Source organism: Amblyraja radiata, chromosome 4 (genome assembly GCF_010909765.2).
Source record: "Amblyraja radiata isolate CabotCenter1 chromosome 4, sAmbRad1.1.pri, whole genome shotgun sequence".
NCBI lineage: Eukaryota > Metazoa > Chordata > Chondrichthyes > Rajiformes > Rajidae > Amblyraja > Amblyraja radiata.
Window position 1 is genome coordinate 117,598,184 of NC_045959.1, and position 116,347 is coordinate 117,714,530.

The window sequence follows — 116,347 nt, forward strand, 5'->3', positions numbered from 1 at the left end:
AAAGTCCCCTGCATGTACGTCTGGGTGGTGGAAAGTGGGTAGCATGGAGGCAGGAGGTTTATATACATTTGTGACAGTCCTCACAGCAGCAATTAAGTTGTCATTGGAGCAAGATTCCTCAAGAACACAGAAATCATGTAGGTCATAACTCAAGTAAGTAGCAATGCCGTATTTTTTGTTGCATACAGTAGCAAGAAGCTTGAAGCCACAGCCGGGCCGGCCTTAGGAGGTGCGGGGCCCAATTGGGAACAATTTTGGTGAACCCCAGGTTCCCAGCCAAGGTCTGTAGAATCATAGAAATACAAATAAAGTCTATTATAGATATTATATCTCTATGGGTAGAATGGAAAGCAATCAAAATCTGCGCTTAAAAAGTGCCTGCGAGTTAATGGACCAAACAGATCTAAGCTACATTTTAATATAAAATTGCATACATGTAAGCCTACAGGTAACAAACAAAATGTGTAGATCACCTCTGAAAAGTACGTTATCTAGCCATCTTGCATTCACATTTTCAAAGTAACTGAATATGATGGATTAACAAGTAACACTGAGGATTAACAAATTATTGAACTTGTTCAAAATTCTTTATTTGCACATTTCCGATACTTTCACTACTTTCAAAGTGTGTATTTAAACATAAGTACATACATTTTGACCAGTTATTTTTGAGAAAATGTTCTGAAAGGAATGCACCAGACATAAAAACTTGAAGGTACACAAAAAAGCTGGAGAAACTCAGCGGGTGCAGCAGCATCGATGGAGCGAAGGAAATAGGCGACGTTTCGGGCCCGAAACGTCGCCTATTTCCTTCGCTCCATCGATGCTGCTGCACCCGCTGAGTTTCTCCAGCTTTTTTGTGTACCTTCGATTTTCCAGCATCTCCAGTTCCTTCTTGAACATAAAAAACTTGGAGATTTTGCACATTCGAGGAGGTCCTTTTTACATGATTCCAGGATCCTTAAAACCTGAATGCTTGTCCAGTCGCACGCAAAGAAAGCAAGTTCAAATCCGAAGAATGTGTGCAAGGACGCAAATCAAACTTATGCCAAAGTACATGAATCCAATCAATTTTAAATAAAGATTTCAGAGACTTACATCCCATCACTGTTTGATTTACAATTGTTTTTCAATGAAGAAAATGGAATCAATGAACTGCTTTTAATGAACATTAATATATTTACATTGTAAAGGGGAAAGAGAAACATTGGCAAACGAGGAATTTCATTGCACGCTGGTGTACATGACAATCAACTAAATTGAATCCTAATATTTATCTAGAGTAATATCAGGAATATTATGGTAAATGGTATTTGATCTATATATATACAAGAATTTTTTTAAAAATTAAACGATCCATGTTAATATTGTGACAGATTGAATAATTAATGAAATAACATGGATATGACTAGACTAAATGTGCTGGATGATGGAACAGCTGATGCAGTGGTGGGTTTTAGCAGAGTGACAGTCAAAGTTATAGAGGATTAATTGATAAACAAAATTAAAGCCTATGGAATCAGTCTTGTAGAAACAGGCATACCATCATCACATTAACTGTTAAATACCTGTCTATACTAATCCTATTTACTGACAGTTCGCCCATAGTTCCGATACGTTGACAATTCAAGTGCTCATCTAGATAGATTACATGTTGTGAGGGTACCTGCCTCCACCACATCCTAAAGACCCTGTCCCACTGTACGAGGTAATTCACGAGTTCTCCCGAGTTTCCCCTGATTTGAACTCGGAGAATTACGGTAATAGCCGCTCGTAGGTACTCGGGGCTCTCGTGGACATTTTTCAACATGTTGAAAAATCTTCACGAGTTTACTGCGTTTCCCGAGTACCTGCCGTTAGCGTTACGAGCCGCTAAGAGACGTACCGAGCTCCGACGTACCCGCTACGTACATTCTACGTGCTTACCATGAGTTTGATTTCTTTTTTAAATTCGGGAGAGCTCTTGAATTAGCTCGTACAGTGGGACAGGCCCTTTAGGCATTGCATTCCTGAACCCCTCTAACCTTAAAGCCTTGTGGTTTTAGATACCCATGTTGCAGGGAAACTTTTGTATGTCTCTCTGAGGTCCCTTCTCAGTTTCCTCCTCTTAAGAAACATGCCTCATCTATTTTGTGTCTCCACATACCGAAACAAACCCTAGACAACATTGGTGATTCTCCTCTGCATCATCACCAATATCCTTGCTATCGGATGGTGACCAGAACTATACAGCTGTGGCCTGACCAATGTTTTGTAAAGTTGTACTATCACCTCCCTGTCTTTATATTCTATGCCCTGGCTAATAAAAACAAATATCCTGTATGGCTTTTTTTAACCATCTTGATGCCACCTTAAGAGATTCTTGGACTCGTAAACCAAGGTTCCTTAATATTCCACTGCACCCTGCGTTATTAGTCCTGCCAAGGTGCATCCTCTTCAATTTACCAGGACTAAATTCCATCCGTCATTACTCTGTACATTGACCAACTGATGAACACTGCCACCAATTTTCATATCTGTAATGTTAAAAATCATATATTCTATATTTATATGTAAAGTATTCATTTATATAACGGTGCCAGCACCACAGTCACATTTTCTAATCACAGAAATAACCCTCCACTATCATTTTTTACCATGTTAATTTTAAATGCAATTTTTCAATTTGCTTTGTGACCTGTCTTAGATTGATCAATATGAAACAATGAAGATGAATTAAGTAGCTTAGATCTTTGATCTGTCAAAACGGCGACTTCTCCCGCCCGAATTGCGGGGTTGAAAGTGACCTGGAGCGGGGCCTTACATCGCCCGGCGCGGCTTTAAATGGCCGCGGACTTGCTAGCGCCCGCAGGGGGCTCCAACATCAAGACCCGGAGCAGGGTCTTGCATCGCACGGCGCGACTTTAAATGCCCGCGGACTTGCTAGCGCCCGCAGGGGGCTTTGACTTTGACATCGGGAGAAGAATGGAGAGCAGGGGAGAGACAACACTTTGCCTTCCATCACAGTGAGGAGGAGATTCACTGTGATGGATGTTTGTGTAAATTGTGTTGGTGTGTGTCTTGGTTCTTTTCTTGTATGACTGCAGAAACCAAATTTCCTTTGAACCTCATGTGAGGTTCAAATGACAAATAAATGGTATTGTATTGTTGTATCCAAATATGGACTGATAGCAGTGCCCTTCAGGACACAACTTGTCATCGGTAATACTACTGTAATGATAAACATTGATGTTCTTGGTCCACAATGTATTCAATGCTCTTGTACCATTAATACCTCTTCCGTATTCAAAATTGCCAGTGGTTTTGAAAATATTATTGCCCCGATTGGCTTTAGATCAATGGACACACATGAAATATGTAGTCAAAGTTGAGAATCCCACTGCATCTCACTCCTTACTGCACCCCTTACTTCAGGTGCACCTGTATCAGTAAGATGGTAAGAAATGGGTCTTGGATCTCAGTTGGTTGATGTCAGTTAGTGGATGTGATTCTATAAGTATGAGTATTGCAGATTGCTGTTCAATTTGTCTGCATTCCTAACTTTGATAAAGGTTTCCAAATTGAATTGAATAGTTTATTGCCACATGCGACAAGTCACAGTGAAAGTCTTTGCTTGGGTATGCAATGGTCGCTACATAAAGGGCACTGACAACGTTAAAATGTATCCCGTGCCAGGCCAACCCTTGTTCCCCTCTGCCCCCCCCCCACACTCTCCTCCACCCCCCCCCTCCCATCCCCATTGGTGGTCCCCCAACACTGTGTCCAAGTGTTAGGGAGTAGGATTTTACAGGTGTCTTGTCTTCAATGGATCCTAAATGAATACCCAGGCAGCAGATAAGAGTCCATCTGGATATTCTTCTGTTAAACACAATTGAGAAGCTTGTTGAAGTACCAGAGGGCAGATTAAAGTGAACCTTATTGGCATGGAACTTGTGACATTGTTGTCACAGAGGAGTACCTTCCCCTTGAGTACATTAATTAACTAGTTATAGTTAGTTTTATATAAGATGATGGCTTCACGTGTTTTTGTTTTATATATTACACTTTTTAATCGCCAGATTATTTTTTAAATTAAAAATTAATGCAAATGTGTGAGAATGGAACAGGATCAGACCCAAACTTTGAACCTTTAGTTGAGGTTAAGGACATAATATGTACACTCAACTTTTAACATTGAGCTTTTCTTTTAAACGTATCATCATGATTACTGAATCTGCAGTTCGTTCTTAACCATGATTACTGAAATGATTTATCTTCCTTTTCTTTTAACTTCGGAACTAAAAACAGTTCAAAGGTTTTCTTGAAGCCGAAATATCAACTTGGTCCGAATGCTTTGCACTCAGGTGATCAAAAATGTCCAGATTTTCCCAAGTTTTTCTTTGGTTTACTCTTGGAAGAGTCAAGATGAAATGACACATCACAAACCTGTTTGAAAGAAAATAGTTACATTATTTGCAACATGTGATAATACGTTATAATACTTTCATTATATCTATAGAATCATCAAGTTATACAGCGTAGAAACAGGCCCTTTGGCCCAACTTGCCCATGCCGACCAAGCTCCCCCATCCACACGAGTCCCACCTGATCACGTTTCGCCCATTTCCCTTTAAACCTTTCCTATCCATGTACCTGTCCAAATGTATTTTAAATCAAGAGTAAAAAGTACAAAATCACACCATTTGATGTTTGAAATGTGTTCATGCCTGACTGAACTTAATTTAACCTTCATCCTCACCCACTTACCAAATAAATTGCAGCAGCAATCATTCTGAACAAAGGTGGTCCTGGCGTGGGATACTTTGTAACTTTCTCGTGCCCTTTATGTGGTGACTCTTTAAATACCCACAGTAGGCAAAACAAAGAATTTCACTGTAAAGGGCCCGTCGCACTTTCCCGAACTATTCACGAATTCTCCCGAGTTTTCCCTTGATTCAAACTATGTTCGTAGCGAGTCAGTAGGAGGCCGTAGGAGTCCGTAGATATATCGTAGCGGCTCGTTATGCCAGCCGTAGGTACTTGGGACATCAGGTAAGTCGGGACGTTTTTTCCAGCCTGATAAAAAATGTCCACGAGTAAAAAAAGTTGGGAGGAGAAAAATAGCAACTTACCTGATGCCCCGAGTACCTGGCATAACGAGCCGCTACGATATATCTACAGACCCGTTACGACAATTCTGCGAGTTTGAATCAGGGGGAAAACTCGGGAGAATTCGTGAATAACTCGGAAAATTTGTGAATAACTCGGGAAAGTGGGACAGGCCCTTAACTAGTCACATGTGACAATAAAGCATTCATTCAGATGTATACGGCAAGGTTTTTTTACACAGAGGGAGTTGGTGCTTAGAATGCGGTGTCAGAGGTGGTGGTGAGGCAGATACTATAGTGGCGTTTAAGTGGCATTTAGATAGGCATGTGGATATGCAGGGAATGGAATGGGTCATGTACAGGTAAATGAGATTAGTTTTGTTTGGCATCATGTTTGGCACAGAACTATGGGCCGAAGGGTCTGTATCTGTGTTGTACTTTTCTAAGTTTCTCCATCAATCTCAGCTCAGTCCTACCTGTTGTATGGCCAGCTGCATGTGGGGACATAACGATACCATGAGCAGTCTAGATGACTACATCTGCAGGAAATGCCATAGGCTTTACTTGCGTGAGCACTGAGTGCCAAGCAGAATCACTGCAGTACATCTGTGAGACCCAGCTAAGTGGACAGCATGCGTTTAATTGTGGTCAGCCTGCACCTTAAGGAAATGCAGCTAGAGCAAGAATGGGTGACCAGCAGGGAGAGAATAGGAAACAGGATCCTTATAATACACCACAACTGATTTTTTGCATTTGCACCAACTATTTCTCTGAAATACAATCAATCATTAGTGAAAACTTACTTCAGCCTTGGGTTGGTGTGATTTCCTTAAAAAGAAAGATGCACAGATTAAATCAAGTATAACATAAAACTACAATTACAAATAAATATGTACTTTATCATATTTACTTAAATCAACTGATATCTTTCCAAGTGTTTCCCAGATATGACCTCTCCCTCGTATCTCAAGGTATCTTGAAGTCTTATGGCCCTGTCCCACGGTACGAGTTCATTCCAAGAGCTCTCCCAAGTTTAAAAAAAATCAAACTTGTGGTAAGCACGGAGAATGAACGTAGCGGGTACGTCGGAGCTCGGGGACGTCTCTTAGTGCTAACGGCGGATACTCGGGAAGACTCGCTAACGGCAGGTAAGCACGGGAAGACTCGTGAAGATTTTTCAACATGATGAAAAATGTCTACGAGAGCCTTGAGTACCGACTAGTGGCCATTACCGTAAATCTCGAATACTTGAATCATCGTAAAGACGATGAGAGAGTATTGCTACTTCAGAACTGCGGTCTCATCAGCAAGAAATCAACTACCTCAGGAAATAGAGGAATAAGAAAGTGGAGGCAAACTAGGGGTCCTTGACAGCTATTTTTTATTCATTTCTGTAAGGTGTCGTCAAAGTGATCAGGAAAGGGAGTTCTGTACATTTCTAGCTCTCCTTCCCCCACCCTACCCTGTGCTAGCCATACTCAGGGATTTTGAAGCCAATTGATGGCCGGCCTTCGACCTTTAACTGGGATCTGGGACTTTGGCCCAAAGATGGAGACTCAGAGCAGGAGTCTAAACCATTAAGCAACCAAGCCAACATGACACTCTTGTTTATAACAAGAGGAGTTGAGTATAGGAGCAAAGAGTTCCTTCTGCAGGTACACAAAATTGCTGGAGGAACTCAGCGGGTGCAGCAGCATCTATGGAGCGAAGGAAATAGGCGACGTTTCGGGCCGAAACCCTTCTTCAGTTCCTTCTGCAGTTGTACATAACCCTAGTGAGACCACACCTGGAATATTGTGTGCAGTTTTGGTCCCCTAATTTGAGGAAGGACATTCTTGCTATTGAGGGAGTGCAGCGTAGGTTTACAAGGTTAATTCCCGGAATGGCGGGACTGTCATATACTGAGAGAATGGAGCGGCTGGGCTTGTCCACTCGGGATTTTAGAAGGATGAGAGGGGATCTCATTGAAACATATAAGATTGTTCAGGGTTTGAACAAGTTAGAGGCAGGAAACATGTTCCTGATGTTGGGGGAGTCCTGAATCAGGGGTCACAGTTTAAGAATAAGGGGTAAGCCATTTAGAACAGAGACGAGGAAACACTTTTTCCACACAGAGAGTTGTGAATCAGTGGAATTCTCTGCCTCAGAGGGCAGTGGAGGCCGGTTCTCTGGATACTTTCAAGAGAGAGCTAGATAGGGCTCTTAAAGATAGCGGAGTCAGGGGATATGGGGAGAAGGCAGGAAAGGGATACTGATTGGGGATGATCATATTGAATGGCGGTGCTGGCTTGAAGGGCTGAATGACCTATTGTCTATTGTCTATTGACTCCCCATGTAGTTTACTTGTTCTGACCAAATGGTCCAGGGGTCAAGGAAAGAGCATTCACGTCGGGGCCCTGTTTTCACCAATCTTTCCACCGCCACGCACAAGATGCGCAAGACAGACACCATATTATGCAGAGGCCGACAAGTGTGTTCAGAACTTCTAATCTTGCATGTGGACTCGATAAGAAGAAGGAGAAGACCAAATGGTCCAAAGGTTGAGCAGTTGCTATTGAGGGAGTAGGGGAGAATACGTGTTCGGCACGGACTAGAAGGGTCGAGATGGCCTGTTTCCGTGCTGTAATTGTTATATGGTTATATGGTTATAGTTGCAAAAAAAAATCAAAAAAATCAGGATCAAGCCGATGCGACATTGACAAAATGACTCTAGTGGAGACACATTATCGTGCCTGACCTTAATAGGAAACATTTATTTCACTTGCATTTCTTTGCCTTTCTCTGCTTTGACGCTGGCTGTCAAAGAGCACAGTTCCCACAGTGCCCATTCTTCCAGAGGAAGATCAAGAGGCATCGGGCTTCTGTGTCAATGAGAGACTTGATTGCTTGCCAGTCAAAGCCCAGGAAACAACAGCAGAGTGGGAACACATTGCAATTCTACCATTTCCATTTTAACTATTTGTTAAAACCAGAGCTTTTAAAATAACAAATATTAAAATGCAGACATTTACAAAAAGCACAACCTGCTCTTTCCTCCTGGTACTGCTGAAAGGTCTCAGCTTGAAATGTTATCCATTTCTCTCAGATGCTGCCCGATTTAACGAGTATTTTCAGCATTTTCTGTTTTATTTCATGCTTAGCAATACAAACTAATTGCTCTCATACATTGAGTCTGAGCGCTGGGTGCGGGTCAGTTCTGTGACTTGTCTGCCTCTCTGTACAAATAGGGACCATTATCAACAAGGCTCATGCTATATGGATGCTTATGTAATAAATATGAGTAAGACTAAACCATCAGCCACTTGAGCTGTTCTATACTTTAATTAAATCTTGGTCAGCATTTAATTTAATTCAATTTACCCATCTTGGATCAATAGCCCCACGTAATCCAGCCTTCAAATATTAAAGGTACACAAAAATGCTGGAGAAACTCAGCGGGTGCAGCAGCATCTATGGAGCGAAGGAGATAGGTAACGTTTCGGGCCGAAACCCTTCTTCAGACTGATAGGGAGTGGCGGGGAGAAGGAAGGAAAAAGGGAGGAGGAGGAGCCCGAGGACTGAGGGATGGGAGGAGACAGCTCGAGGGCTAAGGAAGGGGAGGAGACAGCAAGGGCTAACAAAATTGGGAGAATTCAATGTTCATGCCCTCCGGATGCAGACTCCCCAAGCGGAATATGAGGTGCTGTTCCTCCAATTTCCGGTGTTGCTCGCTGTGGCCATGGAGGAGACCCAGGACAGAGAGGTCGGAGAAGGAGTGGGAGGGGGAGTTGAAGTGCTGAGCCACCGGGAGGTCAGCTTGGTTATTGCGGACCGAGCGGAGGTGTTCGGCGAAACGATCGCCCAACCTCCGCTTAGTCTCACCGATGTAGATCAGCTGACATCTAGAGCAGCGGATGCAGTAGATGAGGTTGGAGGAGATACAGGTGAACCTCTGTTGCACTTGGAACGACTGCTTGGGTCCTTGAATGGAGTCGAGGGGGGAAGTAAAGGGACAGGTGTTGCGTTTCTTGCGGTTGCAACGGAAAGTGCCCGGGGAGGGGGTGGTACGGGAGGGAAGGGAAGAATTGACAAGGGAGTTGCGGAGGGAGTGGTCTTTGCGGAAGGCAGACATGGGGGGAGATGGGAAGATGTGGCAAGCGGTGGGGTCACGTTGGAGGTGCCGAAACTGACGGAGGACTATTTGTTGTATGTGACGGCTGGTGGGGTGAAAGGTGAGGACTAGGGGGACTCTGCCCTTGTTGCGAGTGTGGGGATGGGGAGAGAGAGCAGTGTTGCGGGGTATGGAAGAGACCCTGGTGCGAGCCTCATCTATGGTGGAGGAGGGGATCCCCCGTTCCCTGAATAATGAGGACATTTCAGATGTCCTGGTGTGGAACGCCTCATCCTGGGAGCAGATGCAGCATAGGCGGAGGAATTGGGAGAAAGGGATGGAGTCCTTACAGGAGGCAGGGTGGGAAGAAGTGTTGTCCAGATAGCCATGGGAGTCAGTGGGTTTGTAGTGGATGTCGGTCAGGAGTCTATCACCTGCGATAGAGATAGTGTTCAAATATTAAATTTTGTTTTAAAATATTGACCTTGATATTGGGGACATTATTTCATTTTCCTCTGTAGAAAAAAAACGTACTTCTCTCCAGAGAAGTAACTTCTCACAGATGGGAAAACAAGCTTCATTATCACCTCTACTATTTCATGTTTACATTTACTATCCACCCTTCAACACATTCCCAGACAAGGGGTAATACGTCTAATCTTACTTTGCTGATTCCCACAAACCTCTTCTTCACCTGGTCAAGCGAGAGCTGCCAGTTGTCACATCCAAGCACCCTTGCGTTACCTTATTCAATTCCAATTAAAGTTAAGTAAGGAAGGATATTAATGTTTCTTCCACACTAGAGATGCTGCCTGTCCCGCTGAGTTACTCCAGTATTTTGTGTCTACCTTTACTTTCAAAAGCCCAAGATGAAATAACATATTGTGACTTGTTCTGGCTCCTACCCTCCAGAAACATAACCACCTCAATGACAGTACCCATTGATCTATATTCAAGGGAATGCCAAGAAAGCATTTGCAAAATCTATGTATCATTTAACCTCAGCATCATTCTGAGGAAGCTGCATATTCTCCAAGGAAATTATATCCTATCTGCAATGGGATCCTGGAAATGAGCCTAATGTTCGAAATGGGAGAAAGTAGAATCGGAAAAGTAGGGCAGATGCAACAGCCACATGGTCAGGAAAACCTGTTTAGCCTAATCCCATTTCCCGGCACTGAGATTATAGAGATGTATTCAGATACTTAAAATGCTACATTGACCTTCGTGGCACAGAGTTCCAGACACTGACAATCTTGTGCAGGAAGGAACTGCAGATGCTGGTTTAAACCGAAGATAGACACAAAAAACTGGAGTAACTCAGCGGGACAGGCAGCATCTCTAGTGTGGAAGAAAAATTAATATCCTTCCTTACTTAATTTTGATTGGAATTGAATAAGGTAACGAAAGGGTGCGTGGATGTGACAATTAGCAGCTCTCGCTTGACCAGATGCAGAACAGGTTTGTGGGAATCGGCAAAGTAAGATTAGACGCATTACCACTTGTCTGGGAATGTGTTGAAGGGTGGATGGTAAATGTAAACATGAAATAGTAGAGGAGATAACAAAGCTTGTTTTCCCATCTGTGAGAAGTTACAGTAAATCACATGCGCCCCCTACCGCTTGTGGCATAGAAATATTACTGTAAATGTGGGGGGCTTATGATTGACTCGGAGAGGGGATGGTGGCGTGGGCCACATGAAAGGTGAGATAGAATAATGTCAAGATGCCCTTGTATTGTGTTTGACTTGTATTAACCATCTGTTGTTGAATCAGATTAATATAAGCAAAAAGTATGTCATGACTAATGAAATAATTAGTACCCATGTAGTTGATCGAATATTTTCGTAGAGTAGTATCTAACAAAAGTAGACATAAGTTGTTTACTGCACAGTATAACTGTTGGCTAATTCTACAGTGAAGTCAGAGAACTGGTGAGCAGTTTTACTGCAGCCATCTCTCCATGATATCGTGCAATAAAATCTCAAAGCAAATCTGCCAAGTCTCCGCATTCCATTTTCCATTAATTTCCCTCTAAATTAATTTATTCTACATCTAGAGAGAAGGAATGGATGACGTTTCGGGTCGAGACCCTTCTTCAGACTGGTTAGGGATAAGGGTAATGAGAGATATAGATGGTGATGTAGAGAGATAAAGAACAATGAATGAAAGATATGCAAAAAAGTAACGATGATAAAGAGAACAGGCCATTGTTAGCTGTTGGATGAAACCGAGAAGCTGGTGCAACTTGGATTTTTAGATTAGATTAGATTATTTAATGACCACACAGTCAAGCTGGTGGAATTCAGGTTCAGTACAGGATGTTACAAGGTAGGCTGATTCCCGTCAAACATAACATAAAACACAACATCATACAATATACAGTACATGCATGGGGAGGATATGTGCTGTTATCATAGTGTGTTCAGAATTCGGATTGCGTGTGGGTAAAAACTGTTTTTAAATCGAGATGTCTTGGCGAACAGTGAGCAGGTGGAAGATGTGGTGAGCTGGGTGGGAGGGATCAGAGATGATTTTCTTCACCCTTGACACAGACCGTTTGTGATGGAGTGATTCTATTGATGGAGGGGAGTGCTGATGATTTTGGATGCTTTGTTAACTATGCGCTGTAATTTATTACGGGAGTGAGTGTCTAAACTGCTGAACCAGACTGTAATTGATGAAGTGAGCATGCTTTGGATGATGGCTGTGTAGAATTTGATTAGGAGGTGTTTCCTTACTCTAAACTTCTTGAGCTGGCGGAGGAAGAAGAGTCGTTGGTTGGCTTTTTTGTAGATGTGATTTGAATTGATTTTCCATTTGAGGTTATTGCTTATGTGAGTGCCAAGAAATTTGAATGAGTCAGTGGTGGATATGGGTTCGCCTGAGATGAGTAGGGGGGTCTTGGGTTGTGCCTTACGTCTGAGATCAATGATGAGTTCGTGTGTTTTTGATGTGTTGAGTAAGAGGTTATTATCTGTGCACCAAGTGACTGCTTTGTGTGTTTGAGTGCGGTATTCTGTTTCATTATTGTTCGAGATGAGACCTATGATGGTTGTGTCATCTGCGTATTTATAAATTTTAACTGAACTATGCTGGGATGTGAATTGGTTTGTGTAGAGTGAGAATAACCAGGGAGACAAGACGCAGCCCTGAGGGGCTCCTGTGCTGAGGTGCAGGGGGTGAGATATTGTGTTATGTATCTTCACCCTCTGTTGTCTGTTCCAAAGGAAGCTGTAGATCCAGTGACAGATGCCGGGGCTATGTGAAGTTAGATTAATTAATATTCATACAACTGTACTGTAAGCTGCCCAAGCGAAATATGAGATGCTGTTCCTCCAATTTGCATTGGCAATCTTGGTTTGACTCATTTTCGCCACCTCTGATCTAATCCTTCTTGCATCCATTTACTGTCTCCTCTTGGCGAGAGAACTAGTCATAGTAACATTGAGCCGCACAGCATGAAAACATGCCCTTTGCCCATCTTATCCATGTAGACCAAGTTGGCGTGTTGGGCTAGTCCCATTTGCCTGCATTTAGCCCATAGTCCTCTGTCTTATAAAGTGCCTTTTACAAATTGTAGTTGTATCTACTTCTGTAGCTTCCTTTCACAGCGCAATAGCTTTATTTTTTTTATTTTTTCATTTTATAAACTAATACGCAAATCGGAAAAAAGAAAAAAGGAAAGAAGGGAAAGAAAGAAGAAAGGAAAAAGTAAAGAAAGAATTTTGAAAAAGATACGAAAAAGAAAAAAAGAAAAACCTCTGAACTAACGAAGAAGTGAAAAAAAAGCGGAGATATATCCCACTACCCTTCCCTACGCCCGCTCACCCGACCCTGGCGTCGGTTTTGAATTTGTGTTCAACCATTCTGTTGTTGAAGAAATTCAATGTGAGGAGACCATATTTTGGAAAATTGATCCGATTTGTCAGACAAAACAAGCCTTATTTTTCTAGATGTAGTGTAGTTTCAGTGATCCACATCTTCACTGTGGGAACTGATATATTTTTCCAGAATTTAAGTATAAGTTTTTTCGCAGTTATTAAACCGTAGTCAAGGAAGCGTCTTTGGAATATCGTTAATTTAGGGCAGCCCTCTGACATTCCTAATATTATTAATTTTGAATTTGACTCCAATTGAATTTTGAGTGTTTTAGAAATGATATTGAATATTCCCGTCCAGAAGTTTTGTATTTTTATGCAGGATACAAAAGAATGGGTTAGGGTAGCTTCTTGGAGGTGATATTTATCACAGAGAGGGGAAACAGTTGGGAAGATCTTGTTCAGTTTGGTCTTTGAGTAGTATAACCTATGCAATACTTTGAATTGTATCAGGCAATGCCTGGCATTTAAGGAACAGTAGTGTATGTATAGTAGGCTTTCCTCCCATATATCTTTTGAAATGGGTAAACCCAGCTCGTCCTCCCATGCTCGCCTATAAATCTCAGAAGGTGGGGTGTCAATATTTGGAAGAGTATTATAAATGTAAGATATCAACTTACTTGTATCGGCATGTCTATTCAAACAATCGTCTAATATATCTGGGCCCATAAAACACAGCACAATAGCTGCGCATTTGGAAAGCAGTGACGGGATCGGTCAAAGTCAGCATGGATTTATGAGGGGGAAATCATGCTTGACTATTCTGGAATTTGTTGGGGATGTAACAAGTTGAATGGATAAGGGAGAGCCAGTGGATATGGTGTATCTGGACTTTCAAAAATCCTTTGACAAGGTCCCACACAAGAGATCAGTGTGCAAAATGAGAGCACATGGTATTGGGGGTAGGGTATTGACATGGATAGGGAACTGGTTGGCAGACAAGGAAGCAAAGAGTCGGAATTAACGGGTCCTTTTCAGAATTGCAGGCAGTGACTAGTGGGGTGCCGCAAGGCTCAGTGCTGGGAACCCAGTTATTTACAATGTACATTAACAAATGGCCTACTCCTGCACCTAATTTCTAAGTTTCTATGTTTCCAGTTCCAGATAAGTGAAAAAGTTGTCCAAAGGTTCCTCTCCTCTGAAGCTTATGCCCTCTAGATTTTAGAATTCTTTCCCCTGGGAAAAAGACTGTGACCATTCACTTTATGACCCTCATGATCTTGTACACCTCAATAAGGTCATCCTCAGCCTCCTATGCTCCAAAGAGAAAAGTTCTTCCTGTTAACATTGTCTTCAACTCTCCTATTCCCAACCCCATCAGAAAAAGGCCACTATTCCAATAGGTATCATCATTATCTTTCGCACATACACTTTCTTTCCATGACTGGCGAAGAGTCCCGACCGCAGCGTAGCTTTACAAGTTTAATTCCCGGGATGGCGGGACTGTCATATGCTGAGAGAATTGAGCGGCTGGGCTTGTACACTCTGGAGTTTAGAAGGATGAGAGGGTATCTCATTGAAACATATAAGATATAAGATTGTTAAGGGCTTGGACACGCTAGAGGCAGGAAACAGGGGGAGCAGGGGGAGTCCAGAACCAGGGGCCACAGTTTAAGAATAAGGAGTAAGCCATTCAGAACGGAGACGAGGAAACATTTTGTCTCACAGAGAGTGTTGAGTCTGTGGAATTCTCTGCCTCAGAGGGCAGTGGAGGCAGGTTCTCTGGATGCTTTCAAGAGAGAGCTAGATAGGGGTCTTAAAAATAGCGGAGCCAGGGGATAAGGGGTGAAGGCGGGAACGGGGTACTGATTGGGGATGATCAGCCATGATCACATTGAATGGCGGTGCTGGCTCGAAGGGGTCAAATGGCCTGCTCCTGCACCTATTGTCTATTGTTGACACAAAACATCACCCAACACACGACCTTCGGAGATGCTGAGTTACTCTAGGACTTTGTGTTCTCCAGCATCTGTGCTTTCCTGTGTCTCCTTCTCTCAGTGATTTCTGTATTCAGACCCTCAAACATGCAATACGCCCTCAGGATACAAGCATTTAAGAGTGAAAAGTCAAAGAACTATAGACTGCTGTCCTACCTCAGTTTGTGTGAGATGCAAGACCTCTTGCGATTTGATAAAGCAGGGATATGCTGACTTTGCTGTCGCTGTTTGAAAAAAAATGTGATGCAGTTGAATTCAGCTTTAACGCAATATTGAAAAGTCATAAGGAAAAGGCAGACCAAGACTTGCTACATACTCAGCACAGCGGTGAACAGCAGCATGGTGATGATTAATGCAGCAATCACTCCTCCAAGAAAGCAACTATAAAACAAGCCTGTGAAGGTCAGCGTATAATTCACAACTACATTGAAAGTAATAATCAAGCATTCATCCAATCTCAAAATGACCAGACCTTGCAAATATGGCGATACTTATGGAGAGGGCCAGAATTATCAGATGGAAAAAGAAATTCTTGATAGTCATGTAATCTGAAAGAGAAAGGGGAAAAAACCCCATCAAATAATGGACAAAGCACAAAAATTAATTGACTAGAAATGCATGACGGTTAATATAGTGAGAGATTAAAAGAACATAAAATGTGATCATTAACTTGGCATCGTCTTTAGTCAGAGGGTGGTGAATCAGTGGAGTCCTTTGTCACAGAAGGCTGAGGCGGCTGACAATTGATATTTTTAAGGCATAGATAGGTAGATTCTTGATTAGTACGGGTGTCAGGGGGTTATGGGGAGAAGGCAGGAGAATGGGGTTAGGAGGGAGAGATAAATCAGCCATGATTGAATGGCGGAGTTAACTTGATGGGCCGAATGGCCTAATTTTGCTCCTATCACTTATGAACCGTGGCAAATTCATTGCAATGGAATCTTGAAGCACACATTTGCACACAAGCTCAGCACCAGAGACCCTGCTTCGATTCTGATCTTGGGTGCTGTCTTTGTGGGGTTTGCACGTTCGCCCTGTGACTCACAGTTTCCTCCAGGTGCTCCAGTTTCCTCTCACATCCCAAAGATGTATGGGTTTGTAAGTTAAACGGCCTCTAAAATTGTACCGAATGTGTAGAGAGTGGATGTGAAAGTAGGATAACACAGAACTGAGCATTCTATGGGAACATAGACAGTATGAACAGGTTGGCGTGGTCAGCTGGAACATAAACAGTTACAGCACAGAAACAGGCCCTCCGGCCCACAATATCTGTGCCGAACGTGGTGCCAATTAAACTAATATCCCTGTTTGAGTTTGAATTGAGTCTAATTGAGTCTGAAGAAGGGTTTCGGCCCGAAACGTTGCCTATTTCCTTCGCTCCATAGATGCTGCTGCACCCGCTGAGTTTCTCCAGCATTTTTGTCTACCTTCGATTTTCCAGCATCTGTAGTTCCTTCTTAAACTAATATCCCTCTGCCTGCACACGATCCATATCCTTCCATTCCCTGCATTTCAACATTGGGAAACCCAAGATGCTGCTCGACATCGTCAAGATCCTCCAGTAGATTGTTACTAACTACATCTACACGTGTAGTCATTAGAAGTGCCTGGGACCCTCTATAAGAATGTTGATTATTCCACAGGCCAAACCCAGCTGCAGCCATAATATGTAAAATTAACACCATAGTGGGGGCACGATGACACAACGAGAGAGTTGCTACCTTACATCGCTGGAGACCCGGGTTCGATCCTGACTATAGGTGCTAATCTGTACTGGGTATGTATGTTCTCCCGTGACCGCGTGGGTTTTCTCGGCGTGCTCTGGTTTCCTCCCACGCACCAAAGATGCACAGGTTTGTAGGTTAATTGGCTTTGGTAAAATAGTTAATTGTCCCTAGTGTGTAGGATAGTGCTAGTGTACAGGGATCGCTGGTTGGCTGGCCAATGAGTAGAGAAGTTGGGATGTAATGTTAAAATTGTACAAGGCATTGGTGAGGCCAAATCTGGAGTATGGTGTACAATTTTGGTCGCCCAATTATAGGAAGGATGTCAACAAAATAGAGAGAGTACAGAGGAGATTTACTAGAATGTTGCCTGGGTTTCAGCAACTAAGTTACAGAGAAAGGTTGAACAAGTTAGGTCTTTATTCTCTGGAGCGCAGAAGGTTAAGAGGGGACTTGATAGAGGTCTTTAAAATGATGAGAGGGATAGACAGAGTTGACGTGGATAAGCTTTTCCCATTGAGAGTAGGGAAGATTCAAACAAGGGGACATGACTTCAGAATTAAGGGACAGAAGTTTAGGGGTAACATGAGGGGGAACTTCTTTCCTCAGAGATTGGTAGCTTTGTGGAATGAGCTTCCAGTGGAGGTGGTGGAGGCAGGTTCGATTTTATCATTTAAAAATAAATTGGATAGTTATATGGACGGGAAAGGAATGGAGGGTTATGGTCTGAGTGCAGGTAGATGGGACTAGGGGAGAATAAGTGTTCGGCACGGACCTGTAGGGCCGAGATGGCCTGTTTCCGTGCTGTAATTGTTATATGGTTATAAAGGGCCTGTATTTCTAAACTAAACTAAAAATTAAATTTAATTTGTTATTTGAAACATAGTTTTGCCATTACATGTTTCATTCGTGTAAAGACCAGGCTCCGGAAGTCCCGCATGTCTGCCATATTCCTCAGTCTGAGGAAGGGTCACGACCTGAAAGGTCACCCATTCCTTCTCTCCAGAAATGCTGCCTGTCCCTGCTGAGTTACTCCTGCACGTTGGGTCTATCTTCAGCAGCATTAGGCCATTCGGCAAATCCCATCTGCTCCGCCATTCGATCATGGCTGATCTGCCTTTCCCTCTCAACCCCATTCTACTGCCTACTTCCAGTAACCTTTGAGTCCCTTACTAATCAAGAAGCTGTCAATAAATTCCACAGATTCACCACCCTCTCGCTAAAGAGATCTCCCCTCATCTCTATTCTAAAGGTATCTCCTTTTATTCTGAGGCTGTACCCTCTGGTCCTAGACTCTCCTACTACTGCAAACATCATATCCACATCCACATAGGTCTAGGGTCCACAGACTGTGGGAAATTAAACTAGGGCGCACATTGGTGCAGCTGGTAAAGCTACTGCCTCACAGCCCCAGTGACCCAGGTTTGATCCTGATCTCTGGGTGCTGTCTGGGTGGAGTTTGCACGTTCTCCCTGCGAGTATGCGGGTTTCCTCCACATGCTCCAGCGCTCATGATTTGGAACAGTCTAACTATTACTAATTCGGTACACTGCAAAAATAAAAGCTGAAGATTAAGGTTTTCTGTGTGGTTTTAATAAAGAAATGATAGATGCAACAAATTGATCTGAAAATTATTAAAACAAAATAGCTGAAGATGAAAAATCACTGGGTCTCAGTAATTCACATCCATGAATAATTCACATTTCTTGCGTCACTTACATCCGGAAGTATCTTGCCTTACCTGGGCTTTTGGGCGACTTGTTGAAGCAGTATTTTGCAGGATGTATCTGGGAATGTGAAGAAAGCTCCAAGATGCCTTCTGACCTGTCTCCCAGTCGATCTTCAGTGGAGTAACCCTCAGCATTAATTAGGGGTAGAGTGTCTTCTAACAACCAGGATTTATTGGTCGGTGACAAATCTGCACTGCCTTGTCCTAACAACAAAAAGTGAGTTGCATCATTTCAGTCACAGACGCATTTTCCTTTGTTAAACATTTGAACTGGGGCAGTACAGTCACACAGCTGGTAGTGCTGCAGCCTCAGCACCACAGACACAGATGTGATCCTGACCTTGGGTGCTGTCTGTGTGGAGTTTGCACGTTCCCCCTGTGACCGTGTGGGTTTCCACCGGGTGTTCATGTTCGTAAGTGATAGGAGAAGAAGTAGGCCATTCGGCCCATCAGGTCTACTCCGCCATTCAATCATGGCTGATCTATCTTTCCCTCTTAACCCCATTCTCCTGCCTTGTTCCTCCATAGGACATGGAAATATCCATATCCCACACCTGGATTATTTATTGGTGATTATATGGTGCAGCTTTATAGGACTTGGGTCTTGGCAGCATTCATGGCCTGTCCCACTTACGCGACTTTTATGGCGACTGCCGGCACCCGTCATAGGTCGTTGCAGGTCGCCGAAAATTTCCAACATGTTGAAAATCCAGCGGCGACCAGAAAGACGCTACGACTCTTTGGGCGACTGAAGAGACGACTCACGTCCATACAGGCGACATGTCGCGGGGTGAAGCCTGTATGGTCGTGAGTAGTCGCACAAAGAGTCGTACCTTGTTCTGGTCGCCGCTGGATTTTCAACACGTTGAACATTTTCGAGGGACCTGCAACGACCTATGACGGGTGCCGGCAGTCGCCGAAAAAGTCGCGTAAGTGGGACAGGCACATTAGAATATTGCACGCAGTTCAGGAAGAATGTGAAGGCTTTGGAAAGGATGCAGAGGAGGTTGACCAGAATGATCCTGTCAGAATGATCCTGTCCAGACTGTCATATGAGGAAAGATTGAAAAGACTAGGCTTGTATTCACTGGAGTTTAGAAGGATGAGGGGATATCTTATAGAAACATATAAAATTATAAAAGGACTGGACAAGCTAGATGCAGGAAAAATGTTCCCTATGTTGGGCGAATCCAGAACCAAGGGCCACACAGCCTTAGAATAAAGGGGAGGTCATTTAAGACTGAGGTGAGAATTTCTTTTTCACCCAGAGAGTTGTGAATTGATGGAATTCCCTGCCACAGAGGGCAGTGGAGGCCAAGTCACTGCATGGATTTAAGAGAGAGTTAGATAGAGCTCTAGGGGCTAGTGGAGTCAAGGGATATCGGGAGAAGGCAGGCACGGGTTATTGATATGGGACGATCAGCCATGATCACAATGAATGGCGGTGCTGGCTCGAAGGGCCGAATGGCCTCCTCCTGCACCTATTTTCTATGTTTCTATCTATGATCCCTGCAGTAGATTAGCGGGTATTAACGACAGGGAAAGTTTGGACGGACATGGATTGTTTTCGCTGGGACAACGGTGGCTGAGGGAAGATCTGATAAATGTTTATGAAATTATGAGAGGCATAGATAGGTTTTGACTGCCTACCCTCCCTCCCAGCATTGGAATATCAAATACTAGAGAGCAAAGCTTTAAGGCGAGGAGCAAAGTTTAAATAAGATGTGTGGCGCTTGCTTTCTTTTTACACACAGAGGGTGGTGAGTCGCTGGAATACCCTGCTGGGAGTGCTGGTGTATGTAGTTCAGTTTAGTTTATTGTCACGTGTACCGAGGTACAGCGAAAAGCGGTTGTTGCGTGTTATCCAGTCAGCGGAAAGACAATACACGATTGCAATTGGGCCATTTACAGTGTATAGATACATGACGAGGGAATAACGTTTAGACAATGGACAATAGATGCAGGAGTAGGCCATTCGGCCATATAACCATATAACAATTACAGCACGGAAACAGGCCATCTCGGCCCTACAAGTCCATGCCGCACACTTATTCTCCCCTAGTCCCATCTACCTGCACTCAGACCATAACCCTCCATTCCTTTCCCATCCATATACCTATCCAATTTATTTTTAAATGTTAAAATCGAATCTGCCTCCACCACCTCCACTGGAAGCTCATTCCACACAGCTACCACTCTCTGAGTAAAGAAGTTCCCCCTCATGTTACCCCTAAACTTCTGTCCCTTAATTCTGAAGTCATGTCCTCTTGTTTGAATCTTCCCAACTCTCAATGGGAAAAGCTTGTCCACGTCAACTCTGTCTATCCCTCTCATCATTTTAAAGACCTCTATCAAGTCCCCCCTTAACCTTCTGCGCTCCAGAGAATAAAGACCTAACTTATTCAACCTTTCTCTGTAACTTAGTTGCTGAAACCCAGGCAACATTCTAGTAAATCTCCTCTGTACTCTCTCTATTTTGTTGACATCCTTCGAGCCAGCACCGCCATTCAATGTGATCATGGCTGATCATCCCCAATCAGTACCCCGTTCCTGCCTTCTCCCCAAATCCCCTGACTCCGCTATCTTTAAGAGCCCTATCCAGCTCTCTCTTGAAAGTATCCAGAGAACCGGCCTCCACCGCCCTCTGAGGCAGAGAATTCCACAGACTCACAACTCTGTGTGAAAAAGTGTTTCCTCGACTCCGTTCTAAATGGCTTACCCCTTATTCTTAAACTGTGGCCCCTGGTTCTGGACTCCCCCAACATCGGGAACATGTTTCCTGCCTCTAGCTTGTCCAAACCCTTAATTATCTTATATGTTTCAATAAGATCCACTCTAATCCTCCAGAGTGTACAAGCCCAGCCGCTCCATACTCTCAGCATAGTGCAAGGCAAAGCCAGTAAAGTCCAAGCAAAGATAGTCCGAGGATCACCTATGAGGTAGATAGTAGTTCAGGACCGCTCTCTAGTTATGGTAGGATGGTTCAGTTGCCTGATAACAGCAGGGAAGAAACTGTCCCTGAATCTGGAGGTGTGCGTTTTCTCACTTCTATCCCTTTTGCCCGATGGGAGAGGGGAGAAGAGAGAGTGGCCAGTGTGCGACTTGTCCTTGATGATGCTGCTGGCCTTGCCGAGGCAGCGTGAGGTGTAGATGGAGTTAATGGAAGGGAGGAAGAAGGGTCTCGACCCGAAACGTCGCCTATTCCTTCGCTCCATAGATGCTGCCTCACCCGCTGAGTTTCTCCAGCACCTTCGATTTTTCCAGCATCTGCAGTTCTTTCTTAAACATAGATACAACAGTGGTGTTTTGGAGACTTTTGGGAAAGCACATGGACATGCAGGGAATGGAGGGATATAGATCATTTCCGAGATCATCATGGCATCATGATCGGCAGAGACAATGTGGGCCGAAGGGCCTGGTCCTGCGCTGTTCTATTCTGTGTTCGATTACTGTGAAAAATAATATTACTACAGCTTATTTTCTATTGATTTGCATCAACAATAACAACGTACCATGTATATTGGTGAAGTTGGTGTCAAAGTCACTTTCATCACCGATCCATGAAGATTCTGCAAGAGGACAGTCGGATCTGCTGAAAAGACTTCTGTTCAACCATGCACTGGAGGAATCGATGGAGAAGAGACTTGCAAAGGATCGGCGAGCCTTTCTCCTCCGTCGGAAAATTCTGCAGGGATGGATACCTGTGTTAGAAAAAAATCACCATCCATCTTACCATCCGCCTGTTCCTTTGGCGTGGATCATGACCATTGGATAATCCCAAAGCTTCACTCTGTAGACGTTAGAGAAACAGCGCGGAAACAGGTCCTTTGGCCCACAGAGTTTGTGCGGACCAGCGATCACCCTGTACATTAGCACGACCCTACACACAATCATACCAGCAACCAGAGAGCAATTCTGAGCTACTTTGAGTATTGAAGTTGGGATGTAATGTTAAAATTGTACAAGGCATTGATGAGGCCTATTCTGGAGTATGGTGCACAATTTTGGTCACCTAATTATAGGAAGGATGTCAACAAAATAGAGAGAGTACAGAGGCGATTTACTAGAATGTTGCCTGGGTTTCAGCAACTATGTTACAGAGAAAGGTTGAACAAGTTAGGTCTTTATTCTTTGGAGCGCAGAAGGTTAAGGGGGGACTTGATAGAGGTCTTTAAAATGATGAGAGGGATAGACAGAGTTGACATGGATAAGCTTTTCCCATTGAGAGTAGGGAAGATTCAAACAAGAGGACATGAGAATTAAAAGACAGAAGTTTAGGGGTAATACGAGGGGGAACTTCTTTACTCAGAGAGTGGTAGCTGTGTGGAATGAGCTTCCAGTGGAAGTGGTGGAGGCAGGTTCGACTTTATCATTTAAAAATAAATTGGATAGGTATATGGATGGGAAAGGAATGGAGGATTATGGTCTGAGTGCAGGTAGATGGGACTAGGGGAAAATAAGTGTTTGGCACGGACTTGAAGGGCCGAGATGGCCTGTTTCCGTGCTGTAATTGTTATATGGTTATACATGGTTATATGGTTATACTTTCTATGTCACTGCAGACCCACGACTGGGACATTATCTTGCACTAAATGTTATTCACATTATTCCATTTATCACAAGATCATAAGTGATAGGAGTAGAATTGGGCCATTCGGCCCATCACGTCTACGCCATTCAACTATGGCTGATCTGTCTTTCCCTCCTAACCCCATTCTCCTGCCTTCACCCCATAACCTCTGACACCCGTACTGATCAAGAATCCATTGTTGTACACTCTGGAGTATAGAAGGATGAGAGGTGATCTCATTGAAACATATAAGATTGTTAAGGGCTTGGACACGCTAGAGGCAGGAAACATGTTCCCAATGTCGGGGGAGTCCAGAACCAGGGGCCACAGTTTGAGAATAAGGAGTAAGCCATTTAGAACGGAGACGAGGAAACACTTTTTCTCACAGAGAGTGGTGAGTCTGTGGAACTCTCTGCCTCAGAGAGCGGTGGAGGCCGGTTCTCTGGATGCTTTCAAGAGAGAGCTAGATAGGGCTCTTAAAAATAGCGGAGTCAGGGGATATGGGGAGAAGGCAGGAACGGGGTACTGATTGGGGATGATCAGCCATGATCACATTTGAATGGAGGTGCTGGCTCGAAGGGCCGAATGGCCTACTCCTGCACCTATTGTCTATTGTCTATCTATCTCTGCCTTAAATATATCCACTGACTTGGCTTGCACAGCTTCCTGTGGCAAAGAATTCCACAGATTCACCACCCTCTGACTAATGAAGTTATGTATCTGTACACTGTGAATGGCTCAATTGTAATCATGTATTGTCATTCCACAGACACATTAGCACGCAACAAAAGCTTTTCACTGTACCTCAGTGCAAGTGACAATAAACTAAACTCAACTCAACACTAGGGACAATATACAATTTTACCGAAGCCAATTAACCTACAATTCTGTGCGTCTTGGGAGTGTGGGAGAAAACCCCACCCGGAGAACTTACAATCTCCATAAAGGCAGCACCCAAGGTCAGGATCGAACCTGGGTCTCTGACACAGCGAGGCAGCAACTCTACCGCTGCACCACCATGCACTCAATGTAAATCGCTCGATTGTAATCATGTATTTTATTATTATTATTAAAGCTTTATTTCAGACACAGGTCCATATAACACATCAAACAGTACAAAGAATTACAAAGATACATTAAAAAATTGCATATTAGCCTAAAATATATATAAGCTATTGCACCAATGCCGTCTTAGCCTAGAAGTGAATCTATAGCAGCTTTTCAGAGGGCTGACTAGGGCTTCAATTATGTGGTTCTCTGACTTGTCCAGGCGACACATAAAACTAAACATCAGCTGTCTTAAGAGTGCCTCACAGGTTGGCACTCTAGTGGACACAAACAATTGACTGGCACTATGCCACCTAGGGACACGAAGCAGCAACCTCATTGCATCATTGTATGCAACCTTAAGCCTCTGCATACTCTTTTTCTTATAATTAGACCACAATTGAGCAGTATATAATGGTGTGATGTAGGTTCTGAACAGGGAACACTTCACAGAATCAGAGCACATATAAAACTTCCTTATAAGCATGTTGGCTTGAAGATAAATTTTACAGCGCTGTCGGTAGAGGTCTTTGTCATCCTTCCAGTCATCAGATATGACATGACCTAAGTATTTAATTTCCTCACACACAGCAAGAGGACTGTCTGACAAATAAAAGGTCTTTCCGCTGACTGGTTAGCACGCAACAAAAGCTTTTCACAGTACCTCGGTACACGTGACAATGAACTAAACTGAACTGAACTAAACTGACTATCCATGATTACAATCGAGCCGAACACAGTGTACAGGTACAGGATATAGGGAATAAAGTTTAGCGTAAGATAATGTACAGTAAAGTCTGGTTACAGACAGTCCAACGGTCTCCAATGAGGTTGAAGGTGGGTCAGGAACGCGGTCTAGCTGGTGGTAGGACAGTTCAATTGCTTGATAACAGCTGGGAAGAAACTGTCGCTGAATCTGGAGGTGTGCGTTTTCACACTTCTGTACCTCTTGCCCGATGGGAGAGGGGAGAAGAGGGAGTGACCGGTGTGAGACAGGTCCTTGATTATGCTGCTGGCCTTGCCGAGGCAGCGTGAAGTCTAGTTGGAGTCAATGGGAGGGAGATAGACACAAAAAGCTGGAGGAACTCAGTGGGACAGGCAGCATCTCTGCAGGGAAGGAATGGGAGACGTTTCGGGTCAAGACCCTTCTTCAGACTCAGGGGTCAGGGGAAAAGGAAACGAGAGACATAGACGGAGATGTAGAGAGTTATAGAACAAATGAATACAAGATATGCAAAAAATATAGAAACATAGAAAATAGGTGCAGGAGGAGGCCATTTGGCCCTTTGAGCCAGCACCACCATTCATTGTGATCATGGCTGACCTTCCCCTATCAATCTGTGCCTGCCTTCTCCCCATATCCCTTGACTCCACTAGCCCCTAGAGCTCTATCTAACTCTCTCTTAAATCCATCCAGTGATTTGGCCTCCACTGCCCTCTGTGGCAGGGAATTCCATAAATTCACAACTCCCTGGGAGAAAAAGTTTTTTCTCACCTCAGTCTTAAATGACCTCCCCTTTATTCTAAGACTGTGGCCCCTGGTTCTGGACTCGCCCAACATTGGGAATTTTTTTCCTGCATCTAGCTTGCCCAGTCCATTTATAATTTTATATTATATGTTTCTATAAGATTCCCCCCATCCTTCTAAACTTCAGTGAATACAAGCCTAGTCTTTTCAATCTTTCCTCATATGACAGTCCCGCCATCCCAGGGATCAATCTCGTGAACCTACGCTGCACTGCCTCAATCACAAGAATGTCCTTCCTCAAATTAGGAGACCAAAACTGTACACAATACTCCAGATGTGGTCTCACCAGAGCCCTGTACAACTGCAGAAGAACCTCTTTACTCCTATACAGAAATCCTCTTGTTATGAAGGCCAACATTCCATTAGCTTTCTTCACTGCCTGCTGTACCTGCACGCCAACTTTCAGTGACCGGTGTACAAGGACACCCAGGTCTCGCTGTACCTCCCCCTTACCTAACCTAACCCCATTGAGATAATAATCTGCCCCCTTGTTTTTGCCACCAAAGTGGATAACTATATTATACTGCATCTGCCAGGCATCTGCCCACTTACTCAACCTGTCCAGGTCTCCCTGCAATCTCTTAACATCCTCTTCACAGTTCACACTACCACCCAGCTTTGTGTCATCCGCAAACTTGCTAGTGTTGCTCCTAATTTCCTCTTCCAAATAATTAATAGGAAAAGTAACAATTACAAAGGAAAGAGGCTATTGTTAGCTGTTTGCTAGGTGAGAACGAGAAGCTGGTGCGACTTGGGTGGGGGAGGAAAGGAGAGAGAGGGAATGCAGGGGTTACTTGAAGTTAGAGAAATCAATATGAATTCCACTGGGTTGTAAGCTGCCCAAGCAAAATATGAGATGCTGTTCCTCCAATTTGCATTTGGCCTCACTCTGACAATGGAGGCCTAGGATAGAAAGGTCCGTGTGGGAATGGGAAAGTGTTTGGCAACCAGGAGATCAGGTTGGTCCAGGCGGGCTGAGTGAAGGTGTTCAGCAAAATGATCGCCCAGACTACGTCTGGTCTCGCCGTTGTATAAGTCCACATCTTGAACAACAGATACAGTGGATGAGGTTGGAGGAGGTGCAAGTGAACCTCAGCCTAACCTGACAGGACTGTTGAGGTCCCTGGACAGAGTCGAGGGGGTGGTATAAGATGGAAAGATGATTAATGGTGGGATCCCGTTGGAGGTGTCGAAAATGTCGGTGGGTTATGTGTTGTATGTGATGGCTGATGAGGTGAAAGGTGAGGACTAGGGGATTCTGTCCCTGTTGCGACTAGGGGGAGGGGGAGCAAGAGCGGAGCTGCTGGGTACCGAGGAGACATGTGTGAGGGCCTCATCTACGATGGAAGAGGGGAACCCCCATTGCCTAAAGAATGAGGACATCTTGGATGTCCTGGTATGAATGGAAGGCAGGTTGGTTTTGCGTGATGGCCATTTACCACATTGATTATGAATATCGACACTTACCGCACAAGATTTTCTTTGTAACTGATATTGATTTTGGATGGAGTCAGGGTGAGATTCCCTTCTTGGTCCATGAAGCTCTCATCACTCATGTCATAGTAGCCGTTGGTCAAGAGCCGGGGACTCCGGCGGCACAGGCAGGGCGAGCCGGTCAGAGGGTTCAGACGGCAGGGGGAACAGGAACTCTCACCGGTCATCAGTGAAATGCTGCAAGCACAACATCCAAATCACATGCACTGGTGAGGAAAAATTATATAATAGAACCGCTCAGATAGTGAATATTATATAAGCTAGGTAATTTGCAAAAGAAAAGCTTAAGGTTTTCAGAAACACATGTATCCTAAAGAAATAAAGTACAAAGAAACACATACAGTGAACAGATGAATCTAAACATAGAAACGCTAATCTGAACCTACATAACTTAGTTTATTGCTTTGAAGCAATTATAATGCTGGAGGAAATTGTATTTGATATGATTTTGTGTTGAAGAATGGATTACTGAATAGGACCGCTTCTTAGGCCAGAGGTCATCTGCTCTTTCTCTATGGCACATTTTTCAGCTCTGATGTGACATAAAGATGAAGAGTTATGGCCGGTTATGCTGCGTTCGAGACAGAATTCAAGGCTGAGAGATAATAGACTCTGTTGTTAGCTTTGGCTATGTTAAATTATAATGAGGTTGAGATAAGGAATGGATGCTTGGAGAGGAAAAGAATCAGATTGATGGATTTGTGACCTTCCTTCTGTTTATAGAAAGTCGAAGAAGCAGATGTACTTCTGAAGTAATGGTCTGGTTGTGAATCTACCTTTGTTCCTGTAATATTTGTAAAAGGCCTGGCAGATGAGATTGAAAATCCAGCTCCCAGATAGCAGGAAAAGGGGCAGCAAATTAGAATGAAGCTGTATCCTGGCACAAAACACATATCATCAATTGTTGACAGATTTACGACCCATGTATACTTGGAGTTGGGAGGTGTGTGTGGGTTTGAATTTAACTTAGAAACTCGGTAATTCGGCGAACTCATATAATTAATATTTTAATACATAGGTAATAGTATTTTAAACTGTGTAAAATTGTACTGAAACCAATTTGCATAAGGGCAAATAGATCGACAGAGGATGCCATCTCTCTGGCCCTTCACACTGTCCTGACTCACCTGGACAGACAGGGCACGTATGTGAGGATGCTCTTCATTGACTATAGCTCTGCATTCAATACGGTCATACCCACCAAGCTCACCACCAAACTCCACCAGCTAGGCCTCAGCTCACCGATATGCGCTTGGATCCTGAACTTTCTCACGGAGCGACCGCAGGCAGTGAGACTGGGCCCGCACCTGTCCTCCACCATCACCCTGAGCACCGGCACACCACAGGGTTGTGTACTAAGCCCCATGCTCTACTCCCTCTTCACTCACGACTGTGTCCCTGCATTCGACACCAACACCATCGTGAAGTTTGCAGACGACACAACAGTGATTGGGCTGATCACCAACGGTGATGAAACAAAATACAGAGCGGAGGTGCAGAACCTGGCGGACTGGTGCGCCAATAACAACTTGGCACTAAACACCTCCAAGACCAAGGAGCTGATTATTGACTTCAGGAGGTCCCATTCTGGAGAATACGCCCCAATCTCCATTTATGGGGAAAGTGTGGAGAGAGTGTCCAGCTTTAAGTTTCTGGGCACTCACATTTCAGAAGACCTCACATGGTCCACAAACACCGCCGCTCTGGTCAAGAAGGCACAGCAACGACTGTTCTTCCTGAGGACATTAAAAAAGACTGGTCTGCCCCAACAGCTGCTGACAACGTTCTACCGCTGCACCACAGAGAGCATACTAACATATGGCATCTCTGTGTGGTATCTCAGCTGCACGGAGGCGGAGAGGAGAGCTCTTCAGCGCGTCGTCAACAGAGCGCAGAGGATCATCGGGACAGAGCTACCAGCCTTGGAGGGCATCTACCACACGCGGTGCCTCAGGAAGGCCCTCAGCATCCATAAGGACTCATCACACCCCTGCCACGGTGTGTTTCAACTACTTCCCTCCGGCAGACGTTACAAGGCCTTCTACGCCCGAACCTCCAGACTCAGGAACAGTTTCATCCCAAGAGCTATAGCGGCTCTGAACCGGCCCTAATGAGTGCCCCCCCCCCACCCACCCCCTTTGGACAGTCTCCCTCAGATGGTCACGTCAATCAATTCAGCTTGTTTATTTATGTATTGTATTTATTTACCTTTCTTGTACATCAGTGGAGCTGCACACTAAATCTTGTTGCACTGACGTGCAATGACAATAAAAGATATATTATTATATTATTATTATTATTATGAAATGTATTGTGTCTAAGTAGGGCTGTAAATATTAGACTTTGTTTAGATTTATAGAAATATCTTTCTTCTTGGTATGGAAAGTGTGTATGACTTGAGTGATAATTGTATTACATATGTATCTTATAGTTTGAGGAGTGGTCTTTGATAATTGAGCCTACTGGGGTTTTGCTGTGTTGAAATAAAATAATTCTAAACAAAGTTAAACCACAGGCAAACGAAGGTTGTAAAATGAGGCCAGTGAAGGGGGGGGGGGGGGGGTCATGTGACTGATGTTGTAAATCACCAGAAGGACTCAGATGATTGGTTACGAGTTTGTCATACCCTCTGTATCAGAAATGTCCAATAAATGCCATGAGTTTCTATCAAAGCTACTCCTCTCTGGACCCGCCCCAGAGCATCAGCTCTGTGTTGGAAGATTCAGAGACTCGTCTCAGCTGAATAAAGAATCGATTTCAACAGCAACAAGTGTTTGAGTCAAGTTGACTTTAGATTGACAAAATAACTCAGTTTAACACTGATACACATGTTGGTTCATTGAAACTAAATGCTGGAGTAACTCAGCAGGACAGTCAGCATCTCTGGACAGAAGGAATGGGTCACGTTTCAGATCGAGACCCTTCTTCAGACATTACTGTAAGGATACCAGTTAGTTGTTATGATCTCACAATGAGTTTACTTACCCACATTACATTATTTTATTTTTAACCACAGGCAGCCCAGACCTCAGTAAAGCTGGCAGCAGGATGTAGTTGAGAAGTGCGGAATCGTTTTACAGCAGGGTTTGGGTTTGTGTGGCAGAAGCAAAAGTGTTCTCTCCAGTTATCAGCTTCCCGTTAAAACCATGATCATCCTGACAGAGGAAAGATGATGCCAGTGCTTGCTGGCTCTGTGTGTGCTGTCCCCAAAAGAGGATCTACTATCATCTACTACAATAAGGTCATAGAGTCATACAGCAAGGAAACAGGCCCTTCGGCCCAACCTGTCCACACCGATCAACATGTCCCATCTACACTAGTCCCATATGGGTCAAATGCCCATATCACTCTAAACCCGTCCTATCCATGTACCTGTCTAAATGTTTCTTAAACGTTGCCATAGTATCTGCCTCAACAATCTCCTCCAGCAGTTCGTTCCATACACCCACCGCCCTATGTGTAAAAAGATTACCGCTTCGGTTCCTATTAAATCTTCTCCCCCCTCACCTTAAAGTCCATTCCATCACCATCATTTTATTAGACGCACCCTCATCAGAAACCTGGATGGATTTTCATTAAAGTGGTAGAACTGATTTGTGATGAGTTATTTTTATCTACCTCCTCCGGCAGCTCATTCCATCACCCACCACCCTTTGTGTAAAAATGTTACCCCTTAGGCTCCTGTCCACTCACCCACTCCTGAGCCACCGCTTGACTAGACAATGTGGCAGCTGTCGACTTTAACAGGAATAAGTTTCCTATTCTGCCTTTTCCCCATAACAAAGGAAACTTATTCCTGTAGACACCCTTTCTAATCAAGAATCTGTCATTCTCTGCCTTAAAAATATCCAATGACTTACCTCTACAGCCGTCTGTGGCAATGAATTCATAGAAACATAGAAACATAGAAAATAGGTGCAGGAGGAGGCCATTCGGCCCTTCGAGCCAGCACCGCCATTCATTGTGATCATGGCTGATCGTCCCCTATCAATAACCCGTGCCTGCCTTCTCCCCATATCCCTTGACTCCACTAGCCCCTAGAGCTCCAACTTTAAGAGTCCAACTCTTAAATCCATCCAGTGATGGCCTCCACTGCCCTCTGTGGCAGGGAATTCCATAAATTCACAACTCTTTGGGTGAAAAAGTTTTTTCTCACCTCAGTCTTAAATGACCTCCCCTTTATTCTAAGACTGTGGCCCCTGGTTCTGGACTCGCCCAACATTAGGAAAAAATTTCCTGCATCCAGCTTGTCCAGTCCTTTTATAATTTTATATGTTTCTATAGGAACACCCTTCATCCTTCTAAACTCCAGTGAATACAAGCCTAGTCTTTTCAATCTTTCCTAATATGACAGTCCCACCATCCCATGAATCAATCTCGTGAACCTACGCTGCACTGCCTCAATCACAAGGATGTCCTTCCTCAAATTAGGAGACCAAAACTGTACAGTACAAACTGTACAAAACTGTACACAATCAATTCCACAGATTCACCACCCTCTAACTAAAGAAATTCGTCCTCATCTCCTTTCTAAAGGTGCTTTCTTTTATTCTGAGGCTGTGGCCTCTGGTCCTAGACTCCCCCACTAGTGGTAACATCCTCTCTGCATCCACTCAATCCAGGTCTTTCACTATTCGGTAAGTTTCAATGAGGTCCCCCCTCATTCTTCTAAACTCCAGCATCCCAAGAGCAGGAGCAAAGCTGCCGGGTACCGAGGTGACACGTGTGAGGGCCTCATCTACGATGGAAGAGGGGAACCCCCATTGCCTAAAGAATGAGGACATCTCGGATGTCCTGGTATGAATGGAAGGCAGGTTGGTTCATTGAAACTAAATGCTGGAGTAACTCAGCAGGAGGTCCCATAATGGAGAATATACGCCCCAATCTCCATCTACGGGGACAGTGTGGAGAGAGTGTCCAGCTTTAAGTTTCTGGGCACTCACATTTCAGAGGACCTCACATGGTCCACCAACACCGCTGCGCTGGTCAAGAAGGCACAGCAACGACTGTTCTTCATGAGGACATTAAAAAAGACTGGTCTGCCCCAACAGCTGCTGACAACGTTCTACCGCTGCACCACAGAGAGCATATTAACGTATGGCATCTCTGTGTGGTATCTCAGCTGCACGGAGGCGGAGAGGAGAGCTCTTCAGCGCGTCGTCCACAGAGCGCAGAGGATTATTGGGACACAGCTACCAGCCTTGGAGGGCATCTACCACACACGGTGCCTCAGGAAGGCCGTCAGCATCCATAAAGACTCCTCACACCCTTGTAACGGACTGTTCGAACTACTTCCCTCCGACAGACGTTACAAGGCCTTCTACGCCCGAACCTCCAGACTCATTCCCAGAGCTATAGCGGCTCTGAACCGGCCCTGCTGAGTGCCCCCCATCCCACCTGGACTGTCTCCCTCAGATGGTCACGTCGCAGTTTATTTATTTTTTATTTTTCTGACATCGGTTGGAAACTGCATACCAAATCTCGTTGCACTGATGTGCAATGACAATAAAAGATATTATTATTATTATTATTATTATTATTTACCACATTGATTATGGATATCGACACTTACCGCACAAGATTTTCTTTGTAACTGATATTGATTTTGGATGGAGTCAGGGTGAGATTCCCTTCTTGGTCCATGAAGCTCTCATCACTCATGTCATAGTAGCCGTTGGTCAAGAGCCGGGGACTCCGGCGGCACAGGCAGGGCGAGCCGGTCAGAGGGTTCAGACGGCAGGGGGAACAGGAACTCTCACCAGTCATCAGTGAAATGCTGCAAGCAACAATATCCAAATCACAGTGCACTAATACACATGTTGGTTCAGTGAAACTAAATGCTGGAGTAACTCAGCAGGACAGGCAGCATCTCTGGACAGAAGGAATGGGTGATGTTTCCGATCGAGACCCTTCTTCAGAAGACCCTCCTTCATTCCTTCTCCCCAGAGATGCTGCCTGGCCCGCTGAGTTACTCCAGCACTTTGTGTTTATCTTTGGTGTAAACCAGCATCTGCAGTTCCTTCTTACGCATTGATTGATTGAACGATACAGCATGGAAACGGGCCATTTGGCCCATCGAGTTCACACTGACCATCGATCACCCGTTCACACTGGTTTAGATTTGGTTAAGTTAGTTAGTTGTTACATGTACCGAGGGACAGTGCAAAGCAATTTTTTTCGCGTGCTATCCAGTTAGCATAAATAATAATAAATTTTATTTATGGGCGCCTTTCAAGAGTCTCAAGGACACCTTACAAAAATTTAGCAAGTAGAGGAAAAACATGTAAGGGGAATGAAATAAATAGTAGAGACATGACTAGTACACAAAGTAAAGACAGAATTCAATACAAAACACAATATGAGGCAATTAATGCACAGATGAAAAGGGAGGGGGACGTGGGGCTAAGGATAGGCAGAGGTGAAGAGATGGGTCTTGAGGCGGGACTGGAAGATGGTGAGGGACACGGAATTGCGGATCAGTTGGGGGAGGGAGTTCCAGAGCCTGGGAGCTGCCCTGGAGAAGGCTCTGTCCCCAAAACTGCGGAGGTTGGACTTGTGGATGGAGAAGAGACCGGCTGATGTGGATCTGAGGGACCGTGAGGGTTGGTAGGGGGAGAGGAGGTCAGTGAGATATGGGGGGGGCCAGATGGTGGAGGGCTTTGTAGGTGAGGATCAGGATTTTGTAGTTGATCCGGTGGGAGATGGGAAGCCAGTGAAGTTGTTTGAGGACTGGAGTGATGTGATGCCAGGATTTGGTGTGGGTGATGAGTCGGGCGGCTGCGTTCTGGACCAGTTGGAGTCGGTTGATGTAGGTGGAGCTGATGCCAAGGAGAAGTGAGTTGCAATAGTCCAGTCGGGAGGAGATGAAGGCATGGATGAGTCTTTCAGCAGCGGGAGGTGTGAGAGAGGGTCTGAGTTTGGCGATGTTGCGGAGATGAAAGAAGGAGGTTTTAATGACATGGCGGATGTGAAGCTCAAGGGAGAGGGTGGAATCAAAGATCACGCCAAGGTTACGGGCCTGGGGAGATGGGGAGACAGTGGTGCCGTCGATGGTGAGAGTGGGGTTATTGATTTTGCTGGGTGTGGCTTTGGAGCCTATGAGGAGGAATTCTGTCTTATCGCTGTTGAGTTTGAGGAAATTATGTTGCATCCAGGTTTTTATAGCTGACAAACAGGAGTTGATATGGGAGAGGGGAGTGTTGTGGGGGGATTTGGTGCCGAGGTAGATCTGGGTGTCATCAGCGTAACAGTGGAAGTCCAGGTTGAAGTGGCGGAGTATCTGACCAAGGGGGAGGATGTAGATGATGAAGAGGAGGGGGCCGAGTACGGAGCCTTGGGGAACGCCTTGAGTGACTGTGGCTGTAGCAGAGGTGTGGTTGTGGATGGAGATGAAGTGGGATCTGTTGGAAAGGTAGGAACGGAGCCAGCTGAGTGCAGAGCCTTCAATGCCGAGGTCTTTGAGTCTGGTGAGCAGGATGTTATGGTTCACTGTATCGAAGGCTGCGCTCAGGTCGAGGAGGATGAGGATGTTGAGGGAACCAGTGTCAGCAGAGGTGAGGAGGTCGTTGAGGACTTTGAGGAGAGCAGTTTCTGTGCTATGGAGGGGGCGAAAGCCAGATTGGAGGGGTTCAAGTAGGTTATATGCAGGGAGGTGGGAATGAAGTTGCGACGCAACGATACGCTCCAGGGTTTTTGAAAGAAAGGGGAGGTTTGAGATTGGGCGGTAGTTAATGAGAGAGGAGGGATCAAGACCAGGTTTCTTTAAGATTGGTGTGACAGCAGCAGTTTTGAAAGCGGAGGGGACAATTCCTTGGGACAATGAGGAGTTGAAGAGATTAGTGAGGTAGGGGCAGAGAACGGGGAGGCAGGACTTCAGCAGGGGAGTGGGGAGAGGGTCGAGGGAGCAGGTAGTGGGTTTGGAAGAGCTGATGAGTTTGGAGATTTCAATAGGGGTGACCAGGTCAAACTGGAAGAGGAAGCAGTGTGGAGGAGGGGTAAGGAGGTCAGTGGAGATGTTGAAAGGAGGGGCCTTGGTAGGTGGTGGAGTAGATGCTGGGGAGTCGGGTACAGGGGATAAAGATTGATAGATGGTGCTGATTTTATCATATAAAGACTACAATCGATGTGTAGGAAGGAACTGCAGATGCTGGTTTAAACCGAAGATAGGCACAAAAAGCTGGAGTCTAAAGAAGGGTCTCGTCCCGGAACTTCACCAATTCCTTTTCTCCAGAGACCTGTCTGACCCGCTGAGTTACGACAGCTTTTCATGTCTATCTTGGGAAAACAACCAATCTTATTAAGACTCAAAACACCGTGGGCAACATGTACAGGGACACCATGGGTTAACATGGATATGTGTGCTAAGGCAGATCAGCCAAGGTGGAAGATGGTCTTCAACCCTGGGTGAGTAACCTCACTGAAACCTGCATTACAAAACACAAAGTACTGGAGTAACTCAGCGGCTCAGCCGGCATCTCAGGAGAAGCTTGGGCAGGTTACAACCCAGCAGTAGTAATATTGATTTCTCTAACTTCAATTAACCATTGCTTTCCCTCGCTCTCTCTGTCCCTTTCCCTTCCTAGTTCTCTATAAATAGTTTCACTGTCAATAGACAATAGACAATAGGTGCAGGAGTAGGCCATTCGGCCCTTCGAGCCAGCACCGCCATTCAATGTGATCATGGCTGATCATCCCCAATCAGTACCCCGTTTCTGCCTTCTCCCCATATCCCCTGACTCCACTATCTTTAAGGGCCCTATCGAGCTCTCTCTTGAAAGCATCCAGCGAACCCGCCTCCACCGCCCTCTGAGGCAGAGAATTCCACAGACTCACCACTCTCTGTGAGAAAAAGTGTTTCCTCATCTCCGTTCTAAATGGCTTACTCCTTATTCTGTGGCCCCTGCTTCTGGACTCCCCCAACATCGGGAACATGTTTCCTGCCTCTAGTGTGTCCAAATCCTTAATAATCTTATATGTTTCAATGCGATCCCCTCTCATCCTTCTAAACTCCAGAGTGCACAAGCCCAGCTTGTCCTCCTGATTAATTTACTGATTGTATGACTCCTTGTAACCTGTTTGTGGTTTCATAAATAATGTCATGTTATTTAGTTCCAAACCTAGTCTAATGACTATCAAGGATGGAACATTACAGGTAAAGCCGCAAACCCTGTTAACACTCCCACGCCCTGGGCAACCCCCGCATGTGCAGGCCAACTTCCTCCAGGTACGGCATCTGCAATAGCTCCACATAGATAGACTGTGGCTCAACAACACAGAGAGACTGATAGACTCAACAAGATAGACTGTGAACACAGTGACTGATCAACAGCACCTTCCCCTCAGCCAACAATGAATCATTCTACATTTCTTCATCATCGTCTGCTTTGAACTGTTGTTTTTACGCCTTATGCTTCCATATCTCTGGAGTTCCTCTGCCCTGACTCTCAGTCTGAAAAAGGGTCTCGACCCGAAACGTCACCCATTCCTTCTATGCAGAGATGCTGCCTGTCCCACTGATTTTCTGCAGTATTTTGTGTCTATCTCTGACCTGTGGAGAGGCCTGGTTGTTTAATGTTCTGGGCTGCATCCACAACTATCTGCAATATCTTGGGGCCTTGGGCAAAGCAATTGCCAAACCAAGGGTCTCGACCCGAAACATCACCGATTCCTTCTCTCCAGAGATGCTGCCTGTCCCGCTGAGCTACTCCGGCTTTTTGTGACTATCTCAAGCTGTGATGAACTCCACTGCTTTCTACGCTGCACCGATAGAAATTGCTAAGTCAATTAAGTCATGTCGAATATCCTTGGTCCTTGGAAATAGAAGCATTTCTCACTGCTTTCCAAAAAAACAAAACTCACTTGGGCATCTAGGAGGCTCCCAACCCGAAATGTGAGTCTGAAGATAGGTCCTAACCCGGATGGTCACTTAGTTATTTTCTTCAGTGATGCTGCCTGACCCACTGTTCCAGCATGTTGCGTCTATCTCTGGTATAAACCAGCATCTGCAGTTCCTTTTCCTTAAATTATATTTCACCTGGGCCTCTATTTGGCCAGGCAAGCCAACCCTAAAAATATCAGCCACAACTAACCGGCAAACTAAAAATGTTTTTCTTACGGGCCAGTCCCACTTGATGATTGTTTAGGCAACAGCCGGTGACTGTCATAGTCGGAGCAGGTCGTTGAAAAATCGGCGACTACCTACGTCATCCTGGCGACAACCTACGACAGCACCTATGTCAGGAGAAGTCAAGCTACACTCATTGGCGTCAAACCCACTGACGGCGAAAATTTTTCAACATGTTGGAAATTTAGCGGCGACCAGAAATACGCTACGATTGAGGAGACGACTCGCGGCGAACATGTGGTGACAAACTAATCGCCTGTAGTTGCCTAAAAAATCGCTTACGTGGGACAGGCCCATTAGGATAATTTTTACAGATGTCACATCATAGACAATGTTATAATGCAAGGGAACTGGAAAGAGCATCTGGCTACCTTTGTAGGATCCTTTCAGGAGATGCTTCTTTCTGAACCTTCTTCGGAAATACCTGTGCAGCTGCAATAAGGACTTTGTTAGTCATAAGAAATGGTCAGACAAACTGACTTAAACCAATACATCCAGCAATCCCAAGGAACATTGGCTATTTGCATCTATTGAAATTCTGAGCATCTACAGGAGAACAGACAAAAAGCTTAATAGAAACAAATGGTAAGGGAGGAGGGGAATAGACAAGGTGAATGCACAATCATTTACCCAGGGGAGGGCAATCAAGAACCAGAGGGCATAGGTGGTAGGTGAGAGTGCAAACATATAATAGGAATCAGTGGGCAAATGAAGTTTAATGTGGATAAATGTGAGGGTATCCACTTTGGTAGCAAAAACAGGAAGGCAGATTACTATCTAAGTGGTGTCAAGTTGGGAAAAGGGGAAGTACAATGGGATCTGGGGGTCCTTGTACATCAGTCTATGAAAGTAAGCATGCAGGTACAGCAGGCAGTGAAGAAAGCAAATGGCATGTTGGCCTTCATAACAAGAGAAATCGAATATAGGAGCAAAGAGGTCCTTCTGGAGTTGTACAGGGCCTAGTGAGACCACACCTGGAGTATTGTGTGCAGTTTTGGTCCCCTAATTTGAGGAAGGACATTCGTCCTATTGAGGGAATGTAGTGTAGGTTTACAAGGTTAATTCCCGGGATGGTGGGACTGTCATATGCTGGGAGAATGGAGCAGCTGGGCTTGTACACTCTGGAGTTTAGAAGGATGAGAGGATATCTCATTGAAACATATAAGATTGTTAAGGACTTGGACACGCTAGAGGCAGGAAACATGTTCCCGATGTTGGGGGAGTCCAGAACCAGGGGCCACAATTTTAGAATAAGTAGTAAGCCATTTAGAACGGAGACGAGGAAACACTTTTTCTCACAGAGAGTTGCGAGTCTGTAGAACTCTCTGCCTCAGAGGGCGGTGGAGGCAGGTTCTCTGGATGCTTTCAAGAGAGCTAGATAGGGCTCTTAAAGATAGCGGAGTCAGGGGATATGGGGAGAAGGCAGGAACGGGGTACTGATTGGGGATGATCAGCCATGATCACATTGAATGGCGGTGCTGGCTCGAAGGGCCAAATGGCCTACTCCTGCACCTATTGTATATTGTCTATTGTTTATTGAAACTTCAGCATTCAGATGGTGGTGAGTGTATGGAACTAGTTGCCAGAGGAGGTAGTACCATAAACGACAATGGTAGGAGAGGGATACAGCTTTTTTCCACGAGTAGTAGCTCTACTCAAAAATCTGGAGCCTCCTTTTGCTCTGATATTTTATTTAATTCACATGTTTAATTGATAATGTTTTATTATTAATGTTTAATGATTTATGTGTCATTCCTAACTGTCACTGTATGTCATGTTGTCACTTGCGTGCGGAGCACCAAGGCAAATTCCTTGTATGTGAATACTTGGCCAATAAACTTATTCATTCATTCATTCATAGGGCAAAAGTGTGTAATTGCGATTAGCGCAGTAGGGGCATTTTAGTCAAAGGCATGGAGAGCCATTTGAGAAACAAATGTCCCGATATGGTGATATTATGATAACATTTAGATGCTTAAAATAACTCTTGCCCAGAGTAGGTGAATCGAGGACCAGAGGACATAGTTTTAAGATGAAGGGGAAAAGATTTAATAGGAATCTGAGGGGTAACTTTTTCACGCAGAGGGTGGTGGGTGTATGAAACGAGCTGTCAGAGGAGGTAGTTGAGACTGGGATTATCCCAATGTTTTAGAAACATTTGGACAGGTACACGGATAGGACAAGTTTGGAGGGATATGGCAGGTGGGACTAGTGTAGCTGGGACATGTTGGCCGTTGTGAGCGAGTTCGGCCATAGGGCTGTTTCCACACTGTATCACTCTATGAACAATAAATATGGAGACCATGATGTTAACAATAGTTTGGTTTAGTTTATTATTGCCACATGTTGCGAGTACCGTGAAATGGTTTTTGGTTGCGTGCTACCCAGTCAGTGAAAACACTATACATGATGACAAGCATGCCTTCCACACTTTGCAGTTAAAGGATAAAGGATATAACATTTAGTGCAAGATAAAGTCTGATTAAAGATAGCTCAGTTTCCAATGAAGTAGATGGGAGGTCTAGGCCGCTCTCTAGCTGGTGAGAGGATGGTTCAGTTGCCTGATAACAGCTGGGAAGAAACTGTCCCTGAATCTGGAGGTGTGCGTTTTCACACTTCTGTACCTCTTGCCTGATGGGAGAGGGGAGAAGAGGGAGTGGCCGGGGTGCGACTGGTGCTTGATGATGCTGCTGGCCTTGCCGAGGCAGCGTGAGGTGTAGATGGAGTCAATGGGAAGGAGGTTGGTTTGTGTGATGGTCTGGTCTACATCCATAACACTCGGCAATATGTTGCAGTCTTGGATTTAATGCTAGTTAACTTTATTAAGTTGATTTTGTTTGACTTACCATGTAACGAGGCTGACAAATAATGAGATCCAGGATACATTTCTGCTGTTTGATTATTCTTCAGCGGTCTAGAATGGACGAAGACCTGTTAAAAGGGGAACAAAATAAATGATTCAGTTTTACCGCTGAAGATCTACACGGCTGAATCATTTCTGACTTAAAGTCAAAAGACAAAAGTCTAAAAGTCCAACGTCCTAAAGTCCAAAAGCCTAAAGTCTAAAGTCAAGTCTAAAGTCAAGTCTACAAGGTTAATTGGACTTTGTAAATTCAAGATTCAAGATTCAAGAGAGTTTATTGTCATGTGTCCCTGATAGGAAAATGAAATTCTTGCTTTGCTTCAGCACAACAGAACATAGTAGGCATGACTACAGAACAGATCAGTGTGTCCATATACCATTATATAAATATATACACACATGAATAAATAAACTGATAAAGTGCAAATAAACAGATAATGGGTTATTAATGTTCAGAGTTTAGTCCGAGCCAGGTTTAATAGCCTGATGGCTGTGGGGAAGTAGCTATTCCTGAACCTGGTCGTTGCAGTCTTCAGGCTCCTGTACCTTCTACCTGAAGGTAGCGGGTAGATGAGGGTATGGCCAGGATGGTGTGGGTCCTTAATGATACAGCCGGCCTTTTTTAAATTGCCCCTAGTGTATAAGAAGTGGATGTGTAAGTGGGATAACAGGTGATGGATGGTCGGCATGGACTCGGTGGGCCGAAGAGCCTGTTTCCGTGCACTATCTTTCAATCAATCAAACCTAGACAACATTCCACAAATTAAGTCTTGAACTGTTTTTTTTTGGATCCACATGAATCAGAATTTGAGCTCGAAAAATCCCTGCTAGTCTCTGATTTCACTCGCACCGCCTCCCATTCACAACAAAGTAATGGTCCCGACCCAAATCGTCACTTATCCATGTCCTCCAGAGATGCTGCCTGACCCGCTGAGTTACTCCAGTACTTTGTGTCTTTCTTTGGTGAATAGAATTGAATACTTTATTGTTGCATGTGACAAATCACAGTGAAATTATTTGCTTGCATACCATGTCAAGGTATACAAATAGTCACCACATAAAGGGCCCTGACAAAGGTACAAATTCCACCCCCCTCCCCGCCCCCTGCCAGTTCCCCCTTTGTTATTACCCCTCCCTCACGGCGGCCCCCCGCATGCCGGGTCCTCCTTTGGCAAACCAGCATCTGCAGTTCCTTGTTATTTAGTTTGATTTTCTTCTAGGATTCAGAAGAAGAAAATCTTCTGTGGATTTAGGATGACGTGTTCCCACTCTCGCTTTGTGGATTCTGAACTGGCTGATCAATGAATACTACTAAACATTTGGAGATTCAGAATTGAACTGCCTCTCCACCATCAATTCCTTCTCCCAAGAAGGACATTCTTGCTATTGAGGGAGTGCAGCGTAGGTTTACAAGGTTAATTCCCGGGATGGCGGGACTGTCATATGCTGAGAGAATGGAGCAGCTGGGCTTGTACACTCTGGAGTTTAGAAGGATGAGAGGTGTTCTCATTGAAACATATAAGATTGTTAAGGGCTTGGACACACTAGAGGCAAGAAACATGTTCCCGATGTTGGGGGAGTCCAGAACCAGGGGCCACAGTTTAAGAATAAGGGGTAAGCATTTAGGACGGAGACGAGGAAACACTTTTCTCACAGAGAGTGGTGAGTCTGTGGAATTCTCTGGCTCAGAGGGCGGTGGAGGCAGGTTCTCTGGAGGCTGTCAAGAGAGAGCTAGATGGGGCATCATAGATCATGGCATCATTATAAGCTACTTTAAGTCTCTGTAGGCTTGCTTTTCTGTAGTTTGACCACAGGGGCGCAGTATAGAGTGGTGCACAATATGCTCCGAACAGAGACAGCTTCATTCCATCCGTACACGCACTAAACTTGTGTAAGAGAATGTTTACTTGTGCAGACATCATACGGCGTTGCCTATAAATATCCTCATCATCAACGTTCAGTGCAAGGTAAAGCCAGTAAAGTCCGATCACAGGTAATCCAAGGGTCACCAATGAGGTAGATAGTAGTTCATGACTGCTCTCTAGTTGTGATTCGATGCCTGATAACAGCTGGGATGAAACTGAATCTGGAGCTGTGCGTTTTCACACGTTTATACCTTTTTGCCGGATGTGAGCGGGGATAATCCTTGAGTTTTTACTGAGAACCATCACCTGTACTTTGTATCTTTCTCATTGGTCTACCCATTGTATTTGAGTTGGGCATGATTGCATTTATGATTAGTATTATTTGATCTGATTGGGTGACACGCAAAACTCAGTACCATAATAAATCTAAACCTTTACTGCTTGGAAGCGCGCACCACCAGACTCAGGAACAGCTTCTTCCCCTCTGTTATCAGGCTTCTGAACGGCCCTTCCATAAGCTAGGGTACTGTCCGATTCACCTCTACCCCATTGTGGACATTGGACTTTGTCTGTGGAGCTGATGCGCTACAATGCTGAGAACTATATTCTGCACTCTGTATCTTCCCCATTGCTCCACCTCAGGGGTGGGCAACCTTTTCTGCCAAGGGGCCGGGACGCACGTCTGTGAGCAGATGGCGGGCCACATCTATCACGTGTACACAAGGATCACGCCCCGGATGGCAGGCATCAAGTCATGTGTTCACATAGATCTCGCCCCTTCGAGGACGCCACCCGGAGCACTGGCCCCTGGTTACGGGCGCTCATCAACATGGCGTCCCTAGTTACGGGTGCTCACCAACATGACGTCCCTAGTTACGGGTACTTACCAACATGGCGCACCTACGGACCAGTGCCTTGGCTCTGTCCTGAAGGCGGTGACTCAAATACTCACACTCACCCGTCCCCGGCCCATTGACAACACGTACGCTTCTATTTCCACAGAGGGCTGAGGAAGATCAACATGTCCCCTACAACTAATTCTCACCAACTTCCACAGATGCATCACAGCTTGGTTTGGGAACAGCTCCATCCAAGACCTCAAGAAATTGCAGCGAATTGTGGACGCAGCCCAGATCATCACACAAACCAACCTTCAATTGACTCCATCTACACCTCACGCTGCCTCGGCAAGGCCAGCAGCATAATCAAGGACCAGTTGCACCCTGGCCACGCACTCTTCTCCCCTCTCCCATCAGGCAAAAGGTACAGGAGTGCGAAAACGCACACCTCCAGATTCAGAGACAGTTTCTTCCCAGCTGTTATCAGGCAACTGAATCATCCTACCACAACCAGAGAGCAGTCCTGAACTACTATCTACCTCTTTGGTGACCCTTGGACTATCCTTTGTTGGCTTTACCTTGCACTAAACGTTATTCCCTTATCATGTATCTGTACACTGTAAATGGATCGATTGTAATCATGTATTGTATTTCTGCTGACTGGTTAGCACGCAGCAAAAGCTTTTCACTGTACCTCGGTACACGTGACAATAAACTAAACTAAACTAAATTAGAGACTCAGAGTTGGGCTTCTTGTAAAAAAAAAACTCCTGCTCTTTATCATTCCTTTTGTTTCCTGTAGATTATTGTGGAGTAGTCAGAGACTTCCTGCAAACTAGAATAATGAGCCTTGCAACAAGTTGCTTTCATCACAGAGAGGATAACATTTGGATCTTGTTAAGCCCCTGTCCCATTTTCCCGAGCTATTCACGAATTCTCACGAGTTTTCCCCTTGATTCAAACTCGGGGAATGTCCGTAGCGAGTCTGTAGGAGTCCGTGGATATTTCATAGCGGCTCGTAATGCCAGCTGTAGGTACTCGGGGCATCAGATAAGTCGGGACGTTTTTTCAGCATGTTGAAAAATGTCCACAAGTAAAAAAAATAGCCCTGAGTACCTACGGCTGGCATCTCCGAGTTTGAATCAAGGGGAAAACTCGGGAGAATTTGTGAGTAACTCGGGAAAGTGGGACAGGCCCTTTATTTTTAGACTTTGTTTTAGACTTTAGAGATACAGCCCATAAACAGGCCCTTCGGTCCACCGATCCTGTGCCGAACAACGATTCCTATCCTACACACTAGGGACAATTTACCTACAAAGCTGTACATCTTCGGAGTGTGGGATGAAACCGGAGTACCCGGAGAAAACCCACATGGTCACGGGGAGAACGTGCAAACTCAATACAGACAGCACCCGTAGTCAGGATCGAACCCGAGTCTCTGGCGCTGTGAGGCAGCAACTCTACCGCTGCGCCACCGTGCCACCCAGTTGCACTGAGGAGCAGATGAGGTGAACAGTAGGAATGGAATGTATTTAAGGATAAAGTAAATACAAGGCAGAAATGCTGCCTCACAGTGCCAGGGACCCGGGTTCGATCCTGACTACAGGTGCTGTCTGTATGGAGTTTGTATGTTCTCCCTGTAACCTGTGTGGGTTTGTTTTTTTGGAGTTTTTAAAAATATTTATAATTATTAGAAGTACAGTAAGTTACAGTAGTACAAGCCACATATATCTTATTACATTTATTGTACCCCTTCATTTTTTAAGCTTTAAGGAAAGATAGAAATAAAGAAAGTAAAGAAAGAGAGACAGAGTCGTGTTAGTGTGAAAGAGTGATCAAAAAGATTTTTGGTATCCTCCCACACTCCAAAGACGTGCAGGTTTGTAGGTTAATTGGTTTGGTAAATGTAAATTGTCCCTCATGTGCGGGGTAGTGTAAGTGTGCGGGGATCGCTGGTCTGTGTGGACTTGGTTGGTCGAGGGGCCTGTTAGTTCTCCAAACTAAACTGCAAAAACAAAATGGCGTATGTATGTAAAAGATGGTAATAGATTTATGTGACACACATCTACCACGCACCAGATTCTGTGTTGTAAATTCCACGGTTACATCTCGGGAAAATATATCTAGTGGACAACAGGACAATCTCAAAGATTGGCATGCAGCTTCATAAACAGCGTGACGCAAGTCAGATATCTAAAGTGGAACTGAAGATAGACACAAAAAGCTGGGGTAACTCAGCGGGTCAGACAACATCTCTAGAGAAAAGGAATAGGTGATGTCCCTCCTTCAGATGCTGCCTGTCCCGCTGAGTTACTCCAGCATTTTGTGTCTATCTTTCATTTAAACCAGCATCTGAGTTTCCTTCCTCCACATCTACAGTGGAACAATAGTACTGCTGTGCTGAGGACTTTTCAAACACAGCATCAAATTCCCCAGTACCTAACGTGATTTTTATTTATAGAACAGTTGCACATTCCCATGGACTGACGTACACTGGGGTCATTTCCTATCAGACAACATCTGACAAAAGCTGCTCAGACTGAAGCTGCTCAATTTCACCGGTTGGCTGCCTTTTATTCCAGCAATGTTTTCAAAGTCGCACAGCTTGTTTGAATTAATGAAAGCATAGTCAAACGCCACGGAAACAGGCCCTTCAGCCCAACTCGTCCATGCCGACCAAGACGCCCATCTAAGCTACTCCCATTAGCTCGCATTCATGTTCATGATCATAAGTGATTGGAGCAGAGTTAGGCCATTCGGCCCATCAAGACTGCTCCGCCATTCAATCGCGGCTGATCTACCTTTCCCTCTCAACCCGATTCTCCTGCCTTCTCCCCATAACTGCTGACACCCCTACTAATAGCTTTTGGCCCATGATGAAGAAAAATTAATATCCTTCCTAATGGGGCTGTCCCACTGTACGAGTTAATTCTCCCGAGTTTCCTATGATTCGAACTCGGAGAATTACGGTAATAGCCGCTCGGAGGTACTCGGGGCTCTCGTGGACATTTTTCAATATGAGCCGCTAAGAGACGTCCCGAGCTCCGACGTACCCGCTACGTACATTCTACATGCTTCCACGAGTTTGATTTTTTTTTAACTCGGGAGAGCTCTTGGGTGAACTCGTACAGTGGGACAGGCCCATTACTTAATCTTGATTAGAATTGAACAAGGCAACGAAAGGGTGTTTTGTATGTGACAATTGGTATCTCTCGGTAACCAGGTACAGTCGAGGTTTGTGGGAATCGGCAAAGTAAGATTAGACGTATTACCCCTTGTCTGGGAATGTGTTGAAGGGAGGATGGTGAATGTAAACATGAGGAGATAACGAAGCTTGTTTTCCCATCTGTGAGAAGTTAAGAATCACCCCCTTCTGCTAGTGGCACAGAAATGTTACTGTAAATAGGGGGGGGGGGCTTGAGATTGGCTCGGAAAGGGGATGGTGGCGGGGGCCTCCTGAAAGATGAGATAGAATAATGTCAAGATGCCCTTGTATTGTGTTTGACTTGTATTAGCCATCTGTTGTTGAATCAGACTAACATAAGCAAAAAGTATGTCATGACTAATGAAATAATCGGTACCCATGTAGCTGATAGAATATTTTCGTAGAGTAGTATCTAACAAAAGTTGTTTACTGCATAGAATAACTGTTGGCTAATTCTACAGTGAAGTCAGAGAACTGGTGAGCAGTTTTACATCTGCCGTCTCTCCATGATATCATGCAATAAAATCTCAAAGCAAATCTGCCAAGTCTCCGCATTTCATTTTCCATTAATTTCCCTCTAAATTAATTTCTTCCACAACCCATATCCCTCTAAACCTTTCCTATCCACGTACCTGTCCAAGTGTCTTTTAAATGTTGTTAGGGTACCTGCCTCAACCACCTCTTCTGGCAGCTCGTTCCACATATTCACCGCCCACAGTGTGAAAAAGTTGCCCCTCAGGTTCCCATTAAATCTTTCCCTTCTCACCTTAAACCTATGCCCTCTGGTTCTTGATTCCCCTACTCTGGTTAAAAGTGTGCATTCACCGTGTAAATCTCGTTTATATCAACAGGACGATGGTGGAAAGGGTCAAGAGCTTCAAATTCCTGGGCGTGCACATTTCCGAAGATCTTTCCTGGTCCCAGCACACTGAAGCAATTATAAAGAAGGCACATCGGCGCCTCTACTTCCTGAGAAGATTACGGAGAGTCGGAATGTCAAGGAGGACTCTCTGGAACTTCTACAGGAGCACAGTAGAGAGCATGCTGACCGGTTGCATCGTGGCTTGGTTCAGCAACTTGAACGTCCAGGAGCGGAAAAGAGTTCAAGTTCAAGTTCGTGAGTTTATTGTCATGTGTCCCTGTATAGGACAATGAAATTCTTGCTTTGCTTAAGCACACAGAAAATAGTATGCATTTACTACAAAACAGATAAGTGTGTCCATATACCATGATATAAATATATACACACATGAATAAATAAACTGGTAAAGTGCAAATAGCAGAAAGTTGTTATTAATAATCAGAGTTTTGTCCGAGCCAGGTTTAATAGCCTGATGGCTACTGGGGAAGTAGCTATTCCTGAACCTGGTTGTTGCAGTCTTCAGGCTCCTGTACCTTCTACCTGAAGGTAGCAGGGAGATGAGTGTGTGGCCAGGATGGTGTGGGTCCTTGATGATACTGCCAGCCTTTTTGAGGCAGCGACTGCGATAAATCCCCTCGATGGAAGGAAGGTCAGAGCCGATGATTGACTGGGCAGTGTTTACTACTTTTTGTAGTCTTTTCCTCTCCAGGGCGCTCAAGTTGCCGAACCAAGCCACGATGCAACCGGTCAGCATGCTCTCTACTGTGCACCTGTAGAAGTTAGAGAGAGTCTTCCTGGACAAACCGACTCTCCGACTGCAGAAAGTTGTGATCACTGCCCAGTCCATTATCAAAAAGGTTGCCAACATCATCAAAGACCCACACCATCCTGGCCACACACTCATCTCTCCGTTGCCATCGGGTAGAAGGTACAGGAGCTTGAAATCTGGTACATCCAGGTTCAGGAACGGCTTCTTCCCCACAGCCATCAGTCTATTAAACACAACATCAAACAAACTCTGAACAATAACATCCTATTGCACTTTATCTGTTTATTTATTGTGTATATATGGTCTATGGTCTATAGACACACTGAACTTTTATCTCCTGTTCTGTATTATGTTTACATGTTCTGTTGTGCTGCAGCAAGCAAGAATTTCATTGTCCTATCTGGGACACATGACAATAAAACTCTCTTGACTCTTGACTTGATCTATTCCCCTCATGATTTTATACATCTCCGAGATCATCTCTCAGCCTCCTGTGCTTCAAAGAATAAATTCCTCACCTAACCTCTCCCTATAGCTCCAGCTCTTGAGTCCTGGAAAACACCTTTGTAAATCTTCTCTGTACTCTTTCCAGCTTAATGTCAGATTGTGGAGATTCGGTATGTCAGAGAGGATTCTCTTCATCTTCCTCAGATCATATTGACTGGTTGCATCATGGCCTGGCTCGGCAACTCGGACTCCCAGGGGTGAAGAAGATTGCAAAAAGTGGTGAACACTGCCCGGTCCATCATAGGTTCAGACCTCCCCACCATCGAAGGGATTTGTCGCTGCCTCCAAATGACAGCCAGCATCATCAGAGACCCTCGTCACCCTGGCCACGCACTCATCTCACTCCTACATAGAAACATAGAAAATAGGTGCAGGAGTAGGCCATTCGGCCCTTCGAGCCTGCACCGCCATTCAATATGATCATGGCTGATCATCCAACTCAGTATCCTGTACCTGCCTTCTCTCCATACCCCCTGATCCCTTTAGCTACAAGGGCCACATCTAACTCCCTCTTAAATTTAGCCAATGAACTGGCCTCAACTACATTCTGTGGCAGAGAATTCCAGAGATTCACCACTCTCTGTGTGAAAAATGTTTTCCTCATCTCGGTCCTAAAAGATTTCCCCCTTATCCTTAAACTGTGACCCCTTGTTCTGGACTTCCCCAACATCGGAAACAATCTTCCTGCATCTAGCCTGTCCAACCCCTTAAGAATTTTGTAAGTTTCTTTAAGATCCCCCCTCAATCTTCTAAATTCTAGCGAGTACAAGCCGAGTCTATCCAGTCTTTCTTCATATGAAAGTCCTGACATCCCAGGAATCAGTCTGGTGAACCTTCTCTGTACTCCCTCTATGGCAAGAATGTCTTTCCTCAGACTAGGAGACCAAAACTGTACACAATACTCCAGGTGTGGTCTCACCAAGACCCTGTACAACTGCAGTAGAACCTCCCTGCTCCTAGACTCAAATCCTTTTGCTATGCCCTCAGGAGCTTGAAAACTTGGACAGCGTGGCACAGCGGTAGAGTTGCTGCCTCACAGCGCCAGAGATCCGGGTTCGATCCTGACCTCGGGCGCTGTCTGTACGGAGTTTGCACGTTCTCCCCATGACCTGCGTAGGTTTGGTGTAAATGTAAATTGTCCCGTGTGTGTGTAGGATAGTCTTAATGTGTGGGGATCGCTGGTCAGTGCGGAAACAGTGGGCCGAAGGGCCTGTTTCCACGCTGTATCTCTGAACTAAACTAATTCAAGAATCACTGTTAATGTTACAGACCTTCATCAACAGCCATGTTACTATGGTTACTGTATTATTTCTAACACAAACATACCACAAGCTGGGGATGATGAGCATTTGTAGAGAGCTTGCACCTTTTGTGTAGGAAGGAACCGCAGATGCTGGTTTACACTGAAGGTAGACACAAAGTGCTGGAGTAACTCAACGGGACAGGCAGCATCTCTGGATAGAAGGGTGACGTTTCGGGTCGAGACCTTTCTTCTTTCTGCACGTGTTCAGTTGTTGTGTTCAGTTCTGGGCACCATGTTATTGGAAAGATGTTGTCAAGCTGGAAAGGGTTCAGAGAAGATTTACGAGGATGTTGCCAGGACTCGAGGGCCTGAGCTATAGGTAGAGGTTGAGTAGGCTGGGTCTCTATTAGTTGGAGCGCAGGAGGATGAGGGGAGATCTTATAGAGGTGTACAAAATCATGACAGGTATAGATCGGATAGATGCACACAGTCTCTTGCCCAGAGAAGTGGAATCGAGGACCAGGGGACATAGGTTTAAGGTGAAGGGGAAAAGCTTTAATAGGAATCTGAGGGTTAACGTTTTCACACAAAGGGTGGTGGGTGTATGGAACAAGCTGCCAGAGGAAGTAGTTGAGGTAGGGACTATCGCAACATTTAAGAAGCAATTAGATAGGTACATGGATAGGACGGGTTTAGAGGGATATGGACCAAACGCAGGCAGGTGGGACTAATGCAGCTGGGACATGTTGGGTGGTGTGGGCAAGCTGGGCCGAAGGGCCTGTTTCCACGCTGTATCACTCTATGAAAGACCTTTCCTCTGCCTCTTCTGCTACTTCAGAGCTAACAGAGGAAAGGTTGCAGGTGTAGAGTGGAGAGCATATTGACTTTTTGCAACGTAGCCTGGTTTGGCAACTCGAGCGCCCAGGAACAAAGAAGATTGTAGAAAGTGGTGAACACTGCCCATGTCCATCACGGGTACTGATCTCCCCACTACTGAAAGGATCTATAGGAGTTGCTGCCTCAAAAAGGCAGCCAGCGTCATCAGAGACCCACACCACTCTGGCCATGCTCTCATTTTACTCCTGCCATTGGGAAGAAGGTTGGCAACAGCAACAGCAAGGCAACTGTACCGTTCAGGAGCAACCATCCTTCCAACCATCAGGCTATTAAACACTACAACCTACAAATAGACAATAGACAATATGTGCAGGAGTACATTCGGCCCTTTGTTCCAGCACCACCATTCAATGGCTGATCATCCACAATCAGTACCTCGTTCCTGCCTTCTCCCCATATCCCCTGACTCCGCCATCTTTACAATACAATACAATACAATACCTTTTATTATCATTTGAACCTCACATGAGGCTCAAACGAAATTTGGTTTCTGCAGCCATACAAAAAAAGAACCAAGACACACACCAACACAATTCAATTCACATAAACATCCATCACAGTGAGTCTCCTCCTCACTGCGATGGAAGGCAAAACTTAAACATATCTCTCCCCTGCACTCCCCTCTCCCCCCCATGTCAGAGTCAAAGACAGAGTCAAAGCCCCCGGCGGGCGATGTTAAATGTCCCGCAGCCATTAAAGCCACGCCGGGTGATGCAAGGTCGCACACCGGGTTCTTGATGTTAGAGCCCCCGGCGTGCGCTCACAGAGTCCCGCAGCCATTCCAAGCCGCGCGGGGCGATGATGTAAGGCCCCGCTCCAGGAGCTCTTCAACCCCGCAACTCGGGCGGGAGAAGTCGCCATTGCGGGAGCCCTGAAAAGCGGTCTCCCTCCAGGGACCCGCGGGCTCCCGGTGCCGCCGTCCGCCAGACCCGCAGTTGCAGCCACCGAACCTCCGGGGCTCTATCTAACTCTTTCTTGAACGTATCCAGAGAACCGGCCTCCATCTGAGGCAGAGAATTCAACAGACTCGCCACTCTCTGAGAAAAAGTTTTTCCTCGTCTCCGTTCTAAATGGCTTACTCCTTATTCTTAAACTGTGGCCCCTGGTTCTGGACTCCCCCAACATCGGGAACATGTTTCCTGCCTCTAGTGTGTCCAAACCCTTAACAATCTTATATGTTTCAATGAGATATCCTCTCATCCTTCTAAACTCCAGAGTGTACAAGCCCAGCTGCTCCATTCTCTCTGCATATGACAGTCCCGCCATCCCGGGAATTAACCTTGTAAACCTACGCAGCACTCCCTCAATAGGACGAATGTCCTTCCTCAAATTAGGGGACCAAAACTGCACACAATACTCCAGGTGTGGTCTCACTAAGGCTTTGTACAACTGCAGAAGGACCTCTTTGCTCCTATATTCGATTCCTCTTGTTATAAAGGCCAACATGCCATTCGCTTTCTTCACTGCCTGCTGTACCTGCATGCTTACTTGCGTACAAGCCCAGCTGCTCCATTCTATCACGGCAGGGATTGGGTTGGTCAGAAAGGCAATGCATGAACAATGATGACAGGATGGGGCGACTGGGCTTGTATTCACTGGAATTTAGAAGGATGAGAGGCTGATCATCCCCAATCATCCCCAATCAGTACCCCGTTCCTGACTTCTCCCCATATCTCCTGACTCTGCTATTTTTAAGAGCACTATCTAGCTCTCTCTTGAAAGCATCCAGAGAACCTGCCTCCACCGCCCTCTGAGGCAGAGAATTCCACAGACTCACCACTCTCTGTGAGAAAAAGTTTTTCCTCCTCTCCGTCCTAAATGGCTTACTCCTTATTCTTAAACTGTGGCCCCTGGTTCTGGACTCCCCCAACATCGGGAACATGGGTGTTTCCTGCCTCTAGCATGTCCAAACCCTTAACAATCTTATATGTTTCAATGAGATCACCTCTCATCCTTCTAAACTCCAGAGTGTACAAGCCCAGCTGCTCCATTCTCTCAGCATATGACAGTCCCGCCATCCCGGGAATTAACCTTGATCTAATGGAAACATATACAACTCTTAAAGGATTGGACAGGCTAGTTGCAGGAAAACTCTTCCCGAAGTTGGGGCGGTCCAGAACCAGGGGTCAACATGGTGTCCAAAACAGCACAAATTCGGCCTCATCAACGACTTATACAACTGTAACAGAACCTTCCAAATTCTATACTCAATACCCTGACAGATGAAGGCCAATGTACCAAAAGCCGTCTTCATCAACCTATCTACCTGTGAAGCCACTTTCAGGAATCTAAGTACCTGCACTCCTAGATCCCTCTGCTCTACAACATTCCCCAAGGCCCTGCCATTCACGGTGAAGTTCCTGCACATGCTATGGGCCTGTCCCACTTACGCGATTTTTTTCGGCGAGTTGCCGGCACCCGTCATAGTCGCAGCAGGTCACCAAAAATGTTCAACATGTTGAAACTCCAGCGGCAACCAGAACAAGGTACGACTCTTTGGACGACTACTCACGACCATACAGGCGCCACCCCGCGACATGTCGCCAGGGTGCCGCCTGTACGGTCGTGAGTCGTCTCCTTAGTCGCCCAAAGAGTCGTAGCGCCTTTCTGGTCGCCGCTGGATTTTCAACATGTTGAACATTTTCGCCGACCTATGACGGGTGCCGGCAGTCGCCAAAAAAGTTGCGTAGGTGGGACTGGCCCATTAGGCTTCCAGAAGTGGGACAGACGATATCGCTTGCTGTCGGCTTCTGTCGTCGTCCAACATGTTGACAGAATGGTCGCCCGATACATCACAGAGCGCATCGCGCCGTCGCTTCCAGGGATCGCCACGAGGAGGCTTCTCTCATGATTCCATGACACATTGTTTGAATGTACTACACATGCCTGGTAGCCTCCCTTGTAAATACACATCATACCCTAAATGACCCAGAACAGATGACCGCGTCAGTATGTTTTGGGGAAAATTTAATCTTGCAACAAGCAAACAGATTGTATAATGAAAGGGAGTTTCCGAAATTACTTGTCTGATATTACTGGATTCTCCCTCTGCAATCTCCTTTGGAAAGATTTACTGGCCAACCGATTAATGAATCTGCTCCAACAGATTAGCCAATCCAGTTTAGCTCTGGCTGTTTAACTCTTGTTTTTTTGGGCACCGATATCACAGAGATTACTGTTGTGTTTGTCAGCACACGCCTGACATAGCTTTATACAACACGTAAACAGGCCCTTCGGCCCGACTTGCCCACACCGACCAGCATATCCCATCTACACGTTCCACCTGCCTGCGTTTGGCCCATATCCCTCCAAACCTGTCCTATCCATGTGCCTGTGTAGGAAGGAACTGCAGATGCTTGTTTAAACCAAAAAACTGGAGTAACTCAGCAGGACAGGCAGGATCTCTGGAGAGATGGAATGGGTGACTTTTTAGGTCGAGATGCTTCTGCTGACTTCAAGATGCTACCTGTCCCGCTGAGTTGCTCCAGCATTTTGTGTCTATCCATGTACCTGTCTAATTGTTTCTTAAACCACAATAATCCCTGCCTCAACTACCTCCTCTGGCAGTTCGTTCCATACACCCTTTGTGTGGAAAAGTTACCCCTCAGATTCAATAAACAATAGACTATAGGAGCAGGAGTAGGTCATTCGGCCCTTTGAGCCAGCACCGCCATTCAATGTGATCATGGCTGATCATCCCCAATCAGTACACCGTTCCTGCCTTCTCCCCATATCCCCTGACTCCACTATCCCTAAGAGCTCTATCTAACTATCTCTTGAACGTATCCAAAGAACCTGCCTCCACCGCCCTCTGAGGTAGAGAATTCCACAGACTCACAACTTTCTGTGTGAAAAAGTTTTTTCTCATCTCAGTTCAAAATGGCTTACTCCTTATTCTTCAACTGTGGCCCCTGGTTCTGGACTCCCCCAACATTGGGAACATGTATGGGAACATGTTTTCACACAGAGAGCGGTGAATCTCTGAAACTCTCTGCCACAGAGGGTAGTTGAGGCAGTTCATTGGCTATATTTAAGAGGGAGTTAGATGTGGCCCTTGTGGCTAAAGGGATCAGGGGGTATGGAGAGAAGGCAGGTACGGGATACTGAGTTGAATGATCAGCCATGACCATATTGAATGGCGGTGCAGGCTCGAAGGGCCGAATGGCCTACTCCTGCACCTATTTTCTATGTATCTATGTATCTATGTTTCCTGCCTCTAGCGTGTCCAAACCCTTAATAATCTTATATGTTTCAATAAGATCCCCTCTCATCCTAAATTCCAGAGTATACAAGCCCAGCCGCTCCATTCTCTCAGCATATGACAGTCCCGCCATCCCGGGACTCAACCTCGTGAAGAGAGGTGAACGACCCTTCCATAAGCTAGGTTACTGTCCGATTCACCTCTACCCCATTGCGAACATTGGACTTTGTCTGTGGAACTGGTGCGCTACAATGCTGAGAACTATATCCTGCACTCTGTATCTTCCCCTTTGCTCCACCTATTGTACTGGAGTTTGGCTTGATTGTAATTATGTACGGTATTACCGGATCTGTTTGGGCAGCGTGCAAAACAAAGCTTCTCGCTTCTCAGTTTAGCTCTTCATTGCATCTCGGTACATCTGACAATAATAACTCTAAGCCGAAATTCTAGTGCATTAATTGCACTCATTAAATCGCACAAACAGGCATCTAGCCCAGCTGATCCAAAGCTGATGTTTATGCTTCACAAGGATTAATTCTATTCATTCTCCTAAAGCCCTATTAACGTATTATTTCACTTCCTTGTCTCTCATGTCTCATCTCATTCTATTTGCTCTTAAGTGCATCTCGGCCGGACATTGCGAGCCCCCAGTGTGGCAACAAGCTCCACGCTCTAACCATTTACGGGGGGGAAAAGCTTTCCCTAACTTCACTACAAATCCCATTAATGCAATCCCAATTCCACAGTCATAGAAACATGGAAACATAGAAAATAGGTGCAGGAGGAGGCCATTCGGCCCTTCGAGCCAGCACCGCCATTCATTGTGATCATGGCTGATCGTTCCCTATCAATAACCCATGCCTGCCTTCTCCCCATATCCCTTGACTCCACTAGCACCTAGAGCTCTATCTAACTCTCTTTTAAATCCACCCAGTGACTTGGCTTCCACTGTGGCAGGGAATTCCATAAATTCACAACTCTCTGGGTGAAAAAGTTTTTTCTCACCTTAGTCTTAAATGGCCCCCCCTTTATTCTAAGACTGTGGCCCCTGGTTCTGGACTCGTCCAACATTGGGAACATTTTTCCTGCATCTAGCTTGTCCAGTCCAGTATAATTTTATATGTTTCTATAAGAAACCCCCTCATCCTTTTAAACTCCAGTGAATACAAGCCTAGTCTTTTCAATCTTTCCTCATATGACAGTCCCGCCATCCCAGGGATCAATCTCGTGAACCTACGCTGCACTGCCTCAATCACAAGGATGTCCTTCCTCAAATTAGGAGACCAAAACTATACACAATACTCCAGATGTGGTCATTTAGTTTGCTCTAAAAAAATACTTTATTTACATGTTATTGGTTTTATTAACATATTCCCTGGTTCTCAGACACAAGGGGCAACAATCGAATAGAGTGATAATCCATGTGCCTGCATTTGGTTCATATCCCTCACAATCCATGTATCTGTCCAAGTAGCTTTTAAAGTATCTTGGAGCAGTCAGAAGAAGGGTCCCAACCCAAAACGTTACCCATCCTTTTGGTCCAGAGATGCTGCCTGACCCGCTGAGTTACTCCAGCACTCTGTGAAACGTCACCTATCCATGTTCTCCACAGATGCTGCCTGACCCGCTGAGATACTCCAGCACTCTGTGAAACGTCACCTATCCATGTTCTCCACAGATGCTGCCTGACCCGCTGAGTTACTCCAGCACTCTGTGAAACGTCACCTATCCATGTTCTCCACAGATGCTGCCTGACCCGCTGAGTTACTCCAGCACTCTGTGAAACGTCACCTATCCATGTTCTCCACAGATGCTGCCTGACCCGCTGAGTTACTCCAGCACTCTGTGTCTATCAAGTGTAGAAAGCATTTTATCGGGATGCATCACAGCTTGGTTTGGGAACAGCTCCATCCAAGACCGCAAGAAATCACAGCGAATTGCAGACGTAGACCAGACCGTCGCACAAACCAACCTCCCTTCTATTGACTCCATTTATACCTCACGTTGCCACGGTGTGACAATTGGTTTTGTATACAGCCTGTCACCATTGGCGACTCACCAGCAGCCTCACGAGAAGGTACAGCCACAAGAGCTCATTAACAACTCCACGATCAGATCCACACACGGGTTGCGAATGGTGAGATTGTAGGTAAAAGGGGCTTCTGGAATAAACGTAGCACAAATGTCTGGCTCAGCTAAGTGTGTCGTTTGTTCTTTGCTTTCTGTCATGGGGTTCAGTAGATCCTACAACTGGTGACCCCGACGTGATTTGAACACTCAGCCACACTCAAGCCCAGCAGCATAATCAAGGACCAGTCGCACCCCAGAACTCCCTCGTCTCCCCTCTCCCATTGGGCAAGAGGTGCAGAAGTGTGAAAACGCACACCTCCAGATTCAGGGACAGTTTCTTCCCAGCTGTTATCAGGCAATTGAATCATCCTACCACAACCAGAGAGCGGTCCTGAACTACTATCTACCTCATTGGTTACCCTCGGACTATCATTGACCGGACTTTGCTGGCTTTACCTTGCACTAAACGTTATTCCCTTATCATGTATCTGTACATTGTGTGTGGCTCGATTATAATCCAGTATTGTCTTTCTGCCGACAGGTTAGCATGCAACAAAAGCTTTTCACTGTACCCTGATGCAGTACATGCTAGCATAAACTAAAACTGGAAGTGAATTGAAATGTCTTTCAAAAGCTGTGATAGTCCCTGCCTCAACTACCTCCTCTTGTTCCATACACCCACCACCCTCTGAGTTAAAAGGTTGCCCCTCAGATTCCCATTAAATCTTTCACCTCTCATTTAAACCTATCTCCTCTGGTTCTTGATTTCCCCTACGTTGAGGAAAATACCCTATCAATTCCCCCATTGAATGCAACATCTCCAAGTTTGCGGATGACACGAAGCTGGGGGGCAGTGTTAGCTGTGAGGAGGATGCTAGGAGGCTGCAAGGTGACTTGGATAGGTTGGGTGAGTGGGCAAATGCATGGCAGATGCAGTATAATGTGGATAAATGTGAGGTTATCCACTTTGGTGGAAAATACAGGAAAGTAGACTATTATCTAAATGGTGGCCGATTAGGAAAAGGGGAGATGCAACGAGACCTGGGTGTCATGGTACACCAGTCATTGAAAGCAGGCATGCAGGTGCAGCAGGCAGTGAAGAAAGCGAATGGTGTGTTAGCATTCATAGCAAAAGGATTTGAGTATAGGAGCAGGGAGGTTCTACTGCAGTTGTACAGAGTCTTGGTGAGACCACACCTGGAGTATTGTGTACAGTTTTGGTCTCCAAATCTGAGGAAAGACATTCTTGCCATAGAGGGAGTACAGAGAAGGTTCACCAGACTGATTTCTGGGATGTCAGGCCTTTCATATGAAGAAAGACTGGATAGACTCGGCTTGTACTCGCTAGAATTTAGAAGATTGAGGGGGGATCTTATAGAAACGTACAAAATTCTTAAGGGGTTGGGCAGGCTAGATGCAGGAAGATTGTTCCCGATGTTGGGGAAGTCCAGGACAAGGGGTCACAGTTTAATGATAAAGGGGAAATCCTTTAGGACCGAGATGAGGAAAACATTTTTCACACAGAGAGTGGTGAATCTCTGGAACTCTCTGCCACAGAAGGTAGTTGAGGCCAGTTCATTGGCTATATTTAAGAGGGAGTTAGATGTGGCCCTTGTGGCTAAAGGAATCAGGGGGTATGGAGAGAAGGCAGGTACAGGATACTGAGTTGGATGATCAGCCATGATCATATTGAATGGCGGTGCAGGCTCGAAGGGCCGAATGGCCTACTCCTGCACCTATTTTCTATGTTTCTATGATATATAGTCCAAAACACAAAAGTCCAAAGTTCGGGTCCAAGGGTCTCGACCCGAAACGTCACCCATTCCTTCCCTCCAGAGTTGCTGCCTATCCCGCTGAGTTACTCCAGCATTTTGTTTTCAATTAACCAATGTGCGCAACGGTGCACTGTGTATGTTCTCCTCCAGTTCTAAGAGCTTTACTTAACATTGAGGAAGTCAAAAACATAAAATTCAGCTTCAAACCAGGACAGGATATGCTGTATATAACGGTCTTGGCACAGTTGGCCTGACATTCGTACTGATAAAACTCTTTTACAGTGCGACCACCAATTTAACATAGGAATGTGGAATTTGACAGACACGGAATGCATGACGACTGAGCACTGTCGGGCTTTGAAAGGAGACCACAGCTAAGGATTTGTACTTGTTTTTGCAGATTGTTTATATTCAAATCCAGACCCACAATACTGCTGCAAGATAATGTCTGTGGTAACCGCAGGAAACCGCAAGAAACTGCTCTGCTTTGTTCAGCAAGTTTGCAATTAAAAGTGGGCAACTCGAAAGAGAGAGAAAAACAAAAATAAATATTCAACTGACAAACGCAAAATACGGTGTGGCCAAACAAGGAACTGCAGATGCTGGTTTACCAAGGCAAGGCACAGAGTGCTGGAGTAACTCAGCGGCTCAGGCAGCATCTGTGGAGAACATGGATAGGTGACGTTTCACAGAGTGCTGGAGTAACTCAGCGGGTCAGGCAGCATCTGTGGAGAACATGGATAGGTGACGTTTCACAGAGTGCTGGAGTAACTCAGCGGGTCAGGCAGCATCTGTGGAGAACATGGATAGGTGACGTTTCACAGAGTGCTGGAGTAACTCAGTGGGTCAGGCAGCATCTCTGGGGAACATGGATAGGTGACGATTTGGGTCGGGACCCTTCTTCAGACGCTGCTCTGCTCAATGTAACTCCTGCATTTATTCCCCCCCCCCCCCCCCTTCTCTCTCCTCCTCCCCCACCCCAGTTGTCCTGCCAGTTCCACTGAACGTATCCTTGCTTCCCTCTCGTGAGCACATCTTTCCCCACCAACAATGGGCCATTGTGGGCTCTACCCTTCCTGAGGTCATCTGTTGGCGACCCTGTTTTGTCCTGGCCTCTATCTTTCTGTCTGAAGAAGAGTCAAAAGACCCAACACGTCACCTATTCCTTCTCTCCGGAGATGCTGCCTGACCCGCCGAGTTACTCCAGCATTTTGTGTCTATCTTGGGTATAAACCGACATCTGCAGTTCCTTCCGACACATTTGCCAGCCTTTGCAGAGTGACGTTGCATGGTGGCGCAGCGGTAGAGTTGCTGCCTCACGGCGCCAGAGACCGGTGTTCGATCTTGACTACGGGTGCTGTCTGTACGGAGTTTGTACGTTCTCCCCGTGACCTGCGTGGGCTTTCCCTGGATTCCTCCCACACTGCAAGAAACGTACAGGTTTGTAGGTTAATTGGCTTGGTGTAAATTGTAACTTGTCCCTAGTGGGTGTAGGATAGTGCTCATGTACGGGGCAATCGGAACAGACATGGTAGACCGGACCTGTTTCAATCAATCACTATAACACTAATCTGAGGAAAGACATTCTGCCATAGAGGGAGTACAGAGAAGGTTCACCAGACTGATTCCTGGGATGTCAGGATTTTCATATGAAGAAAGACTGGATAGAGTCGGCTTGTACTCACTAGAATTTAGAAGATTGAGGGGGGATCTTATAGAAACGTACAAAATTCTTAAGGGGTTGGACAGGCTAGATGCAGGAAGATTGTTCCCGATGTTGGGGAAGTCCAGAACAAGGGGTCACAGTTTAAGGATAAGGGGGAAATTTTTTAGGACCGAGATGAGGAAAACATTTTTCACACAGAGAGTTTCTATGTAACACTGTTGTTATGTTGCCTCCAGCGGCAAGAGCATTAATTAACATTGATGAAGTTCCCACTTAGGAAACCTGAACGGAAACCTCTGGAGACTTTGCGCCCCACCCAAGGTTTCCGTGCGGTTCCCGGAGGTTGCAGGTGGTTGCCGGAAGTTGCAGGTAGTGGAAGCAGGTAGGGAGACTGACAAAAACCTCCGGGAACCTCCAGGACCCGCACGGAAACCTTGGGTGGGGCGCAAAGTCTCCAGAGGTTTCCGTTCAGGTTTCCTAAGTGGGACGGGGCATAACAGTCTGAAGAAGGGTCTCGACCCGAAACGTCACCCATTCCTTCTCTCCAGAGATGCTGCCTCACCCGCTGAGTTACCCCAGCATTTTTTGTGTCTATCTGGGAAACAGTCAATAGACAATAGACAATAGACAATAGGTGCAGGAGTAGGCCATTCGGCCCGATATTGGTGCTGTTAATCTGTAATTCTACAGCACCGTCACCCCTTTCCTCTCTCTGCCTCTACTTCAATTAAGTATTTAGAATCGCATATTCCCCAGTCCCTCGGGAAGATGGGAGACACACAGCATAAGGATTGAATAGTGTATTTAATGCCCAACAACTAGAACAATAGGAAACATGTCCATACCTGTATGAAATGTGTTGTCATCTGTACATCTGTTGGTTTGGAGGTGATTCACACAAACAAGTGTTTTAGCGAACAGTATCTCATTTAGATTTTAATCGCGTAACAAGAGCGAGGAGATCATTTAAATCGAGTGCGTTTTAAAAAAAAATGTGTGTACACTTTATAATCGTAATGGCTGTAAGACAGTGGTGCAGCGGGTAGAGCTGCTGCCTCACAGCGCCAGAGACCTGGGTTCGATCCTGACCACGGGTGCTGGCTGTACGGAGTGTGCACATTCTCCCTGTGACCACATGGGATTCCTCCCACATCCCAAAGATTTTGTAAGCTAATTGGCCTCTGTAAAATTGCCCCTAGTGTGTAGGGAGTGGATGAGAAAGTGGGATAAGATAGAACTAGTGTGAGTGTTTGATCGATGTGGACTCAATGGGCCAAAGGGCCTGTTTCAATGCTGTACACTAAACTAATAACAACTGATATCGGCAAGGATTTGTGCTTTGGTTAATATCAGATAAACCATAAAATGCTTTGGTAAATTTCAGCAACTCTACGGGACATAAAGTAAACAAAGATATTATAGACAATAGACAATAGGTGCAGGAGTAGGCCATTCGGCCCTTCGAGCCAGCACCACCATTCAATGTGATCATGGCTGATCATCCACAATCAGTACCCCGTTCCTGCCTTCTCCCCATATCCCTTGATTCCGTTAGCCCTACGAGCTATATCTAACTCTTGAAAACATCCAGCAAAACATCCAGTCTCCACTGCCTTCTGTGGCAGAGAATTCCACAGATTCACAACTCTCTGGGTGAAAATGTTTTTCCTCATCTCAGTCCTAAATGGCCCACCCCTCGTCTTACAATAATCAAGGACCAGTCCCACCGCGGCCACTCCCTCTTCTCCCCTCTCCCATCGGGCAAAAGGTATCGAAGTGTGAAAACGCACACCTCCAGATTCAGGGACAGTTTCTTCCCAGCTGTTATCAGGCAACTGAATCATCCTACCAACAACCAGAGAGCGGTCCTGAAGTAGGATCTACCTCATTGGTGACCCTCGGACTATTTTTGATTTGACTTTACCTTGCACTAAACGTTATTCCCTTATCATGTATCTGTACACTGTGAATGGATCGATTGTAATCATGTATTGTCTTTCCGCTGACTGGTTAGCACGCAACAGAAGCTTTTATTGTACCTCGGTACACATGACAATAAACTAAACTAAACAAAATAATACCTGGCTGTTTGTGACTTTATAATTTTAAAATTAGGCTAATTTATTCAGATAAATAGCAGGACAACGGAGTCAACAGCAGTAGATAAAATCCATAGTCCAGACTTGTAATGACAATCTATTGTCTATTGTCAAACTTAAACCCCTGTCCCACAGTACGAGTTCATTCCAAGAGTTCTCCCGAGTTTGCTCTGATTCGAAATCGGAGATTTACGGTAATGGCCACTCGTCGGTACTCGGGGCTCTCGTGGACATTTTTCATCATGCTGAAAAATCTTCACGAGTCTTCCCGTGCTTACCTGCCATTAGCGAGTCTTCCCGAGTACCTGCCGTTAGCACTAAGACACGTCCCCGAGCTCCGACGTACCCGCTACGTTCATTCTCTGTGCTTACCACGAGTTTGATTTCATTTAAACTCGGGAGAGCTCTTGGAATGAACTCGCACTGTGGGACAGGGCTATAAGGAGTTACATTCAAAAGACCGTTAGGAACTTATTCCTTGGAGCGATCTACCAGAGATGTATAAAATCATGAGGGGAATAGACAGGCTGAATGCACAGAATCTTTTCCCCAGGGCAGTGGAATCAAGAACCAACAGACAAAGGTTTAAGGTGATATATTCAGCTAGTTTTCCTATATTATATATATATATAAGTGCATTTGGTTTTGTTTGTTGAGCTGATTAGGTGACTTTTACACGGGCAGGTTGATCTCAAATGCATGGGCGCTGTCTGACCCGTTGAGTTACTCCAGCTTTTTGTGTCCATCTCAAATGCATGGGATAATACTGGACAGCAAAGATACTAGAGCGGAGTCTTTACTGGACAGTGAGGCTGAAAGCAGCCCCGGCTCACAGCTCCGGTTACAAAGGCATGTACTACTACTAACAATGGGACATTTAGCAGAGCTAATCCCGGTGTACTCACACTGTAAGTATCTCTCCCCTCGCCACCTTCCTCCTGCTTGCAGCCACACACGCCTTGTCCGCACACAGACACACTTGAAACAACCCGTTGCACTTAGTGCCTTAGTATTTGCATTCGTCCAGAGACTGAATCTGCAAATCTGCAAATCCTTGCAGTCTTTCAAATGCAGCCGACGCTTTTTTGCTACAAACTGCGCCGGCCGGGTCCTAAAGCCCGGACGCCCTCAGAGCCAAAGATCCTGCAGCTCGCTATAGGATCTTTGCTCAGAGCAGGACAGGACACACAAAAAAATACTGGATTAACTCAGCGGGGCAGGCAGCATCTCTGGAGATAAGGAATGGGGGTGTTTCAGGTCGAGACCCTTCTTCAGACCTATCTTCGCAATGAATGTCATTGTTCTATCTGGGACATATTACAATAAATCACAAGTTTGTGAGAAGGAACTGCAGATGCTGGTTTAAACCAATAAAACACAATTGACACTTCTCTGGGAGGCGGGAGGCTTAATTTCATAGGAAATTATAATTTTGTGTTAATAATCTCCAGTCCTTCAAATTCATCCAACAATTTTAAATTCTGATTTTATACTAGACGAGAAAAAAAAGTATTGAACAAGGAAGGACACAAAGTCAGAAGAAGGGTCTTGACCCAAAACATCACCAATTCCTTCTCTCCAGAGTTGCTGCCTGTCCCGCTGAGTTACTCCATCTTATCTGTGTCTCTCTACGAGGGGCGCAGAGTGCTGGAGTAACTCAGCGGGTCAGACAGCATCTGTGGAGAACATGGATAGGTGACGTTTCACAGAGCGTTGGAGTAACTCAGCGGGTCAGGCAGCATCTGTGGAGAACATGGATAGGTGACGTTTCACAGAGTGCTGGAGTAACTCAGCGGGTCAGGCAGCATCTGTGGAGAACATGGATAGGTGACGTTTTGGGGTATTTCAAGCATTTAATATTTTCAATCTTGATAATTCAGTGCAGTTTTTAGATTGTGAATTGATCTATTTTTGGGGGGAGGGATTTGCTTGAATCAGATATTTTAAATAAAAGATAAGTCGTTAATAAATCCAATTAGAAATACAGGGGGAAATGTTACACCTAGAGAACAAGAAAACACGACCAACTATTTAAGGTGATCCACTCCTGCTATTCAGTTTATAGTTTAGATGCTGCCTGTCCCGCTGAAATGTTTAATGTATCTTGTGTTTTTATGACTGTTGGCAGATCAATTTCCCTCCTGGGATAAATAAAGTTCTATCGTATTGTACCGTATCAAATTACGCTGATATTTGGTGTTTAGAGCTTTAGAGTTTAGAGATGCAGCATGGAAACAGGCCCTTCGGCCCATCGAGTCCACGCCGACCAGCGATCCCCGCACACTAGCACTATCCTACACACACTAGGGACAATTTACCATTGACGTACAAACTTGTACGTCTTTGGAATGCGCTGTATATAAATATTGGCGTACACTCTGTGCTACATGGGCTCGTCTATAATAATCCTCCTCTAATAGGTTTAAGATGTGGGTGGGGGGGGGAAGATTTAATAGGAATCTGAGGGATAAGTTTTTTACACAAAGGATGGTGGGTGAATGGATGGCGGGACTGTCATATGCTGAGAGAATGGAGCGGCTGGGCTTGTACACTCTGGAGTTTAGAAGGATGAGAGGTGATCTCATTGAAACATAAAAGATTGTTAAGGGTTTGGACACGCTAGAGGCAGGAAACATGTTGGGGGAGTCCAGAAACAGGGGCCACAGTTTAAGAATAAGGGGTAAGCCATTTGAATGGAGACGAGGAAACACTTTTTCACACAGAGAGTTGTGAGTCTGTGGAATTCTCTGCCTCAGAGGGCGGTGGAGGTCGGTTCACTGGATACTTTCAAGGGAGAGCTAGATAGGGCTCTTAAAGATAGTGGAGTCAGGGGATATGGGGAGAAGGCAGGAACCGGGTACTGATTGGGAATGATCAGCCATGATCACATTGAATGGCGGTGCTGGCTTGAAGGGCCGAATGGCCTAATCCTGCACCTATTGTCTATTGAATGGAATGAGCTGCCGGATGTGGTAGTTGAGGTTGGTACTATTGCAACTTTTAATATACATTTAGACAGGAAATCTCAGAAGTTCATATGTGATAGGAGCAGAATTAGGCCATTCGGCCCATCAAGTCTACTCCACCATTCAATCATGGCTGATCTATCTCTCCCTCCTAACCCCATTCTCCTGCCTTCTCCCCATGACCCCTGACACCCATACTAATCAATAATCTATCTACCTCTGCCTTAATTTAGAGCTTAGACATACAGCATGGAAGCAGGCCCTTCGGCCCACCAAGCTCACACCTTAAGATAGGACAGGTTTAGAGGGACAAAACGTGCAGGAAAGAACTGCAGATGCCGGTTTAAATCGAAGGTGGACACAAAGTGCTGGAGTAACTCAGCGGGATAGGGCACCATCTCTGGAGAGAAGGAATGGGTGACGTTCTGGGTCGGAAGAAGGGCCTCGACCCAAAACATCACCTATTCCTTCTCTCCAGAGATGCTGCCTGTCCCGCTGAGTTACTCCAGCATTTTGCCTAGCCCAGGTTTGGAGGGATATGGGCCAAACACAGGCAGGTGGGACTAATGTAGATCGGGCATGTTGGTCAGTGTGGGTAAGTTGGGCCGAAGGGCCTGTTTCCACGCTGTAACTACCTGTACATAAACAGTCATTTATTTGGCTTGTGCTCACAAATGCTTTAAAAAAAATAATATTCAACAAAACGCTAACCATAGGTTCTATTTGTTTTTAAACTAGAAAGATAATTCTACATCTAGTGGACAGAATTAGTTAGTTTTGAAGCTCCAGAAATGTTGTAACGGTTTAGATGGTAAAACATGCCATAATATTTGTAACAGAAGTGAACATACCGGCGTTAGGACCATGGGGAAGCCTTAGACGGCAGTCATAGCATTGGAGAGATACAATGCATTGCATCCTTTGAATTTACTGAGAACTCATTCAGACCGCAGCCAAGTGGCAGCTTACACCCCAGCGGTATAAATATCAACCTCTCCAACCAAGTAACCCTTGCTTTCCCTCTCTCTCTCCATCCCCCTCCCATTCTAGTTCTCCAACCAGTCTGACTCCACCATGATTGAATTTTATCTTTGTATGCTTCTTTATCAGCTTCCCCCAGCTAACAATAATCCATTCTACATTTGCCTGGACCCCTTATCCCCTTTGGTCTTTCGTTTTCACACCTTACACTTCCTTATCTCTCATAAGTCAAAGCAAGAGTGTTTTATTGTCATATGTCCCGGGTGGGACAATGAAATCCTTACTTGCTGAAGCACAACAGAATATGTGTTGTACATAACGGGGAAGAGACAAACAAGAAAAAGTTCAATAAATAACAAATATAGCGCAGATAATAAATAATAATAGTCTTTTGCAGTTCAGAGCTCAGAGCTTATTCGCTGTTGTGTTTAATAGCCTGATGGCTGTGGGGAAGAAGTTGTCCCTGAACCTGGACGTTACAGTTTTCAGGCTCCTGTACCTTCTTCCTGGTGCAGTGGTGAGATGAGTATGTGGCCAGGGTGGTATGGGTCCTTGATGATTTTGGCTGCCTTTTGAGGTAGCGTCTATGATAGATCCCTTCGACGGTGGGGAGGTCAAAGCCGGTGATGGACTGGGCAGTGCTCACAACTTTCTGCAGTCTTTTCCACTCCTGGACGTTCAAGTTGCCGAACCAGGCCACGATGCAACCGGTCAGGATGCTCTCTACCGTGCACCTGTAGAAGTTTAGGAGAATCCTGTTCGACATGTCGAATCTCTGTAATTTTCTCAGGAAGTAGAGTCGCTGAAGTCCCTTCTGTACAATTGCATCGGTGTGCTGGGTCCAGGAAAGATCTTCGGAAATATGCATGCCCAGGAATTTGAAGTTTTTGACCCTCTCCACCATATAAACAGGATTGTGGGTCCTCATCCCTCCCCTACTAAAGTCCCCAATCAGTTCCTTGGTTTTACTGATGTTGAGAGCCAGGTTGTTGTGCTGGCACCATTTGGTCAGTCGGTCGATTTCACTTCTATACTCTGTGTCTCCCTCTCCCCTGACTCTCAGTCTGAAGAAGGGTGTCGACCCGAAACGTTGCCCATTCCGTCTCTCCAGAGATGCTGCCTGTCCCGCTGAGTTGCTCCAGCTTATTGTGTCTATCTTCGGTGTAAACCAGCATCTGCAGTTCCTTCCTACACATCACAGTTTAGAAATTTGGCTTTCTATTGTTCATTGTTTATAACTCAGTTTCCATTTGTTATGTTCTTGTATCATGTGCGGATAAGGATCCCACCCCTATCCGCACATCCCCCAGAGATGCTGCCTGACCCACTGAGTTACTCCAGCACTCTGTGAAACATCACCTATCCATGTTCTCCACAGATGCTGCCTGACCCGCTGAGTTACTCCAGCACTCTGTGAAACATCATCTATCCATGTTCTCCACAGATGTTGCCTGACTCGGGTCGTGAGTCTGTGGAATTCTCTGCCTCAGAGGGCGGTGGAGGCCGGTTCTCTGGATACTTTCAAGAGAGAGCTAGATAGGGCTCTTAAAGATAGCGGAGTCAGGGGATATGGGGAGAAGGCAGGAACGAGGTACTGATTGTGGATGATCAGCCATCATCACATTGAATGGTGGTGCTGGCTCGAAGGGCCGAATGGCCTACTCCTGCACCTATTGTTTATTATCTATTGTCTAAAACAAATCTACCTCTAGTGGAGAGACAAAGTAGTGCGGGGTCCGGAATCTGGAGCAAAAGGGTTCCTTCAAGTAACCCTTGCTTTCCCTCTCTCTCCATCCCTCCTCTTTCACACTTCCCCGACCAGTCTGACTGTCCTTGATTATGTTTCATTTCTGTTTGCTTTGTTGTCACTTACTCCTCGCTAACAATCATCTATTCTACATGTTCTGGAACTCCATCCCCTTTGTTTTCACACCTTGCCCTTCCATATCTCCATGTCTCCATCTCCCCTGACTTTCAGACTGAAGAAGGATCTCGACCCGAGACGTTACCCAGGTGTCAGAGGTTATGGGGAGAAGGCAGGAGAATGGCGTTAGGAGGGAGAGATAGATCTGCCATGATTGAATGGTGGAGTAGACTTGATGGGCCGAATGGCCTAATTCTACCCCTGTTCCTTATGACCTTATGACCATTTTGTGTCTTTCTTTGGCAAACCACAACTAGCTGGATGAACTCAGCAGGCTCTGTCTGTCCTTTTTTGAAAGATAATCATGAGGTAATTTGACAAGGGTGGATTTTTGGGTTCTTCCCGATGGCAAGACAGAATACAGCAACAGATTGATATTGGAGATAGATACAATATGCTGGAGTAACTCAGCGGGACAGGCAGCCTCTGTGAATAGAAGGAAAGGTCCTTCTTCAGACCGAGAGTCAGGGGAGAGGGAGACACAGAGGGGGAAGGGTTCTCCCCCGACTCTCAGTCTGAAGAAGGGTCTCGACCTGTAACGTCACCCATTCCTTCTCTCCATAGGTGCCGCCCGTCCCGCTGAGTTACCCCAGCATTGTGTGTCTATCTTCGGTACAAAGCAGCATCTGCAGTTCCCTCTGACACATCTAGAGTGACGTCGTGTTTTCAACAGGCAACACAAACTTTCAGTTTCAATATCAGAACAACAAAAAAAATTCCAGTAATTCTCGTAACTTTGGGCAGTATTTAAAGTTTGCTGCCAATTACATTTGTTAGTGCGGTGAAGAGCGGCTTGACAGTCAGACAGAAACAGTGAGCAGACTACAACAGTAACATGAACTTCAGGTCATCCTCATCTGCCAACACCTCAGGTAAATAGCTTGTTAATGTTCTAGTGTACATGGGTTATAGGAGCAGAACATTGGGATGTAATGTTAAAATTGTACAAGGCATTGGTGAGGCCAATTCTGGAGTATGGTGTACAATTTTGGTCCACCAATTATAGGAAGGATGTCAACAAAATAGAGAGAGTACAGAGGAGATTTACTAGAATGTTGCCTGGGTTTCAGCAACTAAGTTACAGAGAAAGGTTGAACAAGTTAGGTCTTTATTCTCTGGAGCGCAGAAGGTTAAGGGGGGACTTGATAGAGGTCTTTAAAATGATGAGAGGGATAGACAGAGTTGACGTGGATAAGCTTTTCCCACTGAGAGTAGGGAAGATTCAAACAAGAGGACATGACTTCAGAATTAAGGGACAGAAGTTTAGGGGTAACATGAGGGGGAACTTCTTTACTCAGAGAGTGGTAGCTGTGTGGAATGAGCTTCCAGTGGAAGTGGTGGAGGCAGGTTCGATTTTATCATTTAAAAATAAATTGTATAGGTATATGGATGGGAAAGGAATGGAGGGTTATGGTCTGAGTGCAGGTAGATGGGACTAGGTGAGAGTAAGTGTTCGGCACGGACTTGTAGGGCCGAGATGGCCTGTTTCCATGCTGTAATTGTTATATGGGTATATGGTTATATAACTACGCCATTCAGCCCATCAAATTTATGCATAAAGACAGGGTGTCAGTCCACCCTGTCTTTATGACGTTTCACAGAGTGCTGGAGTAACTCAGCGGGTCAGGCAGCATCTGTGGAGAACATGGATAGGTGACGTTTCACAGAGTGCTGGAGTAACTTAGCGGGTCAGGCAGCATCTGTGGAGAACATGGATAGGTGACGTTTCACAGAGTGCTGGAGTAACTTAGCGGGTCAGGCAGCATCTGTGGAGAACATGGATAGGTGACGTTTCACAGAGTGCTGGAGTAACTCAGCGGGTCAGGCAGTATCTGTGGAGAACATGGATAGGTGACGTTTCACAGAGTGCTGGAGTAACTCAGCGGGTCAGGCAGCATCTGTGGAGAACATGGATAGGTGATGTTTCACAGAGTGCTGGAGTAACTCAGCGGGTCAGGCAGCATCTGTGGAGAACATGGATAGGTGATGTTTCACAGAGTGCTGGAGTAACTCAGTGGGTCAGGCAGCATCTCTGGAGTAAAGGAATAGGTGACATATCGGGTCGAGACCCTTCTTCAGACCATTGCTGGTTCCTTCCTACACACCTTGTCTGCATCAACCTGCAATACAGGCATCATTCAAAAGAACTGTTCATAGTAATTGGAGAATACTGAAAAGATTGGTGAATTTATCATTCTGCTGCGTACATGTTGGACCCTGTTAATTCATGAAGTCGTTTTTCAGTCTAATCATAAACTAAACATCCCTCAGTCTGAAAGTTGTGTGCAGTTTTGGTTGTCAAATTTGAAGAAGGACATTCTTGCTATTGAGGGAGTGCAGCGTAGGTTTACAAGGTTAATTCCCGGGATGGCAGGACGGTCATATGCTGAGAGAATGGAGCGGCTGGGCTTGTACACTCTGGAGTTTAAAAGGACTGACAAGTGAAAGTTCTCAATTTGGGCAAGGCCAACTCTGACGGTATCAGGCAGGAACTTGCTAAGGTTGTTTGTAGCAGGTTGTTTAGGGGCAAAGTTAGTTTGAAATCTTCAACAGTACGATGACTAGTGTTCAGGGCATGCATACTCCTGTTAGAGCGAAAGTCTGACGAAGGGTCTCGACCCGAAACGTCACCCATTCCTTATCTCCAGAGATGCTGCCTGTCCCGCTGAGTTACTCCAGCATTTTGTGTTTGTCTTCAGAGTGAAGGGCAAGGCAGAGTGGGAGTCTGGATGATGACGAAAAATGAGGCTCTGAAACTGAGGAGCACACTTCAGGAAATCAGGAGGGCAAATAGGGGACAGGCGATGTCTCGGTCAGGGGTGGCACGGTGGCGCAGCGGTAGAGTCGCTGCCTCACAGCGCCAGAGACGCGGGTTCGAACCTGACTACGGGCGCTGCCTGTACGAAGTTTGTACGTCCTCCCCGTGACCTGCGTGGGTCTTCTCCGAGTGCTCCAGGTTTCTTCCCACACTCCAACGTCGTACAGGTTTGTAGGTTCATTTGGCTTCGGTTTAAAAATGTGAATTTTGTCCCTAGTGTGTGAAAGGATAGTGTTAGTGTGCGGGGCAACTTTTACACTCGGAGTTCGACTGGTTATATGGAACGAGCTGCCAGAGGAGGTAGTTGTGGTAGGTACAACAACAGCAGCATTTAAAAGCCACTTGGACAAACAAGTTCATGGAAAGGAGACTGCAAGGTGACTTGGATAGGCTGGGTGAGTGGGCAAATGTTTGGCAGATGCAGTATAATGTGGATAAATGTGAGGTTATCCATTTTGGTGGCAAAAACAGGAAAGCAGACTATTATCTAAATGGTGGCCGACTAGGAAAAGGGGAGATGCAGCGAGACCTGGGTGTCATGGTACACCAGTCATTGAAAGTGGGCATGCAGGTGCAGCAGGCAGTGAAGAAAGCGAATGGTATGTTAGCTTTCATAGCAAAAGGATTTGAGTATAGGAGCAGGGAGGTTCTACTGCAGTTGTACAGGGTCTTTGTGAGACCACACCTGGAGTATTGCGTACAGTTTTGGTCTCCAAATCTGAGGAAGGACATTATTGCCATAGAGGGAGTGCAGAGAAGGTTCACCAGACTGATTCCTGGGATGTCAGGACTGTCTTATGAAGAAAGACTGGATAGACTTGGTTTATACTCTCTAGAATTTAGGAGATTGAGACGGGATCTTATAGAAACTTACAAAATTCTTAAGGGGTTGGACAGGCTAGATGCAGGAAGATTGCTCCCGATGTTGGGGAAGTCCAGGACAAGGGGTCACAGCTTAAGGATAAGGGGGAAATCCTTTAAAACCGAGATGAGAAGAACTTTTTTCACACAGAGAGTGGTGAATCTCTGGAACTCCCTGCCACAGAGGGTAGTCGAGGCCAGTTCATTGGCTATATTTAAGAGGGAGTTAGATGTGGCCCTTGTGGCTAAGGGGATCAGAGGGTATGGAGAGAAGGCAGGTACGGGATACTGAGTTGGATGATCAGCCATGATCATATTGAATGGCGGTGCAGGCTCGAAGGGCCGAATGGCCTACTCCTGCACCTAATTTCTATGTTTCTATGTTTCTATGAAAGGTTTAGTGCGATATGGGCCAAATGTATGCAAATGGACTTGTATAGATGGGGCATCTAGGTCAGCATGTACGAGTTGGGCCGAAGGGCCTGTTTCTGTGCCGTGTGACTTCATGACTCTATAAGATACAGGTAACTGCTTTTGTGATTATGCTTCATTATTTAATTCAGGTTCATAAGTGATCATAAGATCGTAAGGTCATAAGGGATAGGAGCAGAATTAGGCCATTCGGCCCATCAAGTCTACTCCACCATTTAATCATGGCTGATCTATCTCTCCCTCCTAACCCCATTCTCCTGCCTTCTCCCCATAACCCCAGACACCCGTACTAATCAAATTGGAATTCTTACCATGTTTCGAGTCCTGGGTGATTCTCAAGCATTGGGATGAAGGAGGTTTATAGTTGAGAGCACCTTGTATATACTCCCTCCCTTGTTGCGAGTTATGGAATATTGAGTATTCTTTTTTTTTTTTTTTTTTTTTAATTTTATTTTTATTAGAAGTACAGTAAATTACAATAATACACATCAGATATATCTTATTACATTTGTTGTACCACTTCGTTTTTCGAGCTTTAAAAAAGATAGAAATAAATAAGTAAGGAAAGTGAGCAAGAATCGTGAAGGTGCAGGAAAGTGTTGGGAAAAGAAAGCCCCTTGGGGAAGAAGTTAGAGAAGGAAGTAAAGAAAGGAAATAAGACCCTAGAAAGAAAAAAAAAAAAAAGGAAAATCAATTGCTCTTTTGTAACACAAAACTCACAAAAAAGGATATACCAACCATGTTTTTTAAAACCCTGGTACCATTTATATTTTAAATTACTATTGCACCTTATGCTTGTAATAGTTCCATAAATGCAGACCACGTCTTTTGGAAGTGGTCTGCTTTGCCTGCTAGGAGGAGTCTCATCTCTTCCAAGTGTAGTGTTTCGAACATGTTTGAAATCCACATTTTTATTGTTGGTATTGGAGCATTTTTCCAAAATTTGAGTATAAGCTTTTTTCCCATTATTAGCCCGTAATTAAGTAAGTTCTTTTGAAACACGTTTAATTCGGGGTTACCTTCCGATATTCCAAAAATGATCCAGTCTGCTTTTGGTATAAGTTTTATTTTAAATAATTTTGTGAAGATTTCAAATATTTCGTTCCAGAATTTTTGGATTTTTATACAATAAACAAAAGAGTGCGTTATGGTAGCTTCTTGTGACTGACATTTATGATATTGAGTATTCTTGGCAACCTTATGAACCCTTTGAAAGTGAATAGTGAAAGGCTTGGATAGAGTGGAAGTGGAGAGGATGTTTCCACTAGTGGGAGAGTCTAGGACTAAAGGTCACAGCCTCAGAATTAAGGGATGTTCTTTTAGGAAGGAGATGAGGAGGAACCTCTTTAGTCAGAGGGTGGTGAATCTGTGGAATTCATTGCCACAGAAGGCTGTGGAGGCCACAAGTCAGTAGACATTTTTAAGGCAGAGATAGATAGATTCTTGATTAGTATGGGTGTCAGGGGTTATGGGGAGAAGGCAAGAGAATGGGGTTAGGAGGGGGAGATAGATCAGCCATGATTGAATGGCGTAGGCTTGATGGGCCGAATGGCCTAATTCTGCTCCTATCACTTATGATCCCATGAACTCTTTGACAGTCTTGTTGAGAATTCTCCAATTTGCTGAGCCTCTTGTTATTTTTCAGGTGGTGCAAGGCCGCATGACATTACCAAAGGGTCTGGCCTTACTAATTTATACAACCAGAGAGTGGTGCAGGCTGAGAGAGTACAGAGACCTCTTGATGGGGTATCATTTATGGCGGGACCCTTCAGGCATGAAGGCGTGAGGTGAGTACAAGAGTTGCTTTATTATAGAGTCGGCTGTGAGTGTCAGGGGATATGGGGAGAAGGCAGGAACGGGGTACTGATTGGGGATGATCAGACATGATCACATTGAATGGCGGTGCTGGCTCGAAGGGCCGAATGGCCTATTCCTGCACCTATTGTCTGTTGTCTATTGTCTATGATAACATAGGCAGCATGGTTTAGTGAAGGGGAGGATATGCTTGACAAATCTGTTAGAATTCTATGAGGTTTCAAATGTTTCAAAAATCTTTCCTTAATTATGGTTTAATAACGGCATAAAAACTTATACTTACATTTTGGAAAAATACATCGATACCAACGCTTAAAATGTGGATTTCAAACATGTCAGAAACCTTACATCTTGAAGAAATGCGATTCCACCTAACAGACAAAGTAGACCTATTCTTAAGGATTTGGTCTCCATTTATCGACTTCTTACAAGCATTTGGTGCAACACAAACGTAGAAATGATCTGTTTCAGGATTGGGTGAATGATGGTCAAGAATAATAAATAGTTATCTCCCCTTTATTCTTCTGCTTTCTACTTCTTCTTTTCTCTCTATTTTCTTTATTTTCATATATAACAATTACAGCACGGAAACAGGCCATCTCGGCCCTTCTAGTCCGTGCCGAACACGTATTCTCCCCTAGTCCCATATACCTGCACTCAGACCATAACCCTCCATTCCTTTCCCGTCCATATAACTATCCAATTTATTTTTAAATGATAAAATCGAACCTGCTTCCACCACTTCCACTGGAAGCTCATTCCACACAGCTACCACTCTCTGAGTAAAGAAGTTCCCCCTCATGTTACCCCTAAACTTCTGTCCCTTAATTCTCAAGTCATGTCCTCTTGTTTGAATCTTCCCTACTCTCAGTGGGAAAAGCTTATCCACGTCAACTCTGTCTATCCCTCTCATCATTTTAAAGACCTCTATCAAGTCCCCCCTTAACCTTCTGCGCTCCAAAGAATAAAGACCTAACTTGTTCAACCTTTCTCTGTAACTTAGTTGCTGAAACCCAGGCAACATTCTAGTAAATCTCCTCTGTACTCTCTCTATTTTGTTGACATCCTTCCTATAATTAGGCGACCAAAATTGTACACCATACTCCAGAATTGGCCTCACCAATGCCTTGTACAATTTTAACATTACATCCCAACTTCTATACTCAATGCTCTGAATTATAAAGGCCAGCACACCAAAAGCTTTCTCCTTTCCTTTTTCTCACCTTCCGTTATATCACACACCTCTCTATCTCTTTTCTATTCTCTTTCTGTCTCCTTTTTACTGTTAAAATAAAAATTAAAAAAGCTTACATGAAATGTATCATGTCAATATATACTGGGTATCTACAGTACCATATTAGTGTACTCACATCTAATAAAATTTAAAACAAAAACAAAAAAAACCCAATGCCAGTGACTCGGGTTCGATACTGACTACGGGTGCTCTTTGTATGGAGTTTATAAAAAAAAATAAAAATTCTATGAGGTCTTAAGTGATAGGAGTAGAATTAGGCCATTCGGCCCATCAAGTGGACTCTGTAAATGATGACTGGTCATTTGGTCAGAGACTGGGAAGTGAAGTCTTGTCTCTGGTGCTATAAATCCAGGATGCTTACACGTCTTTCTTGACCTCAGGGTTCAGACAGCTGACGGGAGTTCTACGCTGATTCACAAAGGAAATGACTTTGGCTCCAGTCATCAAACTGTGGTCGTCGATGCCAAGCATATGTCCAATAATTGGAAGGTATGGATTAATCTTTTGATAAACATGTGTCAATGTGAACTCCATGCATTAATCAAACGCTAAAGGTCACCTTGCCTTTCATCCCATGATAGAATAGAATAGAATAGAATGCCTTTTATTGTCATTCAAACAACTTGGTTTGAACGAAATTGCATTTTCTACAGTCTTACATTACAAAAAAAACCAAGACACACACTTAACACAATTTACACAAACATCCATCACAGTGAATCTCCAACAGCTCCTCACTGTGATGGAAGGCAAAAGTCTTATCTCTTCCCTTTGTTCTTCTCCTGCGGTCCAGCAGTCCAACTGCAGCGTCGAGGCGACTGGGGCTCACGATGTTAAAGCTCCCGGCGGGCGATGGTAAGTCCCGCGGTCATTTAAGCCGCGCCGGGCGATGTTAGGCCATGCTCAGAGTCCTTTAAACCCCGCGATTCCGGCGGGAGAAATTGCCGTTGCGGGAACTCCGAAAAAGCTCTCCCCGCTCCGAAGTCGGCCAGCTCCGCGATGTCAGGTCCGCATGCTCCGCAACTGGAGCCCTCAGGTTGGTTCCGGTTGGAGGCCGCCGCCGGCTCCACGATGTTAGGCCCAACGACACCAGAGACCCGACAGGGAAAAAGTCGGGTCCCCGTACAGGGAAGAGATTAACGGTTTACCCCCCACCCCCACATATATACAGCTAAAGAAAAATAATACAAACTAGACTCAAGACATATATTTAACAAGACAAAAATTAAAAAAAAGACAGACGGACTGGAGACGAGCCGCTGCCGCTAGGCGCCATCACATTGTGCAAGATACGTGCAATAAATAGACCAGGACGGCATGATGGCGCAGCGGGTAGAGCTGCTGCCTCACAGCGCCAGAGACCCGGGTTCCATCCTGACTACGGGTGCTGTCTGTACGGAGTTTGTACCTTCTCCCCGTGACCGTGTGGGTTTTCTCCGGGTGCTCCGGTTTCCTCCCACACTCCAAAGACGTGCAGGTTGCTGGCTTTACGTTGCACTAAACGTTATCCCCTTATCATGTATCTGTACACTGTAAATGGCCCGATTGTAATCAGGTATTGTCTTTCTGCTGACTGGTTAGCACGCAACAGAAGCTTTTCACTGTACCTCGCTACACGTGACAATAAACTGAACTGAAACTGGGGTTTGTAGGTTAATTTGGCATCGGTAGAAATTGTAAATTGTCCTTATGCCCCTGTCCCACTTAGGAAACCTGAACGGAAACCTCTGAAGAATTTGCGTCCCACCCAAGGTTTCCGTGCGGTTCCCGGAGGTTGCAGGTGGTTGCCGGAGGTTGCAGGTAGTGGAAGCAGGTAGGGAGACTGACAAAAACCTCCGGGAACCTCCAGGAACCGCACAAAGGGGGAAAAGTCTCCAGAGGTTTCCGTTCAGGTTTGCTAAGTGGGACAGGGGCATTAGTGTGTGTAGGTAGTTCTGGTGTACGGGGTGATCGCTGGTCGGCATGGACTCGGTGGGCCAAAGGGTCTGTTTCCACACTGTGTTTCTAAACTAAACTAAACTAATTTCTCTGACAGGTGGACACAAAATGCTGGAGTAACTCAGGGGGTCAGGCAGCATCTATGGAGAGAAGGAATGGGTGACGTTTCGTGTCGAGACCCTTCTTCAGACTGATGGTTCCGTCTCTCCATAGATGCTGCCTCACCCGCTGAGTTACTCCAGCATTTTGTATCTTCCGTCGATTTTATCCAGCATCTGCAGTTCTTTCTCACACAATTCCTCCGACATGCTCTTAATTTTTTTCAGGTGGTGGAGCAAAGGCCAGTCCAGGACAGAAATGTAGCAGACTTTGTCAAAGCTGGTGGTCGTGACTACAACGTACTGACCAATAACTGTCAGGATGCAGCCAAGGCCATGATGAAGCAGACCAACTAATGGTCTGAAAGGCGACTCATTTGTCTTGCTTTATTCCTTCCGGGTAGAAATGAGCAAAAGTTTGCAATTATAGCTCATTATCTATCTATATTACTAAAACTCTGTTCTTGACCGGTTTTGGCGATCTGTGCTGCGATTTCCGAGAGAACGCCGCCACCTACGGCCGTCATATTTGGCCACCTCGCTCAGAGCCCCCCTCCGCCGTATCCTCTCCTATCCCCCCCCCACTCCTCTCCCCCCCTCTCCTCTCCCCCCCCTCTCTCTCTCTCTCTCTCCCCTCTTTTTCTCCCCCTCCTCCCCTCTATCCCCTCCCCCACCGTCCCACCCCTAAACCCCCCTCCCCTCCACAATACCCCTCCCTCCACCCCTCTCCCCACCTCTCTCCCTCACCTCCCCCCCTCTAGCACCCCTCTCCCCCCCCCCTCCCCCCCCTCTCTCCCCCCCCCCCTCCTCTCCCCCCCTATCCCCCTCCTTCCCTCCTCTCCCCTCTCCCCTCTCCCCTCCTCCCCCCTCCCCCTCTCTCTCTCTCCCCCTCCCCTCCCCCTCTCTTCTCTCCTCCCCCTCTCCTCTCTCTCCCCTCTCCTCTCTCCCCCTCTCTCCTCCCCCTCCTCCCCATCCCCCTCACCCCCTCTCAGCACCCCCCTCTCTCTCCCCCTCACCTCTCACCTCTCTCTCTTACTCCCCCCCCTCACCCACCCACCCTTCCTCTTCTTCTCCTCCCCACCCTCCTCTCCCTCTTGCCCCTCTCTCTGTGTTTCTGTCTCTCTCTCTGTCTCTGCCCCTTCTCTCTCTGCCCTCACTCTCATCCCCCCCCCCCCCCCCTCTCTAGATGTGACTGCAAGTTGGGGGCTATGCGTCAGTAGATACGGTGGTTATGGGGTAAAAGGAGCAAATTCATAATATTAATATAATATCAAGGGGTGTAATTAGCGTGAGTGCGGGGGGGTGGGGGGATAGTTAGTGTGTGACGCTGCATGCTGCCTCCCCTCCACAACCGCACGTTGGGGGAACAGACCCAACGGGTCTGCACTTGGTCTAGTTTAGATATATAAGTTGCTTTGAATAGATAGGAAATTGCCAACCCTCTTGATGTTACCCGGTTGTAGCCGGCTTAATTACAATATTGTTCATCTCAAACTATCAATGTACAATGTAATAGTATATACAAGCAATAAAATATTAAAATGTACCTCACATCTTGTGCAAAGTGGGTTCATTTCTTAATGTTGAGAAGAACAAGTTTGGATCTGTTCAAGAACAGCCTGAAGAAGGTACCTGAACCAAAACGTCACCTATCCATGTTCTCCACAGATGCTGCCTGACCCGCTGAGTTACTCCAGCACTCTGTGAAACGTTACCTATCCACGTTCTCCTCAGATGCTGCCTGACCCGCTGAGTTACTCCAGCAATCTGTGAAACGTCACCTATCCATGTTCTCCACAGATGCTGCCTGACCCGCTGAGTTACTCCAGCAATCTGTGAAACGTCACCTATCCATGTTCTCCACAGATGCTGCCTGACCCGCTGAGTTACTCCAGCACTCTGTGAAACGTCACCTATCCATGTTCTCCACAGATGCTGCCTGACCCGCTGAGTTACTCCAGCACTTTGTGTCTTTTTTGTTTTGCAAAGCAGCATCTGCAGTTCCTTGAGTCTGAAGAATATTCGCGCTGGGTTTAACAATTTTGGCCGTTACTGTGTACATCTGGAATACGGCCTTAGGATAGGGGTGAGGAGCAGAGTTGTTGTATTTAGTTTTTTATAGTTTGGTTTAGAGATACAGCGCGGATACAGGCCCTTCGGCCCACTGTGCCGAGCGGCGATCCCCACACACTAACACAAGCCTCCACACACGAGGGACAATTTACACTTATACCAAGTACACAAACCCAAGCCAATTCACCTACATACCTGTACGTCTTTGGAGTGTGGGAGGAAACCAAAGATCATGCAGAAAACCCCCCGCAGGTCACGGGGAGAACGTACAAACACCGTACAGACAGCACCCGTAGTTGGGATCGAACCCAGGTCTCCGCCGCTGCAAGCGCTGTAAGGCAGCAACTCTACCGCTGTGCCACCTTGCCGCCCTTCAACCCATAATGTACAATGGGCAGGGCGGCATGTGGTGCAGCGGGTGGAGCTGCTGCTTTACAGCGCCATAGACCCTGGTTCAATCCTGACCTCGGTGCTGAAGGTGCGGAGTTTGCACGTTCTTTGACCGCGTGAGTTTCGTCCGGGTGCTCCCACATCCCAAAGACGTACGGGTTTGTAGATTAATCGTCCCCCTGTAAATTACCCCCTTGTGTGAATTGGTGATTAATGGTCAGCGTGGACTCGGTGGGGCTCTATCTAAACTAAACTTCCAAATGTATATATAATGTAGAAAGTCAATGTTTTTATCAGCAGTAGGGTAATTCCAATTACCTAACATTATCCTGACATCAGCTATCGTTGATGACAAAGTGCCCACTTCCTTCCTATGATGGGGCAAGGAGAACTGCTCACAATACTTCAAATGCAGCCTAACCAAAGTCTTATCAAAGTGCATCATGACTTCCTGAGTCTTAATGCCCGGACCCATGAAAGTGTCAAGAGAGACAAAAGTGCTGGAGAATCTCAGCGGGTGCAGCAGCATCTTCCAGCATCTGCAGTTCTTTAACCATATAACAATTACAGCACGGAAACAGGCCATCTCGGCCCTACAGGTCCGTGCCGACATCCTTCCTATAACTGGGCGACCAAAATTGTACACCATACTCCAGAATTGGCCTCACCAATGCCTTGTACAATTTTCACATAACATCCCAACTTCTATACTCAATGCTCTGATTTATAAAGGCCAGCACACCAAAAGCTTTCTTTACCACCCTATCTATATGAGATTCCACCTTCAGGGAACTATGCACAGTTATTCCTAGATCCCTCTGTTCAACTGCATTCCTCAATTCGCTACCATTTACCATGTACATTTTGATTAGTCCTGCCAAGATGTAGCACCTCACACTTATCAGCATTAAACTCCATCTGCCATCTTTCAGCCCATTCTTCCAAATGGCCTAAATCTCTCTGTAAACTTTGGAAATCTACGTCACTATCCACAACACCACCTATCTTTGTATCATCTGAATACTTACTAATCCAATTTACCACACCTTCATCCAGATCATTGATGTACATGACAAACAACAGTGGACCCAACACAGATCCCTGAGGCACCCCACTAGTCACTGGCCTCCAACCTGACAAACAGCCATCCACCATTACTCTCTGGCATCTCCCATTCAGCCACTGTTGAATCCATCTTGCTCATCCACCATTTATACCCAACAATTGAACCTTCTTAACCAACCTTCCATGAGGAACCTTGTCAAAGGCCTTACTAAAGTCCATATAGACAACATCCACTGCTTTACCCTCATCAATTTCCCTAGTAACCCCTTCAAAAAATTCCAGAAGATTAGTCAAACATGACCTTCCAGGTATAAATCCATGTTGACTGTTCCTAATCAGACCCTGTTTATCCAGATGCTTATATATATTATCTCTAAGCACCTTTTCCATTAATTTGGTCACCACTGAAGTTAAACTAACAGGTCTATAATTGCTAGGTTTACTCTTAGAACCCTTTTTAAACAATGGAACAACATGCGCAGTGCGCCAATCCTCGGGCACTATTCCCGTTTCTAATGACATTTGAAATATTTCTGTCATAGCCCCTGCTATTTCTACACTAACTTCCCTCAATGTCCTAGGATATCTCCCCCATCTCTTTTGGCTCTGCAGATAGCTGTCCACTCTGACTCTCTAATGGACCAATTTTATCCCTCGTTATCCTTTTGCTATTAATATAGCTGTAGAAACCATTTGGATTTACTTTCACCTTTACTTTCTTAAACAAAGAGTCAAGAGAGTTTATTGTCATGTGTCCCAGATAGGACATTTAAATTCTTGCATGCTGCAGCACAACAGACTATTGTAAGCATAAATACAGAGCAGTTCAGTGTGTCTATATACCATAGAATATATATATACACATAAATAAACAGATAAAGTGCAATAGGCTGTTATAGTTCAGAGTTTGTTTGATGGTGTGTTTAACAGCCTGATGGCTATGGGGAAGTAGCTGTTCCTGAACCTAGACCAAGCCACGATGCAACCGGTCAGTATGCTCTCTACTGTGCACCAGTAGAAGTTAGAGAGAGTCCTCCTTGACATACCGACTCTCCATAATCTTCTCAGGAAGTATAGGCGCTGATGTGCTTTCTTTATAATTGCATCAGTGTGCTGGGACCAGGAAAGATCTTCAGAGATGTGCACGCCCAGGAATTTGACGCTCTTGACCCTTTCCACCATTGCATTGATATAAACGTGATTACATTAATATAAACGGGATTGTGGGTCCATATCCTACCCTTTCCAAAGTCCACAATCAGTTCCTTGGTTTTGCTGGTGTTGAGAGGCAGGTTATTGTGCTGGCACCATTTGGTCAATTGGTCGATCTCACTTCTATACTCTGACAGTGATATGTCCCACAACAGTGGTGTCGTCGGCGATCTTGATGATGGTGTTCACACTATGACCGGCTATGCAGTCATGAGTATAGAGTGAGTACAGCAGTGCAAGGCAAGGCAAGGCAAGTTTATTTGTATAGCACCATTCGTGCAAACAGCAATTCAAGGTGCTTTACAGGAAAGAAAAAATAAAATAGTCAATAATTAAAAATTGCAAAACAAACAATACGACAAATGTATGAATAATAAAACAACGTCAATGAAACAATAAAACGATTTTAAAAAGCACATAAAAGGGTTAAAATTAGACGGTTAAGATTACCTGCATGTCGGGTTATGGACAAGCTATAGTAAACAACATTGTGTCTAGGCCTGATTTAAATGCGCTTACAGTCCGTGCATTCAGGGAGCTTGTTCCACAGGTGTGGAGCATAAAAACCCAATGCTGCTTCAGCCTTTTTAGTTCTGACCCTGGGAACACAGAGCAAACCTGTCCCCGAAGACCTAAGGAGTCTAGGCGCCTCATAAACAACAAGTAGGTCAGAGATGTATTTTGGACCTAGACCATTCAGTGCCTTGTAGGTCAGCAACAGGATTTTAAAATCTATCCTCTTACACACAGGGAGCCAGTGCAAAGATTTAAGGACAGGTGTAATGTGGTCCATTTTCTTGGTGTTGGTCAAGACTCTGGCAGCGGCATTTTGGATAAGCTGCAGTTGTTTAATTGATTTTTTATTGAGACCTGTAAAGATGCCATTACAATAATCTAACCTACTAAAAATATATGCATGAATAAGTTTTTCAGTGTCTTCTTTGGACAGAAATCCCTTGATTCTTGCAATATTTTTTAGATGGTAATAGGCAGATCTGGTAATGGTCTTTATATGGCTGTTAAAATTCAAATCCGAGTCCATAACTACACCAAGGTTTCTGGCTTTGTCAGGGGGCTGAGCACGCAGCCTTGAGGTGCTCCCGTGCTGATTGTTATTGAGGATGACACATTTCTACCAATACGGACAGACTGTGGTCTGTGGATGAAGAAGTCGAGGATCCAATTGCAGAGGGATGCGCAAAGACCCAGATCTGAGAGCTTGGTAACCAGCTTGGAGGGGATGATGGTATTAAATGCCGAGCTGTAGTCAATGAAAAACAGCTTGACATATGACATAAAGCAAGCATACCATACGCCTGAAGTCTGAAGAAGGGTCTCGGCCCGAAACATCACCCATTCCTTCTCTCCAGTGATGCTGCCTGTCCCGCTGAGTTACTCCAGCTTTTTGTGTCTATCTTTGGTTTAAACCAGCATCTTCAGTTCCTTCCTACATGCACCATACTCCTTTTTTACCACTCCATCTACTTGTGCTGCCACTTTCAGAGTGCCTTCCCTTGTTAGATGTTCATGTGATAGGGGCAGAATTCGGCCATTCGGCCCATCAAGTCTGCTCTGTCATTCAATCATGGCTGATCTATCTCTCCCTCTCAACCCCATTCTCCTGCCTTCTCCCCGTAACCCCTGACACCCGCACTAATCAAGAATCTGTCAATCTCCGCCTTAAAAATATTCACTGACTTGGCCTCCACAGCCTACTGTGGCAAAGAATTCCACAGATTCACCACCCTCTGACTAAAGACATTTCTCCTCATCTTCATTCTAAAGGAACGTCCTTTTATTCACCCTCTATGTCTCAATCCTGCCGTCTTCAATGCTCTTCATCAACAACAAGCAGTAACGCTGTTCTACTGCATCAGGAAGGTGTAAAAGTTCGATTCCATGTTTGTCATGCTTACTAAATTATATTAGCTTTTAAAAATATTTGCTGAACTCCAATTGGTGGCGCGACTCACTGTTGCAGCGGCCCCTACAGCCTGTCTGTCTTTTTTTATTTTTTTGTCTAGTTAAATGTAGTTGTTGTGTTTTTTAATACTGTTTTTAACTGTGTTTACAGCGGCTTGCAACAGTTTTCATACCCCTTGAACTTTTCCACATTTTGTCACGTTACAACCACAAACATAAATGTATTTTATTGGGATTTTATGTGATAGACCAACACAAAGTGGTGCATAATTGTGAAGTGGAAGGAAAATGATACATGGTTTTCAAATTTTTTTACAAATAAAAAACTGAAAAGTGTGGCGTGCAAAAGTATTCAGCCCCCCTGAGTCAATACTTTGTAGAACCACCTTTAGCTGCAAGTACAGCTGCAAGTCTTTTAGGGTATGTCTCTACCAGCTTTGCACATCTAGAGACTGAAATTTTTGCCCATTCTTCTTTGCAAAATAGCTCAAGCTCAGTCAGATTGGATGGAGAGCATCTGTGAACAGCAATTTTCAAGTCTTGCCAGAGATTCTCAACTGGATTTAGGTCTGAACTTTGACTGGGCCATTCTAACACATGAATATGCTTTGATCTAAACCATTCCATTATAGCTCTGGCTGTATGTTTAGGGTCGTTGTCCTGCTGGAAGGTGAACCTCCGCCCCAGTCTCAAGACCTTTGCAGACTCTAACAGGTTTTCTTCCAGGATTGCCCTGTATTTGGCTCCATCCATCTTCCCATCAACTCTGACCAGCTTCCCGTCCCTGCTGAAGAAAAGCATCCCCACAGCATGATGCTGCCACCACCATGTTTCACAGTGGGGATGGTGTGTTCAGGGTGATGTGCAGTGTTAGTTTTCCGCCACACATAGCGTTTTGCATTTAGGCCAAAAATTTCAATTTTGGTCTCATCTGACCAGAGCACCTTCCTCCACATGTTTGCTGTGTCCCCCACATGGCTTGTGGCAAACTGCAAACGGGACTTCTTATGGCTTTTTTTCAACAATGGCTTTCTTCTTGCCACTCTTCCATAAAGGTCCGATTTGTGGAGTGTACAACTAATAGTTGTCCTGTGGACAGATTCTCCCACCTGAGCTGTGGATCTCTGCAGCACCTCCAGAGTTACCATGGGCCTCTTGGCTGCTTCTCTGATCAATGCTCTCCTTGCCTGGCCTGTCAGTTTAGGTGGACGGCCATGTCTTGGTAGGTTTGCAGTTGTGCCATACTCTTTCCATTTTCGGATGATGGATTGAACAGTGCTCCGTGAGATGTTCAAAGCTTGGGATATTTTTTTATAACCTAACCCTGCTTTAAACTTCTCCACAACTTTATCCCTGACCTGTCTGGTGTGTTCCTTGGGCTTCATGATGCTGTTTGTCCACTAATGTTCTCTAACAAATCTCTGAGGCCTTCACAGAACAGCTGTATTTATACTGAGATTAGATTATACACAAGTGGACTATATTTACTAATTAGGTGACTTCTGAAGGCTGTTGGTTGCACTGGATTTTATTTAGGGGTATCAGAGTAAAGGGGGCTGAATACTTTTGCACGCCACACTTTTCAGTTTTTTATTTGTAAAAAGATTAGAAAACCATGTAGCATTTTCCTGCCACTTCACAATTATGCACCACTTTGTGTTGGTCTATCACATAAAATCCCAATAAAATACATTTACGTTTGTGGTTGTAACGTGACAAAATGTGGAAAAGCTCAAGGGGTATGAATAATTTTGCAAGCCACTGTATGTGGGGGGCGGGGGGGGGGGGGGGGGGGGGGAGGGGGAAAATTAAAAAAATGTCTTCCCTGCACGGGAGACCCAACCTTTTCCTTGTCGGGTCTCCGTTGTCGTTGGGGCCTAGCACCGTGGAGCGGCCTCCAACCGGAACGATCTGGGGGCTCCAGTCGTGGAGCCTGCGGAGCTGAGGACTTACCATCGTGGGGCTGGCCGGCCTCGGAACGTGGGGAGCGGTGGTGGCTCGCCGCTGCGGCCTGACCCCGGAGCTCTGAGGCTCCAGCTGCAGACCTATGGACTGTCGGGACATCGGGAGCTCGCGGGTCCGGGTGGGAGACCGCTTTTCGCAGCTCCCGCAACGCGACTTCTCCAGCCCGTGTCACGGGGTTGGAACAACCCGGAGCGGGGCCGTACATCGCCCGGCGCGGCTTTAATGGCCACGGGACATTCGAACGCCTGCCGGGGGCTCCAACTTTGTGAGATTTAGGCCTGGAGGAGGGCTGTACATCGCCCGGCGCGGCCTAAAATGGCCGTGGGACTTACCATCGCCCGCCTGGGGCTTCAACATCGGGAGAAAAATGGAGAACAGGGGAGAGAAAAGAGACAGTGAGGCGGAGGTTCACTGTGATGGATGTTTGTGTAAATTGGTCGTATGTCGAGTAGGAATCGTTTTTGTTTGTATGACTGTAGAAACAGAGTTTCGTTTGAGCCTCATTGAGGTTCAAATGACAATAAATATTGTATTGTATTGTAAATTTGATTCGTAAGATCATGGCGTATGACTGACACCTACTGCTGGGAAGCCAGTACTACATGATATTGCCCACTGGGCAGGGGGGTAGGACTTCCGTTTAGGTCTACATTTATCATTGCCACAGTTCTCGGGTAGTACGTGGATGGACACAAAATGCTGGAGTAACTCAGCGGGACAGGCAGCATCTCTGGAGAAAAGGAATGGGTGACGTTTTGGATCAAAACCCTTCTTCAGACTGAGAGTCAGGGGCAAGCATGCAGGTACAGCAGGCAGTGAAGAAAGCGAATGGCCTTCATAACAAGAGGAGTTGAGTTTAGGAGCAAAGAGGTCCTCCTGCTGTTGTACAGGGCCCTAGTGAGACCACATTCTATGGAGTTTTGGTTCCCTAATTTGAGGAAGGACATTCTTGCTATTGAGGGAGTGCAGCGTAGGTTTACAAGGTTAATTCCCGGGATGGCGGGACTGTCATCTGCTGAGAGAATGGAGCAGCTGGGCTTGTACACTCTGGAGTTTAGAAGGATGAGAGGGCATCTTATTGAAACACATAAGATTATTAAGGGTTTGGACACGCTAGAGGCTGGAAACGTTCCCCATGTTGGGGGAGTCCAGAACCAGGGGCCACAGTTTAAGAATAAGGAGTAAGCCATTTAGAACGGAGATGAGGAAACACTTTTTCTCGCAGTGAGTGGTGAGTCTGTGGAATTCTCTGCCTCAGAGGGCGGTGGAGGCAGGTTCTCTGGATGCTTTCAAGAGAGAGCTAGATAGGGCTCTTAAAGATAGCAGAGTCAGTCAATATGGTGAGAAGGCAGGAACGGGGTACTGATTGGGGATGATCAGCCATGATGACATTGTTTGGCGAATTGCCTGCTCCTGCACCAATTGTGTATTGTCTATTGAAAGGGAATCAAGAGATATAGATGGTGTCTATATCTCTCTATATCACCGACTTTATCTCTCGTTTCCCTTTCTCCTGACACTCAGTCTGAAGAAGGGTCTTAACCCGAAACGTCACCCATTCCTTCTCTCCAGAGATGACGCCTGTCCCGCTGAGTTACCCCAGCATTTTGTCTCCATCTTTGGTGTAAGCCAGCATCTGCAGTTCCTTCCTACACAGTAGATGGTTAGGGCAGGCTTAGAGGGATATGGGCCAAAAGCAGGCAGGTGGGATTAGTCTAGATGGGGCATGTTGGTCGATGTGGGCAAGTTGGGCGGAAGGGCCTGTTTCCATGCTGTATGACTCTATGTATCAATGTACAGGGAAAAACATTGTTTCACATACTATTCCAAACAGATTAAATAGTACTATACAGAAATGCATTTGTCAAATTCAAGAGAGTACAGAGGAGATTTACTAGAATGTTGCCTGGGTTTCAGCACCTAAGTTGCAGAGAAAGGTTGAACAAGTTAGGTCTTTATTCTTTGGAGCGCAGAAGGTTAAGGGGGGACTTGATAGAGGTCTTTAAAATGATGAGAGGGATAGACAGAGTTGACGTGGATATGCTTTTCCCATTGAGAGTAGGGAAGATTCAAACAAGAGGACATTATTTGAGAAATAAGGGACAGAAGTTTAGCGGTAACTTCTTTACTCAGAGAGTGGTAGCTGTGTGGAATGAGCTTCCAGTGGAAGTGGTGGAGGCAGGTTCGATTTTATCATTTAAAAATAAATTGGATAGGTATATGGACGGGAAAGGAATGGAGGGGTATGGTGTGAGTGCAGGTAGATGCGACTAGGTGAGAGTAAGTGTTGGGCACGGACTAGAAGGGCCGAGATGGCCTGTTTCCGTGCTGTAATTGTTATATGGGTATATGGTAATAGGTAGAAAGGAATAGAGTGCAGAAAATACCTCTCAGTATCAGTTCCACAGACAAAGTCCAATGTCCGCAATGGGGTGGAGGTGAATTGGACAGTAACCAAGCTTATGGAAGGACCGTTCTACACTATGACAATGTCCTTACACCTACAATTCAATACAATACAATACAATACCTTTTATTTGTCATTTGAACCTCACATGAGGTTCAAACTAAATTCGGTTTCTGCAGCCATACAAAAAAAGAACCAAGACACACACCAACACAATTCAATTCATATAAACATCCACCACAGTGAGTCCTGTGCAGGGGAAAGACCTTAAAGTTCCCCCACCCCACCCCACCCCAGCCCCACACACATACCCCGACAAAAAAAACAATAAAAACTACATAGAACAAGACAGAAAACAATAAAAAGACAGACGGACTGCAGAGGCCGCTGCTGACAAGAGTCGCGCCGACCTCTGGTTCTCGATACCCTACTCTGAGTAAAATACTCTGTGCGTTTATAAGTTTAAGAAAGAGCTGTGGAAACATCCTCACCAAATCCACTCTTTCCAGACCTTTCACTATTCTGTATGTTTCAATGAGGTCCCCCCTCATTCTTCTACCCTGCTGGAGTAACTCACCAGCTCAGGCAGCATCACTGGAGATCGTGGAGAGTCATAGAATGATACAGCATGGAAACAGGCCCTTCTGCCCAAACTGACCAACATGTTCCATCTACACAATTCCCATTTGCCTGATTTTGGCCCATATCCCTCTATCCGGTCTCATCCATGTACCTGTCTAATTGCTTCTTAAATGTTGCGATAGTCCCAGCCTCAACTACCTCCTCGTTCCATACGCCCGCCAAACTTTGCATGTAAAAGTTACTCCTCAGATTTACATTTTTTAAGAAGGAACTGCAAATGCTGGAAAAATCAAAGGTCGACAAAAATGCTGGAGAAACTCAGCGGGTGAGGCAGCATCTATGGAGCAAAGGAAATAGGTGACGTTTTGGGTCGAGACTCATCTTCAGTCTGAAGAAGGATCTCGACCCGAAACGTCACCTATTCCTTCCCTCCATAGATGCTGCCTCACCCGCTGAGTTCCTCCAGCATTTTTGTCTACCTGTGCATTTATACGATCAGGTGGCGGAAGATGAATCCTCCAGCTGCAGAAATATAATCATTTGAAGGAAACCTGACGTATCTGTGGAGAACGAGCAGTGGTGTAAATGCAAGCAGACGCTGCTCTTGAACAAAGGGCTCTCTCTCTCTCTCTCTCTCTCTCTCTCTCTCACTCTGCGCATCGCACCATCATCCTATGACTGTCACATGCAAAGTGCATTGGCGGACAAGTGCTGATCATTTCCACCCGTGTATCGCTGGTAGCTGGGCGTGCAACGTGTTTGCAGGGACATCTGACCCACACAATGCAAATTCAAAAGGGTTTGATGTAGGGATGAGGCAATCGGATTAACTGCAGTTTTGGATTCATAGAGTGATATAGTGTGGACAATAGACAATAGGTGCAGGAGTAGGCCATTCGGCCCTTCGAGCCAGCACCGCCATTCAATGTGATCATGGCTGATCATCCCCAATCAGTACCCCGTTCCTGCCTTCTCCCCATATCCCCTGACTCTGCTATTTTTAAGAGCCCTATCTAGCTCTCTCTTGAAAGCATCCAGAGAACCGGCCTCCACCACCCTCTGAGGCAGAGAATTCCACAGAGTCACCACTATCTGTGAGAAAAAGTGTTTCCTCGTCTCCGTTTTAAATGGCTTACTCCTTATTCTTCTCCCCATATCCCCTGACTCTGCTATCTTTAAGAGCCCTATCTAGCTCTCTCTTGAAAGTAGAGAGATACAGTGTGGAAACAGAGCCTTCGGCCCAACTTGCCCACACCAACCAACATCCCACTTCTAAACTAGTCCCACCTGCCTGCGATTGGTCCACATCCCTCCAAACCTGTCCTATCCATGTACCTGTCTAACTGTTTCTTAAATGTTGGGATAGTCCCAGCCTCAACTACCTCCTCCAGCAGCTTGTTCCCCACACCCACCACCCTCTGTGTGAAAAAGTTACCCCTCAGGTTCCTATTAAATCTTTCCCCCCCTCACCTTGAATATATGCCCTATGAACCAGTGCGAAACTTCTTGCCACAAATACATCTTGATAGTAATCAGGCAACTGAACCATCCTACCAACAACTAGAGAGCTGTCCTGAGCTACCATCGGCCTCATTGGAGACCCTCAGACTATATTGAATCGGACTCCGCTGGACTTTATCTTGCACTTTATCAAACGTTCCCATGTGATCCCGTGCTACCTGCTCCATGGGCGGATAGTCGGCGACTAAACTGTCTCCCCCACCTGGTTTGCCAGGTGAGGAGGGGGCTGTGGACCCCCAGCAGGACCAAACACTAGACCTGTCAAAGGGGGGATGAGCTCCTAGCGAGCCAACGGCCATCCACCCTTCAGTAGAAGTTGCGATCACTGTCGTACACAGCATTATAAGGCACCGTGCCCGCTGATGGTTTCAACAATGATGATGATGAGGATGTTATTCTTATTATACTATCTGTACCCTGTAAATGCCTCGATTATAATCATGCACAGTCTTCCTGCTGACTGGTTAGCACACCATAAAAGATGTTCACACTGGTACACGTGACAATAAACCAAATCAGAATCTGAATCAATTTGTTGGCTAAGTGTGTACACATACAAGGAATTTGATTTGGTGCTCCGCTCACACATGGTAACAACACAATATGCAGCAGACAATTCAATAGACAATGGGTGCAGGAGTAGGCCATTCAGTCCTTCGAGCCAGCACCACCATTCATTGTGATCATGGCTGATCGTTCCCTATCAATAACCCATGCCTGCCTTCTCCCCATATCCCTTGACTCCACTAGCCCCTAGAGCTCTATCTAACTCTCTTTTAAATCCATCCAGTGACTTGGCCTCCACTGTGGCAGGGAATTCCATAAATTCACAACTCTCTGGGTGAAAACGTTTTTTCTCACCTTAGTCTTAAATGGCCTCCCCTTTATTCTAAGACTGTGGCCCCTGGTTCTGGACTCGTCCAACATTGGGAACATTTTTCCTGCATCTAGCTTGTCCAGTCCTTTTATAATTTTATATGTTTCTATAAGATATCCCCTCATCCTTCTAAACTCCAGTGAATACAAGCCTAGTCTTTTCAATCTTTCCTCATATGACAGTCCCGCCATCCCAGGGATCAATCTCGTGAACCTACGCTGCACTGCCTCAATCACAAGGATGTCCTTCCTCAAATGAGGAGACCAAAACTATACACAATACTCCAGATGTGGTCATTTAGTTTTCTCTAAAAAAATACTTTCTTTACATGTTATTGGTTTTATTAACATATTCCCTGGTTCTCAGACACAAGGGGCAACAATCGAATAGAGTGATAATCCATGTGCCTGCATTTGGTTCATATCCCTCACAATCCATGTGTATGTCCAAGTAGCTTTTGAAGTATCTTGGAGCAGTCAGAAGAAGGGTCCCAATCCAAAACGTTACTCATCCTTTTGGTCCAGAGATGCTGCCTTCCCCGCTGAGTTACTGATGCAACGAGACCTGGGTGTCATGGTACACCAGTCATTGAAAGTAGGCATGCAGGTGCATCAGGCAGTGAAGAAAGCGAATGGTATGTTAGCATTCATAGCAAAATGATTTGAGTATAGGAGCAGGGAGGTTCTACTGCAGTTGTACAGGGTATTGGTGAGACCACACCTGGAGTATTGCGTACAGTTTTGGTCTCCAAATCTGAGGAAAGACATTCTTGCCATAGAGGGAGTACAGAGAAGGTTCACCAGACTGATTCCTGGGATGTCAGGCCTTTCATATGAAGAAAGACTGGATAGACTTGGCTTGTACTCACTAGAATTTAGAAGATTGAGGGGGGATCTTATAGAAACTTACAAAATTCTTAAGGGGTTGGACAGGCTAGATGCAGGAAGATTGTTCCAGATGTTGGGGAAGTCCAGGACAAGGGGTCACAGTTTAAGGATAAAGGGGAAATCCTTTAGGACCGAGATGAGAAATACATTTTTCACACAGAGAGTGGTGAATCTCTGGAACTCTCTGCCACAGAAGGTAGTTGAGGCCACAGTTCATTGGCTATATTTAAGAGGGAGTTAGATGTGGCCCTTGTGGCTAAACGGATCAGGGGGTATGGAGAGAAGGCAGGTATAGGATACTCGAGTTGGATGATCAGCCATGATCATATTGAATGGCGGTGCAGGCTCGAAGGGCCAAATGGCCTACTCCTGCACCTATTTTCTAGGTTTCTATGATATATAGTCCAAAACACAAAAGTCCAAAGTTCGGGTCCAAGGATCTCGACCCGAAACGTCACCCATTCCTTCCCTCCAGAGTTGCTGCCTGTCCCGCTGAGTTACTCCAGCATTTTGTTTTCAATTAACCAATGTGCGCAACGGTGCACTGTGTATGTTCTCCTCCAGTTCTAAGAGCTTTACTTAACATTGAGGAAGTCAAAAACATAAAATTCAGCTTCAAACCAGGACAGGATATGCTGTATATAACGGTCTTGGCACAGTTGGCCTGACATTCGTAATGATAAAACTCTTTTACAGTGCGACCACCAATTTAACATAGGAATGTAGAATTTGACAGACACGGAATGCATGACGACTGAGCACTGTGGGGCTTTGAAAGGAGACCACAGCTAAGGATTTGTACTTGTTTTTGCAGATTGTTTATATTCAAATCCAGGCCCACAATACTGCTGCAAGATAATGTCTGTGGTAACCACAGGAAACCGCACGAAACTGCTCTGCTTTGTTCAGCAAGTTTGCAATTAAAAGTGGGCAACTCGAAAGAGAGAGAAAAACAAAAAGAAATATTCAACTGACAAACGCAAAATACGGTGTGGCCAAACAAGGAACTGCAGATGCTGGTTTACCAAGGCAAGACACAGAGTGCTGGAGTAACTCAGCGGGTCAGGCAGCATCTCTGGGGAACATGGATAGGTGACGATTTGGGTCGGGACCCTTCTTCAGCCGCTGCTCTGCTCAATGTAACTCCTGCATTTATTCCCCCCCCCTTCTCTCTCCTCCTCCCCCACCCCAGTTGTCCTGCCAGTTCCACTGTTCGTATCCTTGCATCCCTCTCGTGAGCACATCTTTCCCCGCCAACAATGGGCCATTGTGGGCTCCACCCTTCCTGAGGTCATCGGTTGTCGACCCTGTTTCGTCCTGGCCTCCATCATTCTGTCTGAAGAAGAGTCAAAAGACCCAACACGTCACCTATTCCTTCTCTCCGGAGATGCTGCCTGACCCGCCGAGTTACTCCAGCATATTGTGTCTATCTTGGGTATAAACCGACATCTGCAGTTCCTTCCGACACATTTGCCAGCCTTTGCAGAGTCACGTTGCACGGTGGCGCAGCGGTAGAGTTGCTGCCTCACGGCGCCAGAGACCGGTGTTCGATCTTGGCTACGGGTGCTGTCTGTACGGAGTTTGTACGTTCTCCCCGTGACCTGCGTGGGCTTTCGCTTGGTGTAAATTGTAACTTGTCCCTAGTGGGTGTAGGATAGTGCTCGTGTATGGGGCAATCGGAACAGACCTGGTAGACCGGGCCTGTTTCAATCAATCACTATAACACTGTTGTTATGTTGCCTCCAGCGACAAGAGCATTAATTAACATTGATGAAGTTTAAAGCTAAGCAGCTCTATATTTTGGATGAAAACAAAATTTGGTTTCAATACCAGGAGAGGATATGCTGAATGTTATGCCCCCGTCCCACTTAGGAAACCTGGACAGAAACCTCTGGAGACTTTGCCAAAAGACAATAGACAATAGGTGCAGGAGTAAGCCATTCAGCCCGACATTGGTGCTGTTAATCTGTAAACTACAGCACCGTCACCCCTTTCCTCTCTCTGCCTCTACTTCAATTAAGTATTTAGAATCGCATATTCCCCAGTCCCTCAGGGAGATGGGAGACACACAGCATAAGGATTGAATAGTGTATTTAATGCCCGAGAACTAGAACAATAGGAAACATGTCCATACCTGTATGAAATGTGTTGTCATCTGCACATATGTTGGTTTGGTGGTGATTCACACAAACAAGTGTTTTAGCGAACAGTATCTCTTTTAGATTTTTTTTAAAAAATTATTTATTTATTTATTTATTTTTTGTTTTTGTTTATTTTATTAGAAGTTAATACAGTACAAAACAATACAGTGGCACCTAATTTTAGAGTAGAAAAACGTGAAGTGTGTATATAAAAAATAAAAAAATAAAATAAAAAAGAAAAAGTGGAAAGTAGAAATAGAAGAGAAGGCCCCTTAAAAGAGAAATTTTCAAATCTGTATTCGGAGATGTAGATCTATCCACGTCATGAACTGAAATCAGCAATCCTTATGGTACCGCTGCATCACATGATTCCAAAAAGTCGATGAAAGGAGACCAACTCCTTAAGAATTGGTCATATTTATCTATTAGTCGGAGTCTCATTTCTTCAAGGCGTGCTATGTCCATCATATTCCTAATCCACATTTTAACAGTTGGTATGGTTGTATTTTTCCAAAATTTAAGTATCAATTTCTTTCCAATTATTAACCCATAATTAAAAAAAACATTTTGGTCTTTATTTAAATTGGCATCTTCTCCTATTATTCCAAATATAATCCATTCCATTTTGGATTCTATTCTTGACTTGAAGAGATTTGTAAATATATCAAATATATCACTCCAAAATTTATTCAACTTTGTACATCCTACAAATGAATGTGTTATATTAGCGTTTTGAAACAAACATTTATCGCATCTGGGAGAGACGTTTGGATAAAATTTATTCAACCTCGTTTTTGAATAATATAGTCTATGTAATAATTTGAATTGAATTAAATTATGTCTTGAATTAATAGAACAGTTATGTGTATTCATCAAATACTTTTCCCATCTATCCTTCGAGATCTTTATCATTAGCTCATATTCCCAATCTTCCCTTAGTGCTTCTGTTGAGGGTGATTCTCTATATAATATCTATTAATATATAAAACTCTCGCCCAAAATTCCGAAACGGAACTCCGTCCGGCTGTCACATTTCTTCCATTGATTCCCTGCAACTCCGAAACTGGACGCAGAATCGCCGACATCTTTTCCATTTCGGTAGAGATTTCACTTTTCTTTCTAAGTATCCGCTCCTCATTACATTCCGTCGTGTTTAAGTACACGTTTTTAATCAAATCCTTCCCCCCCCCCCCCCCAATATTTCAAAACTAAACTGGCTTCACACCCACAGAACCTTCACCAGCCCCAGCCCCTGCTGAGCGTTCCATCGTGTGATGTCACAATGCCCAATCTTCACATATGTCCAATCGGAATGGATCCATTTACATATGCCTATGCAGGAGCCCAAGCCAATGGTGAACGTTCCATCGTGTGATGTCACAATGCCCAATGCTCAAAGACATCGTTGCCATAGAGAGGGAGTACAGAGAAGGTTCACCAGGCTGATTCCTGTTATGTCAGAACTTTCATATGAAGAAAGACTGGATAGACTCGCCTTGTAATCGCTAGATTTTAGAAGATTGAGGGGGTATCTTATAGAGACGTTTAAAATTCTTAAGGGGTTGGACAGGCTAGATGCAGGAAGATTGTTCCGGATGTTGGGGAAGACCAGAACAAGGGGTCAAAGTTTAAGGATAAGGGGGAACGCTGAATCGCCGACATCTTTTCCATTTTGGTAGAGATTTCTCTTTTCTTTCTAAGTATCCGTTCCTCATTACATTTCGACGTGTTTAAGTGTACGTTTTTAATCAAATCCTAACCCCCCCCCCCCCCCAATATTTCAAAACTAAACTGGCTTCACACCCACAGAACCTTCACCAGCACCAGCCCCTGCTGAGCGTTCCATCGTGTGATGTCACAATGCCCAATCTTCACATATGTCCAATCGGAATGGATTCATTTACATATGCCTATGCAGGAGCCCCAGCCAATGGTGAACGTTCCATCGTGTGATGTCACAATGCCCAGTGCTCATAGACATCGTTGCCATAGTGACAGTACAGAGAGTCAGATGTGGGCCGAGGAGCCTTCAAGACAACATGAGATGTTCCCATATTGTGTGAAAATATTTACGTCATTCACCCCTGAACCTCGATAAGAACACCACCTGCACATCTTAATTAAATTAGAGAAAAACGGAAAAGAGGTCGGGCATTTACACTTTTAAGGCTCTGTGTGTGTCGAAGCTTCGTGTGTGTGATGCCGCACCGCTAACCCCCCCACCACCCCCCCCACGCGTTGCCGAGACGGACCCGACTTCGACGACTTCAAGATACGATATTTTAAGACGGCAGGGACCCGACTTCGACGACCAAATCTCCCCTGGGGGCTACAGGTAGGGAACGGTCTTTATGCACTTTTCCAACTCTGTGTGTGGGGGTGGTTAGTGTGTGTGAGGCGCCCGCCCCCCACCCCCCCCCCCAGTGGGGGCTACGGGTAGGGAACGGCTGCGTTGGGGGATCAGACCCAACGGGTTTGCCATTGGTCGTCGTGTTTAAGTGCACGTTTTTAATCAAATCCTAACCCACCCCCCCCCCCCCAATATTTCACAACTAAACTGGCTTCTCACCCATAGAAGCAGCACCAGCCCCAGCCCCTGGTGAACGTTCCATCGTGTGATGTCACAATGCCCAATGTTCAAATACATTGTTGCCATAGAGGGATTACAGAGAAGGTTCACCAGACTGATTCCTGGGATGTCAGGACTTTCATATGAAGAAAGACTGGATAGACTCGCCTTGTAATCGCTAGAATTTAAAAGATTGAGGGGGTATCTTATAGAAACTTACAAAATTCTTAAGGGGTTGGACAGGCTAGATGCAGGAAGATTGTTCCAGATGTTGGGGAAGTCCAGAACAAGGGGTCACAGTTTAAGGATAAGGGGTAAATCTTTTAGGACCGAGATGAGAAAAACATTTTTAACACAGAGAGTGGTGAATCTCTGGAATTCACTGGCACAGAAGGTAGTTGAGGCCTGTTCATTGGCTGTATTTAAGAGGGAGTTAGATGTGGTCCTTGTGGCTAAAGGGATCAGGGGGTATGGAGAGAAGGCAGGTACAGGATACTGAGTTGGATGATCAGCCACGATCATATTGAATGGTGGTGCAGGCTCGAAGGGCCGAATGGCCTACTCCTGCACTTAATTTCAATGGTTCTATGTTTCCCTCTCCGAAACCCCTCTCCCACCCATCCCTCTCTCCCCCCACCCCCCTTCCCTCTCTACGCCACCCCCTTCCTCCTACCCCTCTGTCACTCTTCATCACTCCCCCTACCCCTCTCCACCTCCCTCTCCACTCTTTCCCCTCTCTCCCCCACCCCTCTCCCCCTCCCTCCCTCCTTCCCTACCTCCCCATCCTCCCCTCCACCACATCTATCTCCCATCCCCCTCTCTCACCCCCTACCCCGCTCTCCTTTCCCTCCCAAATCTGTCCCATTTCCTCCACCTCCTCTCCCCTCCCTCTCCTCTTCACATCCCCCCTCCCTCCCCCACCTGTGTGTTTGGGGGTTGGTTAATATGAGTTTGATGCCGCAGCCCCCCCTCCCCCCCCCCCCCCCTGCAAAACGCCGTTGGGGAAACAGACCCAACGGGTCTGCACTTGGTCTAGTTAATATATAAAACTCTCGCCCAAAATTCCGAAACGGAACTCCGTCCGGCTGTCACATTTCTTCCATTGATTCCCTGCAACTCCGAAACTGGACGCAGAATCGCCGACATCTTTTCCATTTCGGTAGAGATTTCACTTTTCTTTCTAAGTATCCGCTCCTCATTACATTCCGTCGTGTTTAAGTACACGTTTTTAATCAAATCCTTCCCCCCCCCCCCCCAATATTTCAAAACTAAACTGGCTTCACACCCACAGAACCTTCACCAGCCCCAGCCCCTGCTGAACGTTCCATCGTGTGATGTCACAATGCCCAATCTTCACATATGTCCAATCGGAATGGATCCATTTACATATGCCTATGCAGGAGCCCAAGCCAATGGTGAACGTTCCATCGTGTGATGTCACAATGCCCAATGCTCAAAGACATCGTTGCCATAGAGAGGGAGTACAGAGAAGGTTCACCAGGCTGATTCCTGTTATGTCAGAACTTTCATATGAAGAAAGACTGGATAGACTCGCCTTGTAATCGCTAGATTTTAGAAGATTGAGGGGGTATCTTATAGAGACGTTTAAAATTCTTAAGGGGTTGGACAGGCTAGATGCAGGAAGATTGTTCCGGATGTTGGGGAAGACCAGAACAAGGGGTCAAAGTTTAAGGATAAGGGGGAACGCTGAATCGCCGACATCTTTTCCATTTTGGTAGAGATTTCTCTTTTCTTTCTAAGTATCCGTTCCTCATTACATTTCGACGTGTTTAAGTGTACGTTTTTAATCAAATCCTAACCCCCCCCCCCCCCCAATATTTCAAAACTAAACTGGCTTCACACCCACAGAACCTTCACCAGCACCAGCCCCTGCTGAGCGTTCCATCGTGTGATGTCACAATGCCCAATCTTCACATATGTCCAATCGGAATGGATTCATTTACATATGCCTATGCAGGAGCCCCAGCCAATGGTGAACGTTCCATCGTGTGATGTCACAATGCCCAGTGCTCATAGACATCGTTGCCATAGTGACAGTACAGAGAGTCAGATGTGGGCCGAGGAGCCTTCAAGACAACATGAGATGTTCCCATATTGTGTGAAAATATTTACGTCATTCACCCCTGAACCTCGATAAGAACACCACCTGCACATCTTAATTAAATTAGAGAAAAACGGAAAAGAGGTCGGGCATTTACACTTTTAAGGCTCTGTGTGTGTCGAAGCTTCGTGTGTGTGATGCCGCACCGCTAACCCCCCCACCACCCCCCCCACGCGTTGCCGAGACGGACCCGACTTCGACGACTTCAAGATACGATATTTTAAGACGGCAGGGACCCGACTTCGACGACCAAATCTCCCCTGGGGGCTACAGGTAGGGAACGGTCTTTATGCACTTTTCCAACTCTGTGTGTGGGGGTGGTTAGTGTGTGTGAGGCGCCCGCCCCCCACCCCCCCCCCCAGTGGGGGCTACGGGTAGGGAACGGCTGCGCTGGGGGATCAGACCCAACGGGTTTGCCATTGGTCGTCGTGTTTAAGTGCACGTTTTTAATCAAATCCTAACCCACCCCCCCCCCCCCCAATATTTCACAACTAAACTGGCTTCTCACCCATAGAAGCAGCACCAGCCCCAGCCCCTGGTGAACGTTCCATCGTGTGATGTCACAATGCCCAATGTTCAAATACATCGTTGCCATAGAGGGAGTACAGAGAAGGTTCACCAGGCTGATTCCTGGGATGTCAGGACTTTCATATGACGAAAGACTGGATAGACTCGGCTTGTACATGCTAGAATTTAAAAGATTGAGGGGGTATCTTATAGAAACTTACAAAATTCTTAAGGGGTTGGACAGGCTAGATGCAGGAAGATTGTTCCAGATGTTGGGGAAGTCCAGAACAAGGGGTCACAGTTTAAGGATAAGGGGTAAATCTTTTAGGACCGAGATGAGAAAAACATTTTTAACACAGAGAGTGGTGAATCTCTGGAATTCACTGGCACAGAAGGTAGTTGAGGCCTGTTCATTGGCTGTATTTAAGAGGGAGTTAGATGTGGTCCTTGTGGCTAAAGGGATCAGGGGGTATGGAGAGAAGGCAGGTACAGGATACTGAGTTGGATGATCAGCCACGATCATATTGAATGGTGGTGCAGGCTCGAAGGGCCGAATGGCCTACTCCTGCACTTAATTTCAATGGTTCTATGTTTCCCTCTCCGAAACCCCTCTCCCACCCATCCCTCTCTCCCCACCCCCCTTCCCTCTCTACGCCACCCCCTTCCTCCTACCCCTCTGTCCCTCTTCCATCACTCCCCCTACCCCTCTCCACCTCCCTCTCCACTCTTTCCCCTCTCTCCCCCACCCCTCTCCCCCTCCCTCCCTCCTTCCCTACCTCCCCATCCTCCCCCTCCACCACATCTATCTCCCCATCCCCCTCTCTCACCCCCTACCCCGCTCTCCTTTCCCTCCCAAATCTGTCCCATTTCCTCCACCTCCTCTCCCCTCCCTCCCCTCTTCACATCCCCCCTCCCTCCACCCACCTGTGTGTTTGGGGGTTGGTTAATATGAGTTTTATGCCGCAGCCCCCCCCCCCCCCCCCCCCCCCCCCCTGCAAAACGCCGTTGGGGAAACAGACCCAACGGGTCTGCACTTGGTCTAGTATTATTATAAAAGTATGATATTAATTTTTGTGAATCAGCCTTAATATTCATTGCTTCTTCTAAAGGGTCTAAAAATATAGTTTGAAATCTATGTGTATATTTCTTCGTAAAGTCACATACGTGTATATATTTAAAATATTGATTATCCTTCAATTTAAATTTTAATTTTAATTGTTGAAATGATAACAGTTTGCCCAATTCATACATATCCCCTACTTTCCTAATCCCCAGTCTATCCCATTGTTGATATGTGTTGTCGATGAGAGAAGGTTTGAATATGGGGTTGTTCAATAGTGGGGTTAGTACTGATAAATTATTTAATTTCAAGGATACTTTTATTTGTTTCCAAATTCTTATTATATTGTGAATAATTGGGTTCTTCTTATATATTATACTATTCAATTTTATCGGTGAGAGCAGGATCGTTCCTATATCGTGCGGATAGCACTCCTCTTTCTCCATTCTTATCCACTCCAACTGCTGAGTGGAACTATCCAGCCAGTACATTATGTTCTTAATATGCACTGCCCAGTAGTAATACATAAAGTTAGGTAATGATAAACTCCCAACTTCTTTAGATTTGCACAAATGCTTTCGTTGAATTCTATGTGTTCTGTAATCCCATATAAAATTAGTGACAGTGGAATCTAGTTTTTTGAAAAAATATTTTGGAATATATATTGGGATCGCTTGAAACAAATATATTAATTGTGGTAAGAAAGTCATTTTTATAGCGTTAATTCTACCTATCAATGAGAGCGGTAGTGTTTTCCAAAATTTAATCATATCATTCAGTTTATTTAATAGTGGTATAAAATTGGCACTAAATAATGATTTGTGTCTTCTTGTAATTTGAATACCCAGATACTTGAATTTTTCTGTTGCAATTTTGAAGGGGAATTTTAGTAAGTGTCTCGAATCCTGTGGTTTTAAAGACATAATTTCGCATTTATCCCAATTTATTCTATATCCTGAAAAAGAGCCGAATTCCTCAATTAGTGTTAATAAGGTGGGTATACTCGTTTGTGTATTAGTAATATATAAAAGAATATCATCAGCATATAGTGAAATTTTATTCTTTGAATCCTTAGTGTTATATCCGTGAATATTCGGGTGATTTCTAATCCTTTCGGCCAACGGTTCTATCATAAGGGCAAATAGCAATGGTGATAAGGCACACCCTTGCCTATTACCCCTTGATAAGTAAAATTTTGGAGATAGCGTATTGTTAGTTAATATTCTTGCCGTAGGTCTATCGTAAAGTAGTTTAACCCATCTAATAAAATTCTCTCCCATATTGAATTTTTGGAGTACCTTGTATAAATACTGCCATTCTACTTGATCAAATGCCTTCTCTGCATCCAGTGTGATAACTGAAATATCTTCATTGTCCTCATTCTGAGAGTACATTATATTGAAAAGCCTTCTCAAATTATTAAATGATTGTCTTTTGGGTATAAATCCCGTTTGATCCGTATTTATTAAATTGTTAATATAAATATTTAGCCTTCTAGCTAGAATCTTTGCTAAAATTTTCTGATCCGTATTTAGTAGTGAAATAGCTCTATAAGAACCCGGTTCATCTAAATCTTTATCTTTTTTTGGTATAAGTGTTATTGTTGCTTCTGCTAGGGTTTCTGGTAGTTTATTTTCGGTATAAGCCTGCGTGTATAAATTGAGTAATCTTGGTATAATTGACTCCTGAAATCTTTTATAAAATTCATTACTAAAACCGTCTGGTCCTGGGGTCTTCCCATTTTTCTTTTGGCTTTTTGTTCATTGTTTATAACTCAGTTTCCATTTGTTATGTTCTTGTATCATGTGCGGATAAGGATCCCACCCCTATCCGCACATCCCCCAGAGATGCTGCCTGACCCACTGAGTTACTCCAGCACTCTGTGAAACATCACCTATCCATGTTCTCCACAGATGCTGCCTGACCCGCTGAGTTACTCCAGCACTCTGTGAAACGTCATCTATCCATGTTCTCCATAGATGCTGCCTGACTCGGGTCGTGAGTCTGTGGAATTCTCTGCCTCAGAGGGCGGTGGAGGCCGGTTCTCTGGATACTTTCAAGAGAGAGCTAGATAGGGCTCTTAAAGATAGCGGAGTCAGGGGATATGGGGAGAAGGCAGGAACGGGGTACTGATTGTGGATGATCAGCCATGATCACATTGAATGGTGGTGCTGGCTCGAAGGGCCGAATGGCCTACTCCTGCACCTATTGTTTATTATCTATTGTCAAAAACAAATCTACCTCTAGTGGAGAGACAAAATAGTGCGGGGTCCGGAATCTGGAGCAAAAGGATTCCTTCAAGTAACCCTTGCTTTCCCTCTCTCTCCATCCCTCCTCTTTCACACTTCCCCGACCAGTCTGACTGTCCTTGATTACGTTTTATTTCTGTTTGCTTTGTTGTCACCTACTCATCGCTAACAATCATCTATTCTACATGTTCCTGGATCTTCATCCCCTTTGTTTTCACACCTTGCCCTTCCATATCTCCATGCCTCCATCTCCCCTGACTTTCAGACTGAAGAAGGGTCTCGACCCGAAATGTCACCCAGGTGTCAGAGGTTATGGGGAGAAGGCAGGAGAATGGCGTTAGGAGGGAGAGATAGATCTGCCATGATTGAATGGTGGAGTAGACTGGATGGGCCGAATGGCCTAATTCTACTCCTGTTCCTTATGACCTTATGACCATTTTGTGTCTTTCTTTGGCAAACCACAACTAGCTGGATGAACTCAGCAGGCTCTGTCTGTCCTTTTTTGAAAGATAATCATGAGGTAATTTGACAAGGGTGGATTTTTGGGTTCTTCCCGATGGCAAGACAGAATACAGCAACAGATTGATATTGGAGATAGGTACAATATGCTGGAGTAACTCAGCGGGACAGGCAGCCTCTGTGAAGAGAAGGAAAGGCTCTTCTTCAGACCGAGAGTCAGGGGAGAGGGAGACACAGAGGGGGAAGGGTTCTCCCCCGACTCTCAGTCTGAAGAAGGGTCTCGACCTGTAACGTCACCCATTCCTTCTCTCCATAGATGCCGCCCGTCCCGCTGAGTTACCCCAGCATTGTGTGTCTATCTTCGGTATAAACCAGCATCTGCAGTTCCCTCTGACACATCTAGAGTGACGTTGTGTTTTCAACAGGCAACAGAAACTTTCAGTTTCAATATCAGAACAAAAATTCTCGTAACTTTGGGCAGTATTTAAAGTTTGCTGCCAATTACATTTGTTAGTGAGGTGAAGAGCGGCTTGACAGTCAGACAGAAACAGTGAGCAGACTACAACAGTAACATGAACTTCAGGTCATCCTCATCTGCCAACACCTCAGGTAAATAGCTTGTTGATGTTCTAGCGTACATGGGTTATAGGGGCAGATAATTGGGATGTAATGTTCAAATTGTACAAGGCATTGGTGAGGCCAATTCTGGAGTATGGTGTACAATTTTGGTCCACCCATTATATGAAGGATGTCAACAAAATAGAGAGAGTACAGAGGAGATTTACTAGAATGTTGCCTGGGTTTCAGCAACTAAGTTACAGAGAAAGGTTGAACAAGTTAGGGCTTTATTCTTTGGAGCGCAGAAGGTTAAGGGGGGACTTGATAGAGGTCTTTAAAATGATGAGAGGGATAGACAGAGTTGACGTGGATAATCTTTTCCCACTGAGAGTAGGGAAGATTCAAACAAGAGGACATGACTTGAGAATTAAGGGACAGAAGTTTAGGGGTAACATGAGGGGGAACTTCTTTACTCAGAGAGTGGTAGCTGTGTGGAATGAGCTTCCAGTGGAAGTGGTGGAGGCAGGTTCGATTCTATCATTTAAAAATAAATTGTATAGGTATATGGATGGGAAAGGAATGGAGGGTTATGGTCTGAGTGCAGGTAGATGGGACTAGGTGAGAGTAAGTGTTCGGCACGGACTTGTAGGGCCGAGATGGCCTGTTTCCGTGCTGTAATTGTTATATGGGTATATGGTTATATAACTACGCCATTCAGCCCATCAAATTTATGCATAAAGACAGGGTGTCAGTCCACGCTGTCTTTATGACGTTTCACAGAGTGCTGGAGTAACTCAGCGGGTCAGGCAGCATCTGTGGAGAACATGGATAGGTGACGTTTCACAGAGTGCTGGAGTAACTCAGTGGGTCAGGCAGCATCTCTGGAGTAAAGGAATAGGTGACATATCGGGTCGAGACCCTTCTTCAGACCATTGCTGGTTCCTTCCTACACACCTTGTCTGCATCAACCTGCAATACAGGCATCATTCAAAAGAACTGTTCATAGTAATTGGAGAATACTGAAAAGATTGGTGAATTTATCATTCTGCTGCGTACATGTTGGACCCTGTTAATTCATGAAGTCGTTTTTCAGTCTAATCATAAACTAAACATCTCTCAGTCTGAAAGTTGTGTGCAATTTTGGTTGCCTAATTTGAAGAAGGACATTCTTGCTATTGAGGGAGTGCAGCGTAGGTTTACAAGGTTAATTCCCGGGATGGTGGGACTGTCATATGCTGAGAGAATGGAGCGGCTGGGCTTGTACACTCTGGAGTTTAAAAGGACTGACAAGTGAAATTTCTCAATTTGGGCAAGGCCAACACTGACGGTATCAGGCAGGAACTTGCTAAGGTTGTTTGTAGCAGGTTGTTTAGGGGCAAAGTTAGTTTGAAATCTTCAACAGTACGATGACTAGTGTTCAGGGCATACATACTCCTGTTAGAGCGAAAGTCTGACGAAGGGTCTCGACCCGAAACGTCAACCATTCCTTATCTCCAGAGATGCTGCCTGTCCCGCTGAGTTACTCCAGCATTTTGTGTTTGGCTTCAGAGTGAAGGGCAAGGCAGAGTGGGAGTCTGGATGATGACGAAAAATGAGGCTCTGAAACTGAGGAGCACACTTCAGGAAATCAGGAGGGCAAATAGGGGACAGGCGATGTCTCGGTCAGGGGTGGCACGGTGGTGCAGCGGTAGCGTCGCTGCCTCACAGCGCCAGAGACGCGGGTTCGATCCTGACTACGGGCGCTGCCTGTACGGAGTATGTACGTTCTCCCCGTGACCTGCGTGGGTCTTCTCCGAGTGCTCCACGTTTCTTCCCACACTCCAACGTCGTACAGGTTTGTAGGTTCATTTGGCTTCGGTTTAAAAATGTGAATTTTGTCCCTAGTGTGTGAAAGGATAGTGTTAGTGTGCGGGGCAACTTTTACACTCGGAGTTCGACTGGTTATATGGAACGAGCTGCCAGAGGAAGTAGTTGTGGTAGGTACAACAACAGCAGCATTTAAAAGGAAAGGTTTAGTGCGATATGGGCCAAATGTATGCAAATGGGCTTGTATAGATGGGGCATCTAGGTCAGCATGGACGAGTTGGGCCGAAGGGCCTGTTTCTGTGCTGTGTGACTTCATGACTCTATAAGATACAGGTAACTGCTTTTGTGATTATGCTTCATTATTTAATTCAGGTTCATAAGTGATCATAAGATCGTAAGGTCATAAGGGATAGGAGCAGAATTAGAGGCGATCTCATTGAAACATAAAAGATTGTTAAGGGTTTGGACACGCTAGAGGCAGGAAACATGTTGGGGGAGTCCAGAAACAGGTGTAAGAATAAGGGGTAAGCCATTTGAATGGAGACGAGGAAACACTTTTCACACAGAGAGTTGTAAGTCTTTGGAATTCTCTGCCTCAGAGGGCGGTTGAGGTCGGTTCACTGGATACTTTCAAGAGAGAGCTAGATAGGGCTCTTAAAGATAGGGGATATGGGGAGAAGGCAGGAAACAGGTACTGATTGGGAATGATCAGCCATGATCACATTGAATGGCGGTGCTGGCTTGAAGGGCCGAATGGCCTACTCCTGCACCTATTGTCTATTGAATGGAGTGAGCTGCCGGATGTGGTAGTTGAGGTTGGTACTGTTGCAACTTTTAATATACATTTAGACAGGAAATCTCAGAAGTTCATATGTGATAGGAGCAGAATTAGGCCATTCGCCCCATCAAGTCTACTCCACCATTCAATCATGGCTGATCTATCTCTCCCTCCTAACCCCATTCTCCTGCCTTCTCCCCATAACCCCTGACACCCGTACTAATCAAATTGGAATTCTTACCATGTTTCGAGTCCTGGGTGATTCTCAAGCATTGGGATGAAGGAGGTTTATAGTTGAGAGTACCTTGTATCAGCTTCCTCCCTTGTTGCGAGAGGAGGACTTACCTGCAGCTGTAAGTATAAATACAGCGCGGGGTTTGCTTCTACAGAGGCCCGGGGAGCCGTTGGAGAGAGGAGGACTTGCCTGCAGCTGTAAGTATAAATACAGCGCGGGGTTTGCTTCCACAGAGGCCAGGGGAGCCGTTGGTGAGAGGAGGACTTACCTGCAGCTGTAAGTATAAATACAGCGCGGGGTTTGCTTCTACAGAGGCCAGGGGAGCCGTTGGTGAGAGGATGACTTGCCTGCAGCTGTAAGTATAAATACAGCGCGGGGTTTGCTTCCACAGAGGCCAGGGGAGCCGTTGGTGAGAGGAGGACTTACCTGCAGCTGTAAGTATAAATACAGCGCGGGGTTTGCTTCTACAGAGGCCCGGGGAGCCGTTGGTGAGAGGATGACTTGCCTGCAGCTGTAAGTATAAATACAGCGCGGGGTTTGCTTCTACAGAGGCCAGGGGAGCCGTTGGAGAGAGGAGGACTTGCCTGCAGCTGTAAGTATAAATACAGCGCGGGGTTTGCTTCTACAGAGGCCAGGGGAGCCGTTGGCGAGAGGAGGACTTACCTGCAGCTGTAAGTATAAATACAGCGCGGGGTTTGCTTCTACAGAGGCCCGGGGAGCCGTTGGTGAGAGGAGGACTTACCTGCAGCTGTAAGTGTACCCAAATCTGTAACGTTCCATCTCACTTCCAGAGAAGGATTCTGGTGGAAACCTCTGATTGGTGGAAGAGGACCAGCGGAAGCAGCTGATTGGCTTGTATTGTATTTGTATTGTAATTGTAAGGCTTTATTGTATTTGGATAAGGGGGAGAATGAAGGCCAGGGCAGTTTACTGTTCTGGATGTCAGATGTGGGAGGTCATGGAGTCTGAGTGCTCTCCAGACGTCCACATCTGCGCCAGGTGCGTCGAGATGGGGCTCCTAAGGGACCGCGTTAGGAACCTGGAGCAGCAACTCGATGACCTCTGTCTGCTCAGGGAGAGCGAGGAGGTCATAGAAAGGAGTTACAGGGAGGTGGTCACTCCAAGACCACGGGAGACAGAAAACTGGGTCACAGTTAGGAAGGGCAATGTGCAGAGGCAGGGACTGGTGAGTACCCCGGTGGCTGTACACCTTGAAAATAAGTACTCATGTTTGAGTAAGGGTGGGGGAGACAGCCTACCTGGGGGCAGCGACAGCGGCCGGGCCTCTGGCACAAAGACCGGTCCGGTTGCTCAGAAGGGTAAGGAAAAGAAGGGGAGGGCAATTGTAATAGGGGACTCTATAGTTAGGGGGTCGGATAGGCGATTCTGTGGACGCAGACAGGAGTCCCGGATGGTAGTTTGCCTCCCTGGTGCCAGGGTCAGGGATGTGTCTGAACGTGTCCAAGAAATCCTGAAATGGGAGGGAGAGGAGCCTGAGGTTGTGGTGCATATAGGTACCAACGACATAGGTAAAAAAAGAGAAGAGGTCCTGAAAGAAGAATTTAGGGAGTTGGGTAGAGAGTTAAGGAGAAGGACTGGAAAGGTAACAATCTCAGGATTACTGCCTGTGCCACGCGACAGTGAGAGTAGGAATGGAGCGAGGTGGAGGATAAATGCGTGGATGAGGGACTGGTGCAGTGGGTATGGATTCAAGTTTCTGGATCATTGGGACCTCTTTTGGGGAAGGTGCGACCTGTACAGAAAGGACGGGTTGCACTTGAACTCAAGGGGGACCAATATCCTGGCGGGGAGATTTGCAAAGGCTACTGGGGAGACTTTAAACTAGTATGGTTGGGGGGAGGGACTCAAATTGGGAAAGCTAGCAGTCAGTGTGTGAAGCAGGGGGCAGAGAATGGTAGCACTCTGACCCAAAATGTAGGGGAGAGAGAAGAAAAAGAAAATAATCAGAGAATAAGAGAGGGTGGGTTTCTTAAATGTGTATATTTTAATGCTAGGAGCATTGTAAGAAAAGTGGATGAACTTAGAGCCTGGATTGACACCTGGAAGTATGATGTTGTGGCGATCAGTGAAACATGGTTGCAGGAGGGCTGTGATTGGAAACTAAATATTCCAGGATTTCGTTGCTTCAGGTGTGATAGAATTGGAGGGGCAAGAGGTGGAGGTGTTGCATTGCTTATCAGGGAAGATATTACAGCAGTGCTTTGGCAGGATAGATTAGAGGGCTCGTCTAGGGAGGCTATTTGGGTGGAACTAAGAAATGGGAAAGGGGTAGCAACACTTATAGGGGTGTATTATAGACCGCCAAATGGGGAGCGAGAATTGGAAGAGCAAATATGTAAGGAGATTGCAGATATTAGTAGTAAGCACAAGGTAGTGATTGTGGGAGATTTCAATTTTCCACACATAGACTGGGAAACACATTCTGTAAATGGGCTGGATGGGTTGGAGTTTGTAAAATGTGTGCAGGATAGTTTTTTGCAACAATACATAGAAGTACCTACTAGAGAAGGGGCGGTACTGGACCTCCTGTTAGGAAATGAGATGGGTCAGGTGGCAGAGGTATGCGTTGGGGAACAGTTCGGGTCCAGTGATCACAATACCATTAGTTTCAATATAATTATGGAGAGGGACAAAACTGGACCTAGGGTTGAGATTTTTGATTGGAGAAAGGCTAACTTTGAGGAGATGCGAAAGGATTTAAAAGGAGTAAATTGGGACAGTTTGTTTTATGGGAAAGATGTGGAAGAGAAATGGAGTACATTCAAAGGTGAAATTTTAAGAGTACAGAATCTTTATGTCCCTGTTCGGTTGAAAGGAAATCGTAAAAATTGTAAAGAGCCATGGTTTTCAAGGGAAATTGGACACTTGGTTCGGAAAAAGAGGGATATCTACAATAGTTATAGGCAGCATGGAGTAAATGAGGTGCTTGAGGAGTATAAAGAATGTAAAAAGAATCTTAAGAAAGAAATTAGAAAAGCTAAAAGAAGATATGAGGTTGCTTTGGCAAGTAAGGTAAAAGTAAATCCGAAGGGTTTCTACCGCTATATTAATAGCAAAAGGATAACTAGGGATAAAATTGGTCCATTAGAGAGTCAGAGTGGCCAACTATCTGCAGAGCCAAAAGAGATGGGGGAGATATTGAACAGTTTCTTTTCTTCGGTATTCACCAAGGAAAAGGATATTGAATTATGTGAGGTAAGGGAAACAAGTAGAGTAGCTATGGAAACTATGAGGATCAAAGAAGAGGAAGTACTGACACTTTTGAGAAATATAAAAGTGGATAAGTCTCCAGGTCCGGACAGGATATTCCCTAGGACATTGAGGGAAGTTAGTGTAGAAATAGCAGGGTCTATGGCAGAAATATTTCAAATGTCATTAGAAACGGGAATAGTGCCGGAGGATTGGCGTACTGCGCATGTTGTTCCATTGTTTAAAAAGGGGTCTAAGAGTAAACCTAGCAATTATAGACCTATTAGTTTGACGTCAGTGGTGGGCAAATTAATGGAAAGAATACTTAGAGATAATATATATAAGCATCTGGATAAACAGGGTCTGATTAGGAACAGTCAACATGGATTTGTGCCTGGAAGGTCATGTTTAACTAATCTTCTTGAATTTTTTGAAGATGTTACTCGGGAAATTGATGAGGGTAAAGCAGTGGATGTTGTGTATATGGACTTCAGTAAGGCCTTTGACAAGGTTCCTCATGGAAGGTTAGTTAAGAAGGTTCAATGGTTGGGTATTAATGGTGGAGTAGCAAGATGGATTCAACAGTGGCTGAATGGGAGATGCCAGAGAGTAATGGTGGATGGTTGTTTGTCAGGTTGGAGGCCAGTGACGAGTGGGGTGCCACAGGGATCTGTGTTGGGTCCACTGTTGTTTGTCATGTACATCAATGATCTGGACGATGGTGTGGTAAATTGGATTAGTAAGTATGCAGATGATACTAAGATAGGTGGGGTTGCGGGTAATGAAGAAGAGTTTCAAAGTCTACAGAGAGATTTATGCCAGTTGGAAGAGTGGGCTGAAAGATGGCAGATGGAGTTTAATGCTGATAAGTGTGAGGTGCTACATCTTGGCAGGACAAATCAAAATAGGACGTACATGGTAAATGGTAGGGAATTGAAGAATGTAGGTGAACAGAGGGATCTGGGAATAACTGTGCACAGTTCCATGAAAGTGGAATCTCATGTAGATAGGGTGGTAAAGAAAGCTTTTGGTGTGCTGGCCTTTATAAATCAGAGCATTGAGTATAGAAGTTGGGATGTAATGTTAAAATTGTACAAGGCATTGGTGAGGCCAATTCTGGAGTATGGTGTACAATTTTGGTCGCCTAATTTTAGGAAGGATGTCAACAAAATAGAGAGAGTACAGAGGAGATTTACTAGAATGTTGCCTGGGTTTCAGCAACTAAGTTACAGAGAAAGGTTGAACAAGTTAGGGCTTTATTCTTTGGAGCGCAGAAGGTTAAGGGGGGACTTGATAGAGGTTTTTAAAATGATGAGAGGGATAGACAGAGTTGACGTGGAAAAGCTTTTCCCACTGAGAGTAGGGAAGATTCAAACAAGGGGACATGACTTGAGAATTAAGGGACTGAAGTTTAGGGGTAACATGAGGGGGAACTTCTTTACGCAGAGAGTGGTAGCTGTGTGGAATGAGCTTCCAGTGAAGGTGGTGGAGGCAGGTTCGTTTTTATCATTTAAAAATAAATTGGATAGTTATATGGATGGGAAAGGAATGGAGGGTTATGGTCTGAGCGCAGGTATATGGGACTAGGGGAGACTATGTGTTCGGCACGGACTAGAGGGGTCGAGATGGCCTGTTTCCGTGCTGTAATTGTTATATGTTATATGTTATGGAATATTGAGTTTTTTTTTTAGTTTTTAAAAAAAAAAAATTTTATTAGAAGTACAGTAAATTACAATAATACACATCAGATATATCTTATTACATTTGTTGTACCACTTCATTTTTCGAGCTTTAAAAAAGATAGAAATAAAAGAAGTAAGGAAAGTGAGCAAGAATCGTGAAGGTGCAGGAAAGTGTTGGGAAAAGAAAGCCCCTTGGGGAAGAAGTTAGAGAAGGAAGTAAAGAAAGGAAATAAGACCCTAGAAAGGAAAGGGAAAAAAAGGAAAATCAATCGCTCTATTGTAACACAAAACTCACAAAAAAGGATATACCAACCATGTTTTTTAAAACCCTGGTACCATTTATATTTTAAATTACTATTGCACCTTATGCTTGTATTAGTTCCATAAATGCAGACCACGTCTTTTGGAAGTGGTCTGCTTTGCCTGCTAGGAGGAGTCTCATTTCTTCCAAGTGTAGTGTTTCGAACATGTTTGAAATCCACATTTTTATTGTTGGTATTGGAGCATTTTTCCAAAATTTGAGTATAAGCTTTTTTCCCATTATTAGCCCGTAATTAAGTAAGTTCTTTTGAAACACGTTTAATTCGGGGTTACCTTCCGATATTCCAAAAATGATCCATTCTGCTTTTGGTACAAGTTTTATTTTAAATAATTTTGTGAAGTTTTCAAATATTTCGTTCCAGAATTTTTGGATTTTTATACAAAAAACAAAAGAGTGCGTTATGGTAGTTTCTTGTGACTGACATTTATGATATTGAGTATTCTTGGCAACCTTATGAACCCTTTGAAAGTGAATAGTGAAAGGCTTGGATAGAGTGGATGTGGAGAGGATGTTTCCACTAGTGGGAGAGTCTAGGACTAAAGGTCACAGCCTCAGAATTAAGGGATGTTCTTTTAGGAAGGAGATGAGGAGGAACCTCTTTAGTCAGAGGGTGGTGAATCTGTGGAATTCATTGCCACAGAAGGCTGTGGAGGCCACAAGTCAGTAGACATTTTTAAGGCAGAGATAGATAGATTCTTGATTAGTACGGGTGTCAGGGGTTATGGGGAGAAGGCAAGAGAATGGGGTTAGGAGGGGGAGATAGATCAGCCATGATTGAATGGCGTAGACTTGATGGGCCGAATGGCCTAATTCTGCTCCTATCACTTATGATCCCATGAACTCTTTGACAGTCTTGTTGAGAATTCTCCAATTTGCTGAGCCTCTTGTTATTTTTCAGGTGGTGCAAGGCCGCATGACATTACCAAAGGGTCTGACCTTACTAATTTATACAACCAGCCAGTGGTGCAGGCTGAGAGAGTACAGAGACCCCTTGATGGGGTATCATTTATGGCGGGACCCTTCAGGCATGAAGGCGTGAGGTGAGTACAAGAGTTGCTTTATTATAGAGTCGGCTGTGAGTGTCAGGGGATATGGGGAGAAGGCAGGAACGGGGTACTGATTGGGGATGATCAGACATGATCACATTGAATGGCGGTGCTGGCTCGAAGGGCCGAATGGCCTACTCCTGCACCTATTGTCTGTTGTCTATTGTCTATGATAACATAGGCAGCATGGTTTAGTGAAGGGGAGGATCTGCTTGACAAATCTGTTAGAATTCTATGAGGTTTCAAATGTTTCAAAAATCTTTCCTTAATTATGGTTTAATAACGGCATAAAAACTTATACTTACATTTTGGAAAAATACATCGATACCAACGCTTAAAATGTGGATTTCAAACATGTCAGAAACCTTACAACTTGAAGAAATGCGATTCCACCTAACAGACAAAGTAGACCAATTCTTAAGGATTTGGTCTCCATTTATCGACTTCTTACAAGCATTTTGTGCAACACAAACGTAGAAATGATCTGTTTCAGGATTGGGTGAATGATGGTCAAGAATAATAAATAGCTATCTCCCCTTTATTCTTCTGCTTTCTACTTCTTCTTTTCTCTCTATTTTCTTTATTTTCATATATAACAATTACAGCACGGAAACAGGCCATCTCGGCCCTTCTAGTTCGTGCCTAACACGTATTCTCCCCTAGTCCCATATACCTGCACTCAGACCATAACCCTCCATTCCTTTCCCGTCCATATAACTATCCAATTTATTTTTAAATGATAAAATCGAACCTGCTTCCACCACTTCCACTGGAAGCTCATTCCACACAGCTACCACTCTCTGAGTAAAGAAGTTCCCCCTCATGTTACCCCTAAACTTCTGTCCCTTAATTCTCAAGTCATGTCCTCTTGTTTGAATCTTCCCTACTCTCAGTGGGAAAAGCTTATCCACGTCAACTCTGTCTATCCCTCTCATCATTTTAAAGACCTCTATCTATCAAGTCCCCCCTTAACCTTCTGCGCTCCAAAGAATAAAGGCCTAACTTGTTCAACCTTTCTCTGTAACTTAGTTGCTGAAACCCAGGCAACATTCTAGTAAATCGCCTTTGTACTCTCTCTATTTTGTTGACATCCTTCCTATAATTAGGCGACCAAAATTGTACACCATACTCCAGAATTGGCCTCACCAATGCCTTGTACAATTTGAACATTACATCCCAACTTCTATACTCAGTGCTCTGAATTATAAAGGCCAGCACACCAAAAGCTTTCTCCTTTCCTTTTTCTCACCTTCCGTTATATCACACACCTCTCTATCTCTTTTCTATTCTCTTTCTGTCTCCTTTTTACTGTTAAAATAAAAATTTAAAAAGCTTACATGAAATGTAACATGTCAATATATACTGGGTATCTACAGTACCATATTAGTGTACTTACATCAAATAAAATTTAAAACAAAAACAACAAAAAAACCCAATGCCAGTGACCCGGGTTCGATCCTGACTACGGGTGCTCTTTGTATGGAGTTTGTAAAAAAAAAAAGAATTCTATGAGGTCATAAGTGATAGGAGTAGAATTAGGCCATTCGGCCCATCAAGTGGACTCTGTAAATGATGACTGGTGATTTGGTCAGAGACTGGGAAGTGAAGTCTTGTCTCTGGTGCTATAAATCCAGGTTGCTTACACGTCTTTCTTGACCTCAGGGTTCAGACAGCTGACGGGAGTTCTACGCTGATTCACAAAGGAAATGGCTTTGGCTCCAGTCATCAAACTGTGGTCGTCGATGCCAAGCATATGTCCAATAATTGGAAGGTATGGATTAATCTTTTGATAAACATGTGTCAATGTGAACTCCATGCATTAATCAAACGCTAAAGGTCACCTTGCCTTTCATCCCATGATAGAATAGAATAGAATAGAATGCCTTTTATTGTCATTCAAACAACTTGGTTTGAACGAAATTGCATTTTCTACAGTCTTACATTACAAAAAAAACCAAGACACACACTTAACACAATTTACACAAACATCCATCACAGTGAATCTCCAACAGCTCCAGTCCAACTGCAGCGTCGAGGCGACTGGGGCTCACGATGTTAAAGCTCCCGGCGGGCGATGGTAAGTCCCGCGGTCATTTAAGCCGCGCCGGGCGATGTTAGGCCATGCTCAGAGTCCTTTAAACTGCGCGATTCCGGCGGGAGAAATTGCCGTTGCGGGAACTCCGAAAAAGCTCTCCCCGCTCCGAAGTCGGCCAGCTCCGTGATGTCAGGTCCGCATGCTCCGCGACTGGAGCCCTCAGGTTGGTTCCGGTTGGAGGCCGCTGTCGGCTCCACGATGTTAGGCCCAACGACACCAGAGACACGACAGGGAAAAAGTCGGGTCCCCGTACAGGGAAGAGATTAACGGTTTCCCCCCACCCCCACATATATACAGCTAAAGAAAAATAATACAAACTAGATTCAAGACATATATTTAACAAGACAAAAATTAAAAAAAAGACAGACGGACTGGAGACGAGCCATTGCCGCTAAGCGCCATCACATTGTGCAAGATACGTGCAATAAATAGACCAGGACGGCATGATGGCGCAGTGGGTAGAGCTGCTGCCTCACAGCGCCAGAGACCCGGGTTCCATCCTGACTATGGGTGCTGTCTGTATGGAGTTTGTACCTTCTCCCCGTGACCGTGTGGGTTTTCTCCGGGTGCTCCGGTTTCCTCCCAAACTCCAAAGACGTGCAGGTTGCTGGCTTTACGTTGCACTAAACGTTATCCCCTTATCATGTATCTGTACACTGTAAATGGCCCGATTGTAATCAGGTATTGTCTTTCTGCTGACTGGTTAGCACGCAACAGAAGCTTTTCACTGTACCTCGCTACACGTGACAATAAACTGAACTGAAACTGGGGTTTGTAGGTTAATTTGGCATCGGTAGAAATTGTAAATTGTCCTTATGCCCCTGTCCCACTTAGGAAACCTGAACGGAAACCTCTGAAGAATTTGCGTCCCACCCAAGGTTTCCGTGCGGTTCCCGGAGGTTGCAGGTGGTTGCCGGAGGTTGCAGGTAGTGGAAGCAGGTAGGGAGACTGACAAAAACCTCCGGGAACCTCCAGGAACCGCACAAAGGGGGAAAAGTCTCCAGAGGTTTCCGTTCAGGTTTGCTAAGTGGGACAGGGGCATTAGTGTGTGTAGGTAGTTCTGGTGTACGGGGTGATCGCTGGTCGGCATGGACTCGGTGGGCCAAAGGGCCTGTTTCCACACTGTGTTTCTAAACTAAACTAAACTAATTTCTCTGACAGGTGGACACAAAATGCTGGAGTAACTCAGGGGGTCAGGCAGCATCTATGGAGAGAAGGAATGGGTGACGTTTCGTGTCGAGACCCTTCTTCAGACTGATGGTTCCGTCTCTCCATAGATGCTGCCTCACCCGCTGAGTTACTCCAGCATTTGTATCTTCCGTCGATTTTATCCAGCATCTGCAGTTCTTTCTCACACAATTCCTCCGACATGCTCTTAATTTTTTTCAGGTGGTGGAGCAAAGGCCAGTCCAGGACAGAAATGTAGCAGACTTTGTCAAAGCTGGTGG

At 45.2% G+C, this 116,347-nt stretch overlaps 1 protein-coding gene across 3 annotated transcripts; it reads right to left on the minus strand.

Moving 5' to 3' along the window:
* Window positions 1-4,069: 4,069 nt before the first annotated feature.
* On the minus strand, window positions 4,070-63,152 carry tmem71 (transmembrane protein 71). Of its 3 annotated transcripts, none has more exons than XM_033020344.1 (12): window positions 62,976-63,152; window positions 40,056-40,123; window positions 37,581-37,641; window positions 32,659-32,862; window positions 27,060-27,263; window positions 21,960-22,132; window positions 18,460-18,651; window positions 15,467-15,542; window positions 15,311-15,375; window positions 15,151-15,218; window positions 5,891-5,915; window positions 4,070-4,425 (listed from the first exon to the last, which is right to left on the minus strand). In XM_033020344.1, exons 2-11 carry the CDS (start codon window positions 40,093-40,095, stop codon window positions 5,892-5,894), a joined length of 1,107 nt encoding a protein of 368 aa, XP_032876235.1. In that variant the 5' UTR covers window positions 40,096-40,123; window positions 62,976-63,152; the 3' UTR covers window positions 4,070-4,425; window position 5,891. The 3 variants fall into 3 exon arrangements, with proteins under 3 accessions (XP_032876235.1, XP_032876234.1, XP_032876236.1); XM_033020343.1 differs by having other exon boundaries at window positions 40,056-40,140; XM_033020345.1 differs by lacking the exon at window positions 32,659-32,862 and having other exon boundaries at window positions 40,056-40,140.
* Window positions 63,153-116,347: the final 53,195 nt, after the last annotated feature.

What these genes read in the sequence shown, in the direction of transcription:
- tmem71 (XM_033020344.1), bottom strand. Translation starts at nt 40,095, where the DNA reads ATGTATCCTGGATCTCATTATTTGTCAGCCTCGTTACATG. An exon ending in CAACTTCACCAATATACATG is followed by an intron (nt 18,652 to 21,959) that starts GTACGTTGTTAT and finishes TTTTGTTGTTAG; the next exon opens with GACAAGGCAGTGCAGATTTG. An exon ending in GCTGTTCACCGCTGTGCTGA is followed by an intron (nt 15,219 to 15,310) that starts GTATGTAGCAAG and finishes TTTTTCAAACAG; the next exon opens with CGACAGCAAAGTCAGCATAT.